Source organism: Sphaerodactylus townsendi, linkage group LG10 (genome assembly GCF_021028975.2).
Source record: "Sphaerodactylus townsendi isolate TG3544 linkage group LG10, MPM_Stown_v2.3, whole genome shotgun sequence".
NCBI lineage: Eukaryota > Metazoa > Chordata > Lepidosauria > Squamata > Sphaerodactylidae > Sphaerodactylus > Sphaerodactylus townsendi.
In genome coordinates this window covers 197,113-320,285 of record NC_059434.1, presented here as the reverse complement: position 1 = coordinate 320,285, position 123,173 = coordinate 197,113, and the positions used below count along the sequence as shown (strand labels likewise).

General features: G+C 50.4%; 1 protein-coding gene across 1 annotated transcript; it reads right to left on the bottom strand.

Moving 5' to 3' along the window:
- Window positions 1-12,775: 12,775 nt before the first annotated feature.
- On the bottom strand, window positions 12,776-114,641 carry CRACR2A (calcium release activated channel regulator 2A). The gene is made up of 17 exons (XM_048509527.1): window positions 114,544-114,641; window positions 103,397-103,628; window positions 101,533-101,644; window positions 99,463-99,637; window positions 97,119-97,265; window positions 95,262-95,352; window positions 92,275-92,388; window positions 80,384-80,571; window positions 75,130-75,201; window positions 74,242-74,278; window positions 65,576-65,770; window positions 36,637-36,769; window positions 31,232-31,313; window positions 29,913-30,027; window positions 17,916-18,017; window positions 15,892-15,968; window positions 12,776-14,664 (listed from the first exon to the last, which is right to left on the bottom strand). The coding sequence occupies exons 2-17, from the start codon at window positions 103,577-103,579 to the stop codon at window positions 14,574-14,576; spliced, it is 1,914 nt and encodes a 637-aa protein (XP_048365484.1). The 5' UTR covers window positions 103,580-103,628; window positions 114,544-114,641; the 3' UTR covers window positions 12,776-14,573.
- Window positions 114,642-123,173: the final 8,532 nt, after the last annotated feature.

The window sequence follows — 123,173 nt, the reverse complement described above, 5'->3', positions numbered from 1 at the left end:
AGCGAGTTACAGTAGTCTAATCTAGAGGTGACCGTGGCATGGATCACAGTGGCCAGATCAGAACGGGAGAGATACGGGGCCAGTTGCCGTGCCTGCCGCAGATGGTAAAAAGCTGCCTGGGCTGTCTGGGTGACCTGGACCACCAATGATAAAGATGGATCCAGAGTCACCCCCAGGCTCTTGGCGGACAAAGTTAATTTTAACGTCTCGCCAAGAAGGGTAGGCAGGCCAAAGGCCACCGGACACTCCCCCCGGCCCAGCCACAGGACCTCCATCTTAGTGGGATTCAACTGCCGACTTGCACTCAACCAACCAGCCACAGCATCAAGACAACGCTGGAGAGCATCAGGGGCCGAGGTCGGGCTGCCCTCCATTGTGAACAAGAGCTGGGTGTCATCAGCGTATTGATGACACCGCAGCCCAAAACTCCGAACTAGACTCGCCAGGGGGTGCATGTAGATATTAAAAAGCATCGGGGAGAGTATCGCTCCTTGCGGCACCCCACACATAATGGGGCGACGCTTGGAGATCTCACCCCCCGATGCCACCTGCTGTCCCCGATCTCGGAGGAACGAGATCAGCCAATTTAAGGCTGAATCTCGAACCCCGATACCAGCGAGGCGGTGGACCAAAAGGTCGTGGTCTACCATATTGAACGCTGCGGTGAGATCTAACAACACCAACAGCGCCGAACCGCCTCTGTCCAAGTGTAGTCGGAGGTCGTCCACAACAGTGACCAGCACCGTCTCGGTCCCATGACCAGCGCGGAAGCCAGACTGGAAGGGATCCAGTACGTTTGTGTCATCCAGGAATCGCTGGAGCTGAGCCGCCACCGCTCGCTCAATTACCTTGCCCAAGAATGGTAAATTGGAAACTGGGCGGTAATTGGCCGGATCTCCAGGATCTAAGTGTGGTCTTTTTAGGAGCGGGCAGACCACTGCCTCTTTAAGCCGACCAGGGAAAACTCCTTGCTCAAGGGAGCAGTTAACTATATCCAACAGGTGGCTCCAAAGCTCCTCCCTGCCAGCTTTCACCAACCAGGAAGGGCACGGGTCAAAAGGACAAGTGGTAGATCGTACAGCATCCAGGATCCTGTCAACATTCGTTGGGTCAAGTAAGCTGAAGTGGTCCAAGAAAGGACCCAAAGACGGCCCAGGGGCCTCTAGTTCACATACCGTATCAATAGTGGCAGGGAGGGATTGGTGGAGGGTCAGGACTTTGTGTGTGAAGTAGTTCGCAAAAGCCTCACAGCCTAATGCCAAATCAGTCTCTTTTGGACCTATCGAAGAGGTCGTCAACGTCCGAATTACATGAAACAATTGTGCTGGGCGCGAACTAGCAGATTCAATAGCGGAAGCAAAATATGCCCGCTTCGTCTCCTTCACAGCACTCTCATAGGACTTCATAAACGATCGATATGAGTGTCTTGACCCCTCGTCAAGTACCCGCCGCCACCCTCGCTCAAGCCGTCTCAGTTCCCTTTTCATCTTCCTCAGCTCCTTGGTGTACCAAGGAGCCGGGTTGATGCGGGTACGGAGAGGACGCTTTGGAGCGATACCGTCGACGGCTTCAGAGAGCCTGGTGTCCCAGCTCTCTACCAGCTCATCTAGAGTAGCGCCAGTGGGCGGGAGTTCCCGTAGAGCATTTTGGAACCGTTCTGGTTCCATTAGTCTCCGCGGGCGGGCTAAAATATGCCCGTCACCTAGACGGGGGGGGGCATAGGAGCATCAATCCGAGCCTTCAGGACATAGTGGTCAGACCACAGCACTCTTTCTACAGAGGATAAGACCACATGCACACCTGCCGCGAAGACTAGGTCCAGAGTGTGGCCTCCTTGATGAGTAGGGACACCAGTATTTATAAGAGAGAGGCCTAGCGTCGCCATGGATGACACTAGATCAGCGGCCACTGACGAGGAGGCCGAATCAACATGGACGTTGAAGTCACCCAACACAATTAAGCGAGGGTGCTCCAGCGCCCACTCAGAGACGACCTCCAGCAGCCGTGACAGGCTATCCGCCGGTGCGCTAGGTGACCGGTACACTAGCAGGATAGCCAGCTTCTCTTGGTAGTCCCAATGAAGGCCTAGACACTCCATGCCATCAATCACCGGGACAGGGGACGTCCTGAAGGCGATAGTATCTCGGATGAGCATCGCCACGCCACCCCCCCGGCCCTGTGTCCGAGGCTGCTGGACTGCCACGGTACCCCCTGGAGTGAGATTGTTGAGGGCAACCATTTCGCCCTCTCTCACCTTTGAGATGCAGAGGGGCAGATGGAGCACCTCCCTTTTTGCAGGTGCCGAGCAGTTCTGTGCTTTTTGTGCAGTGTCCTGTACTGCAGTTTTTGAAAAGTGCTTCAAGCTGTGTGTTAGTGAAAACGAGAAAGTGGGTTTTCTTCTTTTTTAAAATCATAGCTCTTTGCTCCTATTCATGCTTTGAAAGATTCTTTTATGTTCCAAGGTCGATTTCTCTTAGCTTGATTTTGCTTAATTATAGATAATGACTATTTTTATGTCGATGCCTAACCAAGATAACTAAAGATTTTCATCACTTGAATGTGATCTTTATGAATGAATTTTCATGGACACCAGCTGAAACTTATCAAAATGGCCTCTGAAAGTGATGTGTATGAAGCATACTTTAGCTCAGACTGCCATAATCCATTATTTTCTTCTTTCAAGATCATTTTGCTTCATAATAAACGAAGCTTTATGTTCAGAAGCTTTATGTTTCCCTCTCCTTTTCATTTCTTTTTTCTGTTTCAAGTCAGATGTCTCAAACATACGGCTCTAGACCTTTGGGTCTCCAGTATATAGAGCTACATGGATGTGTTAAGTCTGTAGAAGCATAAAAAGCATCCAATGTGTAGCAAATTATTTCAGTTTCTTGAATACCCGCTTTCATTTTTTTAAAAGCAAAGAAAGCTTCTCTCCCTTCCGGTCCTAGAAAGTATAAGGACCGAAATCTCAGAAACCAAAGCAGTGACTGTGTGAGATTTTCATTAGTTCAAGACAGGGTTTTGGTGGCTTTCCATTTGCCAAGAAAGAAACAAGAGACTATAGCCCAGTTCTAAGATTTAGAGAGTGACCAAGCTCTACACTGGCATAACTTGGAGAAACGCTGGTACATCTGGAAACATGCAGTGGGACCATTACAGTAGTGCAGCATCAGTTTAACCCAGATTCTGGGCTGAGTTTGGCAGCAGCAGAGCCATGTCAGGTCCCGAGTGAAACAAAGTCACTTCCTAGGTCTCTGCAGTCCCAGCTCTGTTGGCAAATTTCTGGAGATGTATTTATTATTATTATTTTAGTCGATTTATATCCTACCCCCTCCTAACCGTAGTGATTCAGGTGTGGAATCTGGGGAAGGGAGGGACCTCAGTGGATTATCATGCTGTGGAGTCCACATTGCAAAGAAACCATTTTTTCCTAGGATGCTGATTTCTGCTATCTGGAAACCAGCTGTGATTCCAGGGGTTTCCAGACTCCACCTGGAGGTCTTTCAAGCACCCCATAGAAGCTTACACTCAAGTTTTGCACAACTTCAGTTCGGCATACACATTGAACAGAGAAATAGGATAAAAATGATTTTCTGGTCCCTTTGCCATTGTGTTTTTCTCTATTCTGTGTAGTCGACCCACGCGGTCAGCGTAAGAACGAGACGAGACGCGGAGATAACATCTGGTGGAGATCGCCAGCAGCGGGAGACCGGAGGTCCGTGTTCCTAGCGAATCTCTCGTCTGCCGGTTCCTGGCACCTTTTATTGTTATCCTATTGGGGGCGTGTAGGAGGGAGGACCGGGGGGAGTTCCGGGAGAGCGGGAGGTCGGGAGATCATCATGTGATGCATGATCTCATCTGGCTACGTGCGGAGAGGAGCGTACGCGTCTGAGCCTAATCCTCACCTGGGGGCAAGATCATTGTCCCTGCGCCCGGTGATTGAGTCAGGCAGTTCATGACCCGTGACTCATGGGGGGATGAGGAGTGGGGGTGCGATGCGACCGGCAAGGCCGCAGGTCCGTTGGCGTCCCAACGTTCTACTACGGCACTGCTGGGTCGGCAGTGCACTACTACAATTCTGTCCTAACATTAGCTGCTTGTCCACAGGCTTCACATCAAAACGATCAGATAAGTTAGGCTAGGGGTGAACTCTTCCTTGGAAATGGTGCTCCCTGCAAGTACTTCATGCTGGCACCCTAACTGCGCACCATCCTCTGTTTCCCCTCTGGGGAGGCAGCAATTGGCCTACCTCTTCGGCAGGTGGGCAGGCAGACAACAGTGAGCAAGGCCAAGGATCCCTCCCTCCCTCCCTCCCTCCCTCCCTCCTGCCCCGCCCACCCCTCCTCCCTCTTTTGAAGCCATGCAGTCAGTCGCCTGCCCACAGCTGCACAGTGGAGAAGGGCAGTGACGGGCAGGCAACTGCTCAGGAGCCCCAGTGGGTGGAGGCTGCTAGTTGGGCTTCAGGATCGCGCCTGGAGGTGGGCAGGGCTGAGCACTGTCTGTCCACAAATGGTAAGTGGTTTCTCCCCCCAGCCCAGAAGCCGGAGCCTTGCTTGCTTGACCCCCTTCTCTTGTCGGTGCTTAGTTCAGCCCTGACCCGAACAAAGGGCCCAATGGGTTTGGCAAGCCCTGGGTGGGTAGCAGGAAGCAGGCTGCAGTCTGGTGGGGGGGGGGGGCGGTGATGCCCCTCTCACAAGATGCTGCTGAGAGTGGGCACCTGGAGTCTTCCCGCCCTTCTTGTCCCTCTAGGCAATTTGGTTGTGGCACACCCATTACTTTTTAAATCAACCATTTCCTGATCTCCACAGTCAAAAGCTTTGCTGCAGTGTCAATTTGCCATATGATCTCTAGTGACTCTTCTGAATCCTGCTTGAGCATCTGGCATTTCTCATTCCATATGTGATAATAAATAACAGTCTTTCTTCTCAGATCTTAAGCATCACTTTACTTCTGTGTGAAACCAGTGAAATGTTCTAATAGCTGCTGCACTTTTTGACATGTAATCTGAGCATTTCCAGTCTGTGGGCCATTGTTTTGTTTCCCATATTTGCTGGCATATTTTCTTTAGATTTTGATGGGCTCTGTTTCTCTGGCTTGGAATAGCTCTCATCCACTCCCAGTGATTTGTTTCTCCTGGGGGCGATTTCTCACTGGCAATTAATCCTGGGATAGTCACCTGAAATATCCAGGTTTCCTAGCGATCTCCCCACTGCCAAACTGCAGAACACAGATCAGTCCCGTTTCTGGTGTCCCCCCCCCCCTTATCACAGGATTTTCCTAGACCTGCTTGTATATGCACCTTTTAAAAAAAACAATGGGAGCTAATAGGAGATGGGGCTACACATTTGAGGGAACATAACGTTGGCCCCTGTGAACCAAACTTCACCAAACCTGGGTGGTATCATCAGGAGAGTCTCCTACTGGTACCACCCAGGTTTTGTGAAGTTTGGTCCAGGGGTCCAAAGCTATGTACTCCTAAAGGGGGTTCCCGTATCCTCCATTGTTTCCAATGGGAACTAATAGGAGATGGGGGCTACACATTTGAGGGTCCATAACTTTGGTCCCCATGAACCAAACTTCACCAAACCTGGGTGGTATCATCAGGAGGGTCTCCTAAGGATACTCTGAACTTTTGGTGCTGCTAGCTTAACAATTGCATCCCTGACAGCAGGCACCCCCCAAGGAGCAGGCCTAGATGTCTTCACTAGAAACATGCTGCAGTGAGGATGTTGGAACCTCGATGAAAAGTTGCCAGTTCTTTTGAAACTTGGTTGTATCTAGACTAAATTTTCAGTGGGAATTCGGTGCCAGTGCAGCTTTCACTTCAGGTTCTAAAACTGTAGGTTCTTCTTCAAAAATTTCGTCTGTGAAGCCATCTGCCATCCTTGTCAGGATGGGCCCCTTGGCTCATCCCCCCTCCCCCTTCCAGCCTTCCAGGAAACAAAAGCTAAAATGCAGCCACAGCTCTCCAAGGTGTGACCAAGCCCTGTCTTTTGTAATGTTAACTCTGTATTTGAATGTTGGTATTCTTCCCTTTGTTATCTTACTGTGGCTCTTGGGCCCGGCTAGGGGGGCGGGCCAAGGGCAGCAGGGATTTAAGGTTTGGTTCTTTCTATATTCCTCAGAAATCGTCTATCTCTCACATGGTTCAGTTCTCAATAAAGTCTTACTTTTTTAAAAAGAAAAACTATAGTTCACTTTATTTTGGGACTGCGGTCTCACAATCCTTTCATATTGCTCACATCTTTTGTCCTGTTCAGTTACAGTATTTCCATGTTGATCTCCCATCATGCCTACCAGTGCTATAAATTTCCCTTAGATTTCTTAGATCTTTTTCCTTTTTTGTTGTTTTCTGTTTCTTTTCACTGGTTATTATACTTCTCTTTGCTACTATGTGCCAGTCACCGGAACACTATATTTAGACTTCTGATTCTATTTCATCTTCTTGTCTATCATTAGCAATTTTGAGAATCTCACCAGTCATCCATTGAAGCTTTTCGTTTCTATAGTTTTTCGTGCTATGAATAGTCTGATGTTTTTCTTCAACTTCATACTAATTTTCAGTATTAACAGTTCATGGTCACTACCTTCATCATAATTTATTAATATAATCTATGTCCAGAATAAGAAAACAGATTTAAAATGATGTTGTAGAAACACATCCCTTTTGCAGGATCAATAAATACATTTACAAAACGAGTCAGCTAAAAAGCCTAGCCCAAGACAGGCATATTCAGAACTGGCAACATGCAGAATAATAAACTACTAACAATATACACATGTTCAATATTTTAACTTCCCTCTATCAAGAGCCCTTCCAAGTTTTTCTGGATTTACTGTGTGCAAACCGGAGCAACAATACATGTTGTCTGAAGGTTCTTGGTTCCAGGTACATCAAACTCTCAAAATGGTCTCCACCACATTTGGTTCTTGGTCTTGTTTTAGCAGAGAGAATAGAGCTTCTCAATCTTCTGCTTCTGATTATATGATCTATTTGATTGCTGTATTGGCCATCCAGTGATGACCACATCTATATAAATGTAAATGTTCATTTGTTCAAAATCTTAAATCTTAAAAACGTGTACTTTTGCTTTTCTTTCTTTCCCATTTCACTAGACTGGGCCACAGCAATGCGTGGCTGGGTACTGCTAGTATACAATAACAACGACAACGACAATAATAATAATAATAATAGTTGGATTTATATCCCCCCTTTCTCTCCTATAGAAGACTCAAAGGAGCTTTTCCCTTGTTTTCCCTTCCCCTCTCACAACAAACACCCCATGAGGTAGGTGGGGCTGAGAGAGCTCAGAAGAACTGTGACTAGCCCAAGGTCACCCAACTGTGTGTTGGAGTGTACAGGATAATCTGAATTCCCCAGATAAGCTTCCACAGCTCAGGCAGCAGAGCGGGGAATCAAACCCAGTTCCTCCAGATTAGAGTACACCTGCTCTTAACCACTATGCCACTGCTGCTTGGTTGCCTGAAACATGTGTTGGCAATGAACAAATTGTTGCTTTAAAGAATTCTATGAGTCTCTCTAGCTTCATTTTGTGCTCCCAGCCCAAAACTTTCAGCAGTATTTGATTCTTCTTTCTTTCGTACTTTTGCATTCCAGTCACCTATGTATAAACACACCTTGTTTAGGTGAAGTTTCAGAAGGTACCTAAGTTGGTCTGTGGTAGAAGAGTTATCTTTGAGTCCAGTAGCGTTTTAGAGTCCAACAAGAGTTTCAGGTGTAAGTTTTTGAGAGTCAAAGCTGTGTATAAAGTGTAATGTGTGTGATCAGTTTCTTCCTTGACACTTGCATAAAAGCTTTCCATTTCTTCCTCACTGGCATCTGTTAACTTGAATGACAGTTATATTGATAGGCTTTTCCTGATATCTGATTAATATTATTTGGTCAAATTTTGCCTTATAGCCACTGTTTGCTACATCTTGCCCCACTATTGGGGGAACAAGTAAAAGGTTCAAGTTTAAACACAAGGAAAGTAAGAAGTGCAAAGACAAAAGATATTCCAAACTGCTTCAGTGAAATGTCTAGTCATAGGGGCAGAGACTAGACATTTCCCCATGTTCCAAGTCTCTGCCACCAGAACAGAGCACATATTCTCAGGCTGCATCCCCTCCATATTCCACTCAGGCAGAAGTGATGGGAGCTCTTTGTTGGATGACTTGGCCATAGTGCTTGAAGGCTCTCATACTTCTTCAGCTTCCAAAGAGGAGACACCACCTATTTCATCAGGAATCATTCACCAAATCCTTCATAAGGTGTTCAGGATCCATTAACTTTTTGAGCTGCTTAAGACATCCTATTTTTGGGCAGCCCTGCCCTTTCTGAAGTCCCATGATCATGCTTCCCAAAGCCTGAGTTGCTTTCATTAATTCCAGATACAAAGAGGCAAGCTTTCATCAGTTTCTGGAGCCCAACATACTGCTGCTTCCTTCAGGGGTGGAAAAAAAAATCAAGTCCGGCATGATGAAAACCTTCTGTCATGATCCATCGAAATATCTTCAACACTTTTATCAACATGATCCTATATGTTGTCAGATATTAAGCACAGAATGAGAGCCTCATTCTCTCAACTATTCAATATCTGCTTGAGATAGTAGTGGTAGAAACTGTTCCTGAAGAACAACTTTCACTCTGTGGTCTACTCAGCTTTTCTTATTGTGCCCAAGAAAAGTTGATGCTCTTAGTTGTTCTGGATCTTAACTTCTAGATAAAAAAAGATTCAAACCTCTGGATGTAATCCTTTCATTCAGTTGTGTGAGCCTACACAATGACTACACTGAATCTGTGGACCTATCAAAAGCTTTCCTCCACATTCATATTAGGCCATATTAGGCCTCTCCCCCAATTGTTTTCTGTGATTTGCCTACACAGAATGTAATTACCAATACAATTCAAAGCATTCCCATTTGGGCAGTTTACCTTTCTGTGTGTTTACTAAAGTGTTGATGTTTCATATTATTCACCTCCACTTGTTGCTATCATTCCCTCTGGCCTCTGTACTTGTTCGCTTACCCAGTTTCCTGCAAGGAATCAGAGATGGTAGCAAAATACTCAATGGCGTGGATAACATGGTTGCCATTGATCATGAAAAGAACATATTGACATCCTTGAGAGATACTGCAGTTTGGACCAGTCCTTTATACCATGTTAGAAATAGCTTTCTGTCCCAGAAACACTGCGAAAAAAATCAGTCACTTGTACAAAACACACGCCTGAAACATTTAGAGGATCTAAGGATCTTGACATAGCTGCTGGGCATCCATGGCATAGTGATTGCTCTTCTTGAGCACATTTTTGAAAAGTGGTGCCCACCTCACCTCATTGTCTAACAGCTGTATCCAGTGGTGGGATCCAAACATTTTAGTAACAGGTTCTGATGGTGGTGGGATTCAAACAGTGGTGTAGCGCCAATGGGACTGGGCGGGGCATTCCGGGGGCGTGGCGGAGCATTCCTGGGCAGGGCATTCCTGGGCGGGGCTGTGGCAAGGATGCAGGGCGCGCGCCCCCCAGGTGCAGTTCCCCTTCGTTCCCCCTCTAGAGTCAAATCATGACCGTTTAAAGTATTAAAAAAGCAATATACCGAAAGGTAGTGTATTATTTCTTTTTTATATAATTATATTGATTGATTGATTTTAAATAATAACATGAGTAAGGAGAGAAACCCCAGAAAAAGTTACTTACTTTAGGCTTCAGGAACCAGCTCAACAATCACTGGCAAAAGAATGAGAAGCGATAGAGTCCTCTTGCAGTAATATAGACACTCCTACTTCATGTGTGCTTGCCAACCTCCAGGTGTGGCCTGGAAATGTCCTGGAATTACAACTGATCTCTAGACTTGGGAACTGCTGGCAATTTGGAAGTGCAGCAGGGGAGGGGAGGGCTTGAGGAGGGGGGACCATAATGCCATAGAGTCTTCCCTCCAAACCAGGCATTTCCTCAAAGAGAACTGATCTCTGGTCATCCAGAGATCAGTCATGATTCCAGAAGATCTCCAGGCTCCACCTGGAGCTTGTGTAACCCCCATGCCCAGAATGGGTTGGCCCAGAATGGGTTGACCCAGTAAGGGGTGGAGACTCAGAGCAGCAGAAAGGCTGAAAGAGCTCTTTGCAGAAGACAAGGCTACCAGACTCGGACCTTGATCTCTATAAGCCCTTAACACCTTGTTAAGGGTTTTCTTTTGTGGTTGTAATGGGTGAGAGTTCTCCTGGAGACCTTCATCATGTTGCAACCTGTTCATCAAGCCCTTGGAGTCTTCAGGAGCCAGCCAACTTGCAAAGAAGAATTTGGACTTGGCAATATCAGTAGACTGTAAATAGAAGGACTTGAAATGCAACCTGAACAGGACCTTGAATTGTAATGTTAAATGTTGATGTTTAATGTTATTTGTAAAGAGAAGTAAACTGTTTTGTTTAAATTTGGTTCTTTGCAACTCCTTCCAAGTACTGCCCCACAGAACCCACAAGCTGAGGTTACACTTGGCAAACGTAGTTCAGGACAGAGAGCGGTTTTGACTCTCCTGCTGCCCAAAGAGCCTCCTTGGAAATGGAGCAGCTTTGTTTTTTAAACTCAACTCATCCATCAGCTTACACGTGATCTGCCCCCGTTTCCTTCTGGCCTCCTCACCTCGCCTTACCTGGCTGCATCTAAGAAGGGGGGAAAACCCCAACTCCTCCCCCCCCCCCCGCCAAGACTCATGCCCCTCCTCCCCCCACTTACTTTTTCTCCCCTCTTATCAATTGCCTGGGCTTTAAAGGACTGAGAGGTCCCACCAGTCTTTTCCGTCTCCTTCTTCAGAGCTGTGGGACACGGGGTGGGGGGATGTGCTCAGGGGGATAGGCTGAGGAGGAAGAGGAGGCAAGGAGGAAGGCGAAAGAGAGCGGCAGGTGGGAGAGAGCTGAAGGGGGGGAGGAGGAGAGAAGGAATATTCCGGGGCTTGCTAAAGTCTGGGCAATCATTCACATTGGGAACAAAATGCGTGGGGGGGGGAGGAGGAGAGGAGCGAGTTTTTGCTGGCTGCTGGCCGGTCAACTCGCAAGGAGCTGCTGCTGCTGCTGCTGAGATGGGTCATCAGTGCAAAAACAAAGCGATGCCATATGCCATCAAAAGCAAACCAACCCCGGGGGATGAACTCAGCTGCAGCCGGGAGGCGGGGAGGGACGGCTGGCGCAGCAGCAGCTCTGGGCTCTTCCCCCCCTCCTCCCTGGCTCCCATCTGCGGAGCCACGCAGGCACGAATGGCTCCAGCAAGGCTCTGGGGAGCCTGTATGCTTGCTTTCCTAGCTGCATCAGAGAAAGGTAAGTGTCTGGGGAAAGTTATCCCCCAAAAGCACCTCCGTGCAAAGGCCATGCGGAGGGCCTGGGGCTATGCCGGGTTCATTAGTCCTGGCTGAAACCCACTCGGAATTTGCTGTGCAGAAAGAGCCACAGTGTGATTGTTGTAAAACCTGGGGGGGGGGGGGCGGAGCGGATCCACATTAAGATCAGGATCCATGCAAAGTCTCCCCCCCACCTGGTTTTTTTAACCAGGTTTATCCCAGTTTAATTGGCCTGTGTGGAAAGGGCCTAAGTGCCTCTGTGTCACCCCTGAAACCACCAAATATTTTGGGTGCAGAATCAAGCAGTTCTGCTCACTGCTAATTAAAATCACGAACCTCTGTCGCTTAAGCTTCAACAGGCAATGTATCAGCCTTGTTTAAAGAACATCTGTGTCTTTTCTGATCGCTGCCAAGATTAGTGTAGTGATTTGCCACTTATCTCATTACCATATGGGTAAGTAATAGAAAAAGACAATACAAACATGCATTTTAGATCTATTAATTCTGAGATATTGTACAATTTTCCATTTTTACCTTAACATTATGATTCTTATTTTTATATCAAATACAACAATAAAGTAAAGTTAACAAGATAGGAGATAATCACCTATTATATTACCTAACCAACTAAAATTAAATAGAGAGCAATAAGGTTCAATTGTATATAACGAAACAATATTCATGTTTTAAAAATCACAATTTTACTAAAGAAATTTGTACTGATTAAATAATTTCAATAACAAATAGTGTGGAGATTCTATATTTCTTATTAATAAATGAATTTAATGAATTTAAGATAAGATAAGACACAGTGGGAAGCAGACTTCCCTCTGTGAGACACCTCTGAAGATGCCAGCCACAGATGCAGGTGAAACGTTAGGAACAAAATCCACCAGACCACGGCCACACAGCCCCCCGGAAAACCCACCAGAACCAATTTAAGATAAATTTCAGCTTGTATCACTCGGATACCCTAGAGTACAAAATATAGATGTGTTGGACTTGCAAAAAAAAAACCCTTTGCCAGCATAGTAGAAACTGGGGGACTGATGGATGCTGAATCCTAGATCCTCTGTGATTCCTAATCCTATGTGCTTTCCACACAGCTGGGCAACCTGTGCAGTATGCAGATTCAGTATTGTTGGAGTGAATGGTACCCTCTTGCTAGCTGGCAAGGAGTGTGTGTGGTGGTGGTGGTAGTAGGAGGAGGAGGAGGAAGAGGAAGAGGAGTAGTAGTTTGGATTTATAACCACCTTTCTCTCCTGTAAGGAGACTCAAGGTGGCTTACAAGCTTCTTTCCCTTCCTCTCCCCATAACAGATACCTTGTGAGGTAGGTGGGGCTGAGAGAGTTCCGAAAAACTGTGACTAGTAGCCCAAGATCACCCAGCAGGAATGTAGGAGTGCTGAAACACATCTGGTTCACCAGATAAGCCTCCACCACTCAGGTGGAGGAGTGGGGAATCAAACCTGGTTCTCCAGATTAGAATCCACCTGCTCTTAACCACTACACCATGCTGGGTCTCAGTGTACAGCTGTGGTTAGTAAGAAAAAAAATTAAAGGTTTGCAACTAAAAAAGTTTAGTTGTGTGTACTGGTCTGTGTTGTATTATACTACGTAATGTAACTCCTTATTTTTGTATTTATTTATTTGCAAAATTTATAAACCATCTTTTTGCTCTCATAATAGCCACCAATGTCCATGATAAAATCACATTTTATCACCATTAAAACCAACCCCCTCCAAACATACATCATTAAACCATTTAAGAACCAATTTAAAATATGTAATAGCAAATAAAACATTGATTAGGAAGGCAGAATCACTGAGCTAATGTCAAATGAATCAAAAAAATCTTCATCAACTGGCAGGAGACAGCAAAAGACAGGGACAGATAAATCTCCCTGGAAAGACAGTTTTAGAACGTTGATGCCCCTCCCATATTTCAGAAGTGGGGGAATCTGAATCAGGGCTTCCAAAGATGAACACAGGGGTTGGACAGGTCCATAAAGGGGCAGGCCGTCTTTCAGATATGTCAGTCACAAACTATTTCAGGTTCTGAAGCTTAACACCAGCACTTTGAATGGTGGCTGGAAACAAATGGGGAGTTAACAGAGATGGGTCAAAACTGGACTGATCTGGTCCTTACAACCTGTTCCAATCCACATCTCAGCTGCAACATTCTGTACCAATTGAAGTTCTGAAGGGCAGCCCCATCGACAGCACACTGCAACGATCTCATCTTTTCTGCCAAGAAAAGTCTACAGCTGGCTGAATTTCCCAGGCCAGAGCTGGCAACGTGATTAGTGCCCCATGAATCAAATTCACAGATTTTCTTCAATGCATTTTCCTTGATAGCTGTAACAAATTCTCTTCCTGAAGCAACTCTCCAGGCTTCACCTGGAGAGTCCTATACAGGCAGTCCTATACAAAATTTATGTCCTAAATAAAAGGGGCAAAGAGATCTTCAGCACGTGAGCACACCGCACACACTTCTAGTAGAGCGAGAAAGAGAAGGCGAGAAGCAGAATGCTTTGTGAATGGAGAGCCTTTCATTTCTTCCACAGGCACGTCCGTGGGCACGGGGGGGGGGGGGGGGGGTTAGTGCAGAGGAGCACTCTGAAGAAAAAGATCTGCAAAAGGAGCATTACAGTCTCACCCTACCACAGCTCCTTAACTGTTTCAAGAAGTAATGGCTCTTATGTAGCCAAGGGGACAGGAAGATCTCAGGATACAATTAGGCTTCATTGCCAATTCTTATCTGGGGCCATAAACAGCATCCCTTCTCTCTCCCAGTCTGACCACACAAGTGCCATGATGTCATCACATTGCATCTTTCTCAGCCTCCAGAAACAACAGCCCATGAAGGGTAAGGAAACTCATGTTAGCTGGCATCACCCCTCTTGCAGGGGGGAGGAGCTGGAAGAGCAGCTGCCAGCCAACAATTGTCCTGATGCCCAGCTAGAGGGGCATTGTGGTCAGGGGCTGTCCACTGGAAAGAGGACAACTGGCTGGCTCTTCTGTGGAATGTTAGTACGCGTAACTTCATTCAAGGACTTTTTATCTTTCCAAGGAGAAAACAAGAATAAAGTGTTTAAGACCTCTTGAGCCCCAGAATAAACAATCAACTGAAAACCTGAATATGTAACCAATATGCTTTAGCATGAGACAAATGTGACAAGGTAGGCAAAGGGGAAATAATGTTTCCTTATTCAAGGAGAAAAAATGGGAACACACAGGTCCCCTATTGTCTAGAACAGCATGACTTTTTCTTTACATCTTGATGCAGCTGAACAGTCTTCTCTTTCACTTTGTCTTCTTGTTCTTTTAGAATCCTAGAATAAAACATAAAACAACTGTTTTGCCATCTAATTCTGCATTCTATCTGCAACCACAACTAACCACTCTCCTCTGGGGAACTCACAAACAGGGCCTGAGTGTAATAATGTCTATTCTTGTCTCCCATAGATGGCATTCAAAGCAATATTTCCTCTAAATGTCAAATTCCCATGCATTCATCCCAGTTTATAATTACTGATATTTTTCTTCCAGAAATGTTCCTCATCCTTTCTAAAAAGCTAGTAAAGATATTGTCCATTAGTGCCTTGTGGTATGGAGGTCCCTAAACCAATGACCAAAAGAAATAGCAAAAGAAAGAAGATTGAAAATCTGTACCAGTGAATGCAAAGAATTCCTTGCAAATGATAAACACATTCTACATACGATGCCCAACAAGGCTATAAGAGATCTTTGGGTCACCAAAAAGTCATAACCCCCAGGGATACCCAATGGCTACTTTTGACATGAATTCCTAACAGAAGCTACTTCCAGTATGTCAGACCCTCAAGTCTGGAAATAACGGAAACTGTAGATTTGTTCTAAAGTCTTTATTCCAAAAGATGCAAAGGGCAGCAATGTAAAGAGGAATCTGAGCCTCTCGCTCAGATGATCCATCACCTATATCCCCCTGCCCCCTCCCCCCCCCCGCCCACAGCCAAATGGCCTCCACAATTTCCACTACATTTCCACTACAAAGTACTGCAGGCTTGGGAACAGGTCACACTCCTTTGCAGCTAAGATCTGTGTCCAGGAAGTCCTGGGGTGGAAGGGGAGGGGGAGAGCACCGGACATCTTCAAAGTAACCAGCAGTAAAACATTCCCCCCTTGCCATGCCTCCCCCCCATCCGCACGGACAGGCTCAGTCCTGACACAGCACGCTCCCTCCTCCTATGCATTAGCTCCTCCCCACTTCCACATCCAGCCTTTTCCACATAGCTAGTGTGCAATCACCCACCCACCCACCAAGCCCCAGCACATATCTCAAAGGCTCTCCAAACTTAAAACTATGCCTGACTTGGATGTCCAATTGGACTTACAACATTTATGCATAATAATGCCAATACCAGGAAAACTGAAATATCACTGACACAGTATTGGTAACATAAAATCTGACCCCCAAATTTTGGTGCATCAGATCTTCCACTTACTGTGGCCACTGTAGAATTTTTAATAATAGCTGGTGCTACAGCTCATAATGTACTAGCAACAGTTTTCTTCTTTACCTTGCTAAATGAAGTACACACTCACTGGTGTTGTAACCAGACAAGGCGCTGCATTCATAGAAAATTAAATTATAATCCTAGATCAGAATGGGGAGAAGAGAAATTGCTTATGTTAGTCTTCCACTGAGCGATGATGGAACATGAAGGCAAAAAGGAGTGGAGTAACCTTGGACCACAGAAAGAGGCATTCGCTTTTGAGGCTAATCACAGTATTTAAAAAAAAATTATACCTGCATTTCTTGGGAAACTCTTTGTGTGTGTGTGGGGAGGGGGGTGGGGGCAGTGATTCTTTTGGAGAGGCCTGGCTCCATATGGCATTTTTCCAGGATGGAAATAGCTGTTGTAAATAGGATTGCCAACAACAGTTTTGGGAATTCCTGGAGATTTTGGGGAGTCTAAGGAAAGCAGGGTTTAGGGAGGGGAGGGGCCTCGTCATGATATAATGCTATATATAATCCATGCTTCAAACCAGTAATTTTCTCTGGGGGGAAAGTCTCTGTCACCTGGAGATCAGTCATGATTCCAGAAACTCTCCAGGCGTCACCTGGGGGTGGCAGACCTAGTTGTAAAGTATCCATCTTTCCAGAATGCTGCAGGTAGAACCAGATCCTTTCCTACCAGAAGCCACCACAAAGATAGGTTGGGAAGACTTGTAGGATTTTACTTAGCTTGCTTTATCCCTTTCTCTAGAATCCTGATTTTCGGCATGAGGAACAACAGCCTCTGGCTTTATTGGAATCAGCAATATGGCCCAGAGCAGAGGAGCAGCAGCCACAGCTAGGGTAATCCTGCTGTGGGAGCAGCTGAGTGGCAGGCCAATTCTCTGCACCATGGAGAGCTGAGCGGGAGAAGACTGGAGAGGAGGGAGGGAGGAGAAGCCAAGGCACCAGCACCGCCCAGCTGGGCACCAGGGCCAGGAACAGCAGCACGAAGGTGCCAGACCCAGGTGGGCCCAGCCAGCAGTGCCAGGGCTGCAGGCCTCAGGGTCTGAGTTGCTAAGAAGGACAGAGATGGGAACATGTACAAAGGAGGGAGAAGCCAGAGTTGGACAAGCAGGTAGGGCAGCCTCTCAGGTGAAAGGGGGGGCGAGATAGAAACAGGGGTGCAGGTCGGGCAGCAGGGTATCAGAGGTAGAGCAAACCCCTATGAGAAAGAAGGGGGTAGGGAGGCCAGGGAGGAAGTCAGTGACTGGATTCCTGCAGAGCTGGAGAATCGGCCCACCAGGAGCAATGAGGATTCCTCAGATTCCATTTCTGAGGCCAACTCACAAGGCAGGGAACTGGAGCGCAACCCTGGGCAGCATCCCAGCCAAGGTACCATCCAAGGGGAGGCATTCACAACTACAAGTGGGGAAAGAAGGACTAAAGTTTTTAATTTAAAATCTCAAGTAGGTTATTTAATGACATGTTGTCAAGACCCCAGCCCTAGGGGCTAGCCATGCTCACCCAGGGGACTCTGGAAGAATGTGGCACCAAAGAATCCCTGCTAGGCTTGTTTAAAGGTTTGGTTTTTCCTCCCTATCTAGACAGCACCTGCCTTTATCAGGATTCCAAACTTGGAGGAACTGCACTGCCTGTGAACACTTTCACTTTGGGGGAGATCATTAGGGGGGAGTGCCTTGCGGCAAATACGGACTGCTCTTTAGTGTGGGAATCTCAGATCTGTCCAAACCTCTGGAGTGTAGCTGCTTGTTTACTCTGATGCAATAAACTGATTTTGGTAAGCCTGAGCTTGAGCCTGATTATTGAGAGGAGGTTAACAGGCATGACACATGTTCAGTGTGCTTTTCCTTCATACCTGGCTGCCTTGGCCCATGGGGAAATATATATATATATATACACGTTTTATGTCCCCAGAAATAACAAAGAAAACATTAAAAGCTATTAATTAAAATCCAACATAAAAACCATCCTAGCATAAAAATATAGAACATAAAAAACAGACCATTGACAGTTTAAAATATATATCTAGACTACAACAATGTTTTTAAAAGATTTTGATAAGTATCTGTATATATACTGTACCTTAGCTAGACGGTCTCCTAATCCATTGGGAACTTCCCGTTCTTTTTCATTATCTATTTTATTCCCAAGCAAAAGGACAGGAATGTTCTCCCCTATTGCCTCCTAAGACAGAAGGAACATTGGAGATTGGTTGCCAGAACTATCAGGGGCGTACTATTATACAGTGGCATCCTCCCCACAGTGAAAGAGCTGGTTCAGGCATGCAAGGGAGCCTGGGCACAAACCCAAGAGCTCTGGCCTCCTTTCCCTGAGCTCAGGCAGGAGGGAGGCAAGTAGAGGGGCAAGTAGGGCAGGTGGTTGAGCCAGGTGGGGGAGCAAACAGGGCAGGTGAGCGGCAGCACCACGCAAGAGGGATGGGCGAGCGAGTGGGGCAGGTGGGCGGGTGGGCAAGGCAGGCAGGTGAGTGGTGAGCAGAGTAGGCAAGTGGCATTGGAGGGCCAGTGGGGCAGCTGGCAAGTAGCCAAATTCCCCCCACATGATCCAGGCAAGTGGCACCTGGGTTGTCTGCCTCCTCTTGCCATCCCTTGATACACCATTGACAGGATCCTAGGAGGCAATGAATCAATCTATAAAATAAAGTTTTAGACTGAGGAAGAGGAGTAAAATTTGTTCTATTCAGATCACTGTATTTCTTTAAATGTCATCTAAAAGCTTCTAATCTTCATTATCAGTGGCATACTGTGACTTGTTCTTGTTTGGAGGTTTTGCTTTGGACCAGTGTGGCTACCTTCAATCTTTTTTCCTCTTTGAGAACACCTGAATTCAACTAATATAATTCCCACTAAAAATTTAATCTAGATACAACCAAGTTTCAAAAGAATCAGCAGCTTTTCATCCAGGTTCCAACATCCTCACTGTTTCTAGTGAAGACATCTAGGCCTGCCCCTGGGGAGGGGGTGCCTGCTGTCAGGGGTGCAATTGTTAATCTAGCAGCACCAAAAGTTCAGAGTATCCTTAGGAGACCCTCCTGATGATACCACCCAGGTTTGGTGAAGTTTGGTTCATGGGGGCCAAAGTTATGGACTTGTGTAGCCCCTCAAATGTGTAGCCCCCACATCCTATTAGCTCCCATTGAAACCATAGCTTTGGACCCCTGGACCAAACTTCACAAAACCTGGGTGGTGTCAGTAGGAGACTCTCCTGATGATACCACCCAGGTTTGGTGAAGTTTGGTTCATAGGGGCCAAAGTTATGGTCCCTCAAATGTGTAGCCCCATCTCCTTTTAGCTCCCATTGGAGTGTTTTTTCAAAAAGGTGTATATACAAGCAGGTCTAGGAAAATCCTGTGATAAGGGGGGAGGAGCGCCAGAAATGGGACTGATCTGTGTTCCATGGTTTGGCTGTGAGGAGATCTCGAGGGAACCTGGATATTTCGGGTGACTATCCCAGGATTAATCGCCAGTGAGGAAATCACCAAAGAGAGGGATTTGTTAACTGGAGGACAATGAAGTTGGAAACAGGCTACACCTTATGGTAATGCTTCTCAGGTTAGCTTCCACTAACTTTATGCATTTATTAGAATTTATCTCCAGCATCGTTAGTCAAGGATTACCTCTGCACTCAGATGTCAAAGGATCTGTCTATCTCACTGAGAATTAGAGAGATATGTGGCCTACTACTGGTTTTTGTATTTTCAGTGAGAGGACTCCATTTTGTATTTCATCCTCCAGGAATGCCTGAGGTACAACCTGACACAAGCTCTTTTTAAATCTGCGTTCCTGATTCTGAAAAAACAAATTGTGACCTGAGTCATCTCCCTCTGCCCTTTTATTTTGGTAATGTTCAGGGAAAGCTTGCATCATGTTGTTTTGTTTGGCATTATATCCCTTGGTCCCAACAAATATGCTCTTCTTTTCAGATTCTACATAATGTCTGTTATCTTACCTTGAGAGCCAGACTCGGCTGGGGACAGCAGGCTTTGCTTTCATTGTGGGGTTGGGCAGTGGGGTATCAGGGGGGATTCCCTTCTACCCATAGATGGGCATGTCAAACACAGGCTCATATGGGAGAAAGCAAAAGAGAGGGGGAAGGGCTAAACCTATTCCCTGCCTTTTGCAATCCCTGAGTGTGGGTTACTCAGCTATTTTACAGCGGTACTAAAATATCAGCTATTAAAAATAGTGCAAAATAACTGATTTTCATATAGAAGCCCATTCTCCACAGATAACCACTCTCCTTCAGCCTTCAGCCCTTTGGGGCATGCCTGTAAGTCATTTAATACACCTCAATCATGTTTTATGGCCCTCAGAAAAAAACAATATAGCTACATAATACCACACAAACAGCAAATAATGTCAATAAGATAGCAGTGCAACCACTAATCAAGAAACCACTAATTAGGCTTCTTGCGCATGTGTGACAAGGACTAGTCGGTCTCCAGACGCCCTCCCGACAATTAACATAAATTTAATGGCATAAATTGGAAGATAAAGGCAGTAAACAGTTCAAAATAAAGAACCAAAGAGGAACTATCTGGTAGCTTCGAAGAAGAAGAAAACAAATCGGTGAGTACAATTAAATTACTAAAAAGATAAGGGGTGGAGAGTAAAGATGGTGCCAAAGGAAAATGTTGTGACAAAGCAGGATCTGGCTGATCTTACATCTCAAATTAAAGCTTCTTTTGACGACTTTATAAAGACAGTACAGAGCAATCTGACTGCAATTAATACAGAAATACAGGGAGTGTCAAAGAAGCTCTCAGATACGGCGGAGAGAATGATTAAAAATGAGAAACAAACGAAGGAAAACACTAAAGATATTATTTACTTAAAAGCACGCCTGGCGGAGATCTCGGACAGGGATGTTCTAACTTTCGCTTAATTGGATTCCTAAGAATGCAGGATGAATCAGACATCAAAAGCCAATTAATTCTGTGTTTGAATTCTATCAACATTCCAACAGCATCGGAATCGATTGAGAGACCACAGAGGCTTTTCTTGAAGGAATAGAACCCCGGATATCATTTTTAAATGTTCCACAAAAAATATCAAGGAAACATTTTATAAGAAATTGACAGATGCCCAGCCACTGAGGTATAAAGACCAGAAAATCTTTGTAAGACAAGATTTATCGCCAGAAACCCTACAGATCAAAAGATCATTGCTTCCTGATGCCAATGCTCTGTTTAAAGCTGGAAAGAAATTCTCCTGGATTTTGCCCATCCCAATCTTACATTTTGCTGATGGGCAAAAGTATATAGTAAAAACACCACAAGAGGCAAAGAAACTGTTGGATAAACTGGGAATTTCTATTCAAGTCCCAGAGTCCCAAACTCAAAGCAGCTCAGAAGAAGAAATGGAAAATCAAGCCTCAACTTCTCAAGACTCGAGGCGTCCTAAGAGGCAGAGGAAAATTAAATAGACGAAGCTCGCCAAGACTTCTTCAATATTCACTTTTGAATGTCTTTATACTATTTCATATTTTATACTAATAGTTTTCACCTGAATAATAATAATTAACTAAACTAAATCTTCTCTGTAGTATGTTAGAAAAGTTTTAATAACATTAATCTCTATTAACATTATTTAGTCTAGCCAAGTAGAACTGGGTTCTCAGCCCATAAACTTTGTTTGAACAACATTACTTTGTTTTGATACTGTTTAGTTAGACAGCTAGAAATGGGCTCAATGCCTGGAATTGGGTTGCTTAGCAACAGATAAAAATGGCAAAGCTGTACTCTGCCTGTTACTTATTACATTAAGAGAAAAATAAGTTTCTATTCAAGGTTTATAAAATTTCGAAAGTTATAATTAATGGGGTTTTTACATAGATGACAATAACGGGAACTAAGCTACCTCTAAAATGATTGTCATTAAAGAATAGAGAGATAGTAGAGAAATATATGCCAGGAGGGGGGAGGAGGATTGCAGGAACCTAATTTTCCAAGATGTGGGAGGGAGCAATCTCTCCTCAGAACAATTGGAAAGTGGGAGGGGGAGGGGATTGGGGAAAAAAGGAGTGGAAAGTGCAGAAGCAGCAGGGTTGAAAGAAACTGACAAGGAATATAGCTTATGGCAGGTAGCCTTTTAAAAATCATATCTATAAACATAAATGGATTGAATTCCAATTTCAAAAGATTTGAGCTGGCCAGACTAGTTAGAAAAGAAAACTGGGATGTAATTTGCATTCAAGAGACTCATAAAAGAAAAAGAGACATTGAGCCTTTAATAAAGTTGCCAGGTTGGAAGATTTTAGCTTAATCTAGAGCAGAAGGGAAGAAGAATGGGATTGCTATTCTTGTGAAAGTTAATATAAATATACAAGTGAATAGGATATGGAAAGATCAAAATGGGAGATGGATCTTGGTTCATGGATTGCTTAATGAGATACAAATAACACTGATGAATATATATATGCCCCTAATAAAAGGCAGAAAGGCTTTTTACAGAAACAATTTAAAAGAATACAAAAGAAATATAAAGGTGAAACACTTATAATGGGAGATTGTAACCTAGATTTGAGAAATGAGGGGTTTAAGAAGTGGAATATAGTTAACATGTATGAAGAGCTAGGTATACCACAGCGACCAACTTTTTACTCGAACAGACACAAAAAATTTACATATATAGATTATATTCTTACAAAAAATTGGAGTCCTTACAATAGGTAGAGATCCAAACACATAAAGAATGGATTTCTGACCATGCTCTGTTGGTGGCTAAGTTCCGACTGCCAAAAGAGGAAAAACAGTTTAGATATATTATAATGAAGAATGGTAAATACAAGAAGGCATTACAAGAAGGAATGAAATATTATTTTCCAGAAAATAGGGGTACTGTTTTAGGTGAAATTTTATGGGATGCCTCCAAAGCAGTAATAAGGGGTTACTGTATAGATATACAAAAGAGACAGATAAAGGCATTGGATAAGGAAAGATGACAATTGGTGGAAAAACTAAAGAGATTAGAGATAGATTACAGAATAGATTTGATATTAGAGATAAGAATGAATTAAAGATACTTAAAGCTCAGTTGGATGATTTAGATCAGTTAGAACTGTGGAAAAGGGATATATGGGTTAAGAATCAATTTCAAAGATCAAATATAAAATCAATGAAACAACTTGCTAACTACTTAAAGAAAAAGAAAGAAAAATAAAAAATTAAATCAATAGCAAGTGAAAATAACGTAAAAATAACAGAAAACATAAGAATTAGACAAATGTTTGCAAAGTTTATCAAAGTCTATTCAGAAAGATAGACACAGCAAGGATAGAAGAAATACAGAATAAAGCTTTGTCACAGGAGGAAAAGCAAAGTATAGAGGAAGAAATAACACAAGAAGAAATAGGGTTGGTAATAAAATAATTAAAAAATAATAAGTCTCCAGGCCTGGATGGATTCACAGCGGAGTTTTATAAGGAAATGGCAGAAGTGTTAATACCTGAATTACAAATACTATATAATAATATATTAAAAGGACAGAAAATACCAGAAACATGGAGAGATACAGAAATAATAACTATTTTAAAACCAGGGCGTAATCCAGAACAGGTTGAGTCATATAGACCAATAAGTTTATTAAACCAGGATTATAATTTTTTTGCTAAAATATTATCAAACAGAATAAAGAAGATATTACCCAAGATAATTGGCCAAGATCAATATGGGTTTGTTAGAGTGGGATAGTAGTTATCCATTAAGGAATGTTTTAAAAGTGATGGAACATGGGAAAGATAAAAATATGCTATAATAAAGTTAGATGTTTACAAAGTATTTGATACAGTAAGCCATAACTATTTATTTCAAATAATGGAACAGGTTGGGTTTGGACAGGGTTTAATAGGGGTATTAAAATAATTATATAGGAATAGCAAAGTGAAGATTAGAATAAACAATGGGTGGTCAGAAGAAGTCAAGATAGAAAGAGGAGTGAAACAAGGATGCCCGCTTTCTCCATCACTATTTGTTGTGGCAATGGAATACTTAGCGGATAGAATTAGGAATAATGGTAGGATCAAAGGTTATAAGATTAACCAAGAAGAAATAAGGTTAAATTTATTTGCAGATGATATATTATTAATAATAGTTAATCCTGTAGAAATGTTGAGAGAATTAAGAATAATATTAAATTACTTTCAAAAGTATTCTGGATTGGTAGTAAATATGGAAAAAACAGAAATCTTGGGGATAACTATAGAAAAGAAAATATTAGGAAAGGAAATGGTGAAGAAGATGATTAAATATCTAGGTATAACAATAACAAACAAAAGGGAGTAGATGTTTAAATATAACTATGAAACAATATGGAAGAAAATAACGAAGCAGTTAAAGGAATGGCAAGTGAAGAATCTATCCATTTCTAGGAGAATTATGGCATTAAAAATGTGTATAATGCCAAAAAAAATTATTTATTTCGTACTTAGTAATCAACCATTAGTAATCAAGAAGAAGCAGTTTGAGGAATGGGACAAGAAAATAAAATTATGAGTCTTTAATCAAAAGAGACCAAGGGTAATGTATATATGTCTAAGAATCTTATGGGTTGGGGAATTCCAGAGGCGTTCCTCCCATAGGGCAAAGTGGGCAGTTGCCCTGGGCGCAGCCCTGTGGAGGGCGCAAAAATTGCAGGCTCATTTGTGGGATTTTTTGTATTTTCAGTGTTTTTCTTTGGCCTACAGAGGGCGCAGTTTTTAGGCTAGCAGCACCAAAATTTCAGGGATGTTTCGGGAGACTCTCCTGATGCTATCACCCAGGTTTGGTGAGGTTTGGTTCTGGGAGTCCAAAGTTATGGACTCCCAAAGGGGGTGCCCCATCCCCCATTGTTTCCAATGGGAGCTAATAGGAAATAAGGCTACACCTTTGAGGGGCGATAACTTTGGACCCCCTGAACCAAACTTCACCAAACCTGGGAAGTATCATCAGGAGAGTCTCTTACTGATACCACCCAGGTTTTGTGAAGTTTGGTCCAGGGAGTCCAAAGCTATGGACTCCCAAATGGGGTGCCCCATCATCCATTGTTTCCAATGGGAGCTAACAGAAGATGGGGGCTACACCTTTTAGGGTCCATAACTTTGGATCCCCTGAACCAAACTTCACCAAACCTGGGTGGTATCATTAGGAGAGTCTCCTAAATATACCCTGAAAGTTTGGTGCTGCTAGCTTAACAATTGCACCCCTGACAGCAGGCCCTTCCCAAATTTCCCCAGATTTTCCTTTTAAATCCCCCTGCCTTTGACATGGATTTAAAGGGAGAATCTGAGGACCCCAGTTTAAACATTGAAAGTGATGCTGTTTCAGGGTGGGGGAGAATCAACCCCAAAATAGCATCACTTTGAAACAATGAAAGTGATGCTGCTTCCCTCAATTGGGGGGACTGGATACAACACCATAAAATGTTTTCATAGCAGTAATAAAACATTTTGAAAGCATTTTTAAAATGTTTTCAAAAATTTATTTCTGCTGTGTGGCATGGCTTACACACAGCATGGCTGAACACACAGCATGGCTGAACACACAGCAGTGTTCAGATTTGTGAGTTGGGGCATGTTCTATAATGTGATGGTGACTTTGAAACAACCTGGTGTAAAAAATCATTGCTTGGTCACAGTGGGGGAAGGTGGCTGCCCATGGGTGGCGCCAAACTCCAGTTTGCCTAGATACGCCACTGGGCGTAGCTACAAGGGGGGGTGCGCGTTGCATTGGGCACGCGCCTGGGGGGGCATCAAACTCAGGTTTTGCCCAGGGCTCCAGTTTGCCTAGTTACGCCACTGGGGAATTCCGAAACTACAGGAATATTATGAGGCATTTCAAACAAAAAAATTGATGGGAATCCAAGTAGACAAAAAGGGTAGATGGGTCAAATTTGAAAATGAGATAAATGAGAATATTGGCAGCTTTGGAATATATTCAAGCTGTTCAAAAACAGAAAGACAAAAATTGATTGGACCACCAAAAGTGATGCTGGAAATATGGGGGAAATGGAAAGGGTTATGGATGCCAGGGATTCTGGAAATGGCGCCATTAGGAAGCAAGGTCAGTAAAGAGGGGGGTCAAGCGATAAGATCTCTACAAAGACAAGGTCTACATAAAGTAGCACATTTGTATAATGAAAGAGGGGATTTGATAACGTTTTCAAATTTCATGGAAATAGGAGGTGTCGAGAATTGGTTGGTATTAAGAGGCATTTGGGAGAAGATAAAAGCTTCCAGGATTAAAGGAGAATGTATAATGAAGAATTGTATAAAAATATATAAAGAGATGAAGGGGAGAATATTAGGGGTTTTATATAAATATATGATTGAAGACCAAGAGTTTATGGTAAGAGCTATTATGGGAAAATGGCAACAAGATGGAGTAACACATATAGATTGTATTAAACAAAAAATAGAAAATATACATAAGATAAAATTTGAGAAATATGCAGAACTAGAGAAGAAATTAATGTTAAAATGGTATAGAACACCGAAACAACTGGCATATATGATAAGAGGACTCAGCCCAAAGTGTTGGCATTGTGGTGAAAAAAATGCAATTTATATTCATATGTGGTTGGAATGTCCAGAGGTTAAACAATTGTGGAAACATGTTATATCATATATCGAAAAATATGTAAAAGTAAAAATAAGGATAAATATAGATTGATTATTTACAGGTATAATGGATTATGGAATAATAGAACAAAGAAAGAGAATGTTATTTAAATTTATGATCAGGGCAGCCCATGCATTAATAGCATTGGGCTGGAAATATAAAAATATCTGGACTATACAGAAATGGATGCAAAAACTGCTAGAAAGTCAGCAACAAAGAAATTATCAAAAGGAAAGTCAAGCCACAGAAAGAAAACCAGAGTGAGCCAGTCCAACTAACAGACATCGCTCTGATGTGAGACCTGCAACTCCGGAAACAACGCCTGTCAAAATCTATTCAGTGAGAAGGTGTTTCTCCTGTGGATACATAGATCAACTAGCCCAGAATTGTCCTGAAGCCAGAAGTAAGAAGGCAATACAAGGGCAGAAGGGGCAGAAGGGGAGATCTACAAACTGTAAGCAAAATGAATCTGCTATGCTGGTGAACGAAGCTTCTGAGGAGCAACAGAGTTCCTGGTTAATAGACAGTGCCTGCACAGCACACTGTGTCAACAACAGAAGTCTACTCCAAGATGAGACTATAGCAGCTATTTCTCACATGGGTCCAGCAGATGGATCAAAAGCAAAGGTTTCAGTGCAAGGGTTACAGATTTTCTTTAAATAATGGGAAAGTTGTAATCTCAAGAAGTGCCAATTTTGAGAGGCATTCAGGGTGGGAACATGTCCATGCAAATTCAGAAGTGTTTCTGCCTATAACTGAGCAGCCAGCAAGTGCTGAAGTTAGTGATAAGAGCACACCAACTTCACCAGATCAAAATCATTCTAATGTTCCTAAAGATGTAAAAGAGAGTGAAGGAGAAAGCAGTTCAAATACTGGGGGAAAAAACAAGAGAAACAATATAGTGTTGATTTTCCCAGAAGGTCAAATAGGGAAAACAAAGGTACACCACCAAAAAGGTATTGGTCTACACAAGTGGTCAGAATATATCAGACCTGGGTGGAACCACAAAGTTTCAAGAAGATGCTAGAGAGAACTCCTGATGAACAAGATCTTTGGAATGCTGCCATGGATGCAGAGTTTGAATCTCTGGTGCAGCAAAAAGTTTTGAGGTAGTAGATAAACCAGACAATCAAAAAGTGATTGGGTCTGCTTTAACTGAGAATATCTATATGCAACCTGCTCCTGGCTATGCTGTAGAAACAGGAAAGATTTATAAACTGAAGAAATCTTTATATGGTCTTAGACAAGCATCTTGCAGTTGGAATAATTGTTTGAATGATGGTCTGTGTAAATTAGGTTTCAAAAGAAGTATTGCAGATTCCTGTGTGTATACAAAAGGAACAGGAAAAGAGCAAATAATTGTCATTATATATGTCAGTGGTCTTCAACCTTCCTAATGCCGCGACCCTTTAATACATCCTCATGTTGTGGTGACCCCCAACCCTAACATTTACCGGTATCCATTTTACAGATGGAGAACACTGACGCAGAGAGTCTTAGGCGACCCCTGTGAAAGGGTCATTTGACCCCCAAAGGGGTCCCGACCCCCAGGTTGAGAACCACTGATATATGTAGATGATATGTGTGTAACAGCTCTAACAGATAAACAAATCACTAATGTTTTGGAGAAACTGAGTAAAAAATTTCAGGTGAAAGATTTGGGCTACATTAAGACAGATCTAGAGATAGAGATATCCAGAACAGCAGAGAAATATCTTTTGTTAAGCCAGAAAGAGAAAATAAAGTAACTGATTCACAGAACTGGTTTAGAGAATGCCAACATTTCTAAAACTCCTATGGCTACAGAGTTTGCCAAAAATGACAACAGTTCTGATGAGAAATTGTTTGAAAAGCCAGACTTATATTGCTCCATCATTGGAAGTTTATTACATATAGCCAATTGGACAAAAGCATATATCATGTATGCTGTAAGCTATCTGAGCAGAAAAGTTTTAAAGCCTACACAACATGACTGGCAAGGTGTCAAGAGAATTTTAAGATATCTCAAAGGTACACAACAACATTGTCTAGTGATTGCACCTGACAAAACAAATGTGCTAAGAGGAACAGCAGATAGTTCATTTGCAGATGATGCAGATAGAAAATCCTGTACTGGGTATATTGTGAAGTATGCCAATACACTGATAGTATGGAGGTCAGGAAAGCAGACAAGTGTAGCACTGTCTATGTCTGAAGCCGAATACAGCGCTCTAAGTGAAACTAGTACAGAATTACAGTGAGTAAAACAATATAACAATAAATGGCTTGACTGAATAGCACTTGTGTCAGATCTGAGTTTGATAACCACTGGCCAAATGAGTCTGGGCACAAAGTGTTCCTAAAACAAGCTTTGAAATGTTTAAAAGGCCTGATGTTCAGTCATGCCCCAGCATGTTCTGGTGTGGGGAAACACTAGCCCATCTCATTGCTTAGTTTGCATTGCTCAACTTATAAAAGAAGCTGCCAGGCATAATTAATTTGAATCTTGTTTGGCGGTAACACTGCTTTTATTTTTCTACTACAGGTGACTCCGGTATTTAGATTTGTTTTGTGTTGTTGTTATAATTTATTGTGAACACCCTTTAGTGGCATTGGACAGGGAGTTAATAAATATATAGAGGTGGGGAAAAAAGCAGAGTGGCTGGCTCTCCAACTAATTTTGAAATGTAACAAGTTTTTAATTAGTTTTAATATAAACAGTGATGTAACTACTATGGGGTGGGATGGGGACAAATGCCCAAGGCGGGCTCTGTTAGGTCACATGGGGGACAGAAAATCACCCCACACCCCTCCCCCTTCCCCCTTGGCCAGCCCTGGCCCCGCCAGGCCGCTCCTTCAGCCAGCTGAGGTTGAAGTAGTGACCTAGCAAGGGTGACACAGGGCACTGCCAGGCCCAGCAGAGGCAGCAGCCAAGCACCCCCGCCCCACTCGATGGAGGCCGCAGCCAAGCACCTCTCAGCCATGCCAGGACCTGCCAGGCTGCGCAGGATTACCACCAGCTCAGGTAAGGAGGATGCGGGGGCGTAGCTACCATGGGATGCAGGGGGAATGGGGGGTGGGGAACACAGGGGGGCACCATGTTACCCCAGGCACCATTTCCCCCCACTATGCCTCTGAATACAAATGTAATATTATTAAGCAGACAGACATGCATGTTAAGAAAGCAGCTTTTTTTACGTTAGGATTGTTTCTGAACAATCTTCATTATTAAGAATCAGGGTAATGCAGTGGTTTGAATGTTGGGAAAAAATCACTGGGAAAATCACTCTTTCAGGCTAACCTTCTCCATAGGGTTAGTGTGAGGACAAAAAGAATAAGGGGTTAACCATGCAGTTCTTTAGGATATAAATAGGACAGAAATAGTGGCGACTGAAAAATGTATTCTTTCTTTCCTGCTTTCTTCTCCGAAAGTGAGGCTGTGCAAAATGCTTCTATTTTTTATTGTATTTACCGTTCATTAAACTTACCTCTATGCTCACCAGCCACTGCTTCACAGCTGTGAATGTGCTGCTTGCTGTTATGTCATACATCACAATGATCCCATCAGCTTTTCGGAAGAACTGCTTGGCAATGCTGTGATACCTGCAAATCATAACTTCTTAATAGAGCTTTGAACACTATCATTCATATATTAAAAATTAAGGCCTAGCATATATGATTTTCAAGGTAGCCTATAAACTTTATAAAAACAAATGCACTAAACTAGCAATTTAACAGAATAAATCAAAAAGTAGCACCATAGCATTACATTAGACAAGAGCAACAATCCTCTTGTGAAACTGAGAATTTGAAATGTTTTGTGTGTGCAAAGAACTCTGTAGCTAGACAGAAGCCCAATAGAATATAAACGTTGTTTTGAGACCAATTTATTGAGAAGCTCATTGAACTGGTTGGGAAGAGCATCTCACATTTTTTGCCCCTTGTTCAGTTCCCACTCTTTGGCCCTTTCCGCACGGGCCAATTACAGCGCCCTAGGAACTGCAAAAACGCCCTCCCTAGGGAGCTGTTCGCATGGGGGGGGGGTGCAGCTGCTTCACAGCCACACAGCCCTCGCTCCTCCCCAGCGGCGCGAAGCTGCCATTTTCCCACCTTGCTCCCTGAGCGAGGTTTTTGGAAAATGGTGGCTTCCAGCCGCTGCCGTGCGAACGGCAGCGGCTGGAAGGCGCCATCCCTCCCCCCTTTCCCAATTGACTTACCTTCCCTGCGACCTTCCAGCGCGTTGCCAAGGCCTGGGGACACCCACCCCCCGACCTGTGACTCTGGAGCGGTCGCGCAGGGCAGGGGGGTGTGTCCCTTGGCCTTGGCAATGCGTCGGACGGTCGCAGGGAAGATACGTCGATCGGGTGACGGTGCAGCGCGGCGCCGTCTGCCCTGTCGTTACCGGGACCGTTCATGCGAACGGTCCCAGGTTTTTTTCAGACATGCAGTTAAACCCCTAGGAATTTCATCTTCTTCTATTCCACTTCCCACTGTCTGCCATCTGTTCTCTACTTTGAGCCTATTAACTTCCAACCAGTGCAACCTCTTGAGTCTGAAGACATCAGGCACAACGTAAACAGAAATGTTGAAATAAGGAAAGATGTGTGATGTTTCTCCTGCAGGCTTTGATCCTGTGAAGCATGTGCCCTCCTGACGTTCTGGCATCCAGTCCTTGGGAAAGGGTTAAGGATCTCCTTCTAAAGCAGCACGTCTTCTGGATGCCTGAATTTGAGAGCGCACTGGAAATGCTTTATGAATGCACTTTCTAGATGAACGTTACAAAAAGGACAAGAGGTACTTTTCTCACCTTTCTTGCCCAGCAGTGTCCCAGAGCTGCAATGCCACCTGACTACTATCTACTGTTATGGTTTTGACTCTGTAATCCACACCTGCAAAGGAAATACAGGACAAACTATTTTCTTGCTGTGTACTTGGTTTAGTTTAAGGAAACCCATTTAAGAAAATGCACAGGTTTCTAACTTGACGCTTTCCTATGCCATTGCTGTAGTCTCACAAAAATACAATGAACCCTCCATGGATTGCCAGACAGAGCTAATGAACTGCATTTGACTTGATGGACCACAAGCTACAAGACCCTCTGCTGATGCATCATTCACACAATCATGTCAGTTGAGGCAGCTACTATACTGTGTGCCTTAGTTACAACTTTCCACCTTCTAATTATTTAAATAAAACATCCTAACAAATAAATGGCTAAGCAATGGAATGTTGCGACAATGAACACTCCACCAGTCAGCAAGCAAGACTCACAAAGTCAGTCCTGTTCACTCGTTGGTGGGTGACATTCTATCTTCTCCCCCGCCTACCTTACCCTCCCCCAATCCCCACCTTCTGACCTACCCCAAGCCACACCTTTCTGACCTCTCCCACTGCCAAGTCACAGACCCAAGACCAGGTAGGCTGCAAACACAGAGGTGGAGCTATCAGGGGGCCGGGGTGGGTGTTGCACCTGGTGTCTGCCTGTCCCCCCAGAAAATCACACCACACACAGCACCCCACTCCCCCACCCCCCTGTGGCACCCCCACCCCACACTTATCTTATTGAAACAATGCAGGCTGGAGATGCAGGCTGGAGCCCCAAGGTCTCATGGGAAGTGTAGTTCCCACCAGGCCATTTTCAGCCTGAAGGGAACAGGCCACTTTTCCAGGCTGAACTAAGTGGGGGGGCACCGCAGGTGGGAGGGTGGAAAACACAGAGTGTGCACCAGGCGCAGTATGGCCCAGCTATGCCTCTGTGCAAACATCATGCTGGGAGCAGGGGGAGGGGGAAAGGGCTACAGCCCCATTAAAGCCCATTGCAGGGGGAAATGCCTGCTTCCCCACCCTTTGCTAGGCCCCACTGCATCTCCCCCACAATGGGCTTCGTTGCTAGTATATCCATATTTACCAGAAAGGAAACCAACACTGAATGTAAGATCATCACTTTTTAAAAACTTACCCACAAAGAAAGCATTTTATTACTATGCCTACCTGTAATTTTCATGTGTACTTAATCTGACCCCCTATTCTTCTTGACCACTTCTGAGGGGGAAAAACCCTCATCTTTCTTACAGATAAATAGGGTAATTATGGGGATGAAAAGCCGTGCCCAAAAGTGGACATGGTTAAGGAGAATATGCTTTGGGCTGAGTATCTTCTGCAATGTATTAAAAAATGTATTAAAGTAACCCAGGAGCTGGATTCTGAAATCTGTAAAAAATGCAAATATATGTTGAATATTCTGATGCTGCTAATTTTAGCAGCAAGGGGACATACAAGATATTGAACCACCAGGGGACATCGCATTCACTTCCTCCTCCAGCTTCTGACCTTTTATCAAGAATTAAGCCAAATTCTACACCCAGTATCATTTTGCTGGCTCCTTGATAGAATGCGCAGCACTCTGAATATGTGCTTGAGAATAACCTCATTCCCTATCACTGGAGTGAAAGGGGATTTTACACTACTCGTAAATTCTTGTTTGCCCCAACAGCCAGGGCTGCACCTTCTCCTGGCATCTGATGATGATTCTTAAAGGGATTGGAGGGCAAAAGCAGGGCAGGGCAGGGCAGGGCAGGGCAGGGCAGGGCAGGGCAGGGCAGGGCAGGGCAGGGCAGGGCAGGGCAGGGCAGGGCAGGGCAGGGCAGGGCAGGGCAGGGCAGGGCACGCTGACTGGAATAGTTTCACAAGGGTGGAAAACAACCTCTTCCAGCTCTCATGAAGCCTCAGCAGTTAATAATTGGGTAGGGGGGAAAGTGGGTGAGAGGAAAAAAATGACTGGCTTCCAACTCTTGAGGGTGGACAATTAACACCAATATTACAATTTTATTGATGGAGGCCCAGGCCAAGTATGTCGCCTGCCTGGTGTTTTACCACCTGCGCCAGGTGAGGCTGCTAGCTCTTTATCTATCCCAGTCTGACCTAGCCATGAGGATCCACCCAATGGTCACCTCCAGGCTAGTCTGCTGCAGCTCGCTCTGTGCAGAGTTGCCCATGAAGCTGCTTTGGAAGCTCCAGGTGGTATAGAATGCGGCAGCGCAGGTAATGACTGGAAGCCTGAGTGGATACATATCCAGCCAGGGCTCCGCCAGCTTTATTGGCTTCAGGGGGAGTACTGAATCAGATTCTAACCTTCAAAGCCCTGAACAGTCTGGGGCCTCTGTATTGTGGGACTGCTTCTCCAAGTGCACTCTCCAAAGAGTACAAACCACAACTTGCCAGTGATCCCTTGACCCAAAAGCAGCTCAGCTGCCCTGGACTACGGCTGGGGTTCTTCAGGATCTGTCCTCAGCCTACAGCTGCTGAAGTCTCTGCTTTGTTTGGTTCGCTCTGCTCATCAACTCATTTTTAAAGGCACACTGTCATAAGATCGTTGATGGTTTTGATATTACTGTTATGGTAGTTATATCGATATTCTAGCCCCTTTCCAAAAATAATCCCCCCCATCAAAGAGACAAAGCAATTCCCAGGACCACACTCTGTTGAAGAAGAGGGCCATGTTCTAGAACTGATATTTTCTCCATCCCCGCCACACACACACACACACACACACACACACACATTTCCAGCTGCTTCTGCCATGGGAAGAGAGAGCAGCTTCTTATTTCAGTATTTTTTGTTATTTTGATACTCCTGCAATCCACTCCCTGCCACCCACCCCTATAGTGAAAGTATTCATCCATACAAAAAATCTTGCCATGACACATTTGCCCTGCAGCCCAACATACACCTGGTGCATCATCAGCCCATGTCTATGAAGAATTTACTGGTTGAAAAAAAAACCCTTTTCAGGGGTGTAACAAGGCAAACTGGAGCCCTGGGAAAAACTTGAGTTGGACGCCCCCCCCCATGGGAGGCCACCCCACCACGACCAAAAAAATTTTTTTTTGCACCACATCATTGGTGCCTGCAGGGGTGCATTTTTAGACATATCAGCACCAAAATTTCAGAGTATCATCAGGAAACTTTCCTTATGCTACCCCCAAGTTTGGTGAGGTTTGGCTCAGGGGGGCCAAAGTTATGGACCCTCAAAATTGTAGCCCCCATCTCCTTTGCTCCCATTGGAAAGAATGGGGGATGGGGCACCCCCTTTGAGGGTCCATAACTTTGGCACCCCTGAACCAAACTGCACTAAACCTGGGGGGTATCATCAGGGAAGTCTCCTGATGAGACCCTGAATGTTTTGACACTGTGACTTCAGAAATGTGCCCCCCAGCCTGCACCCCCCATTGACAGCAATGCAGAAAACTCACTGCAGAACAAAGATTCTTGGGCAAATTTCTGGGATGTGCCTGCAAGAAGTGCATTTTTGGACGTATTGGCACCACAATTTCAGGGTATCATTTGGAGACTGTCCTGATGACACCCCCCAAGTTTGGTGCAGTTTGGTTCAGGGATGCCAAAGTTATGGACCCTCAAAGAGGCAGCCCCCGTCTCCTTAGCTCCCATTGGAAAGAATCGCTCGGATCGCTCACATGCCCCCACGTGACTCAAAATTCCGATGCCTTGGGCAATGGCCCAAACTGCCAGATGGATGTCACGCCAGTGCCCCTTTGCTTGCCCTAGTGAATGTGCTAGAATGCACAGTATGCTTAGGTAGGTATAGATCACTGCTAACTGAAACCGGCTTCCTTGGAATACTGCTCTCTCAAAACCATTCTCAACTGATGACCATTTGGCAGTTCTAGGACACTTTGTAAAGATCTGCTCATATGCCAATTACTGCTGCAGATCTCTGCTTCTGTGCAGGTGACATGCAAGTCAGTTTAATATGAACTTTAACCCAATTGACAAAGTGGCACAGGATCTCTTCTGGCCCAACTGGGAGTGCTTGAATGACCAAAAAAAATGAGAACATCTGTAATAATATTTGATGCACTCCATGCACAAAAATAAAACAAAATAAAGGGGTGGGGAGGGTAGGTGCTGTGATGCCACTGGTGATACAATTGTTTCTTTAGTCATGTGCAAAAGAAATGAGCCAACTCCACAGCAGAAGCGGTTCATAAGATTTAAATGCTTGCAGATCAACTGCTTAGAAAATCAATAGCAAGTTTCACATGCACCAGTAACCCTTTGTCAGCAAAACAGGCAGCAGTACCACCAGGAATTCAGATGTTGTCAATTTTCTTCTGTTGATGTGACCAGCAAAGACTTGACACAACTTCTCATGAGGGTTTAAGGCACTGCTGGGCTTCAGCCGGTTTGGTCCAGTTCGGGCAAACCGGTTGTTACCCCCCGACTCCTGCCCCCCCCCCCCCGCTGCCTGACTTGGCTTTCCTCCCTGTCCCGGGAGCCCAGAGTGGGGAGGAGGGAGGAGAGCCAAGCCCAGTCAGAGGCTTCCAGAGCCCTCTGCTCCACCGCTTGCAGCACTGCCCAGCTCGGCTCTCCTGGAGCCAGCCTGCCACCACAGCGTCCGCCCCCAGCCTTCCTTCCAGCGGCCTCCTGCCCTCGCCAGGCTGCCCTGAAGGAAGGCTGGGGGGACAGGGCTCACTCTGGCAGACACCGCAGCAGCTGCCCACCCCAATCCCCAATCCCCTTGGCCCAGCCCCTCAGCCAGAGCAGCCTGGTGCGGTTGGGCCAAGGGGCAGCCCTCAGCAGGCTCCCTGGCCACCCCTCGGCCCAGCCCTGCCAGGCTGCTCTGGCTGAAGGGTTGAGCGGAGGGGCCACCTGCAGCATGGCCCCGCCAGGCTCGATCCCGCCAGGCTGCCCAAGACCGCCACCACCCTTCTCCGCCAGCTGAGGTTAGTGGGGCCCGCAGCAGGGGAGGCGCAGTGAGGGGGCAATGGACCGATTACTGATTTTTTAGAATCCCACCACTGGTTTAAGGGGTAAGTGCCAAAGCTGGATCAAGCAATAACTGATGAGCAGTTACACAGCTCTTAAGGCTGATGGTGAAGGAACTGAAATTGTTAAAGATTTTCTATCTCTTGGCTCCATCATCAACCAAAATGGCGACAGCAACCAAGTGATTGAAGATTAGGAATGGCAGCCATGAAGGGATTAGAAAAGATCCTTTTGCTGGAGACCGAAATCAAGATAATTCATACTATAGTAATCCCCATCACGACATATGAAAATGAAAGCGATCCTTTTTGTAAAGGCAGATCTCTTTTTTGACAATCAAAGTCTCCAGAGATGCTGGCAGTTATCAAATGCTGGCAGCACCTGTGTGTACCTGTGCATGTCTTGCATGTCTCTTCTTTAACTTACCTACAGTAGCAACCGTGCCTGGAGAGAAATGATCGTCACAGACCCTCCATAAAAAGGAAGTCTTTCCCACACTCGAATTGCCCACAAAAACAATCTTGAATAAACGATCTGGGGTGCAACATGGCTGCTTCTCCTTTAAGCAAGCATAAACAATGGCTATTCAGTCAGGGTATCTGAGACATGCTTCATATGTAACTTCAGTTTCAATGCAGTTGTGTAGCAGAAACAGCTACCTGTGAATATGACCTTGAAGTGCATCAACTGGCAGAATGAAAAAAAGATCCAAAATTCCTTGCAGGCAGGTAGTGATTTGCATGTCCTCTCTCTCTCTCTCTCTCTCTCTCTCTCTCTCTCTCTCTCTCTGAGTACCTGAGTGTATAAATGGCTGTCAAGTCAAAGCCAACTTAGGGCAACCATGTTGGTTTTCAAGGCCAGAGATGTTCAACGGTGGTTTGCAATTGTCTTCCTCTGCATCATGATCCTGCTCTTCCCTGGAGGGAACGTGGCCACCCTGTGGACCAATGCATTTGCTGCTGATGAGAGCACACAGGTTTCATAGAATCAGGGAGTTGGGCTGCCTGGTCATCCAGTTTGACCCCCTGCTCAGGGCAAGATCACCCTAAAGCATCTGTGACAAGTGTTTTTTTCCAGTCACTGCTTGAAGACTGCCAGAGAGGAAGAACCCACCACCTCTCCAGGGGGCCAGTTTCACTGGAGAACTTCTCTCCCTGTAAAACATTTTTCTTAATATCCAGGCTGTAATGTAGAACCATAGAGTTGGAAGGGGCCATACAGGCCAACTAAGACACTATCCTCCACAATGCAGGATGAGCCTAAAGCATTCCTGACAAGCCACTCTTAAAGACTGCCAGAGATCTCACTGTCTCTCTAGGCAGCTGATTCCACTGCTGAACTACTCTTACTGTAAAAAAAATTATGTAATATCCAATTACATAATTGTAATTATGTACCTTTCCATCTGCATTTTATACTCATGATTGTGAGTCCTATACTCTACTGCCAACAAGAAAAGCTCCCTGCACTCCTCTAAGTGTCAGCCTTTCAAATACCTAAAGAGAATTCTTCCTCAACATCCTCTTTTCCCAAGTCAATCAGGATTTCCTTAGAGGCTCCTTCTGCACAGCAAATGTATAACAGGTTGCAGTCAGGATAAAGGAACATGTTTTACTTGTTGTTGTTGTTGTTGTTCACATGCATTCGTGCAGGCAGCAATCTGTGTTGCTGTTGCAACTTCGCACAGTGACGCTCTATTTTTTTCACCCCTTCCCACACATGCATAGCTATGCAGGCCTGCACTAATGAACCCCCCTCCGTTCCATTGTCCCATGATACGAGCATCTGAACCTGCATAGCTATGCAGATGCAAGCGGCAACATTTTTTTAAAAGAAAAGGGAGGCAAATAAGGCCTGGCTGGTTGCTGATGGGCGGCGGCAGCAGCAACCTGGGATTTTTCAAAAGGATCACTTGTTTAGCGATTTTCAAAAAACCCGGGTTGGGGAAAATAACACATGGCAGACTCATTTTGGGGGCGGGATCTGTGCGAATCCCGCCCCCCACAAACGGGTTTTTTAGTGTCCTACACCCGTGTTTATTGGCTTGTGCAGAAGGCGCCATAGAGCCTGGTTTATTTGACCACAAAGTCAAAGGAGGGTTTAGCACACTGGTAACAAGAAACACGTAAAGATTTGTTTCTGTTTTGAGATCAGTGAAAAGTACCTTGAGGTTATTTATTATTCAATATGTTGAACAGTTTTAAATAAGGGCAGTTTTTATGTGACAATTTTGTTGCCATTTTGGTCATATTTTTAAAAGGTGACGGATGCAATGCTCTCTGTGGCTCACTGGTCTAATCCGTAGTTTGTTTCCCCCATTCCAAAGCATTAAACCCTGGGCTAGTCACAGTTCTCTTCAAATTCTCTTGGCCTCACCTAACTCACAAGTTCTCTGTTGTGGGGTGGAAAAGGGAAGGTGCTTTGAGACTCAAAGGTAGAGAAAAGTATAAAAACCAATTCTTTTTCTGTGAACTGCCCAGGACTGCCAAGAGGGCAGGACTGGAGGGACACAATTCCAGGAGCCCAAGTCACCTGGAGGGTCCCTGAAGCCAGTCAAAGGCCTTTCCGTTCATTTGATGTTTGATGCAGTTCTAGCTACAGCCCCTGGGGGTGCGGAGATGTCTGAGCAGAGTAAAAGACACTCTGGTTAGATCTGCCTTTCTGAAAGTCTGAAGGCAAACTTATCTAACAGATCATGCTGGGCCCATCAACCAAGCCAGCGCTGGAACAAGACAAGCTTCACAACTAATGGCTGCCACAGTAATTGCCAGCCTGCAGCCTGATGACAAGATTGGCCTCTCCAGGTGTCTGTCCATTCTTTTTTCCTATCCTTGCACCATAGTTTTGCCTGCCCACTCAGATTTTGCAAAGTAGCACCTAGAGCGCAGTCCTGGGGGAGCAGGGGTAGTTGCGCCATGGCGGGGGATGGTGAAGTTGTGCTGACTCCAAAGAGAGTTGCTGCTCTGCGGCCAGCAAACCAAAAGCAACACTGCCCCTTCCTTTGTGAAAGCAGCCTCTGCAGCTCAGCAGGCTGTACCACTGACTTTTTCCGCATAAGTCTGTGATGGTGTAACCCCTATGTTAAGAATGGGATGACCCAGAAAGGGATGGAGACTGAAAGAAGCAGAAGGCTGAAGAACTCATGAGATTGGAGGAAGCAAGGCCACTGGCACTGGCGTAATGCCCATTGGGCAAGGTGGGCAGCTGCCTAGGGCATCACCTTGTGGGGGGCATCAAAATGCTGGGTTCGTTTTGGGGTATTTTAGTGGTTTTCCATTTTTTGCCTGCAGGGGGCGCAGTTGTTAGGCTAGTGGCACCAAATTTTCAGCGTATCATCAGGAGACTGTCCTTATGCTACCCCCCACGTTTGGTGAGGTTTGGTTCAGGGAGTCCAAAGTTATGGACTCCCAAAGGAGGTGCCCCTATCCCCCATTGTTTCCAATGGGAGCTAATAGGAGATGGGGGCTACAGTTTTGAGGATCCATAACTTTGACCCCCCTGAACCAAACTGCACCAACCCTGGGGGGGGGGGTATTATTAGGACAGTCTCCTGATGAGACCCTGAAAGTTTTGAGACTATGTGTTCAGAAATGTGCCCCCCCCCCCCCCAGCCTGCAACCCCCATTGACAGCAATGCAGAAAACTCAATGCAGAACAAAGATTCTTGGGCAAATTTCGGGATGTTCTTGCAGGGAGGGCATTCTTGGACGTATCAGCACCAAGATTTCAGGGTAAAATCTGGAGACTGTCATGATGGCAGCCCCAAGGTTTGGTGCAGTTTGGTTCAGGGGGTCTGAAGTTATGGACCCTCAAAAGGGTAGCCCCCATCTCCTTAGCAAAGAATGTGGGATGGGGTACCCCATTTGAGGGTCCATAACTTTGGACCCCCTGAACCAAACTGCACCAAACCTTGGGGTTGCCATCATGACAGTCTCCAGATGATAATCTGAAATTTTGGTGCTGATACATCCAAAAATGCGCCCCCTTCAGGAACATCCTAGAAATTTGCCCAAGAATCTTTGTTCTGCATTGAGTTTTCTGTATTGCTGTCAATGGGGGTTGCAGGCTGGGGGGGGCACATTTCTGAAGGCACAGTCTCAAAACATTCAGGGTCTCATCAGGAGACTGCCATGATGATACTCCCCAGGTTTGGTGCAGTTTGGTTCAGGGGGGCCAAAGTTATGGACCCTCAAAACTGTAGCCCCCATCTCCTATTAGCTCCCATTGAAAACAATGGGGGATGGGACACCCCCTTTGGGAGTCCATAACTTTGGACTCCTTGAACCAAACCTCACCAAACTTGGGGGGTAGCATAAGGACAGTCTCCTGATGATATGCTGAAATATTGGTGCTGATATGTCTAAAAATGCACCCCCTGCAGGCACCAATGTCCTGGTGCAAAAAAAATTGGTCGTGGTGGAGTGGCTGCCCATGGGGGGGGCGGGGGGGGGGCATCCAACTCAGGTTTTGCCTAGGGCTACAGTTTGCTCAGAGCTGCCTCGTTACGCCCCTGGCCACGGGGCTGGGATCTTGATAGATTATTATAAGCTCTTAACACCTTGTTTAAGTTAACTGCAATGTTGTTGGGAACTAGTGGGGTTGGAGATGGGGTTTTTTTTTGTTGCTATATTGTAAATGTTAGAATTTCTTGTATCAGGGCTTTGTGTGTGCAATTGGTGAGAGTTCTTTTGGGGACCTTCATCATCTCAGATCCAGTCCACCCAGCCTCTGCAGTCTTCATGAGCCACCCACTTGCTGGAAGAAATGGACTTGGCATTATCAGATGGTAATTAGAGGGTCGTGAAATGAAACTTGAATTGTTAGGTTAAATGCTAATACTTGATGAGTGCTGTATGTTAAGGAATTTTCTCCTGATGTTTCACTTGCATATGTGGTTGGCATCTTTAGAGGATCCTCTGAAGATGCCAGCCACAGATGCAGGCAAAACGTCAGGAGAAAATGCTGCCAGAACACGGCCATATAGCCTGGAAACCACATAACACCCCAGTGATTCCGGTCGTGAAAGCCTTCGACAATACATTAAACAATTTTGTTTAAAAGTTTAATTGTTGCAAAGTTCCAAGTTCCGCCCCACTGAACCCATAAGCTGAGCTTACAATGGCAAATGGGGGCATTGCTGGGCTGAAATTGCTCAAGAAACCGACTAAAGCTGGCCTCACCCAGGGGAATGCCCACTCCAGTGCCACACAGGTTCCTGTGCTTGTGTAGTGCTGGCGCCAAGACATCAAGCTGGTGTCTAGGGATCGAGCTGCTGCACAACTCCCGTGCGCTGGCCTAAATGCACAAGTGGCTTTTGCACTGGAGCTGGTATCATGCTGCCTCCTCAGTGGTCTCTGCCTCCCCTTCAGGGATTGCATGGTTAGTGTATTGTATAACACATAATAGGCAGAGGTGTACAGAGTCCAAACAGCACCCAGAGACAAGGCCTCCTCCAGGTGCCCCCCTGCCCATCCTGCTGCAGGGAGCCCAGAATGCCGGGGTCCCGCCCACCTGCAGAGCGAGGCCCCGCCCTCCGCCCCACGTCCAGGACGTAGCCTCATCCCGTTACTTTTAGCAATTGTTGTTGGAAGAGAGACACACAGATTTGCCCTCATTTCTTTGTGAGTGGGGCATCATAAGAAAATATGTGTCAGGGTCTCTATTTCCCCCATATCACATGGACAAAGCCTGTCGATATATGGAATTTTCTTATGTCTGCCCTCAAGCATGGCTGAGGGAAGGGCATCACATCTGGCAAGTGTGAAAGCCCTCCTAAGTGACTGGCTGCCCAAGTTACATAAATAGGGTGAAAGGCCCAAAGTGTATTTATTGGAGGGTTTGAGATTAAATTTAGGGAATGCTGTTATATCTTGTTGGCGAGCCGTATCTTGGACTCTCAGCTTGACTATAGTCTTAGCTGAGAACAAGTCTTGTGTCAAGAGAGTACTAGGTGATATGCCTCTCTTATGCAGGCCTTCCCTAATTGGTTGGAACACATCCATCTAGGTTGGAAAGTCTTGGCCTATTAGGGGCCAGAGTCCTTTAGGGTTTGTGTAAACATTAAGCCATTGATAAACTGATAGTAAGAAAATTCTGTCAGCAACTTTCATTTGACCCATCTTTAATCTTACAAAGGTGTTCAGTACACCAGGTGGAACCTGTGGAATGACTCTCAAGAATTTACTTTGGGTTCTCTCTAACAATATTATTTGCCACTGTTTTCTGTTGTAGTATACACCATACATAAGTGGTGTCAGAATTTTTACTTGGTATAGTTCAATGGCAGCTGGTACATAGTGCCCTCCCTTGATGTCTGAAAAACCTTAATCGACTGCCCTGTTCCGTCAGCTCATGCGTTTAACATCACCATTTTGAGGTATTGTCTCCACTATCTCCAAGCCTGTCCGCTGACTGGAGACCACAATTGAAAAAGAAACCTGACCAAAGCGCTTATACCGCATACGACTGTCCAGCAAGGGAAGAAACCATGGATATATAAAAACTTCGATTGACGAACTCTATGCACATAAACAATATTCTTCTAAGCATATATTTATAGTGTGCAAATGACCCAAATTGCTGATGGAACTAGTACATGTTAGAGTACAGGTGCAAGTCATGAATACGCAGCCATGTTCTACAAAGAGCCCAAAAGTCCAGCAGGTGTGAACGATGAGGGTCAAACCACAATTCTTCTTTAAAAGGTCTTTCAAATTAGAAGTGGTCACCGGCAAGGGATGACTGACAGTACTCACAAAAGGTCCGCAATCTCAACCAACTTGTAAATCCTTGAAAAATGTGCGAAATTGCTGAAAACCAAGAAGACTGTAAATTCCAAAAAGCAAAACGCCTGCGCGCTGAAAAGCATTTTCGAAAAGACATTCTTCTTCAATGCTCTATGGCTATGTCTTCTTTGTGCACAAATAATACATTCATCTGTAAGTACTTCTAAAATAAAGTACAGAAGGCGCAAAATGGTAAACCATAACTTGACTGTATTCCTATAATATATACTGTGAATAAATATTTTAACAATGTAATAAAAGTTTTTAATGCCTGTGTAACATTATTGTCTTTATGAATAAATAATTCTTATATGTTATTAAATATTTAATAAATATTTTTAAAAGATTAATGACATATTGTATAAAACATTATTATAACTGATGACATAAAAACAATAATTGATCCTCTACTTACTGAAGAACTTCACTATCCATGTTCATGTTTTGAAAGCTCTTAAGCAAGTAATGATGGCAATCACAGCGAACTAATATATCCTACTCAATGCGATCCGCCTGAGTCAATGACCTAAAAGATACATGTTACAAATAGCTGTTAAAATCGATTTCTTTATTCAAACCCCTTCTCACACGGTCTAATAAAAATATCCATCTTGCTTCTTGTTTAAGCTGTATATTTTTAATACTTGTAAACTCATATTGTCTGGTAAGTAGAGGATCAATTATTGTATTTATGTCATCAATTATAATAATATTTAAAGTCATTCAAAGTCACCATCACATTATAGAACATGCCCCAACTCACAAATCTGAACACAGCAATGGGCCATGCCCAAAGCAGAAATATTTTTTGAAAACATTTTCAAAATTCTTTCAAAATGTTTTATTACTGCTATGAAAACATTTTATGGTGTTGTATCCAGTCCCCCCAATTGGGGGAAACAGCATCACTTTCAATGTTATTTAAACTGGGGACCCCAGAATCTCCCTTTAAGGTGGATTTAAAAGGAGAATCTGGGCTCCCTCGTTTAAACAAGTGATGCTGGAATCCACCCCCAAGCAGCATTATTTTCAATGGTGTTTAAACTAGGGAGCCCAGATTCTCCTTTTAAATCCACCCTTTGGGAGTCCATAGCTTTGGACCCCCTGGACCAAACTTCACAAAGCCTTGGTGGTATCAGTAAGAGACTCATCTGATGATACCCCCCAGGTTTGGTGAAGTTATGTTCAAGAGGTCCAAAGTTATGGACCCTCAAAAGTGTAGCCCCCACCTCCTATTAGCTCCCATTGGAAACAATGGGGATGGGGCACCCCCTTTGGACTCCCTGAACCAAACCTCACCAAACCTGGGTGATAGCATCAGGAGAGTCTCCATAAACACCCCTGGAATTTTGGTGCTGCTAGCCTAAAAACTGCACCCCCTGCAGGCCAAAAACGGAAAAAACACTGAAAATACAAAAAAATCCCACAAACGAACCTGCATTTTTGGTGCCCACCACAAGGAGGCGCCCTGGGCAACTGCCCACTTTGCCCGGTTGGAGAAACGCCTCTGGATTGTGGACCTTTTGTGAGTACTGTCAGTCATCCCTTGCCGGTGACCACTTCTAATTTGAAAGACCTTTTAAAGGAGAATTGTGGTTTGACCCTCATCGTTCGCACCTGCCGGACTTTTGGGCTCTCTTGTGCAGGCCTTCCCTGCACAAGAATATGGCTGCGTATTCATGACTTGCACCTGTATAAAATGTACTAGTTCCATCAGCAATTTGGGTTATTTGCACACTATAAATATATGCTTAGAAGAATATTGTTTCTGTGCATAGAGTTTGTCAATCGAAGTTCAGGAATACTCCGCTTCGTCCCTGGTGTTGATCAATGCCAGGTCCATCAATAATAAGACCACCATACTCTGGGATTTTCTCGGGGTTCAGCAGATGGACCTGGCTTGTGTCACCAAAACCTGGGTGCGTGAAGGCGAGACCGTTGCCTTAGGCGAGGTCGCGCCACCAGGTTTCGCGTGTCTCCACCAGTCACAAACTCAGGGCCGGGGGGGTGGGGTGGCAATGTTCATCCGTGATTCTATCCCCTTCAGGGCTGCCCCAGTCCCGGAGATCCCTGGCATGGAATGTATTGGTCTTGAGTGGTTGGCCTTGGAGAGGTTGGCAGTTCTTCTGGTGTACCAGTCGCTAGGGCACCAGGAGACGGCCAGCCACGACTGCTGGAGGTGGTGGCAGACTGGGCATTGCGGTTCCCTAGACTTATTGTCTTGGGCGACTTCAATGTTCATGTCGACACCGCCTCGTGTGCAGTAGCTGTGGACCTAGTGTCATCCATGGCGATGCTGGGCCTCTCCTTAGTAAGTTCTGGCCCCACTCATGAAGCCGGTCACAGGCTGGATCTGGTCTTTGGGTTGGGGATTGATAGGTCGTATCCTCTGTGCCATGGTCTGACCATTATGCCCTGAAGGTCCGGATGGACTTGCCACAACACCCCTGTCTAGGCGATGGGCTGATTTATGCCCGCCCGCAGAGACTTATGGATCCACTTGGTTTCCTGAATGATCTGCGGGATCCTGACCCCACCGGCACACTCGATGAGCAGGTGGAGGACTGGAACTCCCGGCTCTCCGATGCCATCGAAGTTGTTGCCCCCCAGCATCCTCTACGCCCCCATTCTCTGAAGACTCCGTGGTATACGGAGGAGCTATGCCATATGAAACGGGTGCTTAGACGGCTAGAGCGAGTATGGAGGAAATCTTGTGACGGAGCTGCGCGAGCATCTTATAGGACGTTTATGAAAGCCCATGAGGTGGCGACGAAGGAGGCGAAGAGAGCTTCCTTCTCCTTCTCCCTCGCATCTGCTAGCTCACGCCCAGCACAATTGTTTCACATAATTCGGTCCTTAACCTCCTTATCGGAAGGTTCTATAAATCATCAATTGGCTATCAGCTGTGAGGCATTTATGAGCTCTTTGCAGACAAAGTCACGTCGCTCGTACCTTAGAGACCCTCGTACCTTAGAGACCACATTACCCCATATTGGCGCTCAGCAGAGGCCAATTTGCTGGTGGTTCCTGGCCCCGCAATGATGCGGCTGGCCTTTACGGCCCCAGCCCCGGCCTGGTGGAACACTCTTCCTCCAGCTGTCCAGGCCCTGCAGGACCTTGGTGAATTCCACAGGGCCTGCAAGACTGAGTTGTTCCGCCGGGCCTTTGGAGTGTCCAGTCGCTGAGTAGGGTGCCCCCCTTTACTCACTTATTTTTACTATTCTATCTTTGTTTACATCTCTGTTACCCTCCTAGGGAGGAGTCCAGCCGTTCCCTCTTTTTGGGGAGGCTTTTTAATGAATTGGGTTATGGGACGCCTGTTATTATTGTTTTGACCGCTGTTTAATGGATTTTAATGGATTTTAGTAAATGTAACAATTGTTTATGTGGTCACTATCGTGATCCTTTGTTATACATTGTATATATGCTGACGTTGTTGTGCACCGCCCAGAGCCCCTTGGGGATGGGGCGGTCTACAAATCCAAATAATAAATGAATGAATGAATGAATGAATGAATGAATGAATGAATGAATGAATGAATGAATGAATGAATGAATAAATAAATAAATAAATAAATCCATGGTTTCTTCCCTTGCTGGACTTTGCGTCATATAGCCTTGGCCAGGTATCTCCCCCCCCCCCCCCGTGTTTATCCTGCAATGTGTTTGCTTTCTCCAGACTGAACCACAATCCTCAGGTAGTTGAACTTATCAACTTGTCCGATTTCTTCCCCTCTAACTTTCCAGATCCTCTTTTTGGGTTAATTACCAAAAGCTGTGACCTTGGTTTTATCAAAGTTAATTGTTAGCTCCTATTTCTCACAATATGCTGCAGCGGTGGAGCTTTAAAGTGGTCGTGGCAGGCAGGTGGCGGCCCAGTGTGGTGGCTGGCAAAAGTGGCCGGTGTGAGCAAGAGGCAAGGGGCACGTGCAAAGAAGTGGCATGAGAGGGGGGCCCAGCAGAAGCAGCTGGCACAAGCGAGCAGCAAGAGGCAAGCAGCAGGTGGCTTGCTCCTGGGAGGGGGACACTGACTCAGTTCGCCCATCACATGACAGTTTAAAGTGGTGCCTGGGTCGTCTGACCTCTCTGGCCTCCCCTGGATTCACCTCTCACAGTTGTTTACCACCTTTTGTCTGTCTCGAAGTAGGCTGATCTGTATACCTACTTGGCTTTTTTATTGTACTGGGAGAGTTTTTTGCTTTGTTTTTGCCATCAAGTCATATCCTAAACATTTCACCTAAGGAACATTTCACATAAGGAAAAACTTCCTGACCGTAAACACTGTTTGACTATGGCATGCTCTTCCTCGAAGTGTGATGGAGTCTTCTCCTTTGGAGGTTTTTTAAACAGAGGCTGGATGGCTGTCTGTCAGGAGTATTTAATTGTGTATTTCTGCATGGCAGGGGGTTGGTTTGGATGGCCCTTGTGGTCTCTTCCAACTCAGTGATTCTATGCAGTAGTTATGGTTCGGATAGTAAGAACCAGGAATGGGAAATAGGCATGCATATTTGGTATCGTAATACAACACAATTTAATGTCCAGCACTGTTACTCTTTTGGTTGATAATACAATCATGGGTTGAGAGATGTTTATTTTGTAGCTTTATGTAGTTTTGTATGATATTTGTTTATTGTATGTTGAAAGGAACAAACTGAAATAATATATTGCCGTATATACTTGCGTATAAGCCGAGTTTTTCAGCCCTGTTTTAAGCCCCTCGGCTTATACATGAGTCACCACTTACCAGCAGGCTCTTCAGGCCTCTGCCGAGGCTGGGGGCGTGGCCGGGACGACCTCCCTGCGGCTGCACAAGCTACTTGTTGCTGCCCTCCTTGGAGGGTGAAGGGGGAACCCCAAGGCACCCCGGCTGGCTGGGCTTCCTCAAATCCCGGGAGCCAGAGGGAGCTCCTTATTTGGGCAGTGACATCAGGGGGAGTCACTGTGGGGGGGGGGGGGGGTGGGGGGGGGGGGGGGTGGGGGGGGGGGGGGGTGGGGGGGGGGGGGGGTGGGGGGGGGGGGGGGTGGGGGGGGGGGGGGGTGGGGGGGGGGGGGGGTGGGGGGGGGGGGGGGTGGGGGGGGGGGGGGGTGGGGGGGGGGGGGGGTGGGGGGGGGGGGGGGTGGGGGGGGGGGGGGGTGGGGGGGGGGGGGGGTGGGGGGGGGGGGGGGTGGGGGGGGGGGGGGGTGGGGGGGGGGGGGGGTGGGGGGGGGGGGGGGTGGGGGGGGGGGGGGGTGGGGGGGGGGGGGGGTGGGGGGGGGGGGGGGTGGGGGGGGGGGGGGGTGGGGGGGGGGGGGGGTGGGGGGGGGGGGGGGTGGGGGGGGGGGGGGGTGGGGGGGGGGGGGGGTGGGGGGGGGGGGGGGTGGGGGGGGGGGGGGGTGGGGGGGGGGGGGGGTGGGGGGGGGGGGGGGTGGGGGGGGGGGGGGGTGGGGGGGGGGGGGGGTGGGGGGGGGGGGGGGTGGGGGGGGGGGGGGGTGGGGGGGGGGGGGGGTGGGGGGGGGGGGGGGTGGGGGGGGGGGGGGGTGGGGGGGGGGGGGGGTGGGGGGGGGGGGGGGTGGGGGGGGGGGGGGGTGGGGGGGGGGGGGGGTGGGGGGGGGGGGGGGTGGGGGGGGGGGGGGGTGGGGGGGGGGGGGGGTGGGGGGGGGGGGGGGTGGGGGGGGGGGGGGGTGGGGGGGGGGGGGGGTGGGGGGGGGGGGGGGTGGGGGGGGGGGGGGGTGGGGGGGGGGGGGGGTGGGGGGGGGGGGGGGTGGGGGGGGGGGGGGGTGGGGGGGGGGGGGGGTGGGGGGGGGGGGGGGTGGGGGGGGGGGGGGGTGGGGGGGGGGGGGGGTGGGGGGGGGGGGGGGTGGGGGGGGGGGGGGGTGGGGGGGGGGGGGGGTGGGGGGGGGGGGGGGTGGGGGGGGGGGGGGGTGGGGGGGGGGGGGGGTGGGGGGGGGGGGGGGTGGGGGGGGGGGGGGGTGGGGGGGGGGGGGGGTGGGGGGGGGGGGGGGTGGGGGGGGGGGGGGGTGGGGGGGGGGGGGGGTGGGGGGGGGGGGGGGTGGGGGGGGGGGGGGGTGGGGGGGGGGGGGGGTGGGGGGGGGGGGGGGTGGGGGGGGGGGGGGGTGGGGGGGGGGGGGGGTGGGGGGGGGGGGGGGTGGGGGGGGGGGGGGGTGGGGGGGGGGGGGGGTGGGGGGGGGGGGGGGTGGGGGGGGGGGGGGGTGGGGGGGGGGGGGGGTGGGGGGGGGGGGGGGTGGGGGGGGGGGGGGGTGGGGGGGGGGGGGGGTGGGGGGGGGGGGGGGTGGGGGGGGGGGGGGGTGGGGGGGGGGGGGGGTGGGGGGGGGGGGGGGTGGGGGGGGGGGGGGGTGGGGGGGGGGGGGGGTGGGGGGGGGGGGGGGTGGGGGGGGGGGGGGGTGGGGGGGGGGGGGGGTGGGGGGGGGGGGGGGTGGGGGGGGGGGGGGGTGGGGGGGGGGGGGGGTGGGGGGGGGGGGGGGTGGGGGGGGGGGGGGGTGGGGGGGGGGGGGGGTGGGGGGGGGGGGGGGTGGGGGGGGGGGGGGGTGGGGGGGGGGGGGGGTGGGGGGGGGGGGGGGTGGGGGGGGGGGGGGGTGGGGGGGGGGGGGGGTGGGGGGGGGGGGGGGTGGGGGGGGGGGGGGGTGGGGGGGGGGGGGGGTGGGGGGGGGGGGGGGTGGGGGGGGGGGGGGGTGGGGGGGGGGGGGGGTGGGGGGGGGGGGGGGTGGGGGGGGGGGGGGGTGGGGGGGGGGGGGGGTGGGGGGGGGGGGGGGTGGGGGGGGGGGGGGGTGGGGGGGGGGGGGGGTGGGGGGGGGGGGGGGTGGGGGGGGGGGGGGGTGGGGGGGGGGGGGGGTGGGGGGGGGGGGGGGTGGGGGGGGGGGGGGGTGGGGGGGGGGGGGGGTGGGGGGGGGGGGGGGTGGGGGGGGGGGGGGGTGGGGGGGGGGGGGGGTGGGGGGGGGGGGGGGTGGGGGGGGGGGGGGGTGGGGGGGGGGGGGGGTGGGGGGGGGGGGGGGTGGGGGGGGGGGGGGGTGGGGGGGGGGGGGGGTGGGGGGGGGGGGGGGTGGGGGGGGGGGGGGGTGGGGGGGGGGGGGGGTGGGGGGGGGGGGGGGTGGGGGGGGGGGGGGGTGGGGGGGGGGGGGGGTGGGGGGGGGGGGGGGTGGGGGGGGGGGGGGGTGGGGGGGGGGGGGGGTGGGGGGGGGGGGGGGTGGGGGGGGGGGGGGGTGGGGGGGGGGGGGGGTGGGGGGGGGGGGGGGTGGGGGGGGGGGGGGGTGGGGGGGGGGGGGGGTGGGGGGGGGGGGGGGTGGGGGGGGGGGGGGGTGGGGGGGGGGGGGGGTGGGGGGGGGGGGGGGTGGGGGGGGGGGGGGGTGGGGGGGGGGGGGGGTGGGGGGGGGGGGGGGTGGGGGGGGGGGGGGGTGGGGGGGGGGGGGGGTGGGGGGGGGGGGGGGTGGGGGGGGGGGGGGGTGGGGGGGGGGGGGGGTGGGGGGGGGGGGGGGTGGGGGGGGGGGGGGGTGGGGGGGGGGGGGGGTGGGGGGGGGGGGGGGTGGGGGGGGGGGGGGGTGGGGGGGGGGGGGGGTGGGGGGGGGGGGGGGTGGGGGGGGGGGGGGGTGGGGGGGGGGGGGGGTGGGGGGGGGGGGGGGTGGGGGGGGGGGGGGGTGGGGGGGGGGGGGGGTGGGGGGGGGGGGGGGTGGGGGGGGGGGGGGGTGGGGGGGGGGGGGGGTGGGGGGGGGGGGGGGTGGGGGGGGGGGGGGGTGGGGGGGGGGGGGGGTGGGGGGGGGGGGGGGTGGGGGGGGGGGGGGGTGGGGGGGGGGGGGGGTGGGGGGGGGGGGGGGTGGGGGGGGGGGGGGGTGGGGGGGGGGGGGGGTGGGGGGGGGGGGGGGTGGGGGGGGGGGGGGGTGGGGGGGGGGGGGGGTGGGGGGGGGGGGGGGTGGGGGGGGGGGGGGGTGGGGGGGGGGGGGGGTGGGGGGGGGGGGGGGTGGGGGGGGGGGGGGGTGGGGGGGGGGGGGGGTGGGGGGGGGGGGGGGTGGGGGGGGGGGGGGGTGGGGGGGGGGGGGGGTGGGGGGGGGGGGGGGTGGGGGGGGGGGGGGGTGGGGGGGGGGGGGGGTGGGGGGGGGGGGGGGTGGGGGGGGGGGGGGGTGGGGGGGGGGGGGGGTGGGGGGGGGGGGGGGTGGGGGGGGGGGGGGGTGGGGGGGGGGGGGGGTGGGGGGGGGGGGGGGTGGGGGGGGGGGGGGGTGGGGGGGGGGGGGGGTGGGGGGGGGGGGGGGTGGGGGGGGGGGGGGGTGGGGGGGGGGGGGGGTGGGGGGGGGGGGGGGTGGGGGGGGGGGGGGGTGGGGGGGGGGGGGGGTGGGGGGGGGGGGGGGTGGGGGGGGGGGGGGGTGGGGGGGGGGGGGGGTGGGGGGGGGGGGGGGTGGGGGGGGGGGGGGGTGGGGGGGGGGGGGGGTGGGGGGGGGGGGGGGTGGGGGGGGGGGGGGGTGGGGGGGGGGGGGGGTGGGGGGGGGGGGGGGTGGGGGGGGGGGGGGGTGGGGGGGGGGGGGGGTGGGGGGGGGGGGGGGTGGGGGGGGGGGGGGGTGGGGGGGGGGGGGGGTGGGGGGGGGGGGGGGTGGGGGGGGGGGGGGGTGGGGGGGGGGGGGGGTGGGGGGGGGGGGGGGTGGGGGGGGGGGGGGGTGGGGGGGGGGGGGGGTGGGGGGGGGGGGGGGTGGGGGGGGGGGGGGGTGGGGGGGGGGGGGGGTGGGGGGGGGGGGGGGTGGGGGGGGGGGGGGGTGGGGGGGGGGGGGGGTGGGGGGGGGGGGGGGTGGGGGGGGGGGGGGGTGGGGGGGGGGGGGGGTGGGGGGGGGGGGGGGTGGGGGGGGGGGGGGGTGGGGGGGGGGGGGGGTGGGGGGGGGGGGGGGTGGGGGGGGGGGGGGGTGGGGGGGGGGGGGGGTGGGGGGGGGGGGGGGTGGGGGGGGGGGGGGGTGGGGGGGGGGGGGGGTGGGGGGGGGGGGGGGTGGGGGGGGGGGGGGGTGGGGGGGGGGGGGGGTGGGGGGGGGGGGGGGTGGGGGGGGGGGGGGGTGGGGGGGGGGGGGGGTGGGGGGGGGGGGGGGTGGGGGGGGGGGGGGGTGGGGGGGGGGGGGGGTGGGGGGGGGGGGGGGTGGGGGGGGGGGGGGGTGGGGGGGGGGGGGGGTGGGGGGGGGGGGGGGTGGGGGGGGGGGGGGGTGGGGGGGGGGGGGGGTGGGGGGGGGGGGGGGTGGGGGGGGGGGGGGGTGGGGGGGGGGGGGGGTGGGGGGGGGGGGGGGTGGGGGGGGGGGGGGGTGGGGGGGGGGGGGGGTGGGGGGGGGGGGGGGTGGGGGGGGGGGGGGGTGGGGGGGGGGGGGGGTGGGGGGGGGGGGGGGTGGGGGGGGGGGGGGGTGGGGGGGGGGGGGGGTGGGGGGGGGGGGGGGTGGGGGGGGGGGGGGGTGGGGGGGGGGGGGGGTGGGGGGGGGGGGGGGTGGGGGGGGGGGGGGGTGGGGGGGGGGGGGGGTGGGGGGGGGGGGGGGTGGGGGGGGGGGGGGGTGGGGGGGGGGGGGGGTGGGGGGGGGGGGGGGTGGGGGGGGGGGGGGGTGGGGGGGGGGGGGGGTGGGGGGGGGGGGGGGTGGGGGGGGGGGGGGGTGGGGGGGGGGGGGGGTGGGGGGGGGGGGGGGTGGGGGGGGGGGGGGGTGGGGGGGGGGGGGGGTGGGGGGGGGGGGGGGTGGGGGGGGGGGGGGGTGGGGGGGGGGGGGGGTGGGGGGGGGGGGGGGTGGGGGGGGGGGGGGGTGGGGGGGGGGGGGGGTGGGGGGGGGGGGGGGTGGGGGGGGGGGGGGGTGGGGGGGGGGGGGGGTGGGGGGGGGGGGGGGTGGGGGGGGGGGGGGGTGGGGGGGGGGGGGGGTGGGGGGGGGGGGGGGTGGGGGGGGGGGGGGGTGGGGGGGGGGGGGGGTGGGGGGGGGGGGGGGTGGGGGGGGGGGGGGGTGGGGGGGGGGGGGGGTGGGGGGGGGGGGGGGTGGGGGGGGGGGGGGGTGGGGGGGGGGGGGGGTGGGGGGGGGGGGGGGTGGGGGGGGGGGGGGGTGGGGGGGGGGGGGGGTGGGGGGGGGGGGGGGTGGGGGGGGGGGGGGGTGGGGGGGGGGGGGGGTGGGGGGGGGGGGGGGTGGGGGGGGGGGGGGGTGGGGGGGGGGGGGGGTGGGGGGGGGGGGGGGTGGGGGGGGGGGGGGGTGGGGGGGGGGGGGGGTGGGGGGGGGGGGGGGTGGGGGGGGGGGGGGGTGGGGGGGGGGGGGGGTGGGGGGGGGGGGGGGTGGGGGGGGGGGGGGGTGGGGGGGGGGGGGGGTGGGGGGGGGGGGGGGTGGGGGGGGGGGGGGGTGGGGGGGGGGGGGGGTGGGGGGGGGGGGGGGTGGGGGGGGGGGGGGGTGGGGGGGGGGGGGGGTGGGGGGGGGGGGGGGTGGGGGGGGGGGGGGGTGGGGGGGGGGGGGGGTGGGGGGGGGGGGGGGTGGGGGGGGGGGGGGGTGGGGGGGGGGGGGGGTGGGGGGGGGGGGGGGTGGGGGGGGGGGGGGGTGGGGGGGGGGGGGGGTGGGGGGGGGGGGGGGTGGGGGGGGGGGGGGGTGGGGGGGGGGGGGGGTGGGGGGGGGGGGGGGTGGGGGGGGGGGGGGGTGGGGGGGGGGGGGGGTGGGGGGGGGGGGGGGTGGGGGGGGGGGGGGGTGGGGGGGGGGGGGGGTGGGGGGGGGGGGGGGTGGGGGGGGGGGGGGGTGGGGGGGGGGGGGGGTGGGGGGGGGGGGGGGTGGGGGGGGGGGGGGGTGGGGGGGGGGGGGGGTGGGGGGGGGGGGGGGTGGGGGGGGGGGGGGGTGGGGGGGGGGGGGGGTGGGGGGGGGGGGGGGTGGGGGGGGGGGGGGGTGGGGGGGGGGGGGGGTGGGGGGGGGGGGGGGTGGGGGGGGGGGGGGGTGGGGGGGGGGGGGGGTGGGGGGGGGGGGGGGTGGGGGGGGGGGGGGGTGGGGGGGGGGGGGGGTGGGGGGGGGGGGGGGTGGGGGGGGGGGGGGGTGGGGGGGGGGGGGGGTGGGGGGGGGGGGGGGTGGGGGGGGGGGGGGGTGGGGGGGGGGGGGGGTGGGGGGGGGGGGGGGTGGGGGGGGGGGGGGGTGGGGGGGGGGGGGGGTGGGGGGGGGGGGGGGTGGGGGGGGGGGGGGGTGGGGGGGGGGGGGGGTGGGGGGGGGGGGGGGTGGGGGGGGGGGGGGGTGGGGGGGGGGGGGGGTGGGGGGGGGGGGGGGTGGGGGGGGGGGGGGGTGGGGGGGGGGGGGGGTGGGGGGGGGGGGGGGTGGGGGGGGGGGGGGGTGGGGGGGGGGGGGGGTGGGGGGGGGGGGGGGTGGGGGGGGGGGGGGGTGGGGGGGGGGGGGGGTGGGGGGGGGGGGGGGTGGGGGGGGGGGGGGGTGGGGGGGGGGGGGGGTGGGGGGGGGGGGGGGTGGGGGGGGGGGGGGGTGGGGGGGGGGGGGGGTGGGGGGGGGGGGGGGTGGGGGGGGGGGGGGGTGGGGGGGGGGGGGGGTGGGGGGGGGGGGGGGTGGGGGGGGGGGGGGGTGGGGGGGGGGGGGGGTGGGGGGGGGGGGGGGTGGGGGGGGGGGGGGGTGGGGGGGGGGGGGGGTGGGGGGGGGGGGGGGTGGGGGGGGGGGGGGGTGGGGGGGGGGGGGGGTGGGGGGGGGGGGGGGTGGGGGGGGGGGGGGGTGGGGGGGGGGGGGGGTGGGGGGGGGGGGGGGTGGGGGGGGGGGGGGGTGGGGGGGGGGGGGGGTGGGGGGGGGGGGGGGTGGGGGGGGGGGGGGGTGGGGGGGGGGGGGGGTGGGGGGGGGGGGGGGTGGGGGGGGGGGGGGGTGGGGGGGGGGGGGGGTGGGGGGGGGGGGGGGTGGGGGGGGGGGGGGGTGGGGGGGGGGGGGGGTGGGGGGGGGGGGGGGTGGGGGGGGGGGGGGGTGGGGGGGGGGGGGGGTGGGGGGGGGGGGGGGTGGGGGGGGGGGGGGGTGGGGGGGGGGGGGGGTGGGGGGGGGGGGGGGTGGGGGGGGGGGGGGGTGGGGGGGGGGGGGGGTGGGGGGGGGGGGGGGTGGGGGGGGGGGGGGGTGGGGGGGGGGGGGGGTGGGGGGGGGGGGGGGTGGGGGGGGGGGGGGGTGGGGGGGGGGGGGGGTGGGGGGGGGGGGGGGTGGGGGGGGGGGGGGGTGGGGGGGGGGGGGGGTGGGGGGGGGGGGGGGTGGGGGGGGGGGGGGGTGGGGGGGGGGGGGGGTGGGGGGGGGGGGGGGTGGGGGGGGGGGGGGGTGGGGGGGGGGGGGGGTGGGGGGGGGGGGGGGTGGGGGGGGGGGGGGGTGGGGGGGGGGGGGGGTGGGGGGGGGGGGGGGTGGGGGGGGGGGGGGGTGGGGGGGGGGGGGGGTGGGGGGGGGGGGGGGTGGGGGGGGGGGGGGGTGGGGGGGGGGGGGGGTGGGGGGGGGGGGGGGTGGGGGGGGGGGGGGGTGGGGGGGGGGGGGGGTGGGGGGGGGGGGGGGTGGGGGGGGGGGGGGGTGGGGGGGGGGGGGGGTGGGGGGGGGGGGGGGTGGGGGGGGGGGGGGGTGGGGGGGGGGGGGGGTGGGGGGGGGGGGGGGTGGGGGGGGGGGGGGGTGGGGGGGGGGGGGGGTGGGGGGGGGGGGGGGTGGGGGGGGGGGGGGGTGGGGGGGGGGGGGGGTGGGGGGGGGGGGGGGTGGGGGGGGGGGGGGGTGGGGGGGGGGGGGGGTGGGGGGGGGGGGGGGTGGGGGGGGGGGGGGGTGGGGGGGGGGGGGGGTGGGGGGGGGGGGGGGTGGGGGGGGGGGGGGGTGGGGGGGGGGGGGGGTGGGGGGGGGGGGGGGTGGGGGGGGGGGGGGGTGGGGGGGGGGGGGGGTGGGGGGGGGGGGGGGTGGGGGGGGGGGGGGGTGGGGGGGGGGGGGGGTGGGGGGGGGGGGGGGTGGGGGGGGGGGGGGGTGGGGGGGGGGGGGGGTGGGGGGGGGGGGGGGTGGGGGGGGGGGGGGGTGGGGGGGGGGGGGGGTGGGGGGGGGGGGGGGTGGGGGGGGGGGGGGGTGGGGGGGGGGGGGGGTGGGGGGGGGGGGGGGTGGGGGGGGGGGGGGGTGGGGGGGGGGGGGGGTGGGGGGGGGGGGGGGTGGGGGGGGGGGGGGGTGGGGGGGGGGGGGGGTGGGGGGGGGGGGGGGTGGGGGGGGGGGGGGGTGGGGGGGGGGGGGGGTGGGGGGGGGGGGGGGTGGGGGGGGGGGGGGGTGGGGGGGGGGGGGGGTGGGGGGGGGGGGGGGTGGGGGGGGGGGGGGGTGGGGGGGGGGGGGGGTGGGGGGGGGGGGGGGTGGGGGGGGGGGGGGGTGGGGGGGGGGGGGGGTGGGGGGGGGGGGGGGTGGGGGGGGGGGGGGGTGGGGGGGGGGGGGGGTGGGGGGGGGGGGGGGTGGGGGGGGGGGGGGGTGGGGGGGGGGGGGGGTGGGGGGGGGGGGGGGTGGGGGGGGGGGGGGGTGGGGGGGGGGGGGGGTGGGGGGGGGGGGGGGTGGGGGGGGGGGGGGGTGGGGGGGGGGGGGGGTGGGGGGGGGGGGGGGTGGGGGGGGGGGGGGGTGGGGGGGGGGGGGGGTGGGGGGGGGGGGGGGTGGGGGGGGGGGGGGGTGGGGGGGGGGGGGGGTGGGGGGGGGGGGGGGTGGGGGGGGGGGGGGGTGGGGGGGGGGGGGGGTGGGGGGGGGGGGGGGTGGGGGGGGGGGGGGGTGGGGGGGGGGGGGGGTGGGGGGGGGGGGGGGTGGGGGGGGGGGGGGGTGGGGGGGGGGGGGGGTGGGGGGGGGGGGGGGTGGGGGGGGGGGGGGGTGGGGGGGGGGGGGGGTGGGGGGGGGGGGGGGTGGGGGGGGGGGGGGGTGGGGGGGGGGGGGGGTGGGGGGGGGGGGGGGTGGGGGGGGGGGGGGGTGGGGGGGGGGGGGGGTGGGGGGGGGGGGGGGTGGGGGGGGGGGGGGGTGGGGGGGGGGGGGGGTGGGGGGGGGGGGGGGTGGGGGGGGGGGGGGGTGGGGGGGGGGGGGGGTGGGGGGGGGGGGGGGTGGGGGGGGGGGGGGGTGGGGGGGGGGGGGGGTGGGGGGGGGGGGGGGTGGGGGGGGGGGGGGGTGGGGGGGGGGGGGGGTGGGGGGGGGGGGGGGTGGGGGGGGGGGGGGGTGGGGGGGGGGGGGGGTGGGGGGGGGGGGGGGTGGGGGGGGGGGGGGGTGGGGGGGGGGGGGGGTGGGGGGGGGGGGGGGTGGGGGGGGGGGGGGGTGGGGGGGGGGGGGGGTGGGGGGGGGGGGGGGTGGGGGGGGGGGGGGGTGGGGGGGGGGGGGGGTGGGGGGGGGGGGGGGTGGGGGGGGGGGGGGGTGGGGGGGGGGGGGGGTGGGGGGGGGGGGGGGTGGGGGGGGGGGGGGGTGGGGGGGGGGGGGGGTGGGGGGGGGGGGGGGTGGGGGGGGGGGGGGGTGGGGGGGGGGGGGGGTGGGGGGGGGGGGGGGTGGGGGGGGGGGGGGGTGGGGGGGGGGGGGGGTGGGGGGGGGGGGGGGTGGGGGGGGGGGGGGGTGGGGGGGGGGGGGGGTGGGGGGGGGGGGGGGTGGGGGGGGGGGGGGGTGGGGGGGGGGGGGGGTGGGGGGGGGGGGGGGTGGGGGGGGGGGGGGGTGGGGGGGGGGGGGGGTGGGGGGGGGGGGGGGTGGGGGGGGGGGGGGGTGGGGGGGGGGGGGGGTGGGGGGGGGGGGGGGTGGGGGGGGGGGGGGGTGGGGGGGGGGGGGGGTGGGGGGGGGGGGGGGTGGGGGGGGGGGGGGGTGGGGGGGGGGGGGGGTGGGGGGGGGGGGGGGTGGGGGGGGGGGGGGGTGGGGGGGGGGGGGGGTGGGGGGGGGGGGGGGTGGGGGGGGGGGGGGGTGGGGGGGGGGGGGGGTGGGGGGGGGGGGGGGTGGGGGGGGGGGGGGGTGGGGGGGGGGGGGGGTGGGGGGGGGGGGGGGTGGGGGGGGGGGGGGGTGGGGGGGGGGGGGGGTGGGGGGGGGGGGGGGTGGGGGGGGGGGGGGGTGGGGGGGGGGGGGGGTGGGGGGGGGGGGGGGTGGGGGGGGGGGGGGGTGGGGGGGGGGGGGGGTGGGGGGGGGGGGGGGTGGGGGGGGGGGGGGGTGGGGGGGGGGGGGGGTGGGGGGGGGGGGGGGTGGGGGGGGGGGGGGGTGGGGGGGGGGGGGGGTGGGGGGGGGGGGGGGTGGGGGGGGGGGGGGGTGGGGGGGGGGGGGGGTGGGGGGGGGGGGGGGTGGGGGGGGGGGGGGGTGGGGGGGGGGGGGGGTGGGGGGGGGGGGGGGTGGGGGGGGGGGGGGGTGGGGGGGGGGGGGGGTGGGGGGGGGGGGGGGTGGGGGGGGGGGGGGGTGGGGGGGGGGGGGGGTGGGGGGGGGGGGGGGTGGGGGGGGGGGGGGGTGGGGGGGGGGGGGGGTGGGGGGGGGGGGGGGTGGGGGGGGGGGGGGGTGGGGGGGGGGGGGGGTGGGGGGGGGGGGGGGTGGGGGGGGGGGGGGGTGGGGGGGGGGGGGGGTGGGGGGGGGGGGGGGTGGGGGGGGGGGGGGGTGGGGGGGGGGGGGGGTGGGGGGGGGGGGGGGTGGGGGGGGGGGGGGGTGGGGGGGGGGGGGGGTGGGGGGGGGGGGGGGTGGGGGGGGGGGGGGGTGGGGGGGGGGGGGGGTGGGGGGGGGGGGGGGTGGGGGGGGGGGGGGGTGGGGGGGGGGGGGGGTGGGGGGGGGGGGGGGTGGGGGGGGGGGGGGGTGGGGGGGGGGGGGGGTGGGGGGGGGGGGGGGTGGGGGGGGGGGGGGGTGGGGGGGGGGGGGGGTGGGGGGGGGGGGGGGTGGGGGGGGGGGGGGGTGGGGGGGGGGGGGGGTGGGGGGGGGGGGGGGTGGGGGGGGGGGGGGGTGGGGGGGGGGGGGGGTGGGGGGGGGGGGGGGTGGGGGGGGGGGGGGGTGGGGGGGGGGGGGGGTGGGGGGGGGGGGGGGTGGGGGGGGGGGGGGGTGGGGGGGGGGGGGGGTGGGGGGGGGGGGGGGTGGGGGGGGGGGGGGGTGGGGGGGGGGGGGGGTGGGGGGGGGGGGGGGTGGGGGGGGGGGGGGGTGGGGGGGGGGGGGGGTGGGGGGGGGGGGGGGTGGGGGGGGGGGGGGGTGGGGGGGGGGGGGGGTGGGGGGGGGGGGGGGTGGGGGGGGGGGGGGGTGGGGGGGGGGGGGGGTGGGGGGGGGGGGGGGTGGGGGGGGGGGGGGGTGGGGGGGGGGGGGGGTGGGGGGGGGGGGGGGTGGGGGGGGGGGGGGGTGGGGGGGGGGGGGGGTGGGGGGGGGGGGGGGTGGGGGGGGGGGGGGGTGGGGGGGGGGGGGGGTGGGGGGGGGGGGGGGTGGGGGGGGGGGGGGGTGGGGGGGGGGGGGGGTGGGGGGGGGGGGGGGTGGGGGGGGGGGGGGGTGGGGGGGGGGGGGGGTGGGGGGGGGGGGGGGTGGGGGGGGGGGGGGGTGGGGGGGGGGGGGGGTGGGGGGGGGGGGGGGTGGGGGGGGGGGGGGGTGGGGGGGGGGGGGGGTGGGGGGGGGGGGGGGTGGGGGGGGGGGGGGGTGGGGGGGGGGGGGGGTGGGGGGGGGGGGGGGTGGGGGGGGGGGGGGGTGGGGGGGGGGGGGGGTGGGGGGGGGGGGGGGTGGGGGGGGGGGGGGGTGGGGGGGGGGGGGGGTGGGGGGGGGGGGGGGTGGGGGGGGGGGGGGGTGGGGGGGGGGGGGGGTGGGGGGGGGGGGGGGTGGGGGGGGGGGGGGGTGGGGGGGGGGGGGGGTGGGGGGGGGGGGGGGTGGGGGGGGGGGGGGGTGGGGGGGGGGGGGGGTGGGGGGGGGGGGGGGTGGGGGGGGGGGGGGGTGGGGGGGGGGGGGGGTGGGGGGGGGGGGGGGTGGGGGGGGGGGGGGGTGGGGGGGGGGGGGGGTGGGGGGGGGGGGGGGTGGGGGGGGGGGGGGGTGGGGGGGGGGGGGGGTGGGGGGGGGGGGGGGTGGGGGGGGGGGGGGGTGGGGGGGGGGGGGGGTGGGGGGGGGGGGGGGTGGGGGGGGGGGGGGGTGGGGGGGGGGGGGGGTGGGGGGGGGGGGGGGTGGGGGGGGGGGGGGGTGGGGGGGGGGGGGGGTGGGGGGGGGGGGGGGTGGGGGGGGGGGGGGGTGGGGGGGGGGGGGGGTGGGGGGGGGGGGGGGTGGGGGGGGGGGGGGGTGGGGGGGGGGGGGGGTGGGGGGGGGGGGGGGTGGGGGGGGGGGGGGGTGGGGGGGGGGGGGGGTGGGGGGGGGGGGGGGTGGGGGGGGGGGGGGGTGGGGGGGGGGGGGGGTGGGGGGGGGGGGGGGTGGGGGGGGGGGGGGGTGGGGGGGGGGGGGGGTGGGGGGGGGGGGGGGTGGGGGGGGGGGGGGGTGGGGGGGGGGGGGGGTGGGGGGGGGGGGGGGTGGGGGGGGGGGGGGGTGGGGGGGGGGGGGGGTGGGGGGGGGGGGGGGTGGGGGGGGGGGGGGGTGGGGGGGGGGGGGGGTGGGGGGGGGGGGGGGTGGGGGGGGGGGGGGGTGGGGGGGGGGGGGGGTGGGGGGGGGGGGGGGTGGGGGGGGGGGGGGGTGGGGGGGGGGGGGGGTGGGGGGGGGGGGGGGTGGGGGGGGGGGGGGGTGGGGGGGGGGGGGGGTGGGGGGGGGGGGGGGTGGGGGGGGGGGGGGGTGGGGGGGGGGGGGGGTGGGGGGGGGGGGGGGTGGGGGGGGGGGGGGGTGGGGGGGGGGGGGGGTGGGGGGGGGGGGGGGTGGGGGGGGGGGGGGGTGGGGGGGGGGGGGGGTGGGGGGGGGGGGGGGTGGGGGGGGGGGGGGGTGGGGGGGGGGGGGGGTGGGGGGGGGGGGGGGTGGGGGGGGGGGGGGGTGGGGGGGGGGGGGGGTGGGGGGGGGGGGGGGTGGGGGGGGGGGGGGGTGGGGGGGGGGGGGGGTGGGGGGGGGGGGGGGTGGGGGGGGGGGGGGGTGGGGGGGGGGGGGGGTGGGGGGGGGGGGGGGTGGGGGGGGGGGGGGGTGGGGGGGGGGGGGGGTGGGGGGGGGGGGGGGTGGGGGGGGGGGGGGGTGGGGGGGGGGGGGGGTGGGGGGGGGGGGGGGTGGGGGGGGGGGGGGGTGGGGGGGGGGGGGGGTGGGGGGGGGGGGGGGTGGGGGGGGGGGGGGGTGGGGGGGGGGGGGGGTGGGGGGGGGGGGGGGTGGGGGGGGGGGGGGGTGGGGGGGGGGGGGGGTGGGGGGGGGGGGGGGTGGGGGGGGGGGGGGGTGGGGGGGGGGGGGGGTGGGGGGGGGGGGGGGTGGGGGGGGGGGGGGGTGGGGGGGGGGGGGGGTGGGGGGGGGGGGGGGTGGGGGGGGGGGGGGGTGGGGGGGGGGGGGGGTGGGGGGGGGGGGGGGTGGGGGGGGGGGGGGGTGGGGGGGGGGGGGGGTGGGGGGGGGGGGGGGTGGGGGGGGGGGGGGGTGGGGGGGGGGGGGGGTGGGGGGGGGGGGGGGTGGGGGGGGGGGGGGGTGGGGGGGGGGGGGGGTGGGGGGGGGGGGGGGTGGGGGGGGGGGGGGGTGGGGGGGGGGGGGGGTGGGGGGGGGGGGGGGTGGGGGGGGGGGGGGGTGGGGGGGGGGGGGGGTGGGGGGGGGGGGGGGTGGGGGGGGGGGGGGGTGGGGGGGGGGGGGGGTGGGGGGGGGGGGGGGTGGGGGGGGGGGGGGGTGGGGGGGGGGGGGGGTGGGGGGGGGGGGGGGTGGGGGGGGGGGGGGGTGGGGGGGGGGGGGGGTGGGGGGGGGGGGGGGTGGGGGGGGGGGGGGGTGGGGGGGGGGGGGGGTGGGGGGGGGGGGGGGTGGGGGGGGGGGGGGGTGGGGGGGGGGGGGGGTGGGGGGGGGGGGGGGTGGGGGGGGGGGGGGGTGGGGGGGGGGGGGGGTGGGGGGGGGGGGGGGTGGGGGGGGGGGGGGGTGGGGGGGGGGGGGGGTGGGGGGGGGGGGGGGTGGGGGGGGGGGGGGGTGGGGGGGGGGGGGGGTGGGGGGGGGGGGGGGTGGGGGGGGGGGGGGGTGGGGGGGGGGGGGGGTGGGGGGGGGGGGGGGTGGGGGGGGGGGGGGGTGGGGGGGGGGGGGGGTGGGGGGGGGGGGGGGTGGGGGGGGGGGGGGGTGGGGGGGGGGGGGGGTGGGGGGGGGGGGGGGTGGGGGGGGGGGGGGGTGGGGGGGGGGGGGGGTGGGGGGGGGGGGGGGTGGGGGGGGGGGGGGGTGGGGGGGGGGGGGGGTGGGGGGGGGGGGGGGTGGGGGGGGGGGGGGGTGGGGGGGGGGGGGGGTGGGGGGGGGGGGGGGTGGGGGGGGGGGGGGGTGGGGGGGGGGGGGGGTGGGGGGGGGGGGGGGTGGGGGGGGGGGGGGGTGGGGGGGGGGGGGGGTGGGGGGGGGGGGGGGTGGGGGGGGGGGGGGGTGGGGGGGGGGGGGGGTGGGGGGGGGGGGGGGTGGGGGGGGGGGGGGGTGGGGGGGGGGGGGGGTGGGGGGGGGGGGGGGTGGGGGGGGGGGGGGGTGGGGGGGGGGGGGGGTGGGGGGGGGGGGGGGTGGGGGGGGGGGGGGGTGGGGGGGGGGGGGGGTGGGGGGGGGGGGGGGTGGGGGGGGGGGGGGGTGGGGGGGGGGGGGGGTGGGGGGGGGGGGGGGTGGGGGGGGGGGGGGGTGGGGGGGGGGGGGGGTGGGGGGGGGGGGGGGTGGGGGGGGGGGGGGGTGGGGGGGGGGGGGGGTGGGGGGGGGGGGGGGTGGGGGGGGGGGGGGGTGGGGGGGGGGGGGGGTGGGGGGGGGGGGGGGTGGGGGGGGGGGGGGGTGGGGGGGGGGGGGGGTGGGGGGGGGGGGGGGTGGGGGGGGGGGGGGGTGGGGGGGGGGGGGGGTGGGGGGGGGGGGGGGTGGGGGGGGGGGGGGGTGGGGGGGGGGGGGGGTGGGGGGGGGGGGGGGTGGGGGGGGGGGGGGGTGGGGGGGGGGGGGGGTGGGGGGGGGGGGGGGTGGGGGGGGGGGGGGGTGGGGGGGGGGGGGGGTGGGGGGGTTCAACCAACAAAGCCTTTTATTTCTGCTCTATGGAATTCCTTACATCTACCCTGAAACACCATCATTTTCAATGTTGTTTAAACTAGGGAGCCCAGATTCTCCCTTTAAGGTGGATTTAAAAGGAGAATCTGGGCTTCCTTGTCTAAACAATATTGAAAGTGATGCTGTTTGGGGGTGGGGGGAATCTCCCTGAAACAGCATCACTTTCAATGTTGTTTAAACTAGGGAGCCCAGATTCTCCCTTTAAGGTGGATTTAAAAGAAGAATCTGGGCTCTCTAGTCTAAACAACATTAAAAGTGATGCTGTTTCAGGGCGGATCCCCCCCAAAATGATTGTTTCAACTAGGGAGCTCCGATTTGTGAGTTGGGGCATGTTCTATAATGTGATTACTTTGAGATGACATGGTGCAAAAATTGTTCTTTGGTCGTAGTGGGGGAGGGTGGCCTTTGGTCATGGGGAGGCCATCCATACTGCCCCCCGCAAAACTCAGATTTTGCACTGGGCTCCATTTTCCTTAGCTATGCCTCTGTTTCTGAAAAAAACTGTGACTGGTCCAAGGTCATGTGTTAGAGTGTGAAAACACATCCAGTTCACCAGACAAGAGTCCACCACTCATATGGAGTGGGTAGTCAAACCCGGTTCTCAAAATTTAGAGTCCACCTCTCTTGACCACTATTCCAAATGCTGGTTCCATGTAGGACAACTGAGGGAAACACTGAGCTCCTTGGAGAAAGGGTAGAATAAAAATGTGATTGATAGACAGCAATTGCATTTCTTCATTGGTCTTAAATGAGATGGTCAGGCACAAAATTATGGTGCTGTGTCACCATCCACCTTATTACTTCGAATGAGAAAATAAATATTGCTGAATGTGTTTGAATTGCAGTAGTTCTAAGTGTCTTATGTGTGCATGAAGTGCCGTTATGTGTGCATGAAGTGCATGACTTCCAAGTCATGGCGACTCTGAATTAATTTTCTTCAGATTGTTCTATCAATAATAGCCTTACTCAGATCGAAGGTCATGGCTTCCTTGATACAGTCAATTCATCTCATGGTGAGTCTTCTTTTCCTGGCGCCCTCAACTTCTCCTAGCATTATTGCCTTCTCCAGTTACTCTGGTCTTCTCATTATGTGACAAAAGAATGATAGCCTCAGTTTAGCTGTTTTACCTTTTAGGGCTGGTTCAGGCTTGATTTGATCTAGAACCAACTTTTTTTTCTTTTTTGTGGTCCATGGTATTCGTAACACTCTTTTCCAAGACCACATTTCAAAGGAATCTACTTTCCTCCTGTCAGCTTTCTTCATTGTCCAACTTTCACACCCATAAACAGTAACCGGGAATAAATAGTAATAGGGAATACTATAAATAGTAACAGAGAATAGGCATGAATTAACTTTGGTTGCCAGTGACACAGCCTCACACTTAAGCATCTTTCCCAGCTCCCTCATGGCTGCCCTTTCCCAGTCTCCGTCTCCTTCTGGTTTCTTGGTTGCAGAGTCTGTCTTTTGGGTCCAAAGAATTCAAAGTCTTCAACAATGGTTAGCATAATAATTCTCTTTGTCTCCGCATGCGAATCACTGAAACATTGCATTTAGACTTTTAATTGACCTTTTACATTTGCATCTCATCTTCCTTTAGCAATTTAAAAAATTTCCTCAGTCATCCATTGAGGTGTTTCATTTCTTTTGATTAAAGGAATAGTCTTTGAACATTCTTCCTTGATGACATCTTCAGTTTCAACCCATAGTTCTTCTGGTTTACATTCACTTAAACTTAGTAATGGGAATCTTTTCTTTACATGGTCTTTAAATTCTTCAGGAATACTGCTTAAATTTTATTTTGACACTATGGATGTTCTGGTCTTTTTCTTCAGCTTTAGGCTAGTTTTCAATATTAACAATTCATGTTCTGCACCAAAGTCAGCTCCTGGTCTTGTTTTAGCACAGTGAACAGAGCTTCTTCTTCATCAGCTTCCAATTATGATTTCTATACTGGCCCTCTGATGTGGTCCATGTATACAATTGTCTTTTTGGTTGCATTAAATGTGTTTGCAATGAATTAATTATTGTCTTCACAAAATTCTACGAGTTGCTCTCCTTCTTCATTTTGTGCTCCTAGCCCAAATCTGCCAACAATATTTGATTCTGCTTTGTTTCCAACTTTTGTGTTCCAGTCACCTGTAGTAGTAGTAGTAGTAGTAGTAGTAGTAGTAGTAGTAGTAGTAGTAGTAGTAGTAGTAGTAGTAGTAGTAGTAGTACAGCAGGAGCATCACCATAGGGCAGTCAATCCGCAGCCAGCCTCTCCAAACGCCTGGTGGAACAGCTCAGTTTTACAGGCCCTGTGAAACTCACCAAGGTCCCACAGGGCCCGAACAGCTGGTGGAAGAGCATTCCACCAGGCAGGGGCCAGGGCTGTAAAGGCCCTGGCCCGGGTAGAGCCCAGCCACATCATTGAAGGACCAGGGACTTCTAGCAGCTTCGCCAACGCAGAGCGCAGTGGCCTATTCGGGACATATGGGGTAAGAGGGTCTCGCAAGTATGAGGGCCCCAACCTGCAAAGGGCCTTAAAGGTCAGTACCAACACCTTGAAGATGGTCCGGAATTCCACTGGAAGCCAATGCAGACGGCGCAATACGGGGGTAAAATGGTCTTGAAAAGAGACCCCCATAAGCAATCGAGCCACCGCATTCTGGACCGGTTTCAATCTCCAGGTCAATCTCAAGGGAAGGCCTGCGTAGAGTGAGTTACAGTAGTCCAATCTCGAGGTGACAGTCGCATGGATCACAGTGGCCAGGTCAGTCTGGGAGATGTAGGGGGCCAGCCACTGAGCCTGGCAAAGATGGAAAAAAGCTACCTGGGTAACATGGGCCACCTGGTCCTCCATAGAGACCAAGGAGTCCAGGCGGACCCCCAGGTTGTAAGCATGACATCTTCCAAAACCAGTGGCTTAAAATCCCTAGGCCTCTCACCACGACCCAGCCAAAGGACCTCCGTCTTCGATGGATTAAGTTTTAACCTGCTCTGCTTTAACCAACCAGCAACCAACTCCAGACAATGCTATAGAGCCACAGGGGCAGAGGCCACCCCCTTCCATCAACAGAATGACAACTCAGCCCAAAGCTCCGCACCAGCTGAGCAAGGGGTCACATGTAGATATTAAATAAGAGCGGGGATAACAAGGCCTCCTGGGGTACCCCGCAATGAAACAGGTACTTTTGGGAGGCCCAGTCCCCACACCACACCTGCTGACCCCTATCTTGGAGAAATGAGGCAATCCACTGAAGGACAGTGCCCTGCACCCCGGAAGCAGCCAGGCGGTGGGTCAAAAGGTCATGGTCGACCACATAAAACACTGCAGTAAGATTGAGCAATACTAACAGCGCCGATCCACCCTGGTCAAGCTGCATGTGGAGCATATCTGTGATAGCAACGAGGCCGGTCTCCGTCCCATGCCCAGAATGGAAGCTGGACTGGAAGGGAACAGGTAGTAGGTCTAACAGCAGCCAGGACTCTGTCAACATCGGACTCAGCGAGCAGGGAAAACCGGTCCATACAAGAACCTGAAGATGCAATGGAGCCTCGAGTTCACTAACTGTATCAAAAGTGGCCAGAAGGTTCTGGCAGAGCGATGCAACTTTATCTGCAAAAAAGCTCATAAATGCCTCACTGCCAATTGAGAATTTGTGGTCCCCTCAGTCAATGAGGTAAGTGACCGAATGTCCGAAATAATTGAGCCAGGCGAGAGCTAGCAGACGCAAGAGAGGACGAGAAATGCTCCCTCTTCGCCCTCTTCATCGCCATTCATAGGCCTTCATAAACATCCTATAAGTTGCTCACGCGGCCTCGCCACAAGACTTCCTCCAGACTCGCTCTAGATATCTGAGTTTCCGTTTCAGCATGCACAGCTCCTCAGTATACCAGGGAGCTCGCTGTACACGGGAGCGCAGAGGATGCCGGGGAGCAATCACCTCAATGGCATTGGAGACCCTGGAATTCCAGTCCCCCACCTGCTCATCCAGGGTGCCAGGGGGCTCAGGATCCCGCAGAGCATTCAGGAATCCAATCAGCTCCATAAGTCTCCATGGGCGGACATAAATCAGTCCATCGCCTAGACAGGGGAGGCACGGCACATCCACCCGGACCTCCAAGGCAAAATGGTCGGACCATGGCACTCTGTCAACAGAGGATACGACCATATCAACTCCCGACACAAAGACCAAATCCAAAGTGTAACCAGCCTCATGAGTGGCGCCAGAATTTAACAAGGAGAGGCCTAGCGTTGCCATGGATGACACTAGGTCCACAGGCACTGAACATGAGGCGGTATTGACATGGACATTGAAGTCATCTGGGACAATAAGTCTAGGGAACCGCAATGCCCAGTCAGCCACTGTCCCCAGCAACTGTGGCAGGCTGTCCCCTTGTGCGCTAGGTGACCAGTATACCAGGAAGATGGCTAACCTCTCCTGGGACAACCACTCAAGGCCAGCACACTCCATGCCAGTGATCCTTGGGACAGGGATAGCCCTGAAGGGGATCAAATCCCGGATGAACATTGCTACACCACTACCCCGGCCCTGAGTTCGAGATTGGTGGACACACGCAAAATCTGGAAGCAAGACTTTGCCAAAGGCAACCATCTCCCCATCACGCACACAGGTTTCGGTGATGTAGGCCTATGATTATTAGCACATATTGTTTAGGTGAGAATTTCTTCCTGGATACATTTAGGTTAGAATTTCTTCCTGGATAGGTGCATAAAAACTTTCAGTTTCTTCCTTAGCACCTGTAGTTGGAGAGTGAATGATGGTTACTTATGTTGATAGGCTTTCCCTCAAGTCTGATAGATATTATTCATACTTTGCATTATAGTTCCTGTCTGTCTGTGCTACATCTCTCCTCACGATTAAAGTAACTGTTTCTTCTGTTTTTGTCATTCCCAGAGTAAAACACTGTAATTTTCTGACTGAAAATGTCCTAATCCAGTCCACTTTAGTTTACTCACTCCCAGGATTGAAATGTGTAAACATTCAATTTCTTGTTTCACAATTTCAGATTTTCCTTGATTTATGCTTCTCACATTCCATGTTTCTATTATATGTGTTGAACAGCTTTGGACTGCTTTTTTGCGTCCATTCACGTCTACAGATGAATGTTCTTTTGGCTTTAGTCCAATCATGTCATTAGGAATAGCACAACTTGTACATGTCCTGCACTCTTCCCCAGTAGCTGACGGAGTGCCATCTGACCTGAGGGTACCATCTTCCAGCACTATATCTTTTTTCCTTGGATGTGAGGGAGATCTGACTGCGACATCTGTCACCCCATTGATTGCCAGGACTGATTCAGCTGATCTGGCTGGTTAGGCAAGTGTCCCCTACCTCCCTCACTGCCCCATGTGCGTCCCTCCTGAAGCTGCGCATGCGGTGGAAGAGGATAGCTATCCCAGATCAGGAGTACACTGTTCTTCAGCCAAAGTTATATCTTTTTGCTTTTTGGATTGTCTTATCATAGGGTTTTTGAGGTAAGAGTTGGCCAGAAGTGATTTTCCATTGCCTTCTTCTTTGCAGTATTAACCAGGATTAACTGTAATGGTCGTGCTGTTGTCCACAAAAGGTCCTCCAGCAGTGTCACCTTCTACTTCTGTTGCTGCCTTTCAAAGATTCCTCCGCCCCCATCATCACTGGAACAGTCTGTTCTCTTCTGCTGATGTGGCCACTGATCCCTGAAGGGGGTGGGTGCATCTTTGTCCGGAGGACACATCTTAGTCGTGACCATTCTGCCTCAAGTGACACTGCTAGAGTCACTTGATGACATCTTGATAGAGTCTAGACACCTTACGGTAGTTCTCTGAGACTCCTTCCATACAGGCTAATAAACACGGGTGTAGAATAGTTAAAAACATGTTTTGGGTGGAACTTTGTACAGATCCTGCTCCTAAAATGCAACTGCCCCGTGTTATTTCCCACAAACCGGTTTTTTTTTATTTATTTATTTATTTATTTATGCTTCAAATTTCTATCCCGCCCCGTCCCCGAAGGGCCCCAACACTATTAGCAAGTCTTTTCAAATATCATGGGGTGCAGCTGCCCACAAGCGAAAGCTGGGCAGGAAGTGCTTTATTCGGTTCCGTTTTCCTTTTTAAAGCAAATTCATGGCTTACATCTGTGCAGCTACGCAGGTGCAGATGGTTGTATCATGAGACATCAGCATGGCTGTGAAGGATCATTTGTGCATGCCTGCTTAGCCACTCATTGGTGGGAAGTAAATTTTTAAAAAATAGATGCGGCTCTGTGTGAAGGTGCCACAGCAACCCAGCTTGTTTCTGGGCTTCAATCACTGCGTGCATGGATGCATGTAAACACAAAAACATGGATGCATGTAAACACAAAAACAGGAAAACAGGTTACTTTACAGATATGGACCATCTTCGGGTCCATATCTGGCCCAGTTTTCCCTGCTCTCCGAAGCTGCTGTTGACAGGGCCTTGGCTGCTGTTGGACCTACTACTTGTCCTCTGGATCCGTGCCCCTCCTGGCTTATAAAAACTTGCCGGGCGGAGCTATGACCCCATCTGTTGAATATCATCAATGGCTCCCTTGAGCAAGGAGTCTTTCCGGGTGGGTTGAAGGAGGCAGTGGTCCGCCCACTCTTGAAAAGACCATCATTAGATCCAGGCGATCTGGCCAATTACTGCCCCATCTCGAATCTTTCGTTTCTGGGGAATGTAATTGAGAGAGTGGGGTTGGAGCAGCTTCAGGGTTTCCTGGATGACACATCAGCCTTCGATCCCTTCTAGTTCGGTTTCCGTGCTGGGCATGAGACGGAGACTGTTCTTGTCGCCGTCACAGATACGCTCCGTATGCAGCTTGACCGAGGCGGATCGGCGCTGCTGATTTTGTTAGATCTTACCGTAGTGTTTGACGTGGTTGACCATGACCTTTTGACCTACCACCTGGCCGCTTAAGAACATAAGAACATAAGAACAAGCCAGCTGGATCAGACCAAAGTCCATCTAGTCCAGCTCTCTGCTACTCACAGTGGCCCACCAGGTGCCTTTGGGAGCTCACATGTAGGATGTGAACGCAATGGCCTTCTGCGGCTGTTGCTCCCGATCACCTGGACTGCTAAGGCATTTGCAATCTCAGATCAAAGAGGATCAAGATTGGTAGCCATAAATCGACTTCTCCTCCATAAATCTGTCCAAGCCCCTTTTAAAGCTATCCAGGTTAGCAGCCATCACCACCTCCTGTGGCAGCATATTCCAAACACCAATAACACGTTGCGTGAAGAAGTGTTTCCTTTTATTAGTCCTAATTCTCCCCCCCAGCATTTTCAATGAATGCCCCCTGGTTCTAGTATTGTGAGAAAGAGAGAAAAATTTCTCTCTGTCAACATTTTCTACCCCATGCATAATTTTGTAGACTTCAATCATATCCCCCCTCAGCCACCTCCTCTCCAAACTAAAGAGTCCCAAACGCTGCAGCCTCTCCTCATAGGGAAGGTGCTCCAGTCCCTCAATCATCCTTGTTGCCCTTCTCTGCACTTTTTCTATCTCCTCAATATCCTTTTTGAGATGCGCATTTGACCAGAACTGGACACAGTACTTCCGAATGCGGTCAGCACCACTGCTTTATATAAGGGCATGACAATCTTTGCAGTTTTATTATCGTTCCTTTTCTAATGATCCCCAGCATAGAGTTTGCCTTTTTTCACAGCTGCCATGCATTGAGTTGACATTCCCATGGAACTATCAACTAAGACGCCTAAATCCCTTTCCTGGTCTGTGACCCATTAGCACTGACCCCTGTAGCACGATGTTAATGTGAAGTTTGGATTTTTTGCCCCTATGTGCATCGCACTTTACATTTTGCTGCATTAGACTGCATTTGCCGATTTCTGCGGCCACTCACCTAATTTATCAAGGATAGCTTGGAGCTCTTCGCAATCCTTTGTGGTTCTGCACCACCCTACATAATTTAATTTATCATCTGCAAACTTGGCAGCCCACCACGCTACCCACCCCTACTTCCAGTTCATTTTATGAATGGGTTAAAGAGCACTGGTCCCAAGGCGGATCGCTTAGGGGACACCACTCGAGCCATCTCGTTGTGAGAACTTCCAGATTTACACCGCTCTTTGTTTCCTGTTTCTCAACCAGTTTTTAATCCATAGGAGGCCTTCCCCTCTTATTTCTTCCTTGATGAGTTTTTCTAACAGTCTCTGGTGAGGAACTTTGTCAAAACGCCTTTTGGAAATCCAAATTAGACAATGTCCACCGGTTCACCCCTGTCCACATGCCTGTTTACACCCTCAAAGAACTCTAGTAAGTTTGTAAGACAGGATTTGCCTCTGCAAAAGCCATGCTGACTCTTTCTCAGCAGGTCTTGCTTTTCTACATGTTTTATACTTTTATCTTTAATGATAGATTCTCCTGATATGCCAGGAACAGATGTCAAACTGACTGGCCTGTAATTTCCCGGGTCCCCCCTAGATCCTTTCTTAAAGATTGGTGTGACATTGGCCCTCTTCCAGTCTTCAGGGATGGAGCCTGATTTCAGGGATAAGTTGCATATTAAAGTGAGAAGATCCAGCGAATTTCATGCTTGAGCTCTTTAAGAACTCTTGGGTGAATGCAATCTGGGCCAGGGGATTTGGTAACATTTAGTTTATCAATGTAACACAGAGACTTCAACATTGTCTACCACTATCTTCGCTAGTTCCTCGGATTCGCCTCCTAAGAAGCATGGCTCAGTGCAGGAATGTTCCTCACCTCCTCTTGGGTGAAGACAGATGCAAAGAATTCATTCAGCTTCTCTGCAATCTCCCTGCCATCTTTTAGCACACCCTTTGTTCCTTTGTCATCTAACGGGCCTACCGCTTCCCTTGCTGGCTTCCTGCTTTTGATGTACTTGAAGAACTGTTTGTTGCTGGTCTTGATGTTGTTACATGACCATGGGTCCCTCATAATCCTTTTTTGCCTCCCTTACAGCTAACTTGCTTCTCTTTTGCCACCATTTGTGTTTCCCTCTCATATTTCTTTATCAGCCAAACTGGACTTCCATTTTCTAAAAAAAGACATTTTCTTTTTTTTTGGATAATTTCCCCTCAACCTCTCTTGTTAACTTCATGGTGGCTTTCTTTTGGACTGGGTGCTGCCTTTTCTAACCTGTGGAACACATTCCAGCTGAGCTTTTATTACTGTGTTTTTAAATAACCTCCAAGCATCCTGGACAGTTTTGACTCTCTTGATTTTCCCTTTCAGCTTCCTGCGCACTATCCCCCTCATCTTTGAGAAATTTCCCTTTCTGAAGGCGAATGTAACTACACTAGTAGTTGCCACTTGTACACATGCTGAGATACTGAATCTGACAGCATTGTGGTCACTGTTCCCTATCGGCTCAACAACACTGACTTCCTGCACCAGGTCCTGGGTCCCACATAGAATTAGATCTAGGGTCGCCTCTCCCCTGGTTGGTTCCACAACCATCTGCTCTAAGCCACAGTCATTTAGCATATCCAGGAATGCTCTCTCCTTACTATGACCTGAACATGCATTTTTCCAGTTTATATGGGGATAGTTAAAATCACCCATTACCACTACATTTTTGTTTTTGTTGGCCTCTCTAATTTCTTTTTCCATCTCAAAATCCTCTTGTGCACTTTGGTCAGGGGGACGATAATATATTCCTAATATTAAACTGTCCTTCACACCTGGTATTGATATCCACACCTGGTATTGATACCCCGCTTCCGGGGTACAGGGCACTGTCCTTCAGTGGATTGCCTCGTTTCTCCGGAACCGGAGTCAGCAAGTGTGGTGCAGGGATCAAGCCTCCTGGAAGTGCCCGCTTTATTGCAGTGTACCCCAGGGGGCATTATTATCCCTGCTGTTATTTAACATCTATATGCGACCACTTGCTCAGCTGGTACGGAGTTGTGGGCTGATCTGTCATCAGTATGCCGATGACACTCAGCTCATTCTGTTGATGGAGGGGAGAGCAGTTGCCGCCCCTGCGGCTCTACAGCATTGTTTGGAGGCAGTTGCTGGTTGGTTACAGCAGAGCAGGTTGAAACTGAATCCATCGAAGACAGAGATCCTCTGGCTAGGTTGCGAGGGGGAGGTTGGGGATTTCCAGCCGCCGGTGTGGGAGGGGGTTTCATTGGCGCTGACCTCCTCCGTCCACAGCCTGGGGGTCCACCTAGATTCGTCTCTTTCAATGAAGACCCAGGTGGCCCTTACAACCCGGACTACGTTTTTCCATCTTCGTCAGGCCCGGCGGCTGGCCCCCTTCCTCTCCCAAACAGACCTGGCCACTGTGATTCATGCAACGGTCACCTCCAGACTAGACTATTGTAACTCGCTCTATGCGGGCCTTCCCTTGCATTTGATCTGGAAATTAAAACTGGTCCAACATGCAGCGGCACGCTTGCTCACAGGGGGCGCCTTCCGAGAGCATATCCAGCCTGTGTTGCGCCAGCTGCATTGGCTCCCAGTTGAATTCTGAATCATTTTCAAGGTGTGGGTTTTGACCTTTAAGGCGTTACACGGCCTGGGACCCTCGTACCTTCGGGACCGTATTACCCCATATGTCCCTTGCTGCTGGTTCCCGGCCCCTCAATGATGCGGCTGGCCTCCACGCGGGCCAGGACCTTTACACCTCTGGCCCCGGCCTGGTGGAACACCCTTCCTCCAGCTGTCCGGGCCCTGCGGGATCTTGGTGAATTCCGCAGGGCCTGTAAGACTGTGTTGTTCCACCGGGCCTGTGGAGCGCCCAGCCACTGATGGTGTGGTGCCCCCTCTCTGCTCTCTGCTCTTGCGCTGTTTACATCAGGGTAACCCTCATATTGAGGGGCCCGCCGTTCCTCCTTTTTGGGGACGGTTTTAAATGTGGGTTTTTTGGATGCCTCTTATTTATTTAATTATTACCGCTGTTTATATGAAGTTTTTAGAAAGTTTTATTGATTCTTAATTGGATGGAGCTTATGTTATTTGTTTACTGTGTTGTATGATTTGCTCCTTTATTCAATATTGTATGATTTTATGTTGTACATCGCCCGGAGCCCTTTGGGGGCGGTATAGAAATCCAATGAATGAATGAATGAATGAATGAATGAATGAATGAATGAATGAATGAATGAATGAATACATACATACATACATACATACATACATACATACATACATACATACATACATACATACATACATACATACATACTTAATCCTGACTGCAACTCACTATACATTTGCTTTGCGGAAGGGGCCAGACCTTTACTGTCCCACCCAAACCCCCTTACCATATAACGTAATGCATCCAAAAGGGGGAGTACTGGCCTAGGGACATGGGGATACCCATGGGGATCCATGAGAAACTCTGAAGAGCATGGTGTTACTGTGCCTATTGTCACCATTGAATACAATGGAAAAATATTTTTTCTTTTTCTGCATTAAAGAAATAGTTGCTGTACCTTGCTTATTGTGGGCATTATTAATTTATAGCATCTGTTATGTCATGGATGAGAAGTTCTTTGCTTTAAAAAAATGTACACATCTATGCAAACCCTGCCATAAAGAACCTTAAGAAAATTAGGTATTGAAATGAGAACGAGAAGAAGATGAGGGGAGAACCAGACAGGGGTGTCTGTAGAAAATGGTGTCCACTACAGCTCACCCCACCCCCAAACTCCATAAGGAGTTCCAGAACAGGCTTCTCCCCTAAGCTGGTCAGACTGATTACTCAGTTCAGTGCTAGGCTCAGCTTGGCTCAGTCCAGCCTTAAACAGCAGGTTCAAAGCCTGCACTTAAAAGCTCATTCCAGCCACGAAGCAAAGAGTCAAAACATTATGTCTGGATAAACCATGCTGAAGTATGGGGGAACAGGAGAGAGCAAAGGCTAAACAGCAGCCTTTGTTTAGTTTCTGCCACTTTATGCCTGATCTTCAGAGGAAGAATGTCTCAGTGTAGAAATGGTGTTTTGATGCTGAATGTTGCAGGCTGAAGAACACAGTCCCCAACTGTTATTTCCTACCCCATCCTGCATAGTACAGTTCAGGAAGGTCAAACATTAGATAAATAAATCAGCCACCCCAAAGTTGTCTGCTTTCTTAAATGATTCACAGACCCAGAACTCACTCCCAGGTATCATTTATCTCTCCTTTCCTCCAAAATCTTCCACACTCCCTTACCTTAAGAAATCAAGCTGCTTCAGAAGACCCGATTTCTCCCTCTGCAAAGCTTCTGTCACTCTGTAAACCTCTCTAGGGGGAGAAACATCATATGCACTATTAATCTCTATATTATTGTTTAGAGATAATTATTATATATTATTGTTTAGAGATAATGCTACTGAGATCTGAGCTCTGCGCTCACACTTCCTAGTGTGTTTCCAGCAGTAATACAATTTAGCATTTTCTGGATGTATAAATTGCTTCACAAAAATTACTCTAATAGCTTAACAGTGGTGATTTCCACACAGCAGAAACAAAACATCTTAGGGATGTTTTAAAAACCATTTGGGGGGAGAAATTCACACAACTCTCCCCACCAAAACATATTCAAAACATTTTATTTCTCTCAACCCAGGTTTTTCAAAAATTGCTAAACGAGTGATCTCCAACACCCCGAGTTGAGGATATTTCCTGCCTGCTGAGCAAAGAAAAACAGCCAGGAAACATTTTATTTCTCCCAGCCAAAGCTCTGACTTTCCCTTTCACAATTTGCACCAGCCATTTTGTGTGCTGCAGCAGAGATTCTCTATGAAGATTCTCAGAGCCCTTCGGGGGTAGAGCGGTGTAAAAACCCCATAAATAAATAAATAAATAAATAAATAAATAAATAAATAAATAAATAAATAAATAAATAAATAAATAAATAAATAAATAAATAAATAAATAAATGTTTCCCACAGAGGTTTCCTCTGCTTGCAGCTCATCTGCATGCGATTTCCATGTAAAAAGGAGATAAATAAAGTTTGTTTTGCCTAGTGATCCTGTGCACGGGTCATGTTTCTTTCTTTTTTTTGAGGGAAATGTCTGCGAAGCTACGACATCACGATTAAAGAAACTGCAATATATGTGTCATTGTAGATTCACAGACATTCCCCTCGAAACAAAAAAAAGGAGAAATTGCACATGTATGAGATTGCTAGTCAAAACATACTTTATCTACTTTTTACACAGAAACTGCCCACAGATGAGTTGCAAGCAGAGGAAACCTCTGTGGAAAACCTCAATGCGGGTAAATTTAAGGTGAGGCCTAGTGGAACAAAAAATCCCAACTATATGCTGATTAGGTCTGAACTGGCTGAGGCTGAGAGTCAAAAAGATCTTGGGGTTGTAGTGGATAGTTTGATAAAACTGCTGACAGTGTGTGGCAGCAATGAAAAGGGCAAACATGCTGGAATTAACAAGAAAGGAACTGTAAAAACATGGACATATTTGTTACACCATATTATAGAGCTATGGTGTTGCCTTATTTGGAATACTGTGAACAGTTCTTGTTGCTATGTCTCAGGATATTGCAGCGCTGGAAAAGCACAGAAGAAAATAACCAAGAAAACTGAGGGAGTGGAAGAACCTTTCATGTGCAGCAAGGTTAAACATTCTGGAAACTTCTCAGCTTACGAGAAAGATGACTTGGGGGCAATATGGCAGAAATTTGTAAAATTATCTGTAATTATGAGTACTGATGACTTTATTTGCCTTGTAAAATACTAAGAACACTGATGATGGCTATTGAAACAGGATAGAACCAGCAGCCTGTCTGTGAATTCTTTAGAAGTATTCTGGATAAAACTGCTGAACAGCTTGAACAAAATAAAGAACTATGACTGCACTATAAGTGTTCCTTAAGAATCTTAATGACAAAAACTCAGCAAAGAAAGTGACACAGGGCTCCTTGTTTCTTGTTTTGTTCACATTATACCGTGTTTTTTCATCATTTGTGTATCAATGTGATTCTGTGAACTTAGACCGATCATGAGAGGGAGGGCAAAAGAGCTGAGTCAGTGCTAGGCTTTGTGGCTCTTTTGTGCAAGCTCAGGATAATGCCATTCAAGATTCTGGGGTCAGGAAGGGATTTTCTTCCAGACCAGACTGGTCAGGTTTTCTGCTTTCCTCTGGGCATGGAGGTTTTTTGCCTTCCTCTGGATATGGAGCAAGGGAGTCCCTTTCAGCTCTCTGCTTATGCTGATGGGCAAGATTCTATTCTGATGGGCAAGATTCAGGACATGAGATTCAGGACAGACAAACGTTTCTTTTTCAAAGAGTTATTAAACTGTGAAATTCAGTGCCACTGGATTCAGTGATGGCCACAGGCACTGATGGTTTTAAAACAGGGTTAAATAGATTCATGGACACTAGTCAAGTTGACTAAAGGGAATCTCCATCATGAGAAAGCCTGTGGAGACCAGTGCCAGGAGAGAACAACAGGAGAAGGTCTTGGCCTCTGGGCCTTGTTTGTTGGCCCTCCAGGGTAACTGGTTGGGTCACTAGTCTGTTTCAGCAGGGCTCACACATTCTTAGGAAAGCATCCTACTATATGGAATACCCCAAAGATGTTTTTTTCCATCTCAGGTAGGATCAGCTATCAGAATTTTGGTCCAAAAAACCCAACTTGCAGTTGGGCCTTCTGACAAAAGGGTACATCAGCTGAAGCAACATTACCTATACTCAGAGGTGGGATGCAGCCTATTCGCACCTATTCGGTAGAACCGGTTACTAAATTTTTCTCAGTTTGGAGAACCGGTTATTAATGATTAACTCCACTAGGGACAAGGGGGTAATCTCTGTCCCTGGGTACAACAAATCTCATCAAGTGGGGGATGCAAAATCACCCCCAGGGCCCCCTGCGGCCCTCCTGCCCCCCATGGCACCCCCCATGTGTGTATGAACTGTATGAAATAATACAATATATAGTAATTCTTTTTTTTTTGTTCATTGGTATAAAGGTTGGGAAAGTATTATAGGTAAAGATTTTTCATTTTCTTTTTTCCCCTTGAAATTTATATTGGAAAGAGAGGCGTTTAAACTACTCTTTTAGATTAAGGATTTTGGATCTCTCCCTCTGTTAGTTTTCTTTCAAGTGGAATAGATAAAGTAGTTATAGGAATCTGAAGTAGAAAGCAGGGAGGGAGGGAAATATGGGAAGAAGGGAGGCCATATAGGATGTTTTAGTTGGGGGGGTTGAGAGAGATAGACAATTAGATATGTTTGTAATATGTTAACAATTGTAAACAGTTTTTGGTTTCTCTCCTTACTTATGTTATTATTTAAAGTCAATCAATATAATTATATAAAAAAGAAATAATACACTACCATATGGTATATTGCTTTTTTAATACTTTAAACAGTCATTTGAATCTAGAGGTGGAACGAAGGGGAACTGCACCTGGGACGCGCATGCCCTGCGTCCTTGCCACAGCCCTGCCCAGAAATGCCCCACCCCCGGAATGCCCGGCCACGCCCACGGCATGCCCCGCCCAGCCCCATTGGCGCTACACCACTGTTTGAATCCCACCACCATCGGAACCTGTTACTAAAATTTTTGAATTCTACCACTGCCTATACTGCGAGGCATAATAAACAGAAGAAAAAGCATAAGTAGCTGCCTTGCGGATGTCTTTCACTAAGACTCTGATACCATGTGATGTTGACAGTGCAAAGGATACTTCTGAGCATTATATAACTAGCAGATGTACCCCCTGGACCATACACTTCAGGCAAAATTAGAGATATGTCCTCTGATGGATGAATGCTTAGACACAAATAGATAATATGATTCTCCAGAAATAATTCTTCTATACAGATAAAAAATTTCAGTGCTCTGAACTAGAATGGGATGTTCTGGTTTCAGAGAAACGATCTATCTTTCAGGATAGACCAAACAAAATGCTAAAAGATGGGATCCATTCACAAAAAGCCTTTGTATTGGTCCAGAAAGAGCTCTTTGGTCAGATACTATACAATGAATTTGCTGTAAGAAAAAAAGCAGCCCCTCAGTCATCATTCTTGGTGAAACCTGCCCGATGAGTTGAAAGAGATGGTAATCTGTGTAGAACTGGCACATGGATAAGAGATGTTCTCCACAAGAAAAGCTTGAGAGTCAGGTTACTTGACAAGGGTGTCCCATTATTAATCTTGCTTTAAGACAGCAGCCGTCACCTCACTTCTTAGAATGCCAGTTCTCAAACACTGGGCCACTCCAGCTTGTAAGAAGTGTGACAGCTGTTGGACTGTTTCTTTCTTCCTCTACACCAGTGTATGAATGCTTATCATATGGTGTCATAACTCACAGATGCTTTACCCCATGATTGCATTTACAGCCTCTTCTGAGTACTCCATCTTTATAAGTTATTGTTGTTGACCTTCCCTATGATTATCCGGTGCTATAAGGGCAAAGGGCTGCAGTTTGTGTGAGGATTTCACAAGGTGCCATCATGGCCATTTACACTAGACCAGAAAATCAGGGCCTCCAAAGCCCACGTTCAGCATCACGCAACACTATTGCTCTCTCCTCACGTTTTCTCAAGAGCCTAAGAGAAGAGGAACAGGATAGAAAGCAGACGTGAGGTTCTGAGGACAAGGGGAGGTCAGAATGTTGTATGTGGGAAAGAACTCTGGATCGGATGACTGAATGATAAGGCAGAGAGAGAAGAAAAATAAGGGAGACCTCATGGAAATAACGCTCCCTGGGCTGAATTAGCCATCACACCAAGGAGTAAAAGTGCACTCTGTTGGTATCCCCAAGTTCGTTCTGTTAAGTGATTTTGCAGCACTCCTTCAGCCACTGAGGGGTCTTTTCTACTGTCAGAGCTCATTCCCCGGACAATGAATGTAGCAAGGGATTAACCAGCTAAGGATGAATGCACACATGCATGTCATGATTGTGGAGATTTGCACAATCACCACTGTTTTCTGTAAAGACTCAAAATGCTATGAAGAAACTGAAGAGGAGGGCGTTGAACTGTTACCTTCACAAGCAAGCCTGAGAAATTTCTTCCACAGCAGGGATATTTTGATGAGCTAAGTCACAAATTATCCCTCCTTAACGTTTCTACAGAGGACATGCATCATCTTAATATGTTGTATCCCAATATAACCCTTTTCTGAACCCTGCACCTATCCCCAAGAGGCTGGAATGGCTGACCTCTCTCATCATCCATTCTGTGTAACAACCAAATCCATCCCAATCCATTAGATAGAGAATCATACTTGAAAAATTTAAGCAGGATTTCCCACGAAGCCTTTCTCTGCCCCAACTCCTTGCTTCTCCCCTCCCTTTCGGTATTTTTCCTTTTGTAAAGGCAGGACATGATTTTTCCTTCATTGCATGTGAAGAGGCGAGCTCTCTGGCCTCATGACAGCTCATGTGGAAATGAATGTTGCCAGTGCTCAGGGTGTCAGTGGGCTTCTGTCCCATCTAGACACAACAGCTACTCACATTTCCTTTTCCTCCTGGAGTTTTTTTGCCTCGTCCTGCAGCATCTGCAGCTGTTGCTGGGCAATTAGCAGCTCCTGGGATGTGCTCTCCGCATCTCTGTGAAGTTCTTGGTTTGTGAGCTTCAGCCTGGTGTTCTCCATTTTGGTCACATGCTTGTCATTGTGCAGATCTTGACACTGGCTCTCCAACTGGGAGGAAGAAGAAACACAGGTTATAAAAGTCAACTGCATTGCCTTGTTGGACATAAACACAAGCATTTAAAGTGCCCCAGCAGTAGCTCGGGAGACGCTTCCAGGGGTGAGGACTTTTTAGTATCTCTTTCAGAACAAAGGGGCAGAGAGGTGCAGGGGCTGTAATGCTTTGCATATCACAGGCAGCAGGTTTGAAAACTGGGCACAGTGAGCAGGGTAATCTCATCATCATTCAAGTCCAGCACCACCCTCATATTGATCCTGAGGTTTCTTTGCAATTTAAAATGAGCAACAGGGCTGAGAAATTTTGTATTTGTCATCACGTCATCATACAGGTGTTCTTTTCCCCCTAGAGATTGGAATGTGGCAGGAGGCTGCCTCTGTGGCTGTCCGGTAAGATGATACTCTTTTCACTCCTATTTTCTGCATTAAGAGAGTGACACCCAGTTATAAGAGCCCTGAAGCTTCTTGAAGGAGAGACAGCCTTGAATGTTGTGTATGCTCTCTTATCTCAGCTTATTTCTTTTTGGAAAGAAAGTGATACCCACTTATTCTGATTTAGCAAGTTTCAACCAAAGTGGTTCTGTTTAGGGAAACTGTAACTTCAAAGAAGCTCCTTTTCCTCATAATTTAGTCTTAAATTTTATTAAATCAAGGAAGTACGAAGACTCAGAATTGTTGAGTAAGGAAAAGTATCTCTTTATCTTAATTATCTGTCCACAAAGGGGAAGAAGAAAGAGCTGTGTTTGAGGAAGAAGCTGTGGAGCTGCTCCCTCAATGTCTGAACCTCAAAACATCCAACTCAGCAGCTCATGGCAGGAGCTTTAAAGGAAGGATCTTAAAAACAGTAAAAGGTCAAAACTTGCTCACTGCGAGAATGGCCATTGACATCTTCCAACATTTAAACAAGATAGCTAACAAACTTGAAGTTATTCAGTATCTTTTGGGAAATATCATAGAAAAATAACCTCTCTTGAAAAAAACATGCTGGATCATTGAACAAACTTCTTGAAATTTTATCTTGAAATGTGGCTGGGCGGGCTCTCTGTCGCTCCTCTCATTCAGACATGTCTTTTTTCATTGTGATTTTGACATTATTATTTTACAGGAGACAGAGAGGCAGAATAATAAGGTTTTTATCTCTATAAGTTGGAGGTGGTGCCAGGGAAAGGCCCTGAGAGACTTAGAAGTGGGTTGGGCATTTTCATTTCTACATCTCTCCAAATTAAATGCTGGTTGAATCCCCTTCTAGTGTCTTATTATTGATTTGGGATGAGAGTAATTTAATCATAATGCTCATCTTCCACCCCTAAGGAAGCCGTCTTGAGTAAAATTGGTAAATCTCTCTGGAACATCCTGACACTCAAATTTTGCTAGCTGGTGATTTAAATGCATGTTTAGGCTCTAACAATGATTTTTGGCAGCTAAATTAAAATTTTTATTGGATTAACTGGAGGAAGAAGTGGTAAAACTTCCTTTCATGTGTACTTCTAAAGACCAAAATATATTTAACTAAGTTAGCATGCGGGCGAGCAGCTCATATTCTAAATGGTGATTTCCTGAAGGAACTTACTTTCATGGTAGATAGGTAATGGAGCAAACTCCAAGGATTATATGTTAGAGTGTAATTCCTTATTACCTATGATTAGTAAATTCCAAATACTTCCATATTTAGAAGGTGACCACCTACCTCTATTTTCAGGTTTGTCTATCCAGTCAGATTCACCTAACAACTTGCTATCCATCTCAGGTGGAATATATTGGTAAAAGTGCTAGATGGTCTGGCAAACTTGATCTCAAGATAAAGGACATTTTAAACTTATAAACCTTAGAAAAGTACTGCCTTCCATTTATATATTCTGACTCTGAACTGGACCCTTTGAGTTTTTACAAGAACGCACATAGATTTGGCAAACCTTGGTTTGATAATGATTGTATTTGTGCCAGAAAATAAGTGATCTCTCTATGCTTTCTTACATTGGGCTGCAATTTTGAGAGATCTGAGGTACAATTTTATGGCATTATTAGAACACTAGCAGGCCCAGCCACACGTTGCTGTGGCTGAGTCTGGTGAAGTGGAAAAGAACGAAACGGGGAAGCGAACATGTGTCATTGCACAATGATTGCAAGGGAGGGGAGGGGCAAGGGGCCCCTCGCTCCCCTCCCTCTCTCTGGTTCCCTTGCATGGCAGCCCAGCCAGTCCCTCCCTAACGTCCCCCTTCCTCTGCTAGGGTGGGTGGGCCATGTCCAGGTGGCTGACCCTGTCCCTTTCACTCCCTTCCCTTGCAGGCGAATTATCTAGCTTAAAACACGCTGGGAGGCATGAGCTATGTTGTGTTCAAATTTCAAAGCGTTTGGTCCAGCAAACCCCCGGACCCGCCCTCACCTTCCCCTTCCTCCACTAGGGTGGGTGGGCCATGTGCAGATAGCCCACCCCATCCCTTTCACTCCATAAGGCAGTGGTTTTCAAGGAAGGCATGGTTGGTTCCCTTGTATCAGAGGGTGTTGCTTTGACGGCCAGCAGATGGCGCTGTTGCGGAACAGAACTGTGGTTCCAAAACTGTCATGGGTGTGGCATGTACACAATAACAGGCACAGTTGTGACATGTACACAACAGGAGGTGTGGAAACAGTATGGAAACCTGGCCGCGCACAAATGCGAGGTTGTGTGAAAATTTCAAAGCAATCGGTCCAGTAGTTTGGGCGATTACCTGTCAGCAGAAAAACGCACTGATACATTTTTATATATATATAGATATAACATAGCTTAGGTTAAGGGCTGTGCACTGCAGAAGGCTACGGTGAGAAAAAAAATCCAGAATCAACTTGCATCTTATTAGGATAAGGCCCCAAAGAAATTAACGATTAGCTCCAGCTGCGATGAGGTGGGCGGAGCTGAGAGAGCCCAAGGGTATGGCGCCCTGCCCCCTCCCTACCGGCTTCTGCCCTTCCCAGGCCCTGGGGAGGGCGGGGGCTGGCCTCCAGAGAGGGGGAGGGAGGGGGCAGGGTGCTGCCTCTCTCACCCCCTCCTTCTCCTTCTGCCCTCCCCAGAGCCTGCCCTCCCCAGAAGCGACTGCCAGCCTCTGGAGATGTGCTTGCTTCATTGTCCTCTGCTTTGGGAACCCAGATACACTATATGATTATATATGACCCTAAGAGTTTATATTAATGCACCAGCCAGCTAATCAACTAGTAAGGCTGTCATATTTGTTGTCTATGCACATTCTGTCATTTAACAATCAGACAAGAAGAAGAAGAAGAAGAGTTTGGATTTATATCCTCCCTTTCTCTCCTGTAGGAGACTCAAAGGGGTTTACAATCTCCTTGCCCTTCCCCCCTCACAACAAACACCCTGTGAGGTAGGTGGGGCTGAGAGAGCTCCGAGAAGCTGTGACTAGCCCAAGGTCACCCAGCTGGCATGTGTGGGAGTGTACAGGCTAATCTGAATTCCCCAGATAAGCCTCCACAGCTCAGGCGGCAGAGCTGGGAATCAAACCCGATTCCTCCAGATTAGATACACGAGCTCTTAACCTCCTACGCCACTGCTGCTCCCCAGAGAGATGATCCCACATCCCAGCCAGGAGACATGACAGGATCAGGCCAGAACAGGTCAGACCATGACATCCTGTTCATTACTTCCAGCAAGGGTTGGAGGCAGATATGAGGATGGAATGGAGCTTTGCAGAGGTGTGTGTGGTGGTGGTGGTGGTGGTGGTGGTGGTGAGGAATGGCGCCTGGACACAAACCTTCTCTGGGTGCCCCACCAGTGTCTGGGGTGGGGCTTGAGGCAGGCCCTCCCCTCCTTCCTTCCCTCCCTGCACCCCAGCTTCTGCCCTCCCCAGGCTCTAGCCCGCCCCTGGCCTCCATGCCTATAAAAGCACATAGTCACTCCCACATCATGTTTGGGCTTCCTTGGCCCCACCCACATTGATGACGACGTGGGCAGGACCATGGGAGCCTGAAGACGAAGAGGCAGCAAGACTTTCTGCTGTCTCGATGTCTTCACAAAGCCATCTGGTCACGTGGGGGGCTGATTTTGCGCCCCCACGTGACCAGATTAGTTGTATTAGTGGGCATGAGCTCCCCACTTCATCGCCCTCCAAGAACTGCAAGGAAGCACTTTGATAGCTGGGACCAACTGTCCCTGCAGGTGAAGGATCTGGACCAAGCAGCCTCTGAGGCTCAAGCAGAGTTACTGGGGCTTGGCTCTGCTTGCTTCTAGGGGTGGTAGTCTGAGAAGAGGTGGCTGTTTTAATTAATATATATTTTATTGCAAATTCAATAAAACAGCAATTCTTACTTACATAACAATATATTCCATAACAGCCACCTTTCCACTAACATCTTATTGCTACATTTCCAAAAACATCAAAAGAGAATAAAAAGAGAGTAGTAAATGTCTGGTTGAAGGCTTTCACGGCCGGATTCAACTGGTTGTGGTGGGTTTTCCGGGCTGTGTGGCCGTGGTCTGGTGGATCTTGTTCCTAACGTTTCGCCTGCATCTGTGGCTGGCATCTTCAGAGGTGTATCACAGAGGGAGACACAGTGTGTAACAGACTTCCCTCTGTGATACAGCCACAGATGCAGGCAAACCTTAGGAACAAGATCCACCAGACCACGGCCACACAGCCCAGAAAACCCACCAGAAGCAGAGTAGTAAATGTTTGTTGTTTGTTGCCAAGGGCCATTACAGAACTCATCTATGTAAACATAGATTCCAAAGAGAAGGATAAAAACTGTAATCCAGATGTCAACCATTAGCCAAAATTAAAACAGATTACAAAACTACAACAAAAGGTGAGTCGGAAGTACAGGAGGAGTTGGAGCGGGACTGCCACTGCCACATTGCCTTATGTTTGTGCTGTGGGAGTGAGAGCCATATGATTTCTTCCTGCCCCCAAACTGGACCCCCAACCCCCATGGGGCAGGGAAAGGGATGAAGAAAAAGAAGGGCATATCCAAACCAGCCAGGAAGAGCTTGAAGTCTTTCTCACAGCCATGCTGGGATTCACACCTGAACATGAGACCTTGGGCGAGGACCTGATGGATAAAGAGGCAAATGCCCTGTGGGTGAAGGGAAACGGGGCTAACTGAAGAAGTGCTTGAGGCCATTCCCAGAGAGTATCAGGATGTGGAGGTGTTTGAAGGGACTCAGTGTGATATTCTCCCTCCACATGTCGGTCTGGAGTACTGAGCTGGTGGAAGGGGTGAAGCTTCCCCATGAGCCCAAAAGAGTTGGAAGTGATGAAGGAATTCATCGACAAGAACTTGAAGTTGGGGTTTATATGACCCACCTCTTCTCCCATTGTGACTCCTGTGTTGTTCTGGAAAAAGAAGGATGGCACACTGTAGTGCCAACCTGCTGGTGGTCCCCGGCCCCTCAATGATGCGGCTGGCCTCCCCTCAGGCCAGGGCTTTTACGGCCCTGGCCCCTGCCTGGTGGGGAACTCCCTTCCTCCAGCTGTCTGGGCCCTGCAGGACCTTGGTGAGTTCTGCAGGGCCTGTAAGACCGAATTGTTCCACCGGGCTTTTGGAGAGGCCAGCCGCTGATGCAGCCCTGCCCTTTTTGGTGGTCAGGGGGGACCACCAAAAAGAGGGGGCTGCATCAGCAGCCGGCCTCTCCAAAAGCCCGGTGGAACAATTCGGTCTTACAGGCCCTGCAGAACTCACCAAGGCCCTGCGGAACTCACCATCAGAAGGGGGTCTGATGGTCCCCATAATATCTCAAGAACCTACTGCTCCCCTCTTGGGGGTTTTTAGCTGTCAGACGCGAGATACTGTATACTGGAACACTGTGTTTAATAAGGGGTTATAATATTTTAATCCTGATAGAACCATATATATGCATTATAGTTTTATTTTGTTATATTTTAAACTGTGCTCTACTTCTACATATCAATATGTTGTGCACCGCCCAGAGCCCTTCGGGAGAGGGCGGTATACAATATTATTATTGTAGATTTCACAGCTGCCAGATCTTTAGCTGGTTGTTGGCCTTCATTACAATTCGAGCCTCACCCAGAGGCCTAGGAAGTTGTAATGTATCAGCGTAGTATTCGTGCGGATCCCAGCAGGGCTGCCTTTTATTATTATTGTAGATTTCACAGCTGCCAGATCTTTAGCTGGTTGTTGGCCTTCATTACAATTCGAGCCTCACCCAGAGGCCTAGGAAGTTGTAATGTATCGGCATAGTATTCGTGCGGATCCCAGCAGGGCTGCCTTCTGAATTTGATAGATGTTAATTTTGTCAATTCGAAGATGTTTCAAGTGCTGCCCTAGTGTTTTTGGGATGGCGTCCAGCGTGCCGATTACCACTGGGACGACCTCAGCTGGTTTGTGCCATAGACGCTGAAGCTTGATTTTCAAATCGCGGTATCTAGTGACCTTCTCATGTTCTTTTTCAATGACCCTGCTGTCACCGGGGACTGCTATGTCGATTATGCTCACTTTCTTGTCCTCAATCACGGTGATGTCTGGTGTATTGTGTTTCAACACTTTGTCCGTTTGGATTCGAAAGTCCCACAGGATCTTGACCTTCTCATTTTCCATTACTTTCTCTGGACAATGTTCCCACCAGTTCTTAGCTGTTCTTATGTTGTAATTCTTGCATAAATTCCAGTGGATCATCTTGGCCACTGAGTTGTGTCTCTGTTTGTACTCAGTCTGGGCAATCTTTTTGCAGCAGCTGAGGACATGATCTACAGTTTCATCAGCTTCTTTGCACAATCTGCATTTTGCATCATCTGTGGAGTTTTCAATTTTGGCCTTGATCGAATTTGTTCTGATGTCTTGCTCTTGGGCGGATATTATTATTATTATTATTATTATACACATAACAACACAGCACAAGTGTCTGGAATTCATCTCTGAATATCGAGTCCTTCCCAAGGACCTAGGATATTAGAGGTATTTGCGTAGAATATGTGCAGTTCCTAGAAGTGCTGCTTTCTGCAGCATGTGGACTGATGTTCTGTCCAAGTTTAGGCTTTCCAGATGTTTTTCAAGATTTCTTGGGATTCCTCCTAGAGCACCGACTACTAGTGGGATTACTGTTGTTCTTTTTTGCCACAATCGTTCAACTTCAATTTGTAGGTCCTTGTATTTTGTGATCTTTTCCAGCTCTTTGTCCTCTACCCTGCTGTCAACTGGCACAGCAACATCGATGATCCAAACATGTTTCTTCTCTATCACTGTTATGTCTGGGGTGTTGTGTGCCAGGTGTCTGTCTGTCTGTATTCTAAAGTCCCAGAGTATTTTTGCTTCTTCATTTTCTGTGGACTTCTCTGGCTTGTGCTCGTACCAGGTCTTGCTACAGGGCAGGCCGTACTTTTTGCAAAGGTTCCAGTGCACCATTGCTGCTAGCCTATTGTGACGTTCGAGATAGTCAGTTTGGGCTATTTTCTTACAGCAGCAGATGATGTGCTCCACGGTTTCATCACACTCTTTGCAGAGACGGCACTTTGGGTCATTGTAGGACTTTTCGATTCGTGTCTTTATTGCATTTGTCCGTAATGCTTGCTCCTGGGCAGCAAAAATCAGGCCTTCAGTTTCTTTCTTTAGAGTTCCCCTTCTGAGCCACTCCCATGTTTGCTTGCTGTCAACCTTCCCTTCAATGTTCTTAAAGTACTGCCCATGGAGTGGCTTGTTTAGCCACTGCTCCTTTCGTGTTTTAAACTGTTGGGCTCTATACTCTTCTTTTGATTCTTTGGCTTTCAGCATCTCAGCCTTGTGGACTTCTTTCAATGCTGGCTCTTGACTTTCTTGGATGTATTCTTTCAGGCCTCTTTTCTCTTCCTCTACTGATTGCTTGACCTGGAGCAGTCCTCTTCCTCCTTCTGACCTTGCCAGGTAGAGTCTGTCTACATCACTTCTTGGATGCAGTGCTCGATTGATGGTCATAATTTTCCTTGTTTTTCTGTCCAGGATGTCCAATTCGGCTTGTGTCCAGTTAATTATGCCAGCAGTGTAGCGTACTACAGGCACCGCCCAAGTATTAATTGCCTTTATTGTATTTCCTCCATTTAACTTTGATTTCAAAATTTTTCTGACCCTTCTAAGATATTCCTTCCTAGTTGCGCCTTTGACTTCTGCATGCTTGATGTTCTCTGCTTGCAGTATCCCCAAGTATTTGTAGCTTTCATTCACTGGTAAGCTCTTTATTTCTATGGCATTTGGCATATTCACACCTTCGCATGTTGCAAGTTTACCTTTACTGAGTTCCAAGGTTGCACACTTGTCAAGTCCAAAATCCATTGCAATGTCAGTGCTAAAGACTCTCACTGTGTTCAGTAGTGACTCAATCTCTGCTTTTGATTTTCCATAGAGCTTTAGGTCATCCATGTATAGAAGGTGTGAAATTTTTGGTGAGTTTCTTGCTGTCTGATATCCTTGACCTGTTTTCTTCAGAATTATAGAGAGCGGAATCATAGCAATGATGAAGAGTAGTGGGGACAGGGAGTCTCCTTGGAATATTCCCCTTCGGATGTTGACTTCCCCTATTCCTGCTCCATTGACTATTAATTCTGTTTTCCAAGTGTGCATTGCATTCTTGACCAATTTCTTGATGTTCTCACTGACTCCAATTATCTCCAGGCAATGAAGTATCCAACTGTGTGGCAGTGAATCGAATGCTTTCCTGTAATCAATCCAAGCTACATGCAAGTTGGTTTTCCTTCTTTTGCAATTCTCAAGGATCATTTTATCTATGAGCAGTTGATCTTTTGTTCCCCTACTGTTTCGTTTGTTTCCTTTTTGTTCTAGGGGCAGCAATTTCTTTCCTTCCAGGTGGTCTTGTATTGCATCAGCTAATATGCCAGTAAAAAGCTTAAAGGTTGTTGGTAGGCAAGTGATTGGCCTGTAATTGCTAATTACAATTAGGAGCCTCACCCAGAGGCCTAGGAAGTTGTAATGTATCGGCATGAAAACCAGTGATGCGGATCCCAGCAGAATGTTGCCTTCTGAATTTGATAGATGTTAATTTTATCAATTAGAAGATGTTTCAAAGTGCTGCCCTAATAGTGTGTTTTTTGGGATGGCGTCCAGCGTGCGCGATTACCACTGGGGCGACCTCAGCTGGTTTGTGCCATAGGCGGCTGAAGCTTGATTTTCAAATCGCGGTATCGAGTGACCTACTCATGTTCTTTTTCAATGACCCTGCAATGTCACCGGGGACTGCTATGTCGATTAATGCTCACTTTCTTGTCCTCAATCGCGGTGATGTCTGGTGTATTGTGTTTCAACACTTTGTCCGTTTGGATTCGAAAGTCCCACAGGATCTTGACCTTTTCATTTTCCATTACTTTCTCTGGACAATGTTCCCCACCAGTTCTTATACCTGTTCTTATGTTGTAATTCTTGCATAAATTCCAGTGGATCATCCTGGCCACTCGTTGTGTATCTGTTTGTACTCAGTCACAGGCGAGAATCTTTTTGCAGCAGCTGAGGACATGATCTACAGTTTCATCAGCTTCTTTGCACAATCTGCATTTTGCATCATCTGTGGAGTTTTCAATTTTGGCCTTGATCGAATTTGTTCTGATGTCTTGCTCTTGGGCGGATATTATTATTATTATTATTATTATTATTATTATTATTATTATTATTATTATTATTATTATTATTATAAGTTATCGTTAATAGGTTATCGTTATGCGTTATCGATTATACGTTGCATCGTTATGCGTTATGGATTATCGTTATGGATTATGCGTTATCGTTGGTAGTTATCGTTATTATCGTTGTTATCGTTATTATTGTTATTATTGTTATTATTGTTGTTGTTGTTATCATTGTTGTTGTTGTTGTTAACAACAACAACAACAACAACAACAACAGTTGTGTATGGACTATTGTGATTGGAATGCCTTCTTCATGAGTAACTGGTTTGAGTATCTTGTTATGCCCTTCAAGCTGAGTGGTGCCCTGGGAGTGTTTATAAATCTGATTAATGTTGTGTTGCATGAGCATTTGTATAAAGGAGTCGTGGTATACTCAGATGATGTGACGATTTCCTTGAAAACCATGGAAGAGCCTGTGCAGTTGGTGCAAGATGTCTTAACCAAGTTGAGGGATAATTTGCTCTACATGAAGCTCGCCAAGTATGAGTTCTATAAATACAGGCTGGAGATCCTGGGCTTCCGAATATCTGCTGCTGGTATTGAAATGGATCCAGGCAAGGTATGAAATGTGCTGGCTTGGGAAGCTCCTTGCACACGGAGACAGCTCCAGGTCTTCTGGGAGAGTCAGCGTGGTGTAGTGGTTAAGAGCAAGTGGATTCTAATCTGGAGAACCGGGTTTGATTCCCTATTTCTCCAGCTTAGTGGCAGAGGATTATCTAGTGAACCAGATGTGTTTCCTCACTCCTACACTCCTGCTGGATAACAGTTCTTTGAAATTCTCTCAGCCCCACCTACCTCACAAGGTGTCTGTTGTGGGGAGAGCTTGTAAGCCACCTTGAGTCTCCTTACAGGAGAGATAGGTGGGATATAAATCCAAACTCTTCTTCTTCTTCCTAGGTTTTTGCAATTTCTATCACAATGTTATTTTCCAATTGGCACAGACTGCTCTTCCCCTGACTAGTTTGCTCAAAACCAAAGGGAAAAGGCCCAAGGCCCAAGTGGCCGGGGGGGGGGGGGAGCTGGAGACCTGAGCGTCAGTGGGCTTTTGAGAATGTAAAGAAACTGTTCACCCCAGTTCACCTCAGTTTATTTTGTGGCATGAAGACCCTTCTAAGCCATTTATTGTGCAAGTTGATGCCAGTGATGTGGCAATAGGTGGAGCCCTCCTCTAGTTAGGGGAGGATGGCCGGTTATACCAGTGTGCTTACTTGTCTCGCAAGTTGTCCAAAGCTGAACAGAATTGGACAGTGTCAACCAGGATCTCAGGTGTGCAGTGGATGGGATGAAGAGTCAGATGAAAGGAGCAGGGAAAATCAGGGAAGAGAAGTCACAGTCGTATCATCAGGAAATTAAAGACTCCAGGGAGTTAAAACTTCAGTCTCCAGACTGCAGCTTGGCAACCCTAGCTGTTAAAGGCATTAAAACATGCATCTGATGAACTGAGCTCTGTGATCCAACAAATTAGCTTTGTGATCTGACAAAGGGAGCCGTGATTCTGAACAGCTGGTCCCTTTGTTGGTGTCTGAAGTGCCACTGGACTTCAATCAAAGCCAAATGCAGCACTCTAAGAACAGGCACTTGATAAACCACCTCTTGATGCTGCTTGTTTGGAAGGCTATCAAGTTCCTGGCAAGCGTGCTGGGTGGGCTGTTACACAGATCTGATGACTCTTGATGGTAGGGATGGAAAAATTATTTGCTATCCTGGAATTTCCTCCAGAAAGACATTCCCTCAAGGAAAAGCTGTCAATGGATCAGAGTACTGTATCCATCCAGCTTTTTCACTCAGTGCTGCTCAATTCCCTTTCATACTACAGGCTTTTGACCACATGAGTCCCAGGATTCCCAGCATGGAGTTTTTGATAGTCACTCCCCTTTTCACTATTGGAAAAGCAGGTTAGATCCAGCCAAGAATACCATGCTGTAAATTCTTGATTACTCGAGTGATTCCTCCTTGCTGAATCAACAACTTACAGACCTTGTTACCAAGAATATCAAATGACATGCACCACATATGCCCTGATGTAGATAGCGACATATCTCTCATTCAATGCCAAGATTTGCCAAGAAATCACAGTTCTCACCACATTATGTTTACATACTCTTTTCTGCTTCTGTGCCAGTTGTTCCAATTCCTGCTCTTTCACTGCAAGTTTATTCTCCAGATCCTGACTTCGTGACTGAAATCTTTCAGTGTCCTGCAAAATTATAAAGATTATATAAACCGTTTGTTTGCGGTGGGGGGGACTTCACACAGGTCCCATTCCCAAAATGAGTTTGGCCTGTTTTATTTCCCTCAACCCAGGAGTTTCGAAAATCACTAAACCAGCTATGCTTTTGCATAATCCTGGGTTGGAGGCGCTCCTGTGCGAACACAACAGGCAGGAGATGCTATATTTCCCTCTTTTCCAGCCGTTCATTTTAGGTTTCGCGTCATCCACTATGTCAGGGAGAATCCCTGCTTGTCATTCTGTGCTGGTCATTCTATGCAGGCCCACCTGCCTGCCATTCTGTGCAGGCCACCCAACATGTTTGGGCAGGTTCTCTGAGTGCCCCACAGGGTACAAAGTCCTCAAGCATGTTTGCTCCCTGTGGCAGCGAGTGTGACTGATCTACAGCAATACGGTCATTATTGCCTGGCCATTGTAGGGAGGTCCCTTTTCCCCTTTCTTTTGTATGTTGCACATGTGCAGCTACACAGATGCAGCTGATCAGATTGTGGAACAATCTGCATGGCTTCAGAGGCTCATTTTTGTATGTCTGCACATGTGTTGCAGGAAATAAAAAAGAGAGAGAAGCATCTTGGAGCGAAGGCATAAAAGCAACCTGGATTGTTTCCATGGGCTCCAATTGCTGCCTGAATGGGTGAATGGCTGTTTTTGCTGCTAAAATTTCACCCACATCTATGGTTGGCATCTTCAGAGGCATGTCACAGTAAGATGTGTTTCTTTCCATGACACTAACACATCTTACCATGGCAGGCCTCTGAGAATGCCAGCTATAGATGTGGGTGAAATATACGTAGCAAAATCTACCAGACCACAACCACACAGTCCAGAAAACCCCCAACAGCCAGTTGATTCTGGCCAGGAGAGTCTTCAACAATCTTAAAATACACAATTGGCTAAGGGTTCAAATGTCCGACAATGAACTCTTGGTCAATTACCATGCTGGACACATAGGGCCCCAAGCCCTGTGTGTCCTGCATGCCCATTGGTCATTGCTGGGCCCACAGAGCTGCTGCTCCGCAGGCTCAGCAAAGCCCTTAACCCTCTCCCCCCCTGTCTTAAGGAGCAAGGCTGGGGCCACAGAGCCACTGCTTTGTGGGCCCAGCAAAGCCCTCAACCCTCCCCTCCACCCCAAGGACCCAGAAAAACCCTCTTGCCTCCCCCATCCCAACCAGCCGACTTACACCCTCCCTCCACACTCACCCACACTTTCCAAACCTCCCTCCATTCAAAACCTCACCTTTTCACCCTCCCCCACCCCAGGCCACACCTTCCAACCCTCCCACCATCTCAAGCCTTACCTTTCAACCCTAACCCTAACCATCCAAGCCTCACCTTGCCACTCTCCCCCACCACAACCTTTCCAACCTCTCCCCAAACAAAGCCACTCCATTCCCCCCATCCCAATCCAACACCCCAAACCTCACCTTGCCACCCTCCCCCCCAAGCCACACCACTCTAATCCGTCAACCCCAAACCACAGATACAGGCCCAGGTAAGAGGCATGCGTTGCGCTGGGAGCAAGGGGGGGCTATAACCCCACTATAATCCCATTGGAGGGGAGATGCTTCCTCTTCCACCCTCTCCTGGGGCCCACTGCATTTCCCCCACAATGGGCTTTGCTGCTAGTACTATATAAATGCATTTGCATTTGTTATTTGCAACACAGGTGCAACAGATTGTAGTGTACTGACTGTACCTGAACCAGATACTGAAAGTGAGGAAAACTGAGCTTTTGTCACTCCTACAATAATTCTGGTGAAATGTTTACAATTTGTTATTGATGTCTGATGTACATGTCCATGAACATATACAGACCCATATTGTTGGAATAGAATTTAACAACAGAGAATCATATTACAGAAGAAGAATATCTTTGAAAACGGCACATTAACGCATATTCCATTTTGTTGCAGAAGATTCTCCTTGTCCTAATAAGGATTGGACCACCTGTCAATGGATGGTGAGCTGATGCACAGTAGCCACGTCAATAGGTGACATATTATATGATTACATGCTGGACTTATCATCCAATTTATGGGCGATTATTAGATGGTTTCCATAAATATTACACTTATGGTCCACAAAGATTTATATACTGAGGAAAATCACTGTATTGGAAATTAATTGTATGATTATTTATGAGTTGGTATGTGTATAGGAATGTGATACATGTATATTACGCATATGATGCATCATATATGATTGTACACAATTATATAGTCTGCACTGATATCAAATACAGATCGGCTGGGTGTAACGCGCTTTCCATTGTAGTATATTTAAAGTGTAACTCGTTGCTCCAAATGGAACCTGAAATGAGATGTTGTTGTGCAGAAGGGAGTCTGTGGCTTTGGGTCTTTTGTTGCCGTCTATATTCCTGAGGTGCTGGCAGTGATCATGGGAAATATAGAAGCAGACAACCCTGGTGGGCTGTACTTGGTTTCCCAGTTCTGACCATTTGCTGGGAGGGGGGTCCTTCCTCCAGCATGATGGTCTCAGGACTTCCTGAGGGGTCCTCAAGATTTTCCTGTACTGTATGGTACGATCTGTGAATGTGTGGGAGATGCCTCTTGCTCTGTGGATGCCTCTTCCCTATGCTGATGCTGAACCAGAGAAGATTCAGATAACTGAACTATACTAAAAATTATAGAGGGGAGTGTTAGACAAGACTGTGCTTTTCCACCCGAGTTTAGTTCCAAATTACAAAGTTAAACACATGCTTTAAGCATTTTCAAGTGTCATGTAAATGCTTGTTGTTATGGATGGTAGCTCCAAAGGAGTCTATAAAAATGTTGCAAGGTTCAGTTATATTTCTAGCAACCATTTAATAAAATACTCACTTTTAGAAGGAATTTCTCTTTCTCGTTTTTGATCTGCTGTTCCATTTCCTCATACAGATACTTAATCTCTTCATCATAGGCAGCAATTTTCCTAATCAGAAACAGAGAAGTGTATAAAATGAGTCTCTGTTGTGGTACTTGCAGACTTAAATAAAATAAGCAAGGCCAATATGTCTCTTTTTGATAGGTGCATAAAGAGGTAGAGTTAGTGATGATTTTTCACAAGCTGAATGTAAGGTTCTGGTACAACAGTCAATAATTCAGACTGTGGAGGAACTCAGTAGTCTTTATTATGTCGTGTCAGTGACCATTACTGCAGAAAGCCAGATCTATGGATCGTGGTTTCTGCAGACACATTTATTCCAAACGTTTTCCCGCTGGATCTCCCTCCACCCCACCCCACTCCCACCCACCCATCTTCCCACAGTTACTTTAGTAGAGAAAAGCTTTGCTATGTTTCCTAAGTATCTCAAGGACATGTGATAGACTTCGCTTCAGACCCTGGAAGGGGGGTTGGAGCCAGGAGGCCTGGTTAAGGCGGAAGGACCAATTAACATAAGGCAGATAACAGCAGGCCCAGGTGTGACCGTGGCTCTGGCCAGTCCATGCCAAGCTTGTGTTCTGCTGCTCCAGAGACCAGGACAAGGAGTGATGGGTTCAAGATGCAGGAAAAGAGATTCTACCTAAACATTAGAAAGAACTTCCTGACAGTCAGGGCTGTATGTCAGTGGAATACACTTAGGGTGAATTCCCACTGGGGATTAATCCTGGGATAGTCACCCGAAATATCCAGGTTTCCTCGAGATCTTCTCACAGCCAAACCATGGAACACAGATCAGTCCCATTTCTGGCGCTCCCCTCATTATCACAGGATTTTCCTGGACCTGCTTGTATATGCACTTTTTTGAAAAAACACTCCAATGGGAGCTAATAGGAGATGGGGCTACACATTTGAGGGTCCATAACTTTGGCCCCCATGAACCAAACTTCACCAAACCTGGGTGGTATCATCAGGAGGGTCTCCTAAAGCTACTCTGAAATTTTGGTGCTGCTAGCTTAACCATTGCACCCCTGACAGCAGGCACCCCCCCCAAGGTGCAGGCCTAGATGTCTTCACTAGAAACATGCTGCAGTGAGGATGTTGGAACCTGGATGAAAAGGTGCCGATTCTTTTGAAACTTGGTTATATCTGGATTAAATTTTCAGTGGGAATTCGGCCTTCTTCGGAGGGTGGTAGAGTCTCCTTTGGAGGTTTTTAAGCAGAGGCTGGATGGCCATCTGTCAAGAGTGTGCTGATTGTGTGTTCCTGCATGGCAGGAGATTGGGCTTGATGGGCCTTGTGGTCTCCTCCCACTCTAGGGCTCATTCCGTACATGCAGAATAATGCACTTTCAAACTGCTTTCAGTGCTCTTTGAAGCTGTGCGGAATGGCAAAATCCACTTGCAAACAGTTGTGAAAGTGGTTTGAAAACGCATTATTTTGCGTGTGCGGAAGGGGCCTATGATTCTATGAGAAGGACAAGTAGGTCAGTCACTCTGGTGCTTTTCTCATTGGACCATTTTAACTTCTCAGTCTGGACATGTTCAGTATTAACTGACAAAATTTGCTCAGTCAATCTATCAAGGGGGATTAATAATCACCCTTGATTATTAAGGTCACATTATTCATGTGTAATTGGAGTAGTAATTAGTTAAATTTCAACCCTCTGCATGATTTTGTGAAGAAGGGAAACTAAATGTTAGAAGAAACAAGATTCTAATTCTTTACTGAAAATATGTGTAAATTAAAGTGGTGGCAAAGAGCCTGCAATCCATCTAAGAAGCCATCACATAGACATGTTCAAAAGAAGCACTAACTTTTTCAGGGCAGACTCCAGTTCATACTTCTCGTGGTCTGCTTCTTGAAGCTGAGAGAAAATTCTTGCTAGGAAAGCTTCAAAACTGGAAAGTAAACAAGGCTCATCTTTCCTCAACTTTGACCACAGTTTCTTCATGTCATTCTCACTTAGGAAATAAAAGAAAATAATGGTTAAATGCTAAGATTTCCAAGCTGCAACGGCAGCAGATACTATAGCTGCCTGTATCATAAAAAATATTGTACTGTTGAAGGCTTTCACGGTTGGATTCAACTGGTTCTGGTGGGTTTTCCAGGGTGTGTGGCTGTGGTCTGGTGGATTTTGTTCCTAACGTTTCACCTGCATCTGTGGCCAGCATCTTCAGAGGTGTATCACAGAGAAAAGTCTGTTTCACACCACACAGCCCGGAAAACCCACCAGAACCAATTACAAATATTCTTCATATCTCTGTTGCTCTGTATAGGAGGGCTCTGTATATGGGTTTCTGATAAATAATAAACCTGTATGTCAGCTTGGTGTAGTGGTTAGACTAGGATATGGGAAACCCAGATTCAAATTTTTGTTCCACCATGGAAGTCTCGTGGGTTACTTTGGGCCAATCATTTTCTCTCAACCAAACAAACTCATAATGTTATTGTTGTGAGGATAAAATAGAGGCAAGGAGAATGATGTTGCTGGTTGTTTTACGTGTCCAGTGGGGAGGAAAATGGGGTCCAAATAGCTGGTTTGCTCCTTGTGCTTTATCTATTTAGATGAGAAGGCTTGGGTTCAAATTCCCATTCATGTCTTGAAGGACACTGTGCTCCCCACATTTGATGGAGTCCAATTGAAACTCACTGAGGTTATACTGGACCCAGAATTATTATTGGAGAAGTTAATGCTATTGCAAAAAATATATATCCCTCCTTACATCCTCATTTAGACCAGATGCTGATTCTGTATCTTAACCTGACTGATCTGGCCATACCCCATGGAAACCTTGAGGCTAACCAATTATAATACAAGATACATAGGTGTAGTCAACTCAGAAACTCCACTTGGCATAGAACAATACAACTTGGTTACTGTCTGGACTGTCTGCTGTCCATTGTCTAGGCTTTAATGATGTGTTTTTTGACAGTTTTAACGGTTTTTAAGATGTGATTTTATTATATATGTGTTTACTTGCAAGCCAATTTCATGGCCCTTAAGAGGGCAGAAAGTCCTCATTTAATTTTGTAAAATCAAGAAATACTCAACATTCTGGGTCCTTTTTGTATGCCCATCAGGTTTATATGAGAGAGAATTAAAATATAATATTGCTAGTGCACAGGGACGTAGGTATAGATTTTTATGGGGGGTTTGGGGGCGTGGCCACACCTTCCCAAGCCCCGCCCCCAGCCTCAGTGCTTATAAAAGCAGCTCTCTGAGGCCAGGGATGGCATAGTCCCCTGCCCCGCCCTCCCCAGCCCCCCACCAGCTGGGCTCCGAGACAGCAGCCAGCAGCCCCTTCTGCCCTCCCCTCTGGGCAGAGGCATAGCTAGGGGAAAAGGAGCCTGGTGCAAAATCTGAGTTTTGCGCTCCCCCCATGGGTGGCCGCTGTGATGCTGGAATCCACCCCCAAACAGCATCACTTTCAATGGTGTTCAAACCAGAGAGCCCAAATTCTCCTTTTAAATCCACCTTAAAGGGAGAATCTGGGGTCACCAGTTAAAACAACATTGACAGTGATGCTGTTTTGGGGTATATTATCTGGGAACCTTTGAACTGGGATGTCAGATTCTCCCTTTAAACTGGGGACCTCAGATTTTCCCTTTGAATCCATGCTGAAGGGGGTGAATTTAAAAGGAGAATCTGGGGAAATTTGGGGTGTGCCTGCTGTCAGGGGTGCAACTGTTAAGCTAGCAGCACCAAACTTTCTGGGTATCTTTATGAGACTCTCCTAGTGATACCACCCAGGTTTGGTGAAATTTGGCTCAGGGAGTCCAAAGTTATGGACCCTCAAAGGTGTAGCCCCCATCTTCTATTAGTTCCCATTGGAAACAATGGGGGATGGGGCACCCCATTTGGAAGACCATAGCTTTGGACCCCCTGGACCAAACTTCACAAAACCTGGGTAGTATCAGTAGGAGAGTCTCCCAACAAATCCCTGAAATTCTGGTGCTGCTAGCCTAAAAACAGCACCCCCTGCAAGCCAAAAACTGAAAAAACACTAAAAAATATCAAAAAACCCACAAATGGGGGGCGGAGCTTCATTATACGTAATGGGGGGGGGGGGCCTTGCTAGTTCAGGCTAAAAAGTACAGCCTAGCCAGACCTCCATGACATGATTTTCTTGGGACTCTGATTTTTCATAACATTCTTACTCTTCTAAGACCTTGTTAGCACCAAGCTTCTCCATAAGATTTGAAAACTGATGATCTTCATCTTCGTCCTCACCACAATCCTTGCAGATTCCTGTCAATTTGGACTGATAGATGTTTTCAGTTCCACTGTCTTGGATTTCAGAAACTGATATGTTTTGCTCAAACAAAAACTGGCCTGCAAATAAGAATACATTTAAGAGAGCAATCCTAAACACATCTATGCAGAATCCTACTAATATTTTTATTATCCAAAGCCACTGCAAAAAATTGGATATAATGGAAGGATACAACATAAGAAAAGTGAACAATAAAAATACAACTGGTTCTGGTGGGTTTTCCGGGGGGCTGTGTGGGCGTGGTCTGGTGGATCTTGTTCCTAACATTTCGCCTGCATTTGTGGCTGACATCTTCAGAGCTGGCCTGCAGATATCACAGAGGGAAGTCTGTTACACCCTGTTAACACCCAGTTAGGAACAAGATCCACCAGACCACAACCACACAGCCTGGAAAACCCACCACAACCAGTTGAATCTGGCCGTGAAAGCCTTCGACAATACAATAGAAATACAGTTTTAGGCTTCAGGACCAGGAACGCCATGGCCTGGACTTTGGATTTACGCTACCAATAAGTGGTGCAGCGGTGTGGCTGCAGCACCATCCCCAACCGCCTCAGGGTCTGGATTGGGCTGGCAGACCCTCAAGACTGATCTATAGATTAAAAAGTGTAATTGTTTACTTTGATGCCTAATTACAACAAGCAAATTAACACAATCTGTAAAAATGTAACTGCTCCATGCACCTCCAAGATATTGCTCCAAGATATTGGACACCATATATGTTTAGTTTGCTGAAGCACTGATAGCACAGTGGGTGGCAAATAGGCTGGAATGTGGTTATGTTCCCTGTACCCTGCACTGCTAGTGGCAGCATGTCTGAAGTGGCAGCATGTTTGTGAGCACCCACAATGTTTATACTTACTGCTAGCCACTGCTGTGGGTTGCAGGGTTGTAGAGGCAGCACATAGGAGGGGACAGAGAAATATATTTGCAGCAGTCCCAGTTAGTGGCAGGGCCCTCCTGTGTGGGACACATGGATCTTGCTCCCTTGGGTGTTTGTGTTGAAAGTGTGAATGGCGTGAGACCAGAGCAATACAGCCCCATGCCACACACCTTGTTACCTGAGCCCTGGACATCCTGGCTAGGATTTACATAGTGTTTAGGAGAGGTATGATTGACTGCAGGCTTATCTGGTATCATACTCTGTGCTTGCAGGCAGGGCAGGAAGAGGTGACACAGCACCCAGGTTTTTGTTTTGCGTGGGATTCTATAGTTTCGAGATGCACAGGGGCTTGGGTAGTGTAATCCTGCAGTTATATAAAAAGGGATTTTGGAAGCTGATGAAGTGTTGGAAGCTGTTCTGCTTGCACCACACCTCTAACACTGCTTAATTCTGTACCCGCATAGCGATTACACTGGTGCAGTGCCTGCAGGGCTTGCTGCTGGTGTCTCTATGGGATACGGTGATGTATCTCCATAATATGCCAGCAAAGACCATAGTCATCATTGTAACTCCATTCAGGATGGGGTTTAGGATTACTGTCAGAGTATAGCGTTAACTCACTGAGCATATTGTGTGTTAAGGCAGATCAGAATGATCTAACTGACAGTTCACCTGACTGATGCAAGAAGCAGTGAGCTGGACCAAACCAGTTCTAACCAGCCTCTGCAGGACTATGTGACCTTTATGCTGATTGGTCAGTACTTGTATATATGTCTGAACAGATGTGACTGTATGTTCTTGCTAGGGTACTCTGTGTTGGCAAAGCATGCTGTCCGTTTGTTCCATGATTCTGTAAATACTCCTTGTATATAGCTGCACTATAGATAAACTGGACTTCACTGAAGAGTCTGTTTCTTGTGGTGTTTTCTATTATCGTGGTGTTGCAGCTGAGTTCCAAGGCTGCTTCTCCTACTCTCGGTCACCAGCATTCCGCTGTGCTGCAGGTCTACTCGCTAATAATTATGCCATTACTTTTGTGGATTGCAATCCACTTTGCATTTCAGAACTCACTGAACCCCAAGGTAAATTCCTCCAGAGTTAGGGAACCATTGCCATCTGCATCCAGAGTATCAAATACTTTCTCCAGTTCTTCTGGGCTAAGGGATAATTCTTTATGAAGTCTCTGAAACAGCAAATCATTATTTGGTTAAGCAAATTTTCTGTATAAAGAATGTGAAATTCAAAATAAAGATCAAGGCAGAATTTGAAATAATTTAGTTTAACAGAAGAACCATCGGAGACTACCCTTTGGGTTCCCGTCAGTCAACCAATTACAAATTCATCAAACAGTAGCATTGTCTAGCCCACATTTTACTAGCTTGCTTGCAAAAATATAATGGAGGACCTTGTCAAAGGCTTTTAGAAAATCAAATTATGCTGCATTCACAGCATTCCCTTCATCGACGAAGCTTGTCACTCTATCAAAAATAGACATGAGATTAATCTGGCATGACTTGTTTTTGGGAAACCCATGTTGAATTTTATCTTTATCTTTATTAACCTTTAATAGGCATAGAATTTTAGTAATCACAGCATTCCCTTCAAAGTACTTAGAGACTGTCTATTTCATGATCTGCTGTAGAATCTTTCCTTGTATTGATGTCAGGCTGACCAGGCGATAATTGTTTGAGTCCTCTTTCTTTCCCTTTTTAAAGATGGGAACATTAGCCCTCCTCCAATTTCCTATTCGAGCAGTAGTGATGGGGTGGTTAAGAGCAGGTACATTCTAATTTGGAGGAACCGGGTTTGATTCTCTGCTCTGCCGCCTGAGCTGTGGAGGCTTATCTGGGGAATTCAGATTAGCCTGTGCACTCCCACACACGCCAGCTGGGTGACCTTGGGCTAGTCACAGCTTTTCGAAGCTCTCTCAGCCCCACCTACCTCACAGGGTGTTTGTTGTGAGGGGGGAAGGGCAAGGAGATTGTAAGCCCCTTTGAGTCTCCTATAGGAGAGAAAGGGAGGATATAAATCCAAACTCTTCCTCTTCTTCTATTGGCTTAAAAAATGTTTTCATCCTTTTTGGCATTTTAACGATGGTGGTTTCCACACAGCCCAAATATAACGGGCTGAGGAAGCTATTTATCCTGTTTTGGGAAGAACTTCACACAGGGCTCTTTCCCAAAATGGGTTCAGCCCGTTATATTTCCTTTAACCCGGGTTTTACAAAAATCACTACACTAGCAATCTTTTTGGAAAAAACAAAGGAGCCACAGCAACCTGGACTGTTTGCAATTGCTTCCTAGAGGGGGTGAAATCTCCAGTGTGAAGGCAAACGGGAAACCCGGTTCATTAATAATGTGCTATGCATGTTTTTTGTGTGGTGTGCCAAAACCACCAACGTTTTACAGTCTGTCTTTGTCATTAATTGTATGATATTGCTGGTTTATTGGTATTATTTTATCACTGAGATAGTTTTACCACTGGAAATATTTACATCCCACTTTTGGCTTATAGCCAAACATGACTATAGGTTTTTTTAAAAAAAAAAACAAGCCAAAATTTGCCTATGTACAAGTAGGAATTCAAGTTGCATGCAAGTTGCAGCTCACACAAAAAAATTACATCAAATTTGAGTGAAGCAAAACAAATATGTGATCAGACCAGGAAAATGTCTTAATGGACAACAACACGATTTGCTCAAAGTCATTTGGGACCCAAAAAAATTACTTCACAGTAATTTATCAAGCTATGCCATAGCTACCATCATCCCAAATGTCTCAGAGACTGTATCTGTTGAAAGCCTGTGTGTGATAAAGTTTAAAAAGTTCATAGAACTTTGAAGTAGAGTTGCTGCTGGAGTTCACTTGACGTGGAATTTCATGGTGAATGTGGGGGTTCCTGCCCAATAAACACATTTGTGATTGTACCATTTTACCTGCATATTATGGCGAGTTATGAATCCCTTCCCTTCCACATCACAAATTCGAAAGAATTCCTGTGCTTTTGTGAAAATGTTCATTGGTGCTCCTGAGTCTTCATTCTCTGCTTGGCTCTTTGCTTGAGCTCCTTCTGGCCCAGGAGAAGTATAGTGTTTATTCATCTCCCCAATTGTAATCATGGAAGCATCTGAGAAAGCTGCAACTTCATTGAAAATTCTGGACCAAAATCTGAATATGAATGAAAAAGCATGTAAGAGTCTCTCTCGACCATACTTTTTGTAATCTCTTAGCCAGTGACGTGGGTATAGATTTTTAATGGGGGTTTGGGGGGTGGGGCCACGGCCACACCTGCCCCTGGGGGCATGGCCATGCCTCCCCAAGCCCCACCCCAGCCTCAGTGCTTATAAAAGCAGCTCTTCAAGGCCAGGGACTGCAGACTCCCCTCCCCCTCCCACCCCACCCTGCCCCCCCCAACTGGGCTCACAGCCGGCAGTTGGCAGTCCCTTCTGCCCTCCCCTCCAGGCAGAGGCATAGCTAGGGAAAATGGAGCTTGGTGCAAAATCTGAGTTTTGTGTCCCCCCCATGGGCGGCCGCTGTGATGCCGGAATCCACCCCCAAACAGCATCACTTTCAATGGTGTTTAAATTAGGGAGCCCAGATTCTCCTTTTAAATCTGTCAGGACTACAACTCCCAGCATGCATCAGTTCCCAGCTTGCTGCCCCAGAGCGGGAACATGACAGCAATGTGAGCCTAGGGCGGGAAAAGGGGAAGAGGTGATTGGACCACCTCCGCTTTGAAACTGTCATAAATGCTGGAACCGAGGACGAGATCCAGCACCCTATAGCTACACACAACGGTGTAACCCCATATTAGCTCCAATTGGAAACAATGGAGGATGGGGCACTCCCTTTGGGACTCCATAACTTTGGACACCCTGAACCAAACCTCACCAACCCTGGGTGGTATCATCAGGAGAGTCTCCCAACAAATCCCTGAAATTTTGGTGCTGGTAGCCTAAAACTGAGCCCCCTGCAGACCAAAAACCAAAATAAAAAATAAAAAATACCCAAAAACCCACAAATGGGGGCTGAGCTTCGGACATGTAATGGGGGGGGGGTTTGAACCCAATAAACCCCCTTACCTTACATCCTTGCTCTTAGCCATGCTAATTATTCTTAATTAAAGAACACTAAAACATATGTTAATAAAGTGCATGATTCACATGCAAAGGTCAGAGGTAGGATGTAAGCTTGGATTCAGCAAGCTTGTTTGCATGCTATTGGCCAATTTCCCCGCTGATTGTAATGCCCCCCCTTCCCAGTTCCACTATGCAATAGTGTCCTCCATCCCACTATGCAGATCCCATGATCCTCAACAAAGCTTTTTTGGTTATTAAAGTGCGGGGGGTCTTTACACAGGTCCCATCCCCAAAATGCATCCACCCCGTTTTATTTCCCTCAATCCAGGATTTTCCAAGAATTGCTAGCAATTCTTAGCAAAATCCTGCGTTGGAGCTGCTTCTATATGAACAGCCAGGCAGGAGGCCTGTTCCCTCCCTTCCCCCACGCTGTCCACAGTCAGGGAGAATCTGCCTGCCACAGCAATACATTCATTATTGCTTTGCACCTTCTCCTTTTAAAAAAAATTGCATGTTGCACATGCGCGGCTACACAGGTGCAGCCGATCGTATTGTAGGATGATCGGCATGGCTGCGGGAATTCATTTCGGCATGCCTGCACATCTACACCCATGTTGCAGGAAATTTGTAAAAAGAGAAGCATCTCCATGCAAATGCACAAAAACAAACCAGATTGTTTCCATGGGCTCCAGCTGCTGCCTGCACGGCACGCGTGTGAGCAGGAAAAAGGGGGGTGGGTTCCTTTATAATGGCTGCCAGCTGTTATCCCCTTGCTGTGCAGAATCGACCAAGGTCCTAGGTTCAGTCACCAGCATCTCATAGAATCATAGAGTTGGAAGGGGTCATACTGGCCATCTAGTTCAACCTCCTGCTTAGTGCAGGCTGTACCTAAAGTTTGCCTGGTGTAACAAACAGTCTGAGTCCAGGGCAAAGTAACTACAAACAGTTCTTTATTCACTGGCTTAGACAGCTCCATACGCAAGACAGGAGAACTCTGGGCTCCCAGAGTTCAATCAATAGTATAAAATCAGACCACTACCCCACCCATGCAGAGATAAGAACATAAGAACATAAGAACATAAGAACTAGCCTGCTGGATCAGACCAGAGTCCATCTAGTCCAGCATTCTGCTACTCGCAATGGCCCACCAGGTGCCTTTGGGAGCTCACGTGCAGGATGTGAAAGCAATGGCCTTCTGCTGCTGCTGCTGCTCCAGAGCACCTGGTCTGCTAAGGCATTTGCAATCTGAGATCAAGGAGGATCAAGATTGGTAGCCATAGATTGACTTCTCCTCCATAAATCTGTCCAAGCCCTTTTTAAAGCTATCCAGGTTAGCAGCCATCACCACCTCCTGTGGCAGCATATTCCAAACACCAATCACACGTTGCGTGAAGAAGTGTTTCCTTTTATTAGTCCTAATTCTTCCCCCCAGCATTTTCAATGAATGCCCCCTGGTTCTAGTATTGTGAGAAAGAGAGAAAAATTTCTCTCTGTCAACATTTTCTACCCCATGCATAATTTTACAGACTTCAATCATATCCCCCCTCAGACGTCTCCTCTCCAAACTAAAGAGTCCCAAACGCTGCAGCCTCTCCTCATAAGGAAGGTGCTCCACTCCTTCAATCATCCTCGTTGCCCTTCTCTGCACTTTTTCTATCTCTTCGATATCCTTTTTGAGATGTGGCGACCAGAACTGAACACAGTACTCCAAGTGCGGTCGCACCACTGCTTTATATAAGGGCATGACAATCCTTGCAGTTTTATTATCAACTCCTTTCCTAATTATCCCCAGCATAGAGTTTGCCTTTTTCACAACTGCCGTGCATTGAGTTGACATTCCCGTGGAACTATCAACTAAAACGCCCAAATCCCTTTTCTGGTCTGTGACTGATAGCACTGACCCCTGTAGCGTGTATGTGAAGTTTGGATTTTTTGCCCCTATGTGCATCATTTTACATTTAGCTACATTGAACTGCAATCATAATATATCATAAATATCATATGATATCATAAAGATATCATAAACAAAGAGAGTTCACGCAGAAAGAATCACACTTGAAGATAGCACACAGGCAGGCATATCTCGGCCCGGCTCGTACTCCAGGCAAACCGCCAAAAGAAGAGTTGGCGCGCAGTCAGGTGGGAACCAAGGTCAGATGAACATAGCACTTTACACCTGGCAAGTTTTTGTCCATTGCTGCTTGAAGGCTGCCACTGAGGGGGAGAGCTCCCCACCTCCCTAGGCAGCCAATTCCACGGCTGAACTACTCTTATACCCCTGGTATTCCTCCCATTCAAATAGTTGCCAAGGTTGAGGCTGAGTGAGTATGACTGGCGCAAAGCCACCCAGCAAGTTTCCATGGCAGAGTGGAGATTCATGCCTGGGTTTCCCATATCCAAGTCCAACACCTTAACCACTGGAAATGAGCCAGTGTGGTGCAGTGGGGTTAAGAGCAGGTGGACTCTAATCTGGGGAACTGGGTTTGATTCTCCACATGAGCAGCAGAGTCTTATCTGGTGAACCAGATTTGCTTTCACTCTTACATTCCTGCTAGTCCCCCTCAGTTCCATCTACCTCACAAGGTCTCTGTTGTGGGAGAGAAAGGGGAGAAGATTATCAGCCCCTTTGAGCTCTTTACAGTAGAAAAAGGGAGGGTCTAAATCAAAACTCTTCTTCCAACTCTATACTTCTTCAAACTCACACTGGCTCACAACCTGCAGCGTACAGAGGGACTTTGACCTCTTGTGTTTTTGGTGTTATACCTCTCTTGATAATCTCCAATTAAAGGGATCTGGTAGTAGATGGTATGAAAGACTTTGGCCTTAGATGTTCCAGGAATGCAGCCAGTCTGAGTAGACAGTACTGGCTTTGATGGACCAAAGAGCCTGATTCAGTTAACGTCAGCTTCATGTGTTCATGTGGTACTTAATTTGGCTTGATTGTTAAAATATAAATATAGGCAGGACACAGGCTTGGCTTCTCAGAGCTATTCCATTTAACAGGGCAATTAGGAGTCTTGATGTGGGGACAGATTCATTTGCAGCAATGTAAGGATCACAGTGATCACATTTCAGCTATTTTATCATAGACCCCATCTTTGACTAATGTATCTTCAGAGCCTGAAGGTGCATGTATGAAATAGTCATAATACAATAAATTACCTGTGCTGGATTTTCGTGCGTGCGTGCGTGTTATCTGGAGGCAGAACTGGCATTAGGCAAACAGAAGATTTGTAATACAAATTTCCAAAGTAGATATGCTGATATGCAGATCTCTCTCACCTTTAAATCTCAATCTAAATTTTCCAGTACTTAAGAAGTGTGCAAACTATTTAAATATTTTAATTACATTAAAAACTAGATATTTTAAATTATGGCCTTTGTCCTGGTGTTGGTAGGAGTTAGAGATGGAATAATTATTCCACTTTTGGCTTATGTACTAAGTTCAGGAGAAGACCTAGTTACCTTTTTCTCTCATTGGAGACAATGTATATACACTGAAAGAACAGCTTTTTAAAAAGTAGCCACTGAGACAACATCCTGGATGATTAAGGGATTGTGTTAACCAAATACATACAAGGATTATTTACTTTGTTGAATGCACCGGATTGCTGAAAGAGGCCAGATGACTGCATAGTAAAGAAAATAGGCACAGTGTATTGAACAGTATCCATTCCCTTACTTTATTTTGCAGTTTGTTAAAATTTCATATATTTCCTCTGGGTTGATAATTATTGTAAATCTGCATGATGAACCACAGGGTAGGTAGTGGGAGGCACTGAAGTCCCCTGCTGCTGCTTTTATTACGGCACTCAGGAAGGTTTGTGATTTTTAAAACTTGCATGTACTGGGACAATTTTAGTGTTGCTGTTCTTTCTCTTTTCTGTGTTTTAATGAAAATTCTAGGCTGGTTTGATAATTTTAGTTTTTATTGATAATGAGATTTTAATATTTTTGTGAGTTGATAATATTATTAGGACTAGAAGATAGGATATTTCTGAACATTTTTTGTACAATTAGCAGCATTCTAAATTTTGGCAAGGATGTGCTATTCAGATATAAATTTGTCATTTTCACAACTTGCCTTTAGTAATTTCTTAAATCTGGATTTTTTTTAACAGAATCATGCTCCCCCATTAAATGAATGATTGCACAAATTGTTTATAAAAATGCAATAATTTGGCAGTAGTCTGGGGTACATCATGTACAAATAATTCCTGAAGTCCCTCAACTGAAAATGGTTCTACTTGTTTCCTGCATTGCTGGGGAGATAATAGTATTTTAGCATTTGTCACCTCTGAGTGGTTTGGAAATGACACAACATAACATAAACAAAATTGTATATGAGTGCAGCCTACACTGCATAAACATGGCTTACTTGCAATGATTTAAGAAGTTGTTTAAAGAAAAAAATAATACACTGAACAGGTGTAGCTCTTTTGTCTTACATGTAACTCAAGTGTACATTCTCCCAGTGACCCAAGGCATGGGCTGTTTTTGGGCAGGTGTAGGGAAAAGTTCTGGGAATCACAAAAAGCCAGTGGAGAGGGGTCAAACCCACCCAGTGAACACTGGGAAGCACCTTGCACCTTGCTATTCCTACAGTCCCTCTGGCTGCAGCTGGGTCAAGGTACAGCCCACCTGCCAACTACAAGTCCCACGGGGCCATGGCCTTGTCCGCTTCCCTGAAATACCGGGTTGGTGCCACATTTGGCAACAGTGCTCAGAGAAGCAACGGGGGGATGTCAAAGAGCTACATGTGGCTCCCAACCCACTGAGTGAATACTACGATTATATACAATTCAATAGGCCCATGTTTAGGACCAAGTCACTTTGGACTGGGGTTGCCAATAGGTCTGGAGGAAAATGTCCTGTCCTTTTAATAGAGGCTTAATGTATGGAAATGAAAAGTGGGCGCTTCCACAGCATGCAGGTAAATAACATTATCTGGTAATGCTTTTCCATTTCATTCTCCAAACTCTTTCCTGTATCTACTGTGAGGGGAACTGTGCTGAAAAATGCTTCAGCAATGAACAAGAGTTTGGAATTGTAAGCAGAAATCTTATTTTTGTGGCTTGATCATCCCTCCTTGGATCTGTAATGTTCAGTCATTCAAATCTGTTTAAATAAAGCTATAAAGAACTTTTGTCTGTGTTTACATTAATTGTCTGTCCATAACATATTTCACAAGCAAACAATATACCGAATAGCTATTTCTCAAACTTTGTGTACCTGAGAATGTGGATGCAAGTGCCACTGTCTGCCAACAACCATAATGTTTTGTATGTACTCAATCTGATTTGCCTTATCTGGGCAGGACTGTAATACTAGCTGTTGTATCAGGTGTTACTTTAAGAATTCCTCCGGTCCTCATTTTTCTGTTCAGTTTAACTCATTTACTTTTCATTGCTATTGTGGACAAATCAGAGGTTAATGTTCAACTTCACTATTCCTGAAAGTCACTGAACATCTTTCTTTGACTGTAGGGGTGGAATCAACTTTATAGCCAGAATTTTTATTTTACCTAGTTCATTTTATCTTTCAGCAGAAATATCAGTTATTTAATGAATAAAACACATTTATCCCTGTTCCATTTTAAGTTTGCAGACCTTCTAGCATTCAAAAGTTCCCAAATTAAGTGATTGTGCTCTTCTTCAGATGTACTCCAGACTATAATGTCACCCATGGATGTGCCCATCCCACCAGTCTTCTGTTGCAGATGTGATACAAAAAGCAAGCACAGAGATCCATATAATCAAAATGGAGTATTAAATGAATATACTTCTGAATTCTCTTCTGTTAATTTTAATTGCCAAACCCCTGAAGAAACAGCTCACTAAAAATAAATGGACATTTGCAAACTGGGCTATTACCTCATCTTCAGTTATTAAGTCTAACTCTCTTAAGTGCTTTATTGAAATCTCTTGGATTCAAACATATGAGCAACTGGCCGTTATGCTTCCTCTCAAGAGACTATTCAGTGTACTAAATTTTTTCACACAAACACACACGCGCGCGTGCTGACAGAGGTGGGATCCAGAAGGTTCTCACAGGTTCCCAAGAGTTCATTACTAATTATTTGTGTGTGCCGAGAGGGGGTTACTAATTGGTGATTTTGCCACGTGATTTTTGCCTTAGTTACGCCCCTCCTCCGCTCCTCAGCAGTAGCGCGCAGAACTTGAAGCAGTCTAGCAGGAGGTGCACCGGCGTGCGTGGCAGCCTGCGCCTGCGTGCATTCGTTTTCTCTCGCCTGCGACCGGCGCGAGTGGTTGCGCCCATTAAGCCACAAAGCCCTCGGCCCAGCAATGCCCTGCCCCCAGAATGCCTGGCCACGCCCCCGTCGTGCCCCGCCCAGCCCTATTGGCACTGCGCCACAGTTTGAATCCCACCACCATGGGAACCTGTTACTAAAATGTTTGGATCCCACCACTGCACGCGCACACCCACACACACACCATCCTTTTGAGCTCAAGTTTAAGTTTACCCAAGTAGGCAACAGCACTTTCCTGCAAGCATGGATAAAAGGATATATTACTTACTAATCAGAATGAACTGTTGAACTGGCAAACAGCCCAGCCCTACAGACAAATACTGATATTCTTGTATAAACATAAGAGACCTGAAGGATTAGACTATCCAGCACAACATCCTGTTTCACAGTGGCCAGCAGTGATCAAGGCAGAGAGGCCATGCTCCCATGTGTTTATGACCTCTGAATATAGAAGCTCATTATACTCACCATGTTAATCTGTGTAACCCTCTTTTCAAGCAATCGATGCTCATGGCAATCACTATATCTACTGGCAGTGAATTCCATAATTTAATTGTGTGTAAAGTGCTTGACATGGGGACCCCAGCTAGGGGCTTTCAAAGCAAGTAAGAAGCAGAGATGGCTTGTCAGCGCCCTCCTCTGCAGAGTCTTTCCTAGTTACCTACCTTCCAAGAACTGACTCTGTTTAGCTTCCCAGATCCATAAGGATTGGGATATACCATGTCACCATCTCTCCCACAATTTAATTACTCATGGAGTAAAGAAGTCTTTCCGTTTGTTTGCCCATTAACTTCACTGGGTGCCACAAAGTTTTAATATTATGAGAGAGGGGGGTAGGGAAGTCTCCCTATTCCAGTGGTGGCGAACCTATGGCACGGGCACCAGAGGTGGCACTCAGAGCCTTCTCTGTGGGCACACGCAGAGTTCGCCTTGTGAGGGGGAAATCACCCCCCTATCAAGGCTGACCTGGGCCGCTGGGCTCGATTATTAGCATTAAACCTAAAACCTAATTTTGGGGAAGCAGTGTAGGTTACCCCGTTAAGCGCTGTTAACCCCCACTGATTTTCATGCAAAAAACTAAAGCGTGATCCTTTACCTGGGAGTAAGCTCAGTTGCTGGCAATGGGGCTTGATTCTGAGTAAACCCTCATAGGGTTGTGATTCACCCATTCAAAGAGTTGCATGGTTGCTTCAAAGCAAAGCCAGCGACTACTACCAAGCTTACTCCTGAGTAATGCATGCCTCTGAGCCAACCATTTTTTCTAAACTAAAACCTCAGTATTCAGATTAAATTGCTGTGTTGGCACTTTGCGATAAATCAGTGGGGTTTGGGTTGCAATTTGGGCACTCGGTCTCGGAAAGGTTCACCATCACTGCCCTATTCACTTTCTCCATCCAGTTCATAATTTTATTAAATCTCTATCACATCCGTTTAGCTGACTTTTCTGTAAATTAAGAAGTCACAGACTTATGGCAATCCCTAGTAGGGTTTTCAAGGCGGTTTGCCATTGCCTGCCTCTGAGTCACAACCCTGTTATTCCTTGGTGTTCTCCCATTCAAATACTGACCAGAGCTGACCATGCTGGGTTTGTGAGATCCGAGCTACCCTGGTCAGGGCCTTCTTCTGTGTTTTTCCCCAACTCCTTAATGTTCTATTTGAAATTATGTGACCTGAAATATACACAGTATTCCCCAAATGGAGACACATCATGGCTTTATACAAGGGTATTTCAACGCTGGCTGTTTTATTCTCAATCCTAATAATCCTCAGCATGCAATTTCACTGCTGCTGCAAACTCAGTCTATATTTTCAATGTGCTGTCCACTACAACCCCAGGAACTCTTCCAGTATTGGTCTTAGCCAGCTCAGAAAATATATTTAAAGTTAGGATGCTTTTGGTCTGAACATTTAGCCTGAACTTTTTTTTCCGGTGAATGGGGCTGTAGACAGATCTGTCCAGATTGTCAAAACTTTGACAAAGAAAGCTTCTGATAGTGGTTGTGATGACCAGGAGGGAATGGTTACTCCCTCGCACATTTTTTAATGGGAACGTCCATTAGAACTAATCTATCCATAACTGATGATATAGTGAATAATAATTCTCAGGAGAATGAAAGGAATTCATAAGATGAACTAGTTTGACAAGACAGTCCATGATCTTCCAGAATTTAAATAGGAGGACCAATCTTGTACATGGCTTGTACATGGAATAAAAAAGGGATAGTTGAGGAACAATCATATTCAAGGTCTTCTGTGTTGCAACCGTCTATCCCAGAGGTTCCTCAATTTTTAATCAACTAACAAATGCTACATACAATCCAAAGGAATGTGACCATCAACAGAAGAGTCCATTAAATATTCATAATGAATGGACACAGTGTACTGACTGTTATGGGTTTTCCAGCCTGTGTGACCATAGTCTGGTAGTTTTAGCTGCTAAGTTTCATCTGCCTCTGTGGCTCTTCCTTCTCAGCACTCAACTAGCCTGAGAACCAACAGAAGACTTGCAGTTAGATTCAGCTGGAAGCAGCTACAGACAAGGCAGCTGTGGACACTCATACATCTCTCAGGGCATTGCAAGGAAAAAACAGGTATCCAACTACACAGAACACTCCACTGTGCCACAGAGAGAAACAAATCTTACCAGGAAATCCCTCTGAAGATGCCAGCCATACATATGGAGCTAAAACTACAAGACTGTGACCACACAGGCCGAAAAACCCATAACAGTCAGTACATTGTGTTCATTCATTATGAATATTTAATGGACTCTTCTGTTGATGGTCACATTCCTTTGATTGTATGTAGCATTTGTTAGATGACTAAAAATTGAAGCAGTGCCTTCTAAGACCTCTGAGGAACAACCTGGGATAGCTCTTATTTATTTAATTTATGACATTAACTGGTAAAGGTCATTTTTATAGATAATATATTTTTATTTATGATTTATCTGTATGATTTATTTGTATTTTATATATTATTTTTAAGGGGAAAGATGTGATAAAGCATGTAATTTTGAGACATTCTCTTATATTTAGTAGTGTTAGGGAGCAATCCTAAACAGTTTCACTCAGAAGTATTCAGATAGGCATGCTGCCAGGGAAATTGTTCTTATGTCTGAAACCTTAAGGAACTGGTAGGTTGAGCACTTGGCCTAAGACTGCACAGTTATAATTTGTTCTAAAACATGTAGAATATATCATAGTTGCCATCTACATTAAAGCTGTTTTAAGTCATTCCTTATTCTTTTTGTCTGTCTGTGGGTCCAGAAATATTACATCTATCATTATAAAAAAGAAAAATAACCCCCAAATGCTCTTAAAATATAATACAATTCTGCATTAAAATCTGTTTATCCAAGAGCAGGTTTTGTAACTTTTCTGCAGATCTCTCTCCTACCCAAATATCTCGCCTTCTACTAAAATGGCACCCTGAGCTCAAGGGACATGTCAAATCTATTGCCACCTTTAATAGGCAACATTTAAAGAGCATCCCTTTAATATTAGCTCTGTCACCTACAACAGGAAGGCCCCCACTGAGTCTTCAACACAGGAAAGTGGTTAAGCTATTTCACTACAAGATAGAGAGGAAGTGGAAGCAGAGTTATGCTTCAGTCTCTCCAACGGAATTGTTTAACTTGTCAGTTTATTTCTTCAAAGGTGCCGAACTGTAATCATCAGGCATCATCCAGCTTGTTTTTTGCCCAGCCAATTGTACTTAAAAATCTACTTACCCCTCTCAGTGCCCTGAATGGGCATCCAGAGCTGTCTGGTCTGTAGGAGCTCACAGCTGCGTCTAACTGCAAGTCTTGAGTTAGCCGTGTGCAAGGAGGAAGGAAGAGCCAGTGAGAGGGGGACGGAGCACTTCCGAAGCACTGCCAAGCCAGCACATGGCTTCAACAGGTGAAGAGGAGGTTGTGGGCAGGGCAAGAGCAAGTCTAACTCGTTCTTCCTCATCATGAGCATAGGGCATAGTTTTGTCACAAGATACTTTTGATTTATATCCTATTTTGATCTACTAGTAAAAGCAGTTTAACCATGGTAGCTTTTCTTAAAGCTGCTTTTCATGTTATATCATTAGGGTATACCTACATACATCTACAAAATGCAATGCACAAATTTAAAAATGCACATTTAGAAACACCCACAGGGTTCTTGGAGAGCCAGAATTACCTTTAGTTCCCTGTTAAGGCTTTGTGAAATCCTATTTCAAAGGGTGTCTACTGCCTCTTGACACTTGGTAGGAGACAATCAGAAGGGATGCTGTGTGGTTTCCGGGCTGTATGGCCGTGTTCTAGCAGCATTCTCTCCTGACGTTTCACCTGCATCTGTGGCTGGCATCTTCAGAGGATCTGATAGTAGGAATGGAAAGCAAGTGGGGTATATATACTGTGAGGTCAAAAGGTGAGGCCATCTGAATAGAGTAGCCTGACATGTGAGTCACAAAGAAGTCTGTAGCATGTGAGTAACAATGAAGATAGCAAGGTCAATAGGTGAATTCATCTGAAGAGAAGTATCCTGGTCTTTGTTCCCTTTGATTGCTATTGTCTATAGTTGTCCTGTGTTTGGGTGGAGCTGATTAGTCACTGTCTTGATTCTAGAGCCGTGGTGGCGAACCTTTGGCACTCCAGATGTTATGGACTACAATTCCCATCAGCCCCTGTCAGTATGGCCAATTGGCAGGGGCTGATGGGAATTGTAGTCCATAACATCTGGAGTGCCAAAGGTTCGCCACCACTGTTCTAGAGTTCTTCAACACTGGCAGCCAAATTCTGTTCATTTTCATGGTTTCTTCCTTCCTGTTGAAATTGTCCATGTGCTTGTGAATTTCAATGGCTTCTCTGTGTAGTCTGACGTAGTGGTTGTCAGAGTGGTCCAGAATTTCTGGCTGAAATAGTCTGCAGTGCCTTTCGTGTTCTTTGATTCATGTCTGAGCGCTGCATTTGGTGGTTCCTATGTAGACTTGTCCACAGCTACATGGTATGCGGTAGACTCCTGCAGTAGCTAGAGGATCCCTCTTATCCTTTGCTGAACGCAGCATTTGTTGAATTTTCTTGGTGGGTTTGTAGATTGTAGGTTACGTTTCTTCATCAGTTTTCCTATGCGGTCAGTGGTTCCCTGGATGTATGGTAAGAACACTTTCCCTCTAGATGGCTCTTTATCCTTGTTCATGTGGCTTGTTCTTGGTCTTGCAGCTCTTCTGATGTCTGTAGTAGAGTAACCATTAGCCTGTGGAGCCCAGTTTAGGTGATTCAATTCATCTTGAAGGAGGTGGAGTTCACAGATTCTGTTTGCGCGATCTGCTCCTTTTTTGTCCTGGATGATGATTGGAGTTTCTGTGCAGACTATTTCAGCCAGAAAAATCAGCAATAGCAGAACACATGATAAACCAACAGACTTCTTTGTGATTTATATGCCAGGCTACTCTATTCAGATGGCCTCACCTTTTGACCTCACAGTATATATACTCCACTTGCTTTCCATTCCTACTATCAGATCCTCTGAGGATGCCAGCCACAGATGCAGGTGAAACGTCAGGAGAGAATGCTGCTAGAACACGGCCATACAGCCCGGAAACCACACAGCACCCCAGTGATTCCGGCCGTGAAAGCCTTCGACAATAAATCAGAAGGGATTTTGGTCACTATAAACAATTCAATGTTTTAAATTTCAGTAAATGTGTTTATTATTCAAATAGCAAATACATATACAGAAATTGGAATTGTAACTGCTTTTCTTCCTTATTAACAAACATTTTAATGTGTGTGCAGCAATATCTGCAGAATGAGAATTCATTTCATGCATCTGATGAAATAGATTCTAACCATGAAAGCTGGAACTGCAATACATATTATTTTTTATGGTGGCACAAGGCTCTGTTTTAGTTGGGGCCCAACAAACAACATGGCTGCCCACTCCAGAATGTGTCTTTTCTACTTACTCAGTTCATGCAAAGATCTCACTAGTTCTTAGCCTAAGAGGTATGAGCTGAATTCTGGAAGAAAAATACTTTTGGGCTTGACTAGAGTGCCTTTTCCTCAACATTAAAAGGGTGGTCTCCTTTCTTTCTCCACACTTTAATAATCCAGCAGCATACTTGAAGATGTAGAGGAAGCAGCAGGATCACTGAACGATATTTTTAAACCCCTCCGTAAAAATGAGGTTAGGATAACTACATGCCCCTCACCTTTCATAAGAATAAAATAAGAAGGTTGTTGGATCATCCCAGAGGTTTATCTAGAGACCAATGCCCCATTTCCCACACTAACTAGCCAGTGAGATGCTTTTGGGAATCCAATGGGCTAAAACCAACAGCCAGCCCAAAAGTTGTCCCCCTAAATGGGCATTGAAGACCATACTGCCCTAGAACATGGAGGTTCTTTTTGATCATCATACCGAATGGGCACTCATGAACATTTCCACCTCCATGAATCTGTCTAACCCCCCTCTAAAATGTTCTAAACCAGCAGATGTCACCTTATAGTAGTTTGTTCAATTAATTAATTATGTGGCATATGGCCTAAACTGAAACTATTCCACATCCACTATTCCACATTTATAACCTTTAACAGGTTAAAACAGGTCACAATTCATGTAAAATCTGTGTGGAAGGATTACCCTTTCACTGCTTTGGTAGATTCTTGGGAAATATTAGTCTGACACGGAGATTTTCCGTTCTAGTATTAGATATGTTTTAACTCTCCAGCAGGGTTAGAGATAAGAATGAATAAGGGGGGGGGGGGGAGGACACTGAAAAAGAAATGAAGGCATACCAGATTGGTTGATAAACTTAGGAACAACTCATGATAAGAAAGTGTTTTCCTCATAGTTTAAAACATCTGCAGCACTCAAGTACTTTCTAAAATGCAAATCAGTGCTAAAACCAGGGGCAAACATCACCAAGAAGTTGGAGCTACTTTCTGTTTACTTGGCGCTGCCTCACCTGCACTTCAATTGGCTGAACTAAAAGCTAACACATCCCTTGAAAAATGCTGGTTAAATATAGGATCATTCTAGCTTACACTAATTCCTCAAGCTGCCTCAGGTTCCAGGAATTTTATAACCCCAGTTGCCCCCTCTGAAACACCCCCATGCTATTGTGGGTTTTTTTACAGCAATGCAGCCAGGTGGAACAGTTGTTAGGTTGGAGAAATGGAGCTGGGACCATGCACCGTTTCCCCAAGCTATATCTTCCTGTGGTGAAGCCCCATCCCGGCCCCATTGACGGGGGCCTCTGCCATCCCTCTTTCCCTTGCCCAGTCATTGGTCAGCCCATCCTGGGCCCTGCTGTCCTGGGAGGGTGGCTAACACTAAGCAGCCTTGTTTGGGGTGGGGGTGAGGCCTAACACTGCTGTGTTTTCCTCCTCACCAAGTCTTCCAGACTAGCCTCCTGTAGTATATTGACTTAAAGCAGCTGCCGTAGCTGAGCTGTAATTGACAGTCAGGTTCTGTATTTAATTAGTGCAGCTGTAGGCATTTGCTGTTCAGTTGTTATGGAGTAATGCAATGAATAAAACTGCTGGTGTTTTAATCCTCATTTGTCTTGGACTTCTTAAACATAACATTGGCAATGAGGATGAAGACTTATGCCGGACATTAAAGTTGTGAGTGAATTATGGCTTTACAAAGGCATATGGAAGAATTTAACTTGGTGTTTCCTTTGAAGTGGCAGAATTATGAAGCCAGGTTGGAATTTTATCTACTGACAAATAACATAATTGAACCAGAGAGGAAACGTGCAGGTTTTTTTAAAATTGTGGAGAGGGAGTTTTTGACCTAGCCACAGTATTGATAGCTCCTAGGAAATTATCAGCAACGTCATATGAAGTGATAGCAGCTGTTTTAAGGGGTCATTTTATTCCCCAGCCTTCAGAAATAACTAGAAGGAATGTTTTTTACAAACGAGATCGAGCAGCGACAGAAAGTATCGGGGAGGATGTAGCAGACCTAAGACGTATTGCCCAAAATTGTAATTTTGGTAATTTAGAAGAAATGCTATGAGACCATTTGGTTTGTGGTCTGAGGGATGCACCATTGCAAAAGCTGCTGTTGGCAAAAAAGGATTTGACCTTCCAAATGGCTTATAAGGAAGCCTTGATCTTTGAGATTGCCGGGGCCTCTTCTCAGGAGGTGAGGCAAGCCAGGAGCCCACAGAGAGTGCAAACAGCTGGCAGTGGAAGTGTATATCCAGGCAATGTAGAAGTCCAGAGTCTGCAGTACTTCACAATGAGAACTATGGGAGTGCCAAAGCAGAGAGGAATGTCAGCAGCAGTAAAATGTGAGAGTTGCGGTGGGCCACATGAGAGACAGGCATGTAAATTTAAAGAGGCACAGAGTTTTTCCTGCAAACGTTGGGGGCATATTGAAAGAATGTGCAGGGTGAAGAGAAATCAAGGAGCAGGCAGAAGGGCCAGCAACCTGGCTACACACTCTGTACATGTACCTTGTGGTTGCCCCACAGCAAATCAAGCTTTGGAGAGGCCTTATCAGGCGACACCCCCTGTACCAATGTTGAGTGACTGGGACCAAGCCAGCCAGCCCGTACCAGAACAGTGCAAGTGTGCCCTGACAAGTCAAATGGGACAGACATCATGTGACCACTCAGCAGACGTGATCAACCATGTGCAACCAGTGATCCAGAGGAAGCTGACAGTGACCGTGAGGATACAGGGTTAGGGTTTGTGTGATGAAACCCTTTGTGTGATGAAAGTGGATTCTGGTTCAGCATTTTCCATTGTTTCATGGGGCACATATAAGACATTCTGCCCTCAGGAAGATTATTATGATGATGATGACGCGACGCATTTACTCGCACTCTTAATTCCATCTATCTACCACGCACTTCACCTATTTTATGACTGTAGATTTCACAGCTGCCAGATCTTTAGCTGGTTGTTGGCCTTCATTACAGTTCGAGCCTCACCCAGAGGCCTAGGAAGTTGTAATGTATCGGCATAGTATTCGTGCGGATCCCAGCAGGGCTGCCTTCTGAATTTGATAGATGTTAATTTTATCAATTCGAAGATGTTTCAAGTGCTGCTCTAGTGTTTTCGGGATGGCTCCCAGCATGCCGATTACCACTGGGATGACCTCAGCTGGTTTGTGCCATGGTTTGTGAAGCTCGATTTTCAAATTGTGGTATCTAGTGACCTTCTCGTGTTCTTTTTCAATGATCCTGCTGTCACCGGGGGACTGCTAAGTCGATGATGGTCACTTTCTTGTCCTCGATCACGGTGATGTCTGGTGTATTGTGTTTCAACACTTTGTCCGTTTGGATTTGAAAGTCCCATGGGATCTTTGACCTTCTCATTTTCCATTACTTTCTCTGGACAATGTTCCCACCAGTTCTTAGCTGTCCTTATGTTGTAATTTTTTCATAAATTCCAATGGATCATCTTGGCCACTGAGTTGTGTCTCTGTTTGTACTCAGTCTGGGCAATCTTTTTGCAGCAGCTGAGGACATGATCTACAGTTTCATCAGCTTCTTTGCACAATCTGCATATTGCATCGTCCGAGGATTTTTCGATTTTGGCCTTGATCGAATTTGTTCTAATGGCTTGCTTTTGGGCAGCTAAAATCAGGGATTCAGTTTCCTTTTTCAGAGTTCCAGTTGTTAACCACAGCCAGGTCTTTTCATTGTCCATCTTGTCCTTGATTTTCTCCAGAAATTGGCCGTGCAGTGCTTTGTTGTGCCAGCTTTCAGTCCTCATTTTAATCACATTTTTCCTGTATTCTTGTTTAGTTTTCTGGGTCTTCAGCAAATGTCTGTTCTTCACTTCAATCAATGCCTGTTCTTGACTTTCCTTCACATAGTCGGCCAGTGCATGCTTCTCCTCTTCCACTGTTTGCTGTACTTGCAGTAAGCCTCTGCCACCAGACCTCCGGGGAAGGTATAATCTCTGAGGAAGGTGTAAAGCATGGTGTGTTGTCATAAGCTTCTGAGTTTTTCTATCCAATGCATTGAACTCAACCTGATGATGGGTATGGCCCAGGTGTTGATGGCCTGAATGGTATTCCCACCATTTAATTTGGATTTCAAAATGTTCCTGACCCTCAGGGTGTATTCTCTGCTGACAACAGTCCTGTCAGAATCCCAAAAACTGAAACAAACTCATGTATAAGAACAGTAGTTTATTGAGTATTGAGGATCTTATCTGGTCATGCCAGAACTGAGGTTTGCCCGCGCAAAACCCAGTAGTTAAAGTAGCTTGCACCCCCCCCCCCATCCTGGGAAAGCGCGCCCAAAAGGGATAACAGTGAAAGAGATAACAGTAGAGATGGCCAGGCACTGAACTTGAGCAGCACCTGGTACAGTATAACATCATATAGAAGACAGTGGAAAGTCAGTTAGAAATGCAATTAACCCATTCCACCACCCCCAGCATACAGAAAGCAGCAATAGCAAAATCCCTATAATAACAGGCCTCCTGACATTCCGCTCCCTCTAGGGCCCTCCCCCCTAGCTTGCTTGGGCAGTTTTGATTAAAAGCTCTAATGAGGCAGGGGGCTTTAAGATTCTCAGCAAATATCCACTGATTCTGCCCAGGTAAACAACCCTTCCAAGAGACCAAATACTGCAAGCGGTTTTGATAGATGCGAAAATCAAGAATATCAGAAAGTTCATAATGTTTAGTTCCATTAATCAGGACCGGAGGAGGAACCTTCTTCTCTGGATGCCAGACATCCGGGGAACACGTCTTCTTCAGTAAGCTGCAATGAAACACAGGATGTATTTTATGCAATGCAAGGCATTAGGCAATTCCAGTTCAGCAGTCACTTTGTCAAATAATATATTCGATTTCTTGTTATAAAATTTTTTATTGGCATATTAAAAAGAAAACAAAAAGGAATGGTTTACACACATCTACAACATAGACTTTTGTCATATTTGATAACAAAACCATACATACCTCTGCTTATAACTAACAAAATGAAGAGACTTCCTTGGTATACTTCAGGAATAGTTTTCAGTTAATTAATTATTCGTCTTTCATTAATAGTTAGATTCAATAGTCAACTTAGGTATTATGATTACTTTCCTAAGTGCTTTAAGCCTAGATATATCACTCATTCAGTATGTCCTTGAACTTAATTCTGAGATTAACTAATATATTAGCTATCTATTTTATATTATTAATTGTTAAGAAATTTTAATACATTAAAAAGAAAACATTTAAAATTGGTTATTTTTTTAAAAAGTGCGTAAATAAAACACACAAAATAAAAAAGATATAACAAAATAAGACATAACGTATGAGACACTCATTCATACATTGGGTGAAATGAAACACATTTTCATAACCTAGAGAGTTTATCCAATTTTCTAATCAGCATGTTATGTAGTCAATTTATTATTAAGGTTTCATTTTGGCAAAGAAAAAAGGAGCAGATTGGTTTCATCTAGTTTTTCAATCTTTCTTCAAGATATTGGTTGATGGTCTTCCAGGTTTTTTCATATCTTGACAGTGGTAAGTCTTTCAGGTAGGTGGAAAGTTTATCTATGTCCTTATATTTTATTAACACCTCTATCCAGTTGTTACATCTTGGAGCTTTTTTGTTTTTCCATCTTTTTGCAATCAGTATACTGGCTGCCGTAGAGAGATTTAGAAATAAGTTAGTATTTCCTACTGGTAGAGTATCTTGGAAAATACCTAATAAATAATTTTCTGGCTGCATTTTGAATTTCTCACCTTATTTGTGCTTTTTAATGTATTTGATTTAAAAATTTCTTAATTTGGGGACAACTCCACAATAGGTGGAAATATGTGCCCACACATCTTTTACATCTCCAGCATATTGGAGAACATTTTTTATTTATTTTAGCCAGTTTTTGTGGAGTTATGTACCATCTATGACAAACCTTATACAATTTTTCTTGTAAATCCGTGCTCAGAGTAAATTTCTGGTGCCATCTCCAGGTTTCTTCTCATTTGACTAAGTATATATTTTTATCAAGATCTTGTGCCCATTTAATCATGGATTCTTTTATAACTTCCTGTTCTAGTTCTATTTTAAGAATATGTTTATGTAATTTACTGATCATCTTTTTTCTGGGGCCCAATGTAGGGAAACCTGGATGCCGGAGGCACCCCGCCCGGTTGAGCACACTCCTGGCCGGTTGTTTATGTTATCTGAGGAGGAGTGGGATGCAGTTCTGATTTTATACTCTTGCTGTAACTCTGAAGCTTCAGAGTTCTCCTGTCTTGGTTTCGAATCTATCTTCGCCAGTGATTAAAGAACTGTTTGTCGTTACTTTGCCTGGACTCCGTCTGTTCGTTACATTAGGAGAACTCTCCCTTCTTTAGAGCATCCGCTGGTAGGTCACTATACAAGGGTGCCTGATGTCTGCCCTGAACCGACAGTT

Coding starts and splice junctions, on each gene's coding strand:
- CRACR2A (XM_048509527.1), bottom strand. CDS start 103,579: ATGATTACAATTGGGGAGATGAATAAACACTATACTTCTCCTGGGCCA. Junction 75,202..80,383: donor CTCCAGGAGGAAAAGGAAAT/GTGAGTAGCTGT, acceptor TTCTCCCCCTAG/AGAGGTTTACAGAGTGACAG. Junction 18,018..29,912: donor AGTGGCTGGTGAGCATAGAG/GTAAGTTTAATG, acceptor CTTCTGTCTTAG/GAGGCAATAGGGGAGAACAT.